At 41.2% G+C, this 127,945-nt stretch overlaps 1 protein-coding gene across 1 annotated transcript; it reads left to right on the forward strand.

The window, feature by feature from the left end:
- Nucleotides 1–53,587: 53,587 nt before the first annotated feature.
- Nucleotides 53,588–102,225, forward strand: MME (membrane metalloendopeptidase; the record flags this gene model as incomplete). Its single annotated transcript, XM_082487027.1, has 22 exons — nucleotides 53,588–53,747; nucleotides 55,185–55,220; nucleotides 62,200–62,361; nucleotides 64,090–64,170; nucleotides 64,938–65,033; nucleotides 65,138–65,256; nucleotides 66,283–66,348; nucleotides 70,496–70,630; nucleotides 73,009–73,110; nucleotides 76,177–76,313; nucleotides 76,413–76,506; nucleotides 78,905–79,033; nucleotides 79,956–80,054; nucleotides 81,650–81,730; nucleotides 82,698–82,801; nucleotides 84,840–84,898; nucleotides 90,172–90,291; nucleotides 90,999–91,132; nucleotides 93,375–93,440; nucleotides 97,036–97,131; nucleotides 97,543–97,619; nucleotides 100,830–102,225. The coding sequence occupies 22 exons, from the start codon at nucleotides 53,588–53,590 to the stop codon at nucleotides 100,927–100,929; spliced, it is 2,253 nt and encodes a 750-aa protein (XP_082343153.1). The 3' UTR covers nucleotides 100,930–102,225.
- Between the last annotated feature and the right edge of the window lie 25,720 nt (nucleotides 102,226–127,945).

Below are 127,945 nucleotides of genomic sequence, written 5' to 3' on the forward strand. Positions count from 1 at the left end.
TTTAAACTAGTTGGAATCACAGGAATATTCTCAATTACATGACTTTTAATCTCATATTTGATAGCTCTGGAAAATCTATTTGAGAACAGCAGCCCTGGTAGCTGGCTACAAAGAATCTCTGGATTTCTAGAACTCTGTCTTTCAAGACTGTATGTAACTCCAGCTCATCTGAGAAAATGTCTTCAGGTTCTAGTCATCTTTCATAGAAGAGAATTTACACTGATTGCCACTTCCCTGTAACTCTAAAGGCATACCAATTAATATGTTACAAGTTCAAATATGAACTTCCATTTGCAGCAACATTAATGAAGATCTATGGTTCTGTATCTTTCCCATCACTGGCTATCACAACTTCCAGACATTAATTCATTCCTGTCTGTAAGGAAGAGAAAGCTTTATAATCCTCATCAATAAATCAGAAAACTGCTTCTCAGAACGACGATGGGTTCAGCACAGCAGACTGCAAACAGAAACTGTAAGCTTGCATGCAAGGACTGGATGCAATACTTCTAAAGTACGGTACTTATTCTTCAGTAATGCCCCACTGCCATTGCCATCCAAAATTTTAAGGGGTGTCCTGGTTTGAGAGAAAAACAGAAGCAATTGTCTCTGCAGTAATTTTACTTTGCAGTTAAGCCTCTTCTAACTAACTGCACTCTCTGAAATTAACAGCATATTGCGCAGACACTGTTCACTCACAGAGTGATAAGACCTGATTATTTATAATTTATGCCACGGAATGGTATGCAGAGAGGCTCTTGCTTGTATTTATTGCTGTAACACCCACGGGCAGCTCACACTGTTACTTGCCCTGTTGGAGGGTCGGAAGCGGAAAAGCGTAGAGGGGTCACACCTGCGGGAGGAGCGGACAGGACAGGTGACCCAAAACTGGCCAGCAGGGTATTCCATCCATCTGCATCATGCTCAGTGTAAAAGCTGAGGGATCAAAGGGTCAGCCCTCTTTCTTCAATGGCCGACATCTGAGGAGGACTCTGTCTGTTCGTCTGCCTTTGATCCCAATCTGTGCGTTCCTGAATCCAGATAAGGAATCCAGTTCCCATCCGCCACTAAATCCAGTCTGGGACTTTCCCAGTGCCAGACGGTGATGTGATCATCATCCTGGGAGCCTGATACAGTTTTTTATATATTGTATATATTTCGTTATTTTATTTTTATTTTATTATTAATATTTCATTAAAGTAGTTTAGTTTTTTCTAAGCTCGTAATTCTCTTTCTCTCCCTCTTCTCCTCGGAGAGCGAGGTGGGGAGAGCATCTGTCGTTTGTTTCAGTGGCCAGTCTGGCCCAAACCCCAACAGGGGGAGTGGTCCCATTTGGGACAGCTGGATGTGCCTTTCTATGCAGGTAATAGGGAAGACAAGGAAGAATTGTTAGAAACCTCTTTCATCTTCACTCACCCATGAACATTTCGGTTACATAAGGTTATTTTCCAATAGGGAGTCAGAGCAGTGCTAGTCAACATTGCTGTATTTTGTATTGCTGTCAATTTACAAAGATAAGAAAAATGCTGATAACAATTTCTGTTCTCTCATATTCTGATCAGCTTAAAATGGGGACAGACGTGCGCCTAGATGACCTTAGCTGCACCCTAGACTACACCGCAGACCGATCATATCTCAGCTATTTTTTGGTGGGATTCCAACTAAGTACACCAAGGTCTACCCCACCTACAAATATATGCAAACTTACACTCTGACATGCCCTTCTCATTCCCTTTCTGTGCAGACAGTGACTTAAAAGGAAACCCTCTGGCTCACTGCTACATAGACAAGGTCAGAGTTACACCATGTACTTCTTTCTGCACCTGGCAGCTTTGCAGGAATGACAGCCAAGGAACTAGTGCAGACAGCTCTAGCAGCATCTATCCATACCGTGAATGTCTCTGCACAAGGGCTGGAGTTAGGAGAAGGCACCTCAAGCTGCAATTTGACCCATTTATGTACGGCCTAACCGAGTACTGTCTTTGATTAAATATTCCATGCTGCTGCAAACTATTTCTACTTCAAACAGAAATTCCCTCAAGAATGTGTACATATGTGGGAGCTGGAGTGTAGGAGAACGTACACGGATTTGAAAACAGGATGACTTGACTTTTTACTTTTAATTCCAGTTCATCACAACCTGCCAGATACCACTGCCCTTAACAGCTGTTTTAGAGCACAGATAAAAAAGAGCTGGCAATTTCAAGCCAGCCATGTTGACAACGCTAACTGCCAATGTTACGGCCATGACCCTCGCTGGCAGCCACAATGGATGCTCAAAAATCTTGTGTGTGGAAGTAGAGGCTACTGAATTTTTCACTGAAATATTAAACAAAAGAATTTCAGCTGATTTTGATCTTAGCTTGTTTGAGGAAATTTTGAGCAAAAGCTAAATAAGGACTTAGAGGCTGTGAACAGAGATTCCATACAGACTCACAATACAAGCAGAGGCACGTTGACGGAATCGAGAGAGAAATACTCACCAAAGCTCTTCACCGTGTAAACAGAATTCTATTCTCCAGTGCTGTGAAATCAGCCTCTCATTAGCATCAAACTCGCTCCACTGTTTTCTAGAAGGGAGAAAAAAGTAAAAGTTTGGGAATAATAAATTTGCAGTGAGCTCTGCTAGTGCAAGTGCTTCTCCATCAACCTTTCTTTTAAATGTTCCTAATAATGGGATGCATAGACTCACATCTATTAAGTTACAGAGGTAATTTGCACCTACTTAGAGCTCCATTTGGAGAGGTATAAAAATAGCCTTGTAGCAGGAATCTGGCCCATTCCTTATGATTATTAGAAATGTAGCTAGAATAATTATTTTAGTTTCACTAATAACAAAAATCAGGCAGAAATGTGCCTTTGAACATTTTGTGACAATCTCTTTTGCTATTACGAGATATGAACATGGTTCCTGCAAAAGTGCTGTTCACTCTTTCATACTACTCCTGTCCTTTTCAGCTGACCCTTTCAAAAGAACAGAATGATTTTAGAAGAAAGCAAAATCTCCCGACATTGTTCCAAGACATCTCAAGAATCAAGTTCATTGAACTGTTCATTTCAGTTATGTCCTCGATGATAGAACCTGCAACCCTGCTATCATTAAGCAATCTTAATTGGGTTGCTAGATCACAGAAATAGTACTCATGCCTTTCACTTCTATATTTCTTCCAAATAATTTCCCTAGTTTCCTAATAATCACCTAGTTTCCATTTAGGGAAAATTTACTTTACCTATAGTATAGTTATTTTGTCAAGTTTCTGCTAGCCATGTCTATTTTCATTATTGACTGGTGGATATTTTGCCTATAATTGTACACAACTGAAATTTGGTGATATATGTACTTCATTTAAAAGAAGAGCTACAGTCTGTTCTGTGATTTGTAGTATCTTCTGGAGGAAGCGCTAATTGACTTTCAGCATTTCAGCTCTTTGTAAACTTTCAGCTAAACTGATTTTTTTATACAGTGTTCCAACTCCAGTGCAAGATCTCAACCCATTACATTTTCCATACTTAATAGTAAGATTTCTCCCCTGTTCAATACTTTTTGTGAGAATATATGCAAAATTGAACCAGGAATGTCTGCTTATGGCAATCAACTAGAGCATCATGACATTTTGGATGTAAATGCTTGCTTTATTTATCATACAAATGCTGCAAAAATATACATAATTATTAAAATATTGTAAATGAACAAGTTCAAACTTTTCATAAAGAAATGCCTAGGGAACAACAGATCTTTTTTTTCGGGGATTCTTCCTCATCCCTTTTGCAATAATCTGGAACAACACTACAACATTCTGGCAGTGGGAATGTTGCTCCCTCTCTAAAATTCACTCCAAAGTTTCTGTGACAGCTAATTATGGAAGGTATGCAAAGATGATCTGAGATTGTCTGAACACATTCAAGTGAGCAGGAAAATTAAAGGGTTTGAAGCCAAACCATTTGGATCATCCCTCTCTGCAGTTATAGCTGTCATAGTCTGCATGGCAGCTACAACTTAAATTTCTTGCAGCTGGATTTGATCCCTGTGTGACAACCTATCAAATTCAACAGTCGGTACCATAATTCTATCTTAACTTCCCCTAAAATCTGTCTCAAATTCTTCTAAAAGAAGTAGCATGAAATTAAAACTTTCCACAATCTTTGATTGTTATTTTCAGTACGAGTGCAACACCTCACCAAGTAAATGTGCGTACCGGGGAAATTACATTCATGCAAGCTGAGTTATAGCACTGTAGTTTTACTCACATCTTTTAACATGCCCTGAAATTTCCTTTTTTGCTCTCTTCATTAACTACTTCTTTCAGAAACGCCTGTACTTTCTGATGTCCCTCTGAAAGAAGCCTTCTCTTCAGGGTACATCTGTAAAACAGTTAACAAATAATTGTGAAAATAGTAAGAGTGATTACTGTACCACAGTGATAGATAATTTGCTTCTCTCTGCCAAATTATCTGTACTTCAACGTATCCTACAAGAACAGGAAGTCAGCAAAGAAAACCCATCAGGAGAAAGGAACATCAGTATTAAATGTTTGCATGTAGGTTGCTGGTTGTCTAGAAAGCAGAAATCCAGACTATCCTCTACATAAAGCAGCACTTAAAAACATGGTAATGCAAGCGCAAGGCCTCACAGGAATCCAACACTAAATAAGTTAAGACCTCAAATAAAAGATTTAAGCAACATCTGTGCTGCAGAAGAATGCAGCCAGTGGTTAATCACACTTCTGGGTAACTGGCATGGCAGTTATGTCACAGCCAAGACCCTCGAGCCCACTGTGCTGTTTGCTGAATCTCCTGGGCTTGGCAGGGCCAGCAATACTCTGATTAAGGAGCATTCACAAGTGTTACTTTCCACCATAAGACTATTGCTGGTGGGCACTCGCAAGAAACACAGTTCACCTTCACAGTTTTGCGAACACATCTCTGATTTTCAAATGTACCCTTGCGTAGAGGATTGGTTCAGCGGTTCTGTCACAATCTCACTTCAGAAAAGTGGGTACATGTTCCCGGACAGGCCACAAGACTTCCAATCCAATTTTGCTGCCACCGATACCTAAGGTAGCTCAGTTACACCCACGTTTCATGCAGTCACAGTACTGGTACCACTGGATCATATGCTGATGCTCAAGACAAGGAAAAACAAGACGACTTCGCCCTCGGCACTCCTTGTCAAGAGCATCCACCTCAAGGATCCATGGATTTAGGCTGGGGCAGCTTACATATCCTGGGAGATGATTGAACTTCCTCCTGGGAAGAGCTCCTAGCTCAGCTGGTTCCTTGTGGGAAGCATTTGAACCTCCCCACACTGAACTATTCAAGGCATCCTAAGCAATTTCCTTTGTTTACAAAGAACAGATCTTTATTACTTCTAAGCAAAGGGCTGTTGCCATTTAGCCAGAAGGCTGCCCTTATAGACTACGCCATCCCTGGCACCTCTGGCAGGCACTACCCCTCCGCCAGCCACCCCACCGGGGAGGAAATACGCAGTGCTGTGAAGTGCCGAACATCTTAACGGAACATTATGTTACCCAAGGTCAAATTCATGGGAGAAGGCACAGGTTTCTCCTTAATCTTATGCATATTTTTGTGAATAAATCATTCCTATGTACTTTCTTCAGGTTCAGGCTGTCAGTCATGATACAATAGCAGTGCCTCAAACTAATCACAACCTTTCTTATCATCCACTTCTTTTGGGGCTTCCACAATTACCATCCCTTTTTCTGTTGTTCCGTTCTCATCCCTCCTAGGATTTCTGGCTTCACTTGTTTACATCTGACATTACGTTCTGAAATTTCAGTGAGTTAATCAAGAATGAAGCCTTTGTGGAAAAAAAAGTAAAAAAAAAAATAAAGAAAATCAAAGCTTTGCTTCAACTCCAAAACTACCCAATTACAGTGCATGTGCATACCTCCCTCCTTGACCTAAAACTAGAAGCAAATCCATTCATGTCAGTGGACCCTGCTAAGTGTTAATAAGGAAATCAAATTTAATTTTAGGCCAATGAAAACAAATCTAAATTGAGAATTCCGATTATTGAAAATTATATGGGCAGTGTTGCATTACTTGACCACTGCTATAATGTTTGATTTACAAAAATGAAAAATTATTTCATCAAAATCCATTCTTCGTCATAATAAATATATGAGATAACTAAGGCCCATCAAACCAATTTAGTCTCTTAAAACACCCCTTTGCAGTAACGTAAACTAGTGGAAATGTAGTCTTTTATTGCAGGATACAACAAAAATATTCTGAACACTGTTTTGGTTTTATTTTTTCTTTGTTCAGGGGTACATCAAATGCATCAGCTTCATCAGCAATAATTCAATAAAAAGGAAACTGGAAGCATTATGCAAATCAAGATTAATTTTCTGGGCAACGGCAGTGGAGCAAATGTCCTGTCTGGGCTTCTGTAAGTATGTGATAATAATTTATATACCATTTATTGTCATCCGATTGTCATGAGATCATGTTCCAGAATCTAGTTCTGTGTTGTACGCTGTGCATTGTTCTAATATACAAAAAACCATCTGGTTTAACAAATGCACTCCTGCAGTAGGTGGTAACCGTGTCTTTCAGCGAAAGACCACTTTTCTGATGCGGAGGAGGAGCCTTCCAAAGCAGACCACCAGGGAACAATGTAATCTGAAAGAATTCCATCATATATTTAGCAAACAATCCAAAAAGAAAACCTGCCCAGGTTTAATTTACTTTCTGATTACGCAAGTATAGATAGAAAACCGGGAAATTGCATTTGAGGAAAATCTAAACTGCTATCAAAGTAAAAAATCCTATTCCTTATTGTCATGCAACATCTACTAGGGTTTGATAGAGATTTAATGCTTTTTAACATGAATGATTCTCATTCAGCAAATCTAAAATGCCCAATATTTTTAAACCAAATATTTCTAACTGGGTTGCTGTATTACAGGGGCAAGAAGAGTGTTGTGTCATGAGACTGGAATACACTTCACAGGCTTTTTTTAGTGGAGGACTGCAAAGATGCATCTCATTTCATTCACTCTTTCAGTCCAATTTCAATTAAAAGCTTACAACTATATTCAGTCAATTAATCAACCTAAAAATCACATCTCTTCTGTGAAAAATCTCAGTTTATTTGCACAGTAATACTGATATATAAACCCCTTCACTGGAGCCCACTTAGGGTTGAGCTTAAGAACAGAAAAGGTTCGTGAAGCTTCACAAAACTTTTATCAAGTGTGAGGTAAACACTGAGTTTTTGATAAAGCCTGAAAGTAAGTCAGTGGAATATGGCTTCCACGTCCTACTGTGTGCACTCTGGAAAGTCTGAGCTATTATTCCACAGCGTATATAGAAAGTCAGAAGCTACTCAGATCTTCAGGATTTAAATGCATTTACAGAATTTTCTGAGAAAGCTTTTACAGAGCTCTCTATACTGCAATTAGCTATTTCCATTAGTCTTTCATTTCTATAGGAGCTGAGGACATCCAGTTAAAACAACAAAGAATGAAAGTGAAAACCATTATTAAATTATTCTCATTTTTAGTAATGGTGCAGTAAGAATCCTTCAATATTCAATTCTTATTGTATTTGTGGAGAAAATGTAACACTAAGCAAGCCCCAGCTTTAGGCCCTGAACTCCCAGCGCAAGCGAAGTTTGGACATGAATTGATTGGCCAAACAACATAAACGCACAGAGTAATTAAGGACATTTTCTAGTAAGCTCTCTGCAAGGGAAAATTTCCCTTCCACAGTTGTAACTCACCTTGATGTTCTATACAAGGAACTCCTGTCACCTCTTCCTTTTTGAGACCTAAAAGGTTAACCTTATAAAAATAATCTTGATGCAAAATAAATATTTATGATACAGTTCTTATTTGGAAGAACGGAAAGCTAGTTTTATACCTACAGACAGAAGATGCAAGAAAATGTTATGATGGAAGTAAGAGAGAGGACAGAGAACGTTCCTCCTACATGTCCTGATCAAATGCAGCGGTGAAGTTAGCCGCGTTGTGCTGAAGAACCAAACAGAAAACTATTTTCTCTCCCCATTCTACTTAAGCAGTTGAATGGCATAAAATATCAAGAACAACTGAAAGTGTCTTCTCAGGTCACTGTCTCTGGGTACTAACTATGAGACTCAAAAATGTTTTGCAAAGGTGGGACTGCTACACCTTCTGATAGCTATGGCAAGTTTATTTGGGGATTTTTTCCTCAAGAAAATTCAGGATCTCACGTTTCACCTTTTCCAGGTACATAACTACTACTGATTTCAGTAGGAGAGGGCTAGTGACAGCACAAAGTTAGAAGGTTTTAAAAAGGGAGGGGGTTGGAGGGGGTGTGTGAAGAAGAAAGCATTGGATTAAGTTTAAGAAGGACAATGTAATACCTGCTGAGCAAGCTCCTTCAGCTTTTGGTGAAAGGTCTGCAATAGGCACACACATCCACGAAGACAACCACGTCACTTATGACAGACATGCGCGGCAGAGGGAAGCTGCAGCGAAGGGGAGTATTTCACTCATAAGGGCTCAAGTTCTCTATTTATAGTTCAAATAAAGTGGAAGCAAGCATAATGTGATGCCTCCTGAGCTGCCTGCCAATGACATCAACAATGACCCAGAATGGCCGGGCAGATCGTCCGTCAGTCCGCACTTTAATTTTCCTCCTTCACACCCAAAATAGACTCAGAAAAGTATTTCTTTGTACCTGAAGGGAAGAACTAAAGCAGAAGTGCAGCAAACCGTTGGTCAAAAATAAAACAGCCCACAGCACTCGCATAAAGTCAAACTTTTTGAAGCAGGTTTTACATGACAGAAATGGCAAACGCACCGTTTATTACCCAGAAAATCTCCCATTCTCTCTCAAGCTGAACACCTCGTACCTTTTTCCTGTACAGTGTGCGGCTATGTACAGAAAAACCTCCAAATGAAGAAACTAAGGAAAATAATACTCTAAGATAACTGGGCTCACCTCTACGATGTTTTTTAAGCGTAGTATGATGCAGGACACCACTTCTGCCCTTTGAAAAAGGCCAAGAAGTATAAGCTGTGAAAACTGCCTGACAAATTTTTTTCTTTCCTTTCTAGGTGTAAGTTTTTCCCTAAAATTATCCTTAAAATTCACAGTGAAACATTGTTGTTTGCCAAATTTCAAATATGTATGAGGAAAATTCTTAAATGTCCGATTCATGCAAATGCATATATTCCCTCTAAGTCCTTGGGTATAAAAATAATTTTGCTTTACCAGTATGTGAAACATTTATTTAAGCATTTTAAAATAGATTATGGCGGCAACAAAATTATGGTCTTTGCCTCACTTCATGTTCAGGAGTTCATAAGAGTTCATAAGAGCTTTCCCTCTGCAACACAAAAAAGCTGATGTCCAGCTCCTTCATAAGCTGAGAAGTCTGTAATATGTGTAACTACCAGAGGATTAGGAACAAAATTTGACACTTCATCCACACTGCCCTTATCAAAGGGCTGATTCAAAGTTGCCCAAAACTGTTTCCAGTCTTTAATGGAGTTCAGATGCCAAAAAACCCCCACAAACAAGCAAACCCACCAAGCAACCAACAAACAAGAGAAGAAGGCAGGCACAGATGCTATAAATACTTTCTGCACTGAGCAGTCCCTGTACAGGTAGCAGCATTTGCAGGACTCCGTCCAAACTTTTGTGCCTACAATGAAAATGACACAAGCCCACAAACCACTCTCCATTTCAACCGTCAGTGCGCTATTGCTTTGTAAGACGTCTTCTGAGACAACACGTGTGTCACATACTGCATTATGCAACAGAAAAATTAAACATTCAAAGGCTCCTTTTCTAGACTGGCTGTGTCTCTTAATTCATTTAGCAGCAATGACCTCCCAGGATTCTCTTAGAAAAGTAAATGGGTTAAACTGATGAAGTATTTTTAATGTGTGTTGACAAAGGTCCAGAATGAATGTACAATTACATTTAGTTAAACTGGGGACTACTCTGCTCATCCCCAGTAGAAATGTCGTCCTCTTTTATTATTTAAAGCTTTTATTTTTTTAACATTTTATTATGTAGAAAGAAGAAGTACATCAAATGCTAATTCACTGGGAAAATATTTCTGCATTTTCTGCAAAATCACATTGGAGAAGCCATGGAAAGTGTATTTGTTTCATTTTCACACTTCCTTTACACTTAATTTGTACACAATCTTTTTTCTTTTTTTTTTTTTTTTCCCTACTTTCATTGTAGGGTGCAAAAGAAGAAAGGAAAAATAACTTTTTGTCCTCCTGATTCTTGAAAGCATTAGAGGAGGGCCCTGCCTGAGGATCCAGCCTAAGACATGCAAGACACTACCTGTTTATGCCTCCTTCGACCCAGCTATAAACTTGAACTAAAAGGCATCTCACAGGTAACCATGTGCTGCACAGGACATGAGCATTACTACGAAACTCACACTCTGCTGTGGTATTTCCTGATGCCCTGACAACAGGTCTGCCTTGTTAGACACTAACAAGATTGCTGAATTCATGGTGCATATGTGACCGTCAAAGGTAAGACTATCTTACCCAGATCCATTTGCAGCAGAGGAGGAGCTTCCAAGGAGTCACCGCAGCGACTGATAACTTGTTTCCCCCTTATGTTTCTCTGAGCTACAGACAGAAAGCAATGTTGGTTTTGTTGTCTCCTGCTAATAAAAATGACAACACTCTTCCACCTTTTTATTTGCATTTGCCCTGTCAAAGTTGATGATATTTTGACATTTCTTGCCAGGCTGCGCCCTCTCGATCTCACAAGGGCAGTGCGACTCCACAGACCGACAGGAATGAGGTGTGCGGGGCGCACCGCCTATGGCAGCATGACGGGTTGCTCCAAGGGAAGCTGGGCTGTCATCTTTTTAGTTTATGTTAAACTTTTTAGTTTATGCTCAACTAAACTGGACTAATTTAGCTATGCTGCAGTAACCTTTAATTTAAATCTTAGTCAGCCAGTTCTGAGTTTATTTTTAACTACACATCACGGAGACAGTAAATTGTGAGTTCTATCCAGGCTGCCAGAATAGGTGTAAGGCTATTCACAGGGCCTTTCATTTCAATATGTAATTGTCAATATATGCAAGCAGATACTGTTAGAGGTGGCTTTGCTCTTGAAATGCCACTTTCTAATGACTGAAGTCACAGAATTGCAGATAACAGTCTCTCCAGTAAAGCAGTAAGGTTTTGTTAAAGAAATCAGTACCACCTTGAAAAGCAGTTTGGACAGAGTATTCATTTATGCCAATGATAAAAATCAGCGACACCATTTTCAGTCCCTGTGTTTTTAGTCCCCACAGTGACAAGCAGCGAAGCACAACCTAGAAGAAAAACTCAAATTGTGATCTTCCTCAGTGATAAATTGCCTATCTCCACCTGAAAGTACAAGGTCACATGGATTTTGTATCTGGTACACGAAGATAACAAAGTAATGCTTTACCAGTCTCACTGAGGAACTCAAGTGCTTTCTTAAGGTCAAAAGATGTTTAAAGGATCACATAATATCTTCAGACATCTAAAGAACCCCCACTCCTTTTCAAAAACTTCTCAAAAGGACATTTCATGTCCCACTGTCATGTAGTGCTTTGACTATATTACTCTTTCACTACAGATCTGTTTTCCTTCTCTACAAATTGCAACTGTATTCCGAAGGAATTGGGAGGCAACTGTGTTGTACCTTAGCCTGCCAACAGCACTACATTTGTGGTATAAAGGGATTTTGAGTCTGACCACAGAATCTGGGCGTAAGGTTCCATCTCAGTGACCTCAGCAGTTGTAAATTGTGACACCAAACACTGCTCAAAAACTCTGTCAGGAATACACAAACACGGTGGAAAAAGAAATGTAGGAAAAAAGTCACATATTCTAGAAGCACTGCCAAAATACAATGGAGCCCAACATAACTTCCAGAGTCTTTCTATAATCATGCTGATTCCTTGAGGAGTGGGAAGAGGCAGAGAAAAAGAACCCAAATAGGCCTGACATCTCCCTTTCATACACCACAAACAGTATGATTTTTCTTTTTATCAACGATAGTACTGATTATAACAATACCTTCTCACAGAATGTGCCAAATGGAATTTAGACTCTCCTTCCTCTATAGCAGACAAGGGGCCTGACTGGTTCATTAGGGCAACTATGTAGGCAAGTCTTTTTTGGCTTCCCCAACTCACCGATACTCATCTGGTTTGATGTGTGGTCTCCTTCTGCTCTAGTCCATCTTTTAATCTTTGCTCAGACATCTTGCTCTAATAAGGTGATCTCAGCTGACTTGTCCAAAACCAACACTAATCAGACTCAGTTCGTCTCATGGCAAGCTGCTCTGAAAGCATTTCTCATGCTGAGACTGACATTAATATGGTCTAACAACTCTTTTACCCAGGCAGATATGACATATTAAGTCCAGCTTTTCCTCCCCTCAAAGAGAAAGGTGAAGAATGGCCGGGGCTTAAGGCATTAGACTATGCTTAAAACGTTCAGAAGTGTTTGACTCCCCACATTGCAGGGCTTTGCTCAAACGATCTTTGCACTTCAGATTCCTTTACTGCATAACATAGGGATTTATCACTTGAAATCATGATTTAAGATAAAAGTATAAATAAATGAGAACTGAAAGATATTATTGTCCCTCTCTATTTATGACCCTTCATAGGAAAAAAGAAAATACTTCTATCAGTGTTCCTGCTTGTAACCTCCACAACGCCAAATTTCCAAGCAGAAATACCCTAAAACCAAAGTTCCACTTTTACCCCACTTGCTGTGTCATTTTGGCTTGGTTTTGTTGCCATTACTCATCAGTACATCAGTACTCTTTGAATTCCCCCTCAAACTAACCTCCCTTCCCAGCTCCTCTCTGAGCTGCAAAAAAGAGGACAGAGATTAAAATTAGAAAGTGGGAATCTTTATTTGCACACCTTCACCGGGGATTGAGTGCTTAGGTAAATAATGGGACATTTTTGCCAGTACAGAGATGACACACTGGCCACGATGTTAGCATCATAAACTGGCACCGCTCCTGCCTGTGCGTCTATATACGCACTCACTGGAGTGGCAGCTGGGCAGGTGCCAGGTAACTGGGTGCGTGCATGTGCGCGCGCATGTGTGCATGTGAGAGAGAGTGTGAAAGAGTGAGCACAAAGCTTTTCCCAACATAGCTCAGACCTTCCTTAGTCCACTTAATAAATTAAGCTTTACAGTGTCAAATGTTTGGCGCTTCTTTTCCCCACAAACCTCTCCAGGTAGTCTGTGAATTTATTTTCCTTTTTCTACCCAATCTCACTTGGAGCACCGGCCGCGTCCCTTCTCCAGCTGGACACTGGTCATATTGGCTTGTGCCCCAGGTTCTTGAATTCCTCTGTCACTCCCTCCATCTCACAAGCACAGAGGCTGCAGTGCCCAGCTTTTAAACCTATTCAGAGGATTTCTGGCCAAGTCCTGCCTTCCTTCACACACACACTCAGAACACACACACATTTACATCACAAACACCACCACCAACAACAAAATAAAATAAAAAAGGTCAGTACACAGCTAAAACTCATACTCGGAACTGAATGACGCAGTGTAATAAAACTGATAGTTCTCCTTCTGAAGTACAAACCCAGAGCAAACTACAGCTCTAACAGAAGCAGAACATGTGGCATCATGATTCAAAGGACAATTGGTACATTCAGCTTTGAACAAAAATTTTCAGTTTCTGAATTTGAACAGTTGTAGTGTGGGAGCTTACCTGACAATGCCCACAGTGTTCTCACACAATCAGGAGCCGAATTCTGTTTCCAGTTGCCGTTAGTCCATTAATTTATCAGCTGGACATTTCTATTACCATCTTATGTAGTACTAGGAATGCTGAGAAGTGAAAGGACTGTTGCCGCTTCCTCTCATATTATTTTTCATTTTTTTGCATAAAAGGTTATCTTTCTATGCCACAGATGGTCATGACTTAGAACAGCCATGTCCCCACATTCTCTTGAGACTTCAGTTGTGGACCCTGTAAGGTCTCTTCCTGAGAACAGGTCTCTTACGGTACCCAAATTATCTTGGAAGTCAACAGGATGCTTCACTAGGCAACACAAACCCAAACTGTCCTTTACATCAAATCTTCCTGTACTGTCCACTCCTGAATTCCTTTCTACAGGAAATTTCCTTCGACTGATTGAGGGCAGAATTCAGTGCTGACTATTTTTGATCAGATGGTGACTGAGACACCAGGCTTTTGTACCAAGCTTGTGAGCAACCCGTGTGCACGTACGCAGGATTCAGACATTCAGGGCTTCTTGGAATGCTAGCTAAACTGCACGTCACTTCCCTCTTTTCAGTTAATTCTAAAATAATCAGGTACGGCAGTTTGGAGGCTTTTCAGGGAGACAAAAATCCTTATAGGAGCTGGGCTCAAAACTGCTTGCTGGAAACCGGCCCAGTGCCCTGACCTCTAAAGTTAACTTCCCAAGCTTGGTTGTCACCAACCAAAGGATTTGGGGATGGCTTAAAGAACAAATTGGCACTCGCAAGTAGAGTAGGTAGATGGCTGATCCTGTGGGAAATTTTTCTGCTTTTCATCATACATTTGTATTGATTTCTTATTCTCCACCACCAGTGATAAGACTTGACTGTGCCAAGAAGTGGGGTTTTATTGCCTTTGTTTATACGATTCTTTTTAGAAGCAGAAATAGCAAGTTAGAAAATGACAGCATATAAGAAAGCAGAAAACCCCATTGTGTGAGCTTTGTGGTCCAGATTAGACTACAGCCCTCATTCCTAACACAGGATTGCGAACAACTACAACAGTTACACTTGTATAAGCTGTCTGTCCAGCAATACTCCCTCCACTCGTCTTCTTGGGGAATCAGCAGAAATTGCTCAACCAGCAGGGAAGAAGCATCAAATGGTAAAAAGACTTGTTGACACTTACCTTGTGTCAAGTATTATTCATGCCACTGGTTCTCCTCCATTTAAACAAGAAATGGAAAAGTAGAAAAGACTTCTCTTTCTCCAAAGTTACAAAAAAATAAAATAAAATAGCCTTTTATGACCTTTTAGAAAGACTTTTCCCTTTCATGGTAACAGAAAAGCTAAAATCACTACGACTGGGTTAGGCAGTGATGTCTCAGATAAGACTACACAATTTTCTCCCTGAGGCTGAAGACTGATCTGCCTCAAATTCTGGAAAGATGCTAAAAACTGTCAAAAAGATGCAATAAAGATATATCTTTATTATAAGAAACATACTGCATGCTTGCCATGACTGATGGCAAACAGAAGAGTTGGATGGCTGCTTAAGTTGTTAAAAGACATGCGGAGGTGGAATAGTTTTAGTTTATTTATCATCAATCTTATTTAGAATTTATTGTTTCTGTTCACTTCAAGCTGATGTTATATTCTCTGGTTCCTTAGTATATTCTTTACTTGTTTCAATACAGACTTACATTTGTGAAGCCAGAAGTGTTTCCTTTTATGAGCACACATTTCCATTTCCTGTGTTGCTGAACTGAAGCTGAAGTTAGTATGTATTTTTATGTTAAAAAAAATATTCCTAGATATCAAGCTAGGCCATGACTGCTGCTGAGAACAACTGGAAGTGCTAGGTTCCCATTAAAAACAATAAATTGGGAATTAATTCCATCTCACTTTTCCCTGTGTGCACATCAACCTCACTGTTCTTCCCAGATGAATTTTGGCAGAGGGAAGAAGCAATGTAACATTGCTAAGCTTGTTTTACTGCAAAATATGGCCCGTCTACATGTATTAAAACACAAAGCTACACATTTAATTCTGATCAGAATGTCAGTTTTTCTAGGTAGAAATTTCCTGGTGAAAGAATGCATCAGTCTGGTATTACAAATAGCCTGAACATAAACAGGTTTTACTGTTATTGGTTTAGATAAAATCTTTCTCCCCTTCCAAGGGTTTGTATCATTTCACACTTGCAGGAAAAAATTCTAAAAGTTTTTCAAATGGGATTCAGCCACAGCTGCTCTCCCATAAATCTATAAAATTAAAATGTGCGGTGAGAGAGTTTGGCTAAACATCTTAATTTACTTCACGTGAACCAGCTTGTATAAACATAACGACAGCAGGGTTGGGGAACTTTTTCAGAATATGTAAATGGATAGAAAGAGACAGCAAAGGCAAGAGGAAAAGCAGCAATACAGGAGACTGAAAGAGGAAGGCTGCAGGAATACACAGGGAGCTAATGATGAGAATTATCAGACACATAAATTCTCTGGAGCCAGAGAACACTGGAGGGAGGGAGCGAGGGAGGGAGTACATTCCACTCAGCCAGATAAAGTAAGATCACTGGTTGATGATAATGAGAAAAACCCACTGGAGCCACTGAAGCTAACAATGGAAGTGGGATGAAAGAGAGGTGCATAATCTGGCATCATCTGTGTAGCTGAGAGAGGAATTTAAATTTTCCAATCCAAGAAAAAAGTTACAGTGATTACCTTGCAGCCTTCCCAAATCAATTACTACACTACTTAAACACAACTCCTCTCTCAAAGGGCCGTTCCTGAATCCTGATTAAATTATTTCATTTCTGACTATATACTTTTTCTGTAAGATACATACAGGCATCACGGATACTAGCTGTAAGTGACCGCAGATCTGAGCAGGCACATCAATGAACTTTCTACAAACAGCAGAGTCAGGATTAATACTAAAACCAAACATAACATATACACACATGGCATGCAAACTATTTCTTACTCTTGTAAAACTAGCTGAACTGGCATCTGGCCATCCTAATAAAAATACCTAATACAAAAAAAAAAAAAAAAAGAACCAAGAATCCTGCAGGTCTTACCTCTCACTCAATTAATCAGCAGCACATAATGAAGATACTGTGGTTTGTTACAGGAAAAAAATTGTTATTCCTGATGCAAAACATGTTTTCTCCCGATACCAGCAACCAGATGGCAACTAAAAGATGAACTGTCAAAGGGAACAGGCAAGAGTTTTCCTTCCTCGAGCTAATGTGGATATTAGGTTTGCATTGGCAATAATATCCAGCAATTGAGGTAACCAGATTCAGGCAAGGAATAAACATAAAAATGAAGTAATCGCAAGGCTTAGGAAACTAACATGATGAGCTTCCCCATCTATCAGTGACATGGAGTGGCAGTGCAGAAGGTGTTATGTACTGTTCTAATACCAGTGAGGAAGGCGCCACTCTCTCCACCTACGTGAGATGCAAAGACAATCCAGGGATGGAAATCCTTTAGCCTTATACACAAGTACTAAGCCCAGTTTCCAGTGGTGTCAATCACATGCAACTCATCATCCTAACTGATGAGTGCACCTTGAAAAACCAGATCCAAATTCCGTATTAAGAGTTGTTCAATAATCAGCAAAAACTGAATCTTTCTCCCTGCAGTTCTGTCACACAGAAGTACTGTTTCCTAAACAACAGTATTATCCTGACCCACAGTCACCATGTGCCTTTATGCATCAGGTGCCGCAGTGTAACCGCAGGTATGCCACTCTTTCAGGTTGCTTAGTTGTAACATTGCCCCACAAAGCACAGCCCTACAGAGCTGGAAAGGAAGAGCACTATTCTCTGTAGAACCTTATTTATAACAGCAACAGTTCTCTTTGTAATCTCCTGATCAAATAGCAAAATTTCAATTATTTCGTAGCTACCCAAACTGGAAGGCTCTGGGACTCAGCTTACCAGCTGCACTGACACTCTGAAGGAACAGTTTCTTGGAAGAGTCAGGTTTATTTTAGCAATCTCCATAGAATTCTTTCCTGGCAGATCAAATACACTGATTATATCAGCTTGTGCAGGTATAATTTCAGGACTGTTCCTGTCCTTGATTTTAGATCTGGCATTTATATTCAAGTACTGCCGTAACTGATGCGTGTAGCTGGAAGCTTAGAACTCAGTTGTGTGTGTTTTCCTTCTCCACAACATCTCAAAAGCTTGGGAACTGAATGTCTCTTGCCAAAAGCGCCTGCTGAAACACAATCCACATGTCAGCATCATTTTGTAGGCGTCTACCTTCCTCTAGTTATTTCATAAAATCGCCTGCCAAGTTCAACTTTCAGGATATAACTAGGAACGCAACACACACTTTGATGATAAGCTCTGCTTTCCATGATGTAGCACTCAGACCGCACTCACCTACTGGCAAGGCACAACAGTGGACTGTCTGCATTAAATCACAAATTCTGTGGCCTGCATGAGTGACCTTTGTCTGCCAACACTGAAAAACACTGCTCCACTGTGATCAACAAGGGCGATTAAATACTAACATACTCTGCGGTCAGTTTGGCCACGTCATTTCTCAGTGGCATATGCTATCATGAAAAATAGGGTATGTGGGTTTACGCTAACCCTGTTCTTCTCAAAACTCCTGCTATTCAGCGGCCAAGTCCCACCAGAGTCACTTCCACGCTGCTCAAGGGCAACAGGAAAAGGCGAAAGTGAGGATACCTTGAGTATGAGCTATGAATCACCTGACGGGTGAGTAGAAAGAAGTTTAAACATGCTGAATTCTGTTACCAAGAATGCTGCAGTTTAGCTTGGCAAAGTGCACTGGATGACACTAACTATAATAGCAATAACAATAATAAACAAAGTTGAGAGCAAAGAGAATTGGCCTAGTTTCAGTCATATAATTACAGTGTAGGTCACCCCCAGAGATAATGTGGTGCCAGGCCAGATAGGTCCATGTCTCTCTGGCTTTCCTTTTCTCCCAGGTAAGTGTCACTGAGACGTGTCTGCAGTTCATGTTCTTTTTTTCTCCCATCGCTCTTTCAGATTCCTCGTACATACCTGATAGATAACCATTCAATCTGCAATACCAACTAAAAAATACCAGGATCTGTCCTTCCATTCATGGCTATATTCTATGCTGAACTCAGTCCAAAACAGCGTACCAATCCCTATGCTCCCATTTCTACATCTGCAAAATTAACTACTTCAACCTTGAACCCTTTGTGTATTATATTAGCCCTTCTTGCCATACGAGATATTAGTCAGGACAGACCATCCCTGTATTTTGCGAAAAGCCAAGAAACCACGCACACCTATGCTAGTTTGGAGATTGACTGCCCTCCAAACAGCAGAGTGAAAATCCCTGGGACCACTCTGTACGTTAGAAATATTTGGCTACATTCTCAGATAAAATGTGCTTGGTTACAGAACAGCATCACCGTTTCAATGCACCTCACCTGCCCCTGCTGCAGTCTTCTCTCCCTATTTTTTCTTACAAGGGGTCCAAGATGTCTGGCAGGATTTATTGGCAGCAGAGCTCAGTCTGGATATAAAAGCACTATGGACTTGTGGAACCAAGTCTCTATTGCACCTTTGGGCTTTGTTACATTCCCAGAGCATAAAATCAGCCTAATTCCTGACTTTCCCACTGTCTCTACTACTACCCCAGAGCAAATATGAGCTGCAGAGAGACAAACTGATCTGTAGACATTCCTAAGGCAGACTGTTTTAAGATAAAACAAAATAAGAGACTCCCTTCTTTTAAAACAGAAGCACAAGGCCCCAAGCAAAAACATGCACACAATTAATTGGATTTGTGCATGGAAATGTGGTTAGCACATGAAAAATCAGCATATTTCTGTGCAGCCTTGGGCATCTGACTTCATAGAAATCCACCCCAATATATTGAAATCTACTTTTTCTTTGAAAAACCAAAAAACATCAACTAAATTGCACAAATTGAATAAATATGACTGTCCCACACTAGCTGGAAAAATGGATTATCTATTTAAAAAAACCCACAAAACAACTAGCACTGGGGTGTTCAAATTCATTCTATCTTTTCATTAGAAAAAAGGAAAAAGACAATGGAAGAGTCTCTTGAGGTACAAATTAATCACCAAGTCATCAAGTAGAAGTTAATAATCCAAACTTTTCAGACTAAAATGAGTATGAGTAGGGATCCATATTCAGTAAGAAAATATCACTCCTGAGCTGAATTCAACCCAAAAGACCTATTACTACTCTGGTTCTTTAAATGAACAAAATAAACTTTCTGATGTAACAAGATTTCTAACAATGAGAATCTAGGAAAGTCTTTTTCCTCCAGGGTCAGCCACTGTAACTTCCCATAGATGTGCTTCAGAGCCTTACTTCGTGGGAATATTGGTTCCATCAAACAATTGCTTTTTGAAAAAGGAGCGATAAAACTTTCTAAACTGAAGAACTGGGAGGACTAAAACAGACAAAATCCTTCAGCCAGCAGGATTTTTGAAGCATTCAGGTCATGGTTCATTCTGTCACCTCTTCTGATTCAAAAGCAGTTGATGACTGACTTTGATGGGAGCCAGGTTGTGCCAATACCGAATACTTTCAGAACTATAAACCCCGAGGAGGTTCACTCACAGAAACCATCAGTCCAATGTTCATTTTAATTACGAAACATAAATAAATACTTCTGTAAAAATGTTTCATCTAGATAACTGTTGCTGATTGTATTTTATACCTCATCCACGAGTTTTCTTTTCAATTTTCATCTATAGCAAGGTTCCAGAAAATATCTGTTTTATGAATTCAGAGAGTGGCATTACAGAAAGCAGCCTGCACCACACGTTTGTTGAAATGCTTGTAACACAGATGTGCATCATCGTGTAAGTACACTGCAGGGATCAAATCTTCATTCTATGATGGTCTTCACTGAGACCAAAGCACAAAGAACAGATGAATCTGAAGATCATCAGAATTAGTTCCTGAGAAACAATAATGTCAGTGAGATTCAAATAAAGCACTAATGTTAGGGACAAATATATAAATTAGAACAGGATGAAACAGTAATATTGAATTAGAAGGCGGGGGGGGGGAATACATAAATTGTGATATAATATTGCCCCACTGAAATATAATTCTGTCAGCTGGACACAATAAAAAGTTGTCGATGCTTTGTTAGAAGGGTATAAAACCTGTCTTTGGTAATAGTTCAGGGCATGGAAATGCATACTTGCAACTCTTATGGTTGTGGACACATTCATTGAAAATGAAACCTTGCTGAAAACATCCATCACGCGTTCATTAGGACAGCTGCAAGGTGGTACTGCCTCATCAGCGGTTTGCTGGCCACTGCAGCTCAGCACTGGTCTCCTTCCACGTTGAACCATTTACCAAGTCCTTCACAGGCCATGACAGGACATGTACTGTTGTGCGGTCCACAGACGGACATCAGTTACATCCCCGTGTGTTCACGGTCAGGTGATAAAAGCAAATCCAGCCACGTAAGAGGGGCCGACTGTGACTCACACCCTTCTGGGCATTCTCAAGGAGCTTTGCCCACCCCAGAACCGAGGTCGGACACCACTGCTCCAGACAATAACCCAGCCACTGCGCTGCTGAAGCAGCTTGATACTGACACAGGAACAAATAGGACACACTATGCCTCCTTCAATGTTTTAACAGAAGCAACAGAAGACCTGATAAAGACATGGGTTTCAAATGTCAAAAGCACAAAAATACCACCGTGAACCTACATTTCAATGCAAACTTTCTTAAAATGCTGGCAGTAGGAAATGCTACAAGAAACCTTTCAGAATTGGAGTGTTCTGGGTCTCTGAAGCACTGTTCTGGCTACTGATTAGGGCAAACAACTGTAAAGTATGTGTGCTGTATAACCTCAACACTTCCTCTCTCATTTATGGAGCATCTAGCCCTCTTACTGCTCTGAGCTCTGCACTAACCATGCACTTACAAAGCAGAGCTGCCCACTCAGGGCTATACACACAGACAAAAGGGCAAAGCACCTACAAAAGGGTAAAGCATTTTCTTCCTTTTTCTGAATGATTGCCCTGGTTAGCAACACCAGCTGCAGCTGTTCTATCTGATGCAAATGGAAGGAATAAGATTTCATTTATTGCTCAACAAAAGATGTTCTGTTGTGACTGTATGTTTTGGGTCTGTGATACTCCTGCTGCCAAACACCTGTATTTATTCAGACACATATGCAAAAGAATCATAATTTGCGATTTATATTTATGTTGTCAGATACCAACCACAACTAGGTAACTAGTGAAAATTTAACAGGAACTCTGCTTCAACATTGCATTCTTCACACTTTCCACAGCACATCCGAATAACTAAATAACAAAAAGTAATCCATTTAGCTCATTATTAAGGCAATTCTGCATTAGCAAATATAATGCAGAATACATTGTGGGGGAATTCAGACACTTAATATTCAGTTTTGCTTTTTCTTTCATATTTTTCATGTCAGTTCTGACTTGCTTCCTTTTATATGAGTAGTGAGATTTGCCCCTTGGTTCTATTTGAAGTGTTATATTTTATTTATTATCTTAGATAACATAATCTATATATGCATTTTAAGTAGTAAGACTTCATCTGACTCGTTCTGTTTAGATGGAAGCTATCTCATCAGCTGAAAAACTATTAGATGAATTTTCAAAGAGCAGTGTTGTGCTCTATAACTAAAAGAGAAGTCAGGTGTAATTACCAGTTTACTTACGATGCCAGGAGATCTAAAGAAAAGAATTCAGCATTGCTTTGCAAGGTGTTATATACTAAAACATTTTCTTCAGCTATGGCAACAGAAATTAAGCACAGAAGTGAATCTGTATCTTAAGCTATTCTTTCCTGTAGAACTGTCACAATACCAGTTACGCTGCAGGTCATCATGTCCTTCAGCTTTTGAAATTCCAGTCGAGCTCTTCCATGCCAGTGCCACCAAACATGTCTTTCTTTAGAAGTGCATAGCTGGGGTAGAAAAGCTGATGCAATGAACAATCCTTCCAACACATCTTAGTGCAACCTTGGAGCAGCAGCCATTAATTGGCCTACACAGGTGCATCGGTACCAGCCAGCTGTATTAAAACTGAGAGGCTGAGATTTTCTTCACGACAAGAAGCCACAGCCAGACTGGTACCACTGAGATTATTTGTTAAGAGCTACTCAATCGCTCTTTTCCTACAGCATGTGAAATTATACAATAACTTGAACAGTTCACCTGGCGGAAAACAAGAAACATTTGAAGAACCCTGGCAATTTCTGGACTAGCTTCACACTTAATTAAACTCAGTTGATGTTCAAGGACAATGAAGTCATATTGCATCATTTCTGACATTTACACATTTCCTCTTGTTTTGTTCCTTGTGCATAATAAATTACTTCCATATGTAGTTTGAATTCAATGAATGCATCAGAGACTCTTTATTATCCATAGTAATTACTCTGCAGTTTAAAAAAAAACAATACAATTCTTATTTTCTTTCTTTAAAAGAGAGTAGAGAGAAGTATACTCTGGGTATCAGCTCCTGCCGTGTTTGGGCACTTGTTTTATTCAAGAGGTTTTCTGAGAGAAGAAGAACATAAGAATCAGTGCTCTGGCTCTGATTCATAGTAGAACTAACTCCCACACTTCCTTTAGAAATGCCCACTACACTTGGCAAGCTTTGGAGAAAAAACACTAAAACACAAGTACAGATTAAGTCTATAAGGCAAAATTTTTTTGACTCCTCACCATCCTGGTCAGTTTACAAGAAAAATGCTGAAAACTCATATCTTGTATGTTAATCTTTCTAAAGTCCTTGTAAAGTTTCCCATTACTCTTAATAAACACTAACCTTTATTTCAAAGTCTTTAGGATTATGTTTCAATAACTTCTCTTGTCAATGAATACAATGGAGGCACTATGTTAAAAAAAAGAAACATAAAAACCTCATCACTAGAAAGCTTTTGAATTTTTGTTAATATTTGCCTTCATTATTTTTGAACGTATTGCCTTTAGAATCCTGCTTAAGTATCAGAAATTTACACCAGCCTACATGTAAAGGAAAAGGAATGCAAAAATCAAAGGTGGTCTCTGAAGTCAAAATAATGTAAGAGATGAAAAAAGAAAATAGGCATGAAGATAAAGAGGAGGGAAATTACAAATTCCATTGCTAGAGCACTCTTACAAACCAAAACCAGCTTTCATCTAGTACTGCTCTTCCAACATTTACTTCATTGTTGGGGATAACACTGCCAGATAAAAATGCTTTCCAAATATTTTATTAATAGTCCAGTACTTTAGTTACCAAGTAATCTTTCATAAAAGTTTAAGGACTAGATATTTCCTTTCCATCCTATATTTCCTAGGAATAGGGCCATGACCACTCGTATTTCAGTGCAGAGGTTATTTTTTAAACAGCTGCTGAGGTTCTAAAGGCCAAGAGCACTCCTTTCTCACAAGCACACCACTTCTCTTGCATAGTCATATGCCATTGTTGTTCACACTTATTTTCTACATCTCCACTCATGACTTAGGTACATAAGGAGAGCTGCCTTTGAGGGCCACAAAGCTGTCAGTTTTACAGGCAAAACATTCCAATAACAACTCTCAGCAAGAAAAAAACTACAACTCTTTCAGTATTTCAGAGCACGTTCTTTGAACCTGAATCTAGTGTTGTCCAGATGAAGCACCGTAGAGAGAATGTATACTGTCTGATATGGCGTGCTCAATTATTAATCACACCAGGCATTTTATATCTATATTTAAATTAGGCAGCTTAAAAGAAACACAAGCAATATGTTATTTTGGCAAAAGATTCAGTGTATTATCAGTATTTATGATGTCTTTCCATTCTTAAACATACTGATTTATACTAAAAAAGACCTTTGGGTTCACTCATGTCATTCGAATCGGATTTTCCTGGCAATGCTGCGGGTTCCAGAAGCTCAGCTGAAGCTGCTTACCAAGCAGTTTTTACAGCACTAGTGTGGGAAAGGCTGTCAAAACAATTTCTCAGGTAGCATACAAAAACCTTCCCTTCATCCTCCTCAGGGCCATGCTCCATTCCACCTAAGAATCACATGGGGATATACTGGAGACATGTAACACATGGAGAATATTTAATACCTGCTTCACATACATTGGTTCTCTTTTCCACTTACCCTTTCCAAACACCCATAGAGCAGCCGTACAGAGACTAGCCTTTCATTATCAAATCCAAGCATCCTCAACTGGATCAAGCAAAAAAAGATGCAAGAAGAAATTTTTCTTTAGACTTCCCATTAAAAAGGAGAAACTTTAATATAGGATTTTAGCATCCAAGTGATACCCACTACACAGAGAAGTGTCACGTGTAAAACGCAAATATTCAACCCAGGAGGAACAGCTACTTAATATAAGCACTAGAATTTTGTATTTACGTAGCCTTTCCTCTCTCCACTGGGCATGCCAGCAAGACTGCCAGGTATGGGGTTAGGTTTTGACAAGTAATACCCAATTACAAAGAATTTAACTAATTTAGGTTAGCCCTAACAGAATTCATTTACAAAGGCATTGGCAGAGCCATTTCATCACTGCCATAAACCAAATTTGTGCAAGTAACCTCAGGGCTCTTAATCTAGATTTATGACTTACTGTTACCAATCCCATAAAACATCCACAATCGTTTGAGTGACTGGATTAAAGTCAATTGTGTGGGAATGAACGCAAGTCTGTCAACTACAATGAATGCGTGTCCACCTTGCAGTGATTGCAGGATTCTGAATTTGACTCAAAATAAATAATTAGAACTTGAGTCAGGATGCATAGCATATGGTACAGTTTCAGCTGTATTTTGGAAAACTGAATGACTCAGTTATATTCTCTTCCGATTTCTTTCAACTCTTGAAAGCCTTCTTGGTTTTCCTCACAGAAGCTGAGTTTACATGTCCTTCCCCCAGAGCACGCAGGCGGATGGCCATCTTGACTTCACACTGCTGTTTTATTTAGAAGGCCCAGGCCACTAGCCAGTAACTCCCCGACAAGCCTGCTCTTAACCATCCAGACATGCGGCATCTGCTGCCCAAGCTGTATCACAGAACTTTTCATCCGTGCACATCTATCTCTGTTTTGTTGCAACAGTTGTTCATGCTGAGATTTGTCTTCTCAAAACATTCTTTTTCTCTACAATAATCTAAATCCCTGGACTAAGCAGCAAATGCAAGTGGCATACAGTAACATATGCTGTCTTTTTAAGCTGAGGACATACAAAACAGAACACTCCTTGCAAAGAGCAGTGATTGACAGGGTGCAATTTAAGACCCTAACTTTCACCTTCAGTGCTGTAAGGAGCTGAGGTGACAGCTGTGGGACCATTTATCTTGCCAAACAACATCACCACGTCCACGATCAGAGACAACTAGTGGGGAAGTTTCTCAGTTGCAAACTTTTCCACAGTGTACCCTCTACCCCTTGCATCAGGCACATACAATTCTCGGTTTTCTGGTGAGCCAATCTGCTAACATTCCCAGTAACCAGAATAGCCCGGGCACTTACAGAACGGATAGATCTTAACCCATTTTGTCACTAACTGGCTTGTGTGAAGATTGAAGGGTGTTCTATGCTAAAGCTGATTATGCTTAACACTGATCATGACAACTAGTTGAGAGCTATAAGTAGATCTTGTAAAAGTGAGTTCCGTTAACAAAACCATTTTATATTTGAATTTTTAAAGTTCTAAGGATCACTGAGAAATATAAAAAGAAATGAAAGACATTAAAATAACATCATTAGAAGTACCATGTTTCCTGACTCAAAGATCAGACGTCACGACTGAAACATACAAGCGGTCCAGCACTTAATATTGCCTCTGTGAAGCTTCAAACAAACATACAATGTGGAGGGAAAATCCACATATATTGCGGAAAAAAGGAACATAACATCTTCAAAAAAATATTACCAGCTGCCTGAATGGTTTATTATTAATTTTGCATGCATACTGGTCCAAAGCGCATGACAAATTTAATTCATTACCTCATACGACCTGCCACAAAAGTATTGCTACCTATTACCTACATGTAGAAATCACAAATACTATTAATGATACGTAACTTTAGGTAGAAGTTTATTCATAGGGTTTTTTGTGTAACATGCAAATGTGTTCCTTGTGTAAGCATTAACAAAATATCTAATACATTAACACAACACAGTAAATGGGGCAGGTGGGCCACGTATGAAGACTCAAGCATGAAAATCAAGGTAGACTTACTAGAAAAAGAAATGACAAAGATACGTGAAGAATAGCTCTTTTGGCAAGATTGCTGAGGTGAGATAACAACCAATCGTCAAGAAAAGGTAAGATGGGGAGAACTTTATTTCTGAAGCCAACAGCAGTATCCCGTGCCACCAGACAAAACCACACAAATGAAATCAGCTCAAAGCCAGCCCTTTCCGAACACCACCCTGAACTGACAACCAGACAGAACTGCTTACTAACTAACTGGGTTGTTTCTTTTAAAAATCACACTTCAGGTAACTTCACACACATGAACTGGGCTTTAGCTTTCATAACAGACCCTCCAGTTGAATTGCTGAAATGCCTCGTTGAATCTAGGTGTCAATTCACATCCCAAGGCCATCATCTCACAGACAGAGTGCATAACTAAAAACACTGTGTCTCACACATAGGTGAACTAGGACTATCTGAACAGATTATGGCTTATAAAACCGACACATAGCACTCATGCATACCAGTGCTCTAAACATGGTCTGGTCACTAAACCACACGAGCGTGACGCACCGTAATTTAGCACTGGCTAGAGAAAGAACCCCTGCCCCAAGCTGTGGAAATGAAGTCTGCAATTGTCTGGCTCAGACTTTATAATCTCACTGAGATAACCCCCTGGTTAGTAAGAGTCATACACTCATGCAGCTGGAATTCTGGTCCACGCCATTATGTCACCCTTATATTGCATGTCAAGCACTGACAAATTCAAACCATTCTGAGCAAAACTGAGAGGTGAACATTAAAGTCTGCAAATGTTTCTGTTTCAGATTACAAAGTGCTCGAACTTAAGAGCTTCCACTGATTGTGTATGGGAGAGTTGGAACAGAGAACGATAGCTTCTAAGAAAAGGCTTTATGGGACAACTGCATTCATTTCCATTTAGAAACCACTCAGGATTAAGTCTTCCATTCACTTTGCCAATAAACTCCCAACTCCTCATTATCAGAGCAAGGAATGGTGATAACAGAGTCTGCCTTACTGTGGTCCAGGTGAGAAAGCCGTGATTGTGACAGGAAGGACAAGTCTCACCTCTGGTACAACCTCTGATGTGCAGAGTCGTATCAGTCACAGATCATCAGATACAGAATCTTTTGGGAACTTTACCACCATGTGCGAAGATTTTACAGCTGTCTAAATTGTCAGTAGCTACTGACTTAATTTTAAGCCTTCAAAGCAGCCAACAGTCCAGTCTCCTCAAAGGACCTGGCAATTTCTACCAACAAAGCGCTCAGCGCCTTCCTGCACTGCAAACTAGAGTTCCCTAAAGTGACCAGAAAGGAGAGAGCTTGCTTTTGTTCTACACACTGTCCAGCTTCCTTAGTCACACGGTTTGTCTGAAACCAATGTACTATTTGCAGAATAATCAGTAGGGCATGAACTCATCTCACCAACCGAGCAGGGCAGGTAAGATTTCTAACTGGGGCACCTACTTCTAATGACACAAATACACTGATCCAAATATCACTGATACAAGAGTGGGACAAGCAGAGGATTAATAATTGCAACTAAATCCTGCTCTGTGGTATGGAGAAAATACGGTGTATGTCAGCCAAAAATTGTAGGCTGGGCCTTTCTCCCAGGAACCACAAAATGCCACAGGAATACCCATCTCAAAAATTAAATTGCTTTGTCTTTTTGTCTGGCTTTCACAGGACAAAGTCATAGCAGTAATATCAAGTTTGACCATCAGATATTGAAAAAAGGGCTTTCGCCATTTACTTGACCTGTGTGCAATATGCAGGACAATTATGAACAAGCTGCTGTGGTACTTTCAGTATAAATGCCAAACAAACAAAATAATAAACACCACAAAACTGTAGCAGCTGGAAGAGTTCCTCCACAATGCCCAAAAGAAGGGCACTGAAGGGCCAATGAGGTCGTATTCCTTATACTAGAATGTGCACTGGATTGGAAAAGCAGCTAGATAAAATCTCAGAAAGCCTGAACACATTAGAAATGCTCATGTGGCTGAATGAACACTTAGACAAAAGCTGTCCCAGTAGAGATGCTCCACAGAAACTTTAGCACTGCCTCCTCACTCAGCCTTGTGATGTTACGAGATTACACAGCCACAAGAATCAGTTGAGGACTTCAGTGCCACCTCAGCGCTACCTTTTGGGCTTTTTAAGAGTTATTCCTTGCCCTAAGAACAATTTCAAATTGCTTGGCACCTCCCCTTAGTTTGACAGAATTCAAGTATCTGCTAAACAATTTTGTGCAACCCTAGACCCAATGTCTTTATGCAGTGTAATTTGTCAGATGGAAACAGAACACCGCAGGAAAACATAATACAACTACATATCAAACTGAACAAAGCTCCTGATGGAGTTCTCTGAAGGAGAAGAATTCTATATTTGGCATGTCTGGAGCCATAATGACTTTACTTGTCATCTCAAGGGTAAACTGTCTGCCATGCTCCACTGAGAGGTAATCTGAAAAATGAAGGACGGGCATCAGAAGGAATTTTGACTTTCTATAACAGCATCAAGTATATCTCATTTGGTTTAAGACTTCAAGTTGTTTTTGAAGCCTGACATTGATTTTTCTGAAGACTTTGCATTCAACAATAATAGTCGACAGTATCTGCACAACTGTGGTTTTCACTCTGTGACTTCTTCAGGTTTCTGAACACTGGTGCTCAATAGTTCATTAAGATTTTCACACACTTGCCATATTAAGCCCTCGTGACAATGAAAAGGATCGATGCTCTGATCTTTCATTAAGATTGACATGAAAAAGTTTCAAACCCACTTTGAGGAGCTGGTAAAAATCAGTCCAGGTTAATAATGGCCAGACGATCTCATTATTTGGGGCTGACTTGTTACTATTTATTCTCCTGTCAACACAGATTATATTTCATCCTCGGAGACAATTTGGAATTCTTACATTTTTAAATACATCCTGTCCTCTGACATGAATTCAGGAGTGCTTATTCGTGTCCCTGCAGGTACTGGAGCCAACACATATGCTGCAATAAAGGTGACTGAGAATGCACCACAGGAAGACAGAAGCACTTTGTTTTCTTCAGGAGATCTTTGTCTCAGTGCTGTGGATGCCTGACAGCTTTTTATTTTCTGTGTGGCTTCCAGCCTGTTATCAGAGCAAACACAGTCCTGCTCATTTATACAGGGGGTATGGAATTCTTTGATGGGTGCCAATACTGGCTATCACACTTTGGATTTGTTTTCCATGTACATTGTGATGCACTCATATTTTGCTTAACTTCTGCATAATTCAGTATTTCTTTCCTTCCCTCACCATGTCCTAAAGTAACACTTTTTATTCCCAATCCCTAACTGTGACTCTGGGGAAAATGTGTATGGAAAATTTTTATGTTGGGAAGATGTACTTTACATGGTTGCCAAAAGTGCACAATTTTAAAATAGTAAGAGTAAAGGCAAAGTACTGTGGTTTTTTGGACAGAAGAAATTTTCACTCCAAAAATCTCATTTCATATACACAGTAATTTCCCCAAAGAAATAATGCTGTTCTTTTTTATGGGATGGGATCGATCTCTTCTGAACATTGGCACAAAAATTAAGATTAACTGACACGAAGCATAATTTAACTTGAGTTCTCTTATTAGGCATCCATTGGCAGCTTCTCCTGAACTATGAGGAATAACAATTAGCTTCAGATGGAAATATGAAATCTAAATTACAGTTGCTAAACCTAAGAACAGTGAAGAGAAGATTCTATTATAACAAGATATATTCAAATTACATACACGGCACCTTTAATTTAGGAAAGCAGGCTCATTAGGAATGGCAGAGATGTGGATAGATTATGAAGTTAAGCATTTCTTTATATTCCTCAAACTTGATCATAAGCAACACAAGATTGTACCTTGTTTTCTCTCAAACTTTATATACAGAAAATCTTAAACATCTTCTCAACTGTTTATGTATCTCTCCTATAGATACAATTTACCTCACATCCCACTGGGTTTATTTTCCATCCTAAATCTTCCAACAATTACTCACTCATCTTCTGGAGAGGAGACCAGGAACTGTGCTTCACACTTTCAACAGAGTAACACCTGATAATACCAGCGGCTTGGCAAGTGGGCCTATAGCTCTGAGAAAATGACTGGCTTTTTATTTGCAGTCTGGATAGTACAACTCACTTACGGAGTATGGATCAGTGAGAGACAGATGCCAATACATCAATACACTGATACAAAATACTTGAGACAAAGCAACCAGTCAGTTAAGTGAAACTACTTGCAAAACATCTTTTCATTAGGAAACTCTTACTCATTCTTATCCTGTAATTACTACCTGACGTATTGTTTCCCTAAAGTTCAGTTTACTTTCCCACCCATATGCCCTAATGTGGTCAAGCTAGAACTGAAAGCGCTAAAAAAACATGCTGAGACATAGCCTTGCTAGATTTTCCTGGTTTTAAGGTCTTACTCAATGGACAGAACCTAAAGGGAAAGTCTCCTAGACATATTCTCCCCGTGTAGTTTCTGTAAACTCCCCAAAAAACCCAGATCAAAGCAAACCACATTTAACTGGACAGATGTTATCTTCCAGCATACCCTGATCTAACTGATCAAACAACCCAACTCTCCCCCTTGTGAGCACACCATCTTTCTCTCTTTTATAAAGACCTGAAGTTTAACTACATTCAGATGTACCTGTTTCATCTCAGGAGGCAGAGCTGACATTCTCAACTCTCCCAAATCTCCTGCTGCTGTGCTGCACAGCGGGATTACTTCTACAGTCATCACTGGGACAGCACAGCTGAGAAAACTTCCCTTACTATAATGAACTGGCCTAACACCCCATCGCATTTCTTCTTTGTAGGAGACATAAAGCAGTGAATTATCTTGAAAAGTTATTAGTGTAGCTACATCAGAACATCATCATTCTACAGTCGCTGCTTTATCTGCAGGGCAGTGTCCAGCTGCAGCCTGCATTTCTACAAAAGCAGTTCCAGAAGTATGCTGTTTTCTTTGCTAAGCACATGAAAAGTACCAAATGGTTAAGTTGGTACTGCAGAGGAGATTTTAAGTTATTTTATCTATTAAAATTTCAATATATCAATACTGTCACAGTGGTACAGTACACGTAGCAAAAAGTGAAGAAAAAGTGTTACTTATCGCCTATGGGAGATAGTACTGAAACACCGGATGGTATTTAAACATATGTAAGCATAACCTTAGAAGGAGAAAGAATGGAAACACTCAAGTTAGATTTCCAAATCAGCCATTGTTTTGCTTTCTTTAGTTTCTTAACGTTCCAATTCCATGATGAGCAACTTCACCCTATTTAGTAACAACAATAAAGGGTTTTGAAAAGTATTGTCTTCATCTGCTGGAAGCTGCAATGCAGAAATCACAGCTTACATATTTATTTTAAAATATGTGAAACAGAAGAGCAGTTCCCAGGATTGCTTCCATCTCACAGAGGAAGGCTGTGGCCTGCCAGGCTAGAGTCATGCTTTTCCACCCTTTTTCCCCTTGTAAACCTTGCCTTTTTGTTTTTTAAACAGCAGTACAGCTTGTTTCCTTAACAAAATGAAATGCTCATAGGAAAATGCGCCTAAGTGAACATCAAGTAAGAAGAGATTAAGCAGTTCCAAAACCCAGAATCAAAAGAGACTGGTGGGAGTCACCCTGTGCACGTAGGATCTCTGACAAATGACAAAGCATGACTACGGGACAGAGAAAGCCACCCTGGTTTTCAAAAGTGGAAGGACCCTGCCCCTTCTGTCCAGCCCAATGAGAGCTGCAGACACCAGCAGCTCTTTAATGTTGCGTAGAACAGTGCAGAGCACTGGAGAGAAGGAAAATCGTTACGTTTGTGCACTGGTCCCACTGTGAGGGTTCTCAAACTGTCTACCTTTTTGCAGGCAACAGAACAAATCTACTTCATACTGCAAGAAAAGACTCAAGATGTAAAGTATTTTAACAGTCATCTCTAGAGCATGCAGAAAAATCACTAAAACTCCATTTCATTAATTCATCAATGGACTTCATACAAATAAGAGCTAATTCCTCAGTTTGCATTAATTGACTTAAGACTTCGCTTTTAAGTCTTGGACTTCTTTCAGTTGGGGAGCTGCATGACACAACTCCCGTCCCAAACCACTCTTCCTGCTTAAAAATTTATTAGAATTTTATTCTTAGATCAAGTTCTCACATTTTGAATCCAACTATGCCAGACATGTTTTGAAGACACGCCATTAATGGGCTTGGGGCTGCTTCCCAGTCTTCATTCTTCTAATATTAAGTGACTAAGAATTTTACCACACAAGGATGTCCTTTAACAGCCAGCCATAGCATTGTGGTAGCGCTCCGCGTTTCAGAGCATCCCTTTAAACACAGGCATTGCTCTTGGACAGTTTCTAATATCTTTCATTTATGTTCAGACAATGACATTTCACTATTCTCTCATATATGGTCAACTGATTTTCAGTTATAATATATCATTTCAGCAGGTCACATAGGAAAGGGAGTAAACTGAATAAAACCCCCTAGTAAGAATGGCAGCTGATTGATAAAGAACCATTATGTTCACAGGGCCCTAATTAATCCCATTTTCCGGTGCATTAAGGGGGAGAAAAAAGATAGACTAGATTTTTTCCAAAAGGAAGTAAATAATTTATGAATTCAAGTTCTAATGGAAAGCAGGTGGGACAGACATACCCTGTCAGGTAACCACAGAAAATTCTTCTCCAAAAAATACAATGAAATGTTTAAATTTTTTGGCAGAGGATAATTCTGGCAATGTTAAATTGCATTGTCTTAAATAGCACCCAGAAACAAATGGCAGAAGTATATGCTATGTTAGAAACTTCTGTATGATTTCAAACGTTCTTGCACTGCTTGTTTTTACTGTAAAAAAGCAGACAGCTCAAGTAAGAATAACTCAGAAAAACGCAGCAGTACTGCAGAAACACTCATGCAGAGATAGAATCAAAGACAGATTTTCAGATGCGTGTCATGCTGAATATAAAGGAAATACATTGAAACCTACTGTGACAAATATTTTCAAATGTAGAAATTTTGTTTTCAGTACTCCTGAGCACTCAGCATCCAGTGACTTCAAGGATACTTCTGCCCACCTACCACTTATTTAGATGTTTGGCAACTTAGCTTGTCTTTCCGTATCCTGTATTTATTATACAGTGCCCTTGCAGAATTTCACAAGAGCTAGAATGGAGAAAGGTTTTTTTCTGGAAAGAGTAAAATATTGGCATTTCGAAACAAAGGATAGCAATGACTGTATCTCCAAAAATGTACAAGCTTCCATTTGCTTCCATCTTGCACCTTATTCTCACTATCATTTGGCCAGGCTATTAATATTTAAAAGAGAAATGTGCCAGGAGCTCCTTTTAACATAGAATTTTTAAATTATTCCTGAGAGATCGTCCGATTAGCCCAAGGGAAGTCATGATTTCACAGAAGGGCATTAATGCAGTTTTCCATTAAAGCAGATACATACAAACAAAACAGGTCACAGCTTAACAAAGTGAATAGTACAATTACAATTGTAACTAAAGCATATATTATGACTGACATTTTCTATATGAATTTTGCAATAAACATATTAATTTTCTTTTAGTAAAACCTATTAATGAAAAGCCAGTGTTGTCATCTCCTCAGAAGTTTATCTATTTAATCAAGCTGCTCTTCTTACACCAGCAACTGAATTCTTTAAATTTAGCAAACAGTCCAGCAAGGCCAACTTTTAAAACTTCAGAACTTCTAAATCTTTTAAGTCTCAGCTGCAATCGTGTGTGGGACAAACACAGCTCAAAGAAGAGGAATAACAACACCAAGCTACACCCATTCCTGAGCCTTTCAAACATTAGAGAAATATTACATATCCACATACTTATATCCCCCTCTTTTCATTGCTTTCTAAGCTTTCTGTGTATCTCAGCTCAAACAAATGAACTTTGGGTACATTCTTACTTTATTAGAGCCTGATAAAGAAGACTAATCATTTTTATTATTATCCTTATTATTATTCCTGGTTTAGTGGAAGGTATCCTTGCCCATGGATGATCTTTAAGGTCCCTTCAAAGCCAAACCAATCTACGATTTCATCATTATGCTGGAAAACTTCACTGTGCTTCTCCACCACCAGATGAGAAGAAAATTAAAAACAAGATATCACTTGTCAGTAACTTCAAAATAAGTAAAGCTGGAAACTCAGAATTCATCTTAAAAAAGCTACAAAAATCTTAACTGGATATCAGCCAATTCAAATTTCTAATCTCCTAAAATGCTGCAAGTAGAAATGGTTAATTTTTAAATCCCAAACAAATTTGGATTATTCCCTCTAATGACTATTAAATCATATGAAAGATAATGAAAAACTATTTTGTTTTAATCATTATTAGCAAAAATATCTGAGAAATCTTATCTTTTAATCTCCACATAACTGAAATACTAAGATGACTATAGCAGCAACAATTTTGCTAAACCTGTCAAAAACCATGAGTCTTCCCAGCTTAAAAAATGCTGACACCAGGGAAGCTGTAGCCAATGTCACCACTATTATAGAATGTTTCAATGTTTATCTGGATGCTAGTAAGGTTTTCCTGTGAGTACAAGCTCATCAGAAAAAAACAACAGATCAAGTCAGCACAAATTTAAATCTTGTCTTACACACACTTCAAATTTTAATCTCATTCTACCTAGTTGATCTTACAAAAGATACAGTACGTTTTCATTTACCATCCCAGCAGAAACAACTACCTTTAACAGTCAGCTTCTTAAGAAACCAACATCCACATCAGACAAAGTCTAAAAAAATAAACGAAAACCCATCCATAAGATAAAAGGTAAAATATCTTTTCTTTATCGCTACCATCCCATATCAACTAAGATGATTATCCAAGATACCTAATGTTCAGCTATCCAAGATACAGCAGGGTGTTTCAGTCGTGTTTCAGAGAATATGACAGATAAAACCTGGAAAAAGGCAGGAATAAATATCTACAAACATTCTTGTGAATTTTATTTTGGCTTGGCCATCTTTATCAGAGCAGAATATTATTTACGTAGTAAAAGCAAATTCCTACCTGTAAACAAAAACTAATAATCAGGGCAATAATGTACGCTGAGGACAAATATTTTTTGTCTCAGGTGGAGGCAAATGTAACTTATAAAGATCAGAGCATCTAGTCAGTGAAAAAATATGCACAGTATCACATAGCATATCACATAGTCTGAACTGATCTTCCCAAACATAAAGTAACAGCTGTAAATGACACATAATCAAGTACGGTATTTACGTAAAAATGTCAAGAAAAGCTTGACTAAAATATAAGGTAAAAGAAAGAAATTCTCTAAATTTAATAAGAAATATAATTTCCCTAAAGAAATTATAAACTGTAAAAGGAAACAGATGAGAGCTCACAAAGTAAAAAGTTTACTTACGGTACATTTGAAATTAAAAAATGCAAGGCTAACTCAGTGTAAATACATACCAGACAAACGCAGTGCACTAGGTTCTTAAGATGGTCACGATCAGATGAACATAGAGATGCTGCAAACTCATTTTTGTCCTCTCACTAAGCTAAACGCACCTTCGTACAGTACATAGCCTGAAAACCTGAGACAGAAACAGAAGAGTCAATGCAGAGGTACTGTTCTGTAAAACAAGGAATCTGAACTATCTCGTTCAACTGAAAGATGCATTTTACACTACTGGGTACCAAAAAAAAAAAACCAAAAAGCACCAAACAAGTGTACTGCCTATGTTGAAAGATTAGCACAGCTCTAACCCTCCATGGTCTTCCCCCTGGTTTTATTACCACTAGCAATGCTTTAAGTTCCATTGGGAAAGTTCCATTTGGAGACAGGCTCTTTTCAATGGTTCCCAGTGACAGGCACAAGTTAGAACACAGGAAGTTCCGTTCAAATACACGGAAACAGTTCTTTACGGTGAGGGTGACAGAGCACTGGCACAGGCTGCCCAGGGAGGGGGGGGAGTCCCCTTCTCTGGAGATTTTCAAGACCCGGCTGGATGCAGTCCTGAGTGATGTGCTCCGGGCAATCCTGCTTTGGCAGGGGAGTGGGGCTGGGTGATCTCTAGAGGTCCCTTCCAACTCTGAAAATTCCGTGATTCCGGGAACAAGTTCACAAATGAGCTATCCTTCCCTTGCTGTCTGGGGGAGGTTGTATAGGACCTTCCCAAAGGGCAAATGTGGATTTCTACTAGGAGAGCCTTTCAACGTTTGTGCTTGGTTGGGATCATCCACAGAAAGAACGGGCTGCTGGAGAGATACACTATCCCTGAATCAAATAAAAGGAGGGAGGACTAGCTGGAGAATACTATTTTTGAAACTGCACAAGGATTCAGAATGCTGTAAAAGCATATACACAGAATAAGGAGAAACAAAGTGAAACAAGGCAGCTATGCACTTTGTGAGGGCTTGCATTATTTTGTAACCATTACTTTGCACCATTTGCTTACACAAATCAAGAACAGCTTTGACACAAATACCTCTTTAAAGTATGAAAATAAGGAAAGGAATTGTATTAGTTCTGAGCATTTCTGAATATTTTCAGAGGAAGTCTTGTTGGAGTGAAGGTCAAATCATAATTATAACAATATTCTAAAACAAGAAAAACTTAAAGGCCTATGAAAACATGCAGAAATTATATCAACACATTGTTGTATTTCATAAGAATTTTCACAGAATAAATACTACAATTTCCAGTCCTCAGAAATGAAGAATGGATGTCACAATTTTCACATAAAGATATTTAAACAAGTGTATTTTCTAGAAGTTCACACATGACAAGAAGAAAGCAGGAACTGCCATGCACCCAAAGCAGGTAAGCACTATTATCCCCTATAAAAATAACTGTCTGAATTTGCTATTATTTATGTTGTTTTCTCAGTCCCCAGGACCTCCACTTGGCAAACGCAGACACAGCGTATACCATCACCACCACCGGTTTCTCTTGCTCATGCTATAGCCATCATCCTTTATCTTCAGATATAGCACTTCAAATTTGCTGCTTGTTGCTTCTTTTTGGATAGGAAGGGAATATATTTAACTGGTCAAGGAACCAGGAGTCTTTTTTCATTTTAACATGGCATTCCCTGGGGTTATCTCACTGAACGAGAGAGAATAATAACACCCTTCTGGAAGGGGCTTGGTGCTTCAGCCAGATTCTCTCTTCTCACTTCCGCCTGAGTCACTCTGATCCCCCAGGCTTCTCCACAGCTGGGTGTCAGATTATTTTGGCTGGGAGTTGTACTTGCACAGTTGGTACCACCTGCTGTAAATTCTTCAGTCCTTGTTATCTCTGCAGCAGCTCTTGGCCTTTCAAAAGCGAATTCAGTGGAGAAAGAGGAAGGGACAGTTTGTGCTTGATGTTTAAACTGCAAATTTGTTTTCCAGAAACTTTTCAGATTTATAGTTTTGATTATATTTTAAGAACTCACAGTGTGACACAATGAACTATCAACTCCTGCTGCTGTCATTTAGAGAAGGCCAAATTCTATGCTGTTAAGTTGGATCATCAGTGGTATAAATCCAATGTAATGCCAAAGACCGCAATGGAATTACTTTACCTGCAGGTGACGGAGCTACTCTGAGCTCGTGTAAATAAGAGGAAAAAAGTTCACTGTACCTCTTCATATAGATAAACCCCAAGCTATTAGGCACAAGGCAGACTCTAATATTTTTCTGTTTATCCCACTACTCACAACAGTCAGCATTTTTAGAAACGTGTTTTTAGTACTGAGGATGCCATCAGTCAAGTAATGGGGGAGGTAACAGAGACAGTAGCTGCAGTGGTTACAGAAACAGCTGAATTTATTATATTCTTGTATTTACACAAGACTTACTTAAAACTCACTGTAGCTGCAGGACCTGAACCTTCCCTAGGAATGAACTGATTTAACAGGAACAAGTGCAGTTAGATTGCTGCGGCCAGGAGATATGGCTATGGACCCAAACTAGTCCAAGAGACACTGATATACTTTACAGTTAAAAGAAAATCTGAATTTGAGCCAAATTTCACAAGTCAAACCCACTGCTAATCCAAAAATAGATCTGAACAGGTCAAATTTAAAGAAAGTTCTACACTCGCTTTTCTGTACAGGTAAGCTGACTTACTTCTATTGTCGTGTGGTCTTTTTACAAGGTAGCCATTGAACAGAGAGAAAAAAACTAATTATGTTTTGGGTATCTTTAACCTGGAAAAAAAAAACAGCAGTGTTGTGCTACTATGAGAAAACTGACCATTTGACCGCCTTTCCTTTCCCTTACCCTCCTCCTTGTCCAAGGTAAAAGCTTAATCCAAAGCACTGAGACGTGGAATAGGGGGAGGAAAGTATTTTTAGGTTATATGTATTTTGCGCTTCCTCTCTGGAAAGTAAACAACAACAGTTCATATTTATTCTCAGTTATGAGTAAGAATAAACTGAGACTTCATAATAAAATACCCTGGCATTTAACAGACACTATCTGATCTCCTCAAAAGATACAGAAAGATGTAACGCCACAGAACCTCATGAATGGCAAACAGATAGGATAGAGGAAAGCAAGTACTTAATGTGTTTTTTTAAATACAATTATGTATTCAAAGATCAGAAAGTAGCAGTAGTGATACATACCTACAGTATGATGCGTACACAGTGCCTGGTTAATGTGTATTTTAATATTCATGTCTTATCAAAAATGCAAATATAAATTCTCAGAGAAAACACAGATCATACGGTTTAAGCCAGCCATGTGTTACCAAGACAATTTTGAAAATCTAAATTTTTAAAATCTAAAATTATAAAATCTTCAAAACTTTTCCTTAGTCTCTGCAAAATAAGCACTTTTCTACTTCTCATCTCTCAGTTTTATGTGTATTTAGAGATGCCCTAGTTCAAAATCTTTGCCTGCCTAAATAGGTGGGGTCTTTAAAACTTCTTAAGGAATATAATAGGTCTGGAAATTCTTAGCAGGCTACTAAATCCCCCTATAAATCTTGGCAAATTCCCAGACTGTCCATTCTCACAGGGATACATGGCCTAATTACAAATCCATTAAACACTGTGAGTTCAAGGGTCTGCTTTAACCCTGATATTATTCGATCCGCCTTACACTAATAGCTTCAGTGTAACAGAGAAGAGTAAAAAAGGACAAAGCCAATCAGAAAATAAACTGAAAACAGGGTCAGAGACTAGATAAACTAAAAACATGAGAAAAGTAAACGGCAAGCAAAAAAGACAAAGCAGCAGTAAAGGAAAGAACACTCCAAATAAAGGGGAAGACTTTAAGCTAAAGCGGAAAAAAGAATACTGCTGGCATTGTATAAACTATCTCTTAGCTGAGTGTAAGTAAATTAAGAAAAGATGTTAAGATGTTGATGTCATGCCCCCTCTCTAGATAACAAAGGTATGGGACCAGCTCTGTCTCTGCTGTTCAGCCGGGGCCACAGCCAGTCGCTGCAAGTGAGTAGGTATCACGTAGAACTCCACCTGGCAAAGGTGTGAAAAGGATGCTTTTTAAACTGAATGTAGAGCAGGTATTTGCTTTTATTATATGCGCTTAATTTTATGTATGCTCAGACATCTGCAACTGTGTTTTATGCAACTAAATACCACACGAGAGCACCTAACTAAATGGCCTGCTTTCTCAGGCTGGAAAGATGTCCTAGGTCTTGATCTCGTCGTTAAAGGTACTAGCAGCTTTGCCACAGGCTCAAGTGAAGCAGGACAAGTCCTCGCTGAGACAATCAATAGGGATTTACATTCCCATTTTCAGATTCATGCATACAGAAGCTTTGCCCTTTCTACCTTTTAAAGTAGAAAAACTAATGTAAACCATGAGGAAAAAATGTTATTTTTCTCTCCCAGATCTACTATTCAATATGACCTAAGAAGGATGGTTTGAAACAGGACAACTCTCACTGTGTGCTGACAGTCCAGAGTCAGGGTTTTCCCCCCCCCATTTTCTATACAGTACTCGCGTTATGCAAGTCTTGTACTTTGTCATTCGGGATTAAGAAAAGACCAAAAAGGGATATTTAAGTCATGGACTTTGTTCAAATTATCTCATTGTCCAGGGACGTGGAGCCAGCTAATCTGTGACATTGAAACAGAACTTACTTTTCTTGCAGACTATTTGCTTATGTCATTCGGATGGCAAAAAGAAACTCCAATCCAGGGTGCAAGCAGAAAGAACAGAAAAATGTGCCTATTGATTTGTCATTATGCCAGGCAAGGTGGCATTACTTACTGATTTGTTAAGCTGTGGCTGACTGTTTTCCAGTGACCTAGACATTACTTACAAGTATTTTTAATCTGTCATCCTGAATTTAGACGTTTCTTTCCTCTCATTTTGAATATCTTCCAGCCTTAATAATCTTCTTGATTGTAGCTGTTCTCAACACTCACAGCAAACATGGCCTTTAGTGTTTAGCATGTTTATTAGGCTTGCAGTACGTCAATGGCTCGTTGTATTAACAGAATATGACAATGAAAAGAATCACACCCTTCGGCACGGTATAACCTGATTAGTGGCTGTACCAGCCTTGACATTTTTCCAACCTACTGAGAAAACACATACGTTAGGATTTGTTATTCAAAGTGTTTGTCTCTCCTGATAAAGTCCTCCTCATCTACCAACAATCTAATGTGGTCAATACACAATGCACATGTGCAGTATTTTGGCAGAATGGTATCTTATATATAACTCCTATGCAGCACTGCTATGCCCTACTATTTGTATTTAGTTAAGAAATTGTTTGTTTGATATTCTGAACAATAATTCAAAGTGTTGTTGGAGAGGATTCTTGGATTTGTGCATGCGAGGTAAAGATCTAGAAGGCAGGCATATAAATACAAAAAAAAGTCTAATCACTTTAATCCACTGAAATAATTAATATTTTTCCCTTTTCAAGGGTATTGTGGCTCTATGACCTCAGCAACAGCTGTGAAGACTACTGAAACATCTGGTCTCAAACGCATCCAGGGAACTATCACACTAGAAGAAAAGTGGACCTTGAAGAAGCAACTCATATGAAAGCTCTTCTGAGTGCAACTTGGCACACTCAGTTGTGAAAGAGCATTTATACTGCACGGCACAGCAGTCACCAGCTTCTCAGGCATGCTATATTCAAGCACCCACGTTATAATAGTTCACATAAGACTTCACACAATATCTCAAAATTTCTAACACCAAATGCAAGGCTAATTATTGCCCAGTAACTTCAGACCGCTCTCAGAATCTGTTCTGTTACTATGAAAAAATCAGTCCATCTTTCTCTAGTACCATGGGTAAGTCTTCTTCACCCACCAGCGCATCTGGCTACAGCTTTATACCTTGGTTCTGAAACAGAACAGTTTCAGCCAGTGCCAAGTCAGTACTTGCGTAAGTTATTCTATGACCACAGTTATCATGACAGGGACATTTTGGCAGGCACACACCTTTGCGAAGTGGCATCAGGACTTGGAGAGAGGACTTTGGATGGACAGCAATACTTGCGGAACTTCCACGCAAACCATACCACCTTCCTGGCACCGTGGCTGAAGCCTGTCTCACTGTCCAGGGAAAGTGAGGCATATTTTTCCTAGAGCAAGTTGCCTGTGTCATCTGGAGGCTGCTCCAGACCGGGGACTGGGTAGCAAGGCATTTGACAAATCAGGTGATAGTACACAGCCGCTTGACTTTTGTCATCTCTTCCATTCCATTCCTGCTTCCTCTCTGATAACTAAGTCTCTGGCTCTTTAATGGAATGATCATCTCAGAGACCCTCTTTTTTCCATAGAAGTTCAGCAAAGCGTGACTTTTCCTCTACACTTCCACCTTACAAATGAGCCTGGGTTCAAAGTCCATATAAGAAAAGGCATGTGTGCATCCGCAGCAGCAGAAGTTTCACTACCATACAAAAGTACTGGGTATACATAATTAAAGGAAAACCAACCAACCAAACGAAAAGAATTAGTCCTTCACAGCCATTTATTTGCAATAAAGATGTCATGGCATGAAATCTATGAAAAACAGCAAATAGATCAGTACAAAATATTTTTTCTTTGTTAATCTCCTTTGAAATTGACTTGTAATTTATTTTGTGCTTCAGGATGCCTCTTAAGACACTGTGAAAAGGCAGCTTGCAAGCAAACAATGGAGGGCTTGTCCTTTTCATTTTTTCTGCTATTTTTTTCCACTACATAAAAGGTTTATTCTTTCATTACTTCTAGAAAAGTTCTTATGGATTAATATGCATTTTGTCAATCTTAAACAAAGAAAAAGCAAAACCCCCTCAGAACTATTCTTTAGCAACTGGAGAAATAAATTACTTCTATTTACCAAGCTTTGCTTTTGGTCTATATTTGCTTAATTCCAAATATTGCTACTCTTCAGGAAAAGGTCCTCTAGGATGCTTTCACCATCCTTAGTTCTCTAGATAATTTAGACACTCCACTGAACCATTCAATGCACCTTTACAACAAACAACAAGACTAAATATTCTGATACCTGATGATGAAAAGCAAGGAAATGTTATTCTATTGTTGAGGAAATGGGTCATGTTAATCTCATTATCTTACAAAGACAAGGCGAGACAGAGTAAGACTGCAATTATGTTTTCCTTAGGGCTGACACAGACAGGAGTAGCTTCAGAACATTTTTTTACTTTGGTCTACCTATCTTTTCAGCCGATAACCAACCTCCTCCCCCCCAGCTACCATATTCCAAATGACATATTCTGCCACATTCTCTACTTTCTTTAAAATACCAATATTCATAGTATACCACATGCATATTTGCCGCAGAACTCTGTGCTACTCTGACACTCACAGAATATGCTGTGATTGTAACACTCAGATGACTGCAGGCTTTTGATTTATTGCTCCTAGTGCACCTTGTATTTTGGGTATTTTTGTTTTCATTGATACCACTACATTTTTCCTGCCACCAATTAAACTACAAATTAATACCCTTTTCATTAATACCATTTTCATAACCTGTATTGTTCACTTCACTAAATAACAGAATGCAATTTTGATGTTTTGAAGTAAAAAGTTGAATGAGGTCATGCGTCATGAATTTAAAGTAGCCAAAGCATGCTGCTACCACGACCTCCAGAAAACATTTAGCTTCTGTCTTAAATTTCTGAGCTATTAATACAGAGAATTGAAATCTGTGAGGACTGGTTATGGTGTACCGCATGATACCTATTCTACCCTTGCTCACACGATGGAGTAGTCAGAAACGTAAAATAAAAGAGAGGCAGGACAAGCACTCTTGAGGACACAGAGCCAGTTTTACTCCTTGCATTAGTATTTATACCAACACTGGTGCCTGTGCAACACTGTGAGTGTAACGATGCAACACACTCAGTTTGAACCTTGGAGGATGCCAAAATAGAACTCTCTTTTGTATTTCAGTAGAAGTACTTACTTTCACAAATCTGCTCGAACACACGTACCTGCTGTCAACAACAGGATAGGCCCTTTCATAAGCTCACCCTATGGCTTCCAGTCTGAAGTCCTCTCCAGCTCTCAGTAAAGACAGTCAAATAAGAATTCCTGGACAGCTGAGTCATCTGTAAACTGTCAAATGGATCAAAAAACCTGTGCTCCTTTACTTCTTGGTAACTTTAATTATCTTGTACAGACACACCAGGCATTATGATTCAGTTTCAAACAGTGTGCCAGTCCAATGTATTTATAAGCCTTCATCTTATGATTTAGTAGAATCTAGCTGCTATCATTTAGCCAGGAGAAATACACAGCAAGTATATGCTTTACAAGTTCCTAATTCAAAATATTCTCCGCATTTGTGGCTCCCATGTATCTCCCTGCCCATAGTTCACTCTTTGGTCAGTAAATGCTACTGACTCTCTGTCACTTCCTGTACAAAAAGCAACCGCAAAACACATCCCACATTATCATCTGACCACCACCGCACAGGCCCCTTTCCCGGCATAACGCTCCACTTCCAACCACGAGATTGTTTGGCAATGTCAAGCTCTGCAATGAAGGCAAATAGGAAATCACTAGCCCCAAGGCCTAAGAATAATGATGATGACAATACTAACAAAACACAGAGTTTAGGCTTTGGAGGCGATATAAGCAGCAAAGTTCTCCGAAAGAGAAATATATACATTCAAATGTGAACTATGTTGTGAGCAAAAAGCACAAATGGAGAAGTATGGCTGATGGTTGTGGCTGCCCCATCCCTGGAGGTGTTCAAGGCCGGGTTGGACGGGGCTGGGAGCAACCTGGGCTGGGGGGAGGTGGCCCTGCCCAGGGCAGGGGGTGGCACCGGGCTTTAAGGTCCCTTCCAACCCAAACCATTCCATGATTCTATGGTCTTGCTCACACCAGCAATGCTGCAGTGACCACGAATGATGACTGTGATGACTACTGAGACACCACCCACCCGCCACAGCCCTACAGGAGTTCACCCCAAGGGCTCCCTGAGGCGGCGCAGGGCTCTGGCTGTTCCCGCGCCGGGCCGAGCCCCCGCCGGGCCGCCGTTCAGCTGAGGGCTGAGCCGCGGCCCCCCGCCCCCTCACCGGAGCCCCAGGTCACACCGGAGCACGGACACTCCTCCAGAGGAGTGTAATTCACAACAGGCACAACAATTACCGTGTTCTCCGCGGGGGCACGGCCCCCTCCCCGCCTGCCAACGCCCCAGGCCCCCCTCAGCCGCCGCCGCCTCAGCTGCCGCACGCCCCCAACCCCCTCCCCCCCCGCCCCGCGCTTTCCAGAAGGTTCGGTGCGCGGCGCGGGCTGCCCGCGCGTGGCGGGCGGAGGCGGGAGCTGCGCTCTCCTCAGGGCTGCGGAGCCTCGGGCCGCGCCGCCTCACCGAGTCCGCAACCGGACGGGCGGCCGGAGAGCAGGATCACCTGTGGGGGCCTGCAAGCGGGGTGAGTGCGGGCCGAAGGCCGCCTGAGGCCCGGCCGTGGGGAGCGCAGCCCCTGCCCGGGGCAGGGCCGAGGCGGCGGGAGCGGCACCCGCCGGGATGCGGCGCGTCGCAGCCCAAGTGCGAACAGCTGCTTGGAACCATGGTGTGGTGTTGACTCCGCGCATTTTGTGCGTCTGTAGTAGGTTCTGCTCCAGTTGTTGCTGAAGTAAAGGCCTCTCTGTGTGTGTGTGCTCTTTTTTTTTTTTTTTTTTTTTTTTTTTTTTTGCAGCGCTGTGGTTTTAAAGTTAACCGGAAAAGTGTGACTAAGCTTTGCACAGTCATAATTGTACTGTGCAGGAAACCTTTTAGTTAATTCATCCAAATTCTGTCTCTTTATCTTTTGGTTCTGTGTTTACATTATTATCAATTTTTATGCTGTGTGCATATCTCACGTCAGTTTTTACCTGTTTCTTCCACAAAACCCACGCACTATTTTCCAGTAACGCTTACAATGATTGCTGGTCTGGCTGCAGAGAAATTCGGGACCCCAAAAAGCCTTTTATCCTGCGTTAACTGAAGCATCGTGTGTGGCTTTTAGGCAAATTCAAAAACAGCCAGAAAAGGAAAGAAAAAAAAAAAAAGGCAGCTTTTGAGCCAAGCATTTTATCAGGCTTGCAAACACCTGCGAATCAGACACACTACGAGGCCTGTAGACCAACAAAGACAAAGCTTTGTAATACAATACAATTAGACCTGAATAATTTAGGCACTGAAGCAAATATTTTGAAACCTAGGCTGTTTACTTTCCTGAATGAGAAATTACCCAGACTTGGAGTCATTATAAACCTACTGAGGAAAAAAAAACAAAACACACAAATGAGTAAACACTCGGTGTGTTAGACTTTACCATCTAAATTCTCTCACAGTCCAACTGCGCTGAACACGCACAGGGCCAGGGAGGGAAGGCAGAAGATCTTCCATTTTGTTCTCCTGCCTATGACACAGGACTTGACAGGGAGAAGAGATCAGCAGGATTAAGATGGGCAATCAAAATCACACAGGCAGCATTAATGTTGGCTCCTGCTTGTTTCCTGAACATTCACTTTGTTACTTTGGGAAAGCTCGCTTTCCCAAAAAGAAATAAGTATCATCAACGTTGTTTCATAGTAACGTAAATGAGTCCTGATTTCCTAAATGTCATCCAAAGGTCATATTGAGAATAAGGTCTTACTGTTGTCAGTTTGGATCAAGTGGAGAAAACAATATTGAATGGGTTATTGACTTTTCTTCACTTGATGAAGAATTCAAGTTGAACTATTGTGACGCAGTTTGTTTTTCTGAAGGCTGGACAGTGCATCCATTTTTCTATGTTGTTCTGAACTACCTGCAGGCACAGTTTTTGGAGGAGCATACTTCCCTAGCCACTGATTTTCAGAGACAGCACTCCTATCTCCTCTCAAATTAGTATTGACCAGAAACCTTTATTTTTCAGGCATACTCATTTAACGGCAGTGTGCTTTTTCATTAACTCTTTTCATTATCTGACTTTCTAAATTGTATGCTCCGTTTTATTTGGTTCTATAAATTTACGATTTATTTATTTCAGCCTGGTGGTTGTCCATCAGAAGTCCAGAGAACTGTCAGTGGTAGTGCCAGATGCCATTAAACTTACACCTAAAGGATGAACCTGCAAACTTAATCCTGCTGTTCTTCTCACTGAAAGCAGTAAGGTTACTTGAGCATAAGACAACTCGGGAAGTTTATAACGACAAACTATTTTTTTTAACCTCTAAATGTGAGGGTTTCTTTGTTTCAATTCTGGGTAAGCCTTCTGTTGTTGGTTTGCTTTTTTGTTTCTTACCTCAGCTTTGTGAAATTACAGTACTACAAAGATGAAGGTGAGTAAGAAGAAAGCAAATACATAGTGTTTGACAGGAATCAATACAAGCTGTAATCTGCTCTTTCGTTCATCTTGGCATTGGGTGTACACCTTAGCAATTTGTAGGGCATTTCCATTAATAGAATGAAGCTATAGGTGTCTTATTATCCCTGAAATGATAGGGCACAAAAATGAGCAACTACACTATTGATCTCAGCTGGGAACTTTCAGAAGTTGTTCATATGCAGAGCTTGAAGGTCAGTGAAAGAAGGAACTTCATATGTATAGCACCTAGATGAAGCTCTCTTGTTAGCTGAGGCGCGCTGTGGTGGGTGGCAGGAGGACAGCAGCATGCCCCCGTCACCCCCTTGCCCATGGGCTGAGGAAGCAGCCTGCAGTGGCAGGGAGCTGTGAGTGGTGGGCAGCAGGAGAGCCGTCCTGCAGCCGTGGCAGGGCTGTGCTGACCAGAGAGTGTTTTGGCTGTAGCATAGGCCTAATACAACGTATTGTCTCCCACTACAAACCTTGCGTCTCCCATTGTCCACAGGAGCATCGATAACAGGCCTTTGCTTATTCTTCGGCAGGGTATTACACTATTGACTCGATGGAAGTTTTCCCTAAGTAAGGCCCAAACAGGAATCTTGGCATTTGACTCATAGATCACACCTCTTGTAGCCTGCATATATACAAATGTCTAATCCCTCTTTCCGAGCGCAAGGTTCTACAGGAGTGGAAACTCTCACACTGCCTGTCAGGTATGTTAGTCCTCTTTGGACTGCTTACAGATTTCCAGTCGAGTTTCTCCCTTTTCTGTCTTTGTGGTGAATTAGACAGTTACACTTTTTTGGTTCACCTAAAATACTTGTGATACTTGAAACACGTCCTTTTTTTGCCATTTTAGTTCAGTCTGTTCACACATGCGACCCTCAACTTTTCAAGCTTTGTTGTAGTTAAGGCTGTACAATAGGCATCGATTTACAAAATCACATGTATTTTTAATGATTCCTCTATTCTTAGGAGATTTTCTGTTTGTTTATGTTGGTGTGTCTTTAAGGCACCAGGTAATGTCAGGACTGACAGCTCATTTTAGTAACCAGAATGGAACTCTGCAAGAATTAACACAGGCAGGGTTGAAAGTAAGATATTTATATTAATTTCAACACTTGATTCTGGAAAGGATATAATCAGCATTTTCCCCACTCCTGCCTGCTAGAAAATGCAGTATTTTTGTTCTCTAGGCTTTATGAAGTGTTTTTCCTGCCTCGTTTTGATACTTCTATTGCCTTTTCTCTTCAGTGAATAAAACCTTATTTGTTCTTGTTCTGTCTTCAGATGTCCATTTTGCACAAGTGCTTCATTTTTACAGCTAATGCTCAGCTAACACCTTATCAGCCTCCCCTCTTCATCGGATCTGTTCTGCGGATCATTTGCTGTGCAGTTCCATAAAGAAGTCAGTATTCAGTTTCCACCTTAGTGAGGAGGGAAGTTGCCCCTCTCAAGCAGCAGACATTTTACTATGTGTAGCTGGTAAGAAAAGATTTCAGAAATTTCAGCTGCCATTTCTGCCTCAGAGGTAATAAAGGCGCTTTTAGGAAGGCAGCAAAAGTGAGTGTGGTACCTGCTTTGAGTGCGAGGAATGACAGCAACTCATGTTGCTTCCTCTGATGTTTGCCAATTTATTAGTGAAAATGAAACTTAATAAGCATGAAACTTAGTAAGAATGAAACAAATATCTTTTGGTATTTGGCTGGCTGGCAAATCTTATGACAGAGCGCGGAGCTGCTTCTCCGTGCAAGAAGTCACAGCTGTCTCCCTCCTGAGAAGAAATCACTCAGTGACTGAGGATATAAGCTCTTTCTTGCAGAGGGTATGTGACTGCATTTATTTGACAAAAGGCAGTGAGTCTGCATGGAAACGGGCACCAAGCATTGCAGACATGCAGCCGCTAACCTTCCCTGTGCATCATCTCTTTCCTTCTGAACAGAGTGGAAAGAAATGAAAAGCCGGAGAAGGAAGGAAGGTGCCGGCTGCTCTCGCCCTCCAGCTCGTCTCTCGCTTTGCAGACGGCCGCGGTGCCTTCCACCCTCCTCCGCGGCAGCGCGGCGGGCAGAGGCGGCCTCCCCGGCCTGCGGTCCCGACTCGGGGATGGGGCAGCTCCGTCGGACGTAGCGCTCCTCTGCACCGCCCGTCTCCAGGCGGCAGCGCCTTCTCTCTCCTCTACCTCAGCGCTCGGCGGAGCTTTGCGAGGTGAAGAGCGTGGTTTGTCGGTGCCGGGGCGGGGGGGCTTGTTTGTTTGTTTCCTGCCCCATCACATTTTTATGATCGCGAAGAGGAAGAAGCCTTCAGGTCACCCGGAGAACTGCTCGTCCGGCAGCCCGCAGACAAGGGCTCCTTTGATTGCCAGCAGCTTGGCTCTGCGGCGGCAGCGGCGAGCAGCCGGAGCCGGGGAGCGCCCCGGGCTTTGATGTGCCGGCGATGCCGGCGCCCCGCGCCGCTGCCGCTGCCCGCGGGCGGGCCGGGCGCTGAGCCCCGCCGGCCCCAGCCTGCGAGCCGCCTGCCCCCGGCACCCGCGGGCGCTGCCCCGCCGGCTCGGGGCGCCCCGCGCCGCCTCCGCCCGGCGCCGCTCGGGGATGTGCGTGGCGGCCCCGGGGCCGGACCCCTCCGAGCGCCAGCCGGTGAGTACGGGGACGGGGCCGGCGGGAGCGGGGCGGGCACGGCGGCTGGACGGGCGGACGGACGGGTCCCCGCGCGGCTTCTCGGCGCCGGCCGTCCCGCGGGGATTTCTGACCGTCCCTAAGTTGGGACCCTCCCCCAGCGTGCGTGCTGCGGGCACCGGGAACTGGGGTCTCGGGCGGCGTGCCGTCGGGGCGGGCTGCGGGACGGGACGGGCTCTGCCGTGGGTCGCGCCTCCTCCAGCAGCGCCCCGAGCCCGCGGGACGCCCGGGCAGCCGGCGCCGGCACGGCGGGGCCGGCCCGCCCGGCGCTCCGCGGCTGCGGCGGCAGCCGAGCGCCCTCCCCGCCCGGGGCGGCCCGGCCGCCCGCAGCCCGCCGCGGCCCCGACCCGCCGCCCCTCCCCGCCCGGCCCGCGGCGCCGCCCAGCGGAGCCGGAGCCCGCGCTCGGGGTGGGTTCCCGACGGCGGCGAGGCTGTGCCGGTCGGCGCCGGTCGGTCCGGCGGGGAGAGAGGCGCTAGCCCACGGGTGGGGCCGTGCGGCGTGATGCCCCGTGCCTGGCACTTCTTACTCGTCCTTACCGGCTGTGTCTTGCTTCTGCCGTGCCTGGGGGCAGCTCGGCTGCACGCGATGTGCTCCACAAGTCATTAAAAAAAAAGTATTCTTGTTTGTGACGTGCTGCGTTTTCTGTGGAGACTACACTGAGAACCGCGTAAGCCACGAGTCGATTTTTAGCACGCACATCCCAAAAAGAAAAGCTAATGTATTAACTCCCTATGCCAGCTAGACCAGGATCAGCCAAAATAATTTCAGCTGTCTGTTGAAGCTGAGCTTTAGTAGGCAGAGTAGAGGGAATCACAGAAGCACTGAGAATGTAAGAAAACCATAATACCTAGGCTTATATCTGCTTAAATTATTCTTACATTTTTTGCTGTGCTTGCGGTTAGCGCATGAAGAAGCTTTTACCTGGTGTTCGGTAATGCAGATGGGATAAGTTCTCTAAATAACTAGAAGTAAAAATTAGTCAGTGGGATGCCTTTAAACATGAGGAACACTCCTGCAGGAACAGAAAGATTAGCTCACTTGGAAAAACTTAGCTGACTGTAAAGAACATATTTGCACATGAAAGGTGCAGTGTTTCTTGCTGCTCTAATGAACTGTGTTTTCAGTGCTCTAAAGACACCACCAGAGTCAGAAGATAAGCATCATTTCTTAAATTAGGCTCCAAGTATTCAGAGGATTCTGGGGACTGGTCAGTATTCAGTCAATATAAGTAACATCTTTTGCTGCTTAATATGACTGGAAGTGAGAAGGATATAATGGTTAATTTGCTTTTTTATTATCTGTGAATTTATATCTCACAGTTAACGCAGGGCAAATTTCGCTACATAGCTCTTTCTTTTACATGGTTCTGTGGGATTTCAGTCCTGTGTCTCAGAAACCACTTGCTGATTTAACCAAAAACCTACTCTTCAGAGAAAAATAGCAGCTCGTGAGGAACATGAAAGCAGTTGTAACGGTCCCTATAGGTTTAGAAAGACAGACGCTGGGCAGACCTTGCAGGGCCCAGCCTCCTGAGCTGTGGAAGACGCGTGATTCTGGCCACGCCAGTCACTTCACGCATCCTGATGTCCATGGAGTAGCGGCAAAAGGGGAGATGTCACACCGAAATAAAATGTTCTCTCATTCATTTAGAGAAACAGTGTTGGTGTGATAGTATCCACAGACCCACTGAGGCAGGTATTGTGTATACACGTGGAACACAAAATCTCTGTTTACTTAGGTCCATAATACCAAGTTATTTGACATCTTTATTTTATTAATGAACAAACACACGTTAGAGACATGTTTTTGCAGTGGAGGAGCTAGCACTCAAGGTGAGGTGGACATCAAAGAGAGGAAGAGGTTATTGGAAACTGAGGAACAGAAACCGGGCAGAAACAGAAGGTCCAGAGGAAAAGCCAAGAGTGGATATCTGAAAGATTGTAGCAGCTTGAGGAGACAAATATTAATACAAGCCAGCAATAGAGTTAAAACAGTTTAAACTAATTAAGTTCAAGTCTTAGACTTGAGTGGATGCAGAAACTGAGAAGGGTTCCCTTACTGCTTTTACACTGACTTAGAGCAGGGAAAAAAGGGTGCCATGAATAGAAGACGACTTGAACGCCCTGACCTGCACCACTGGTTGACCTTCTTGTGAGGGATCTGGTGAATGTAGGTGTTTCCGTTACTTATCCCAGTGGAACTCTCATATTCTTCCCCATTGAATGGAAGGGGTGTGTACTCTACCTGTGGATGTAAAGATGCCCAGGAAATGCTGTGAATAGAAACTGTTGAGTTTTCATTGTGGAATACTGAGGACTACATTGCTGTATGTATAGGAATTTGAATGTCTGTCAGCAGGGGAAAGTCTGGCCCTAAATAAGTGGGAGCAGATGAAAAGAGCGAAGAACTGTAGAACAGCAGTACTGCAAAACGTGGCCAAGGTACCTCTAAAGAGCAACAAATATCATCTTAAAATCTATTACATACACATTCCATGAGTGAATGTGAGTCCATTCACGCTCCCTCCAGTTTTTCATGTATGTGTTGTAGTTACTCCTAATTTACATTGTTCCAACCTCAAAAGAGAGGACTTGTTGCACTTTTTTAAAAATCACTGTGAAGATTCACTATCTTCAGTGTGAATTTGACAGGGTCCCAGCAAAGCCTGATTTATTTTTTTGTCTATTTTTCAAGCCAGCTATAAAGCTGTAGTCAAGAATTGCTTACATAATATTTTAAGAAATGACAGCAAAGCACAATGGCATATTTTGACCTTTGGCATTAGATAAGTAATTGGCAGATTAAGTTAATTTTTATTCAAGCAGGGAGACTTGGTTTTTGCTTGCTTGTGAACTCCTGTACCATCATACAAGATTAAACCCCACGGGTGCATTTTAAGAATAGGGTTTGGTTTATTGGCTTCCCTTTTCTATTCGGTGGCCCCTTCAAGTGAAGGAAGATCACTCTTCTCCATAAATGACAAGTAGCTCATGGTATGTACTCGTGTGTGTGTGTGCGCATGCGTGAGAGAAGGAGAGAATTTTTAATTTCATGACTGACATTCTAGTAGTCTTACAAATAATTTGAAAACTCACCCAGAAAACATCTTTGTTATGGTGCAGTTGAGGAGCTGCTTTCAAGACCTATGGCTTAGTGTAACTCCTCCGGTGAATTTTCCCTTTTCCTTTTCAGACGCTGGGTTATGGGCAAGTCAGAAAGCCAGATGGATATAACTGAAATGAATACTCCAAAACCAAAGAAGAAGCTGCAATGGAGTGGCCTGGAAATAGGGCTAGCTGTTGTAGTGATTCTGCTAGCTATTGTAGCGATCACAATGATAGTTCTGTACGCAACATATGACGGTGAGTGTACTTAACCTGTCTTTGAATGTACAAATACATATGAATATAAAAGTATTTTAAGAAGTTACGAAAAAATGCTTTAATAAATAGAATACAGTTGTTAGTATATAGTAAAAAACCCCATGAAGTTGCACTTTATTAAAATGTTGTATTAGAAAAGACTGTGTTGCATGGTATATATAGCTGCACTACATAAAACATTAAGAAAATAAAATAATAAGGTCAACTCAGAATTATTTGCCCGATAATAGAAAATTGTACCTTACCCAGTGTATAAAATTAGATAATTAATAGCTGCTACATCACAACCATATTTCATATGTGTGTTGCTAGACAGTATGACACAATTGTCTGAAATATAAAGCTGCATCCACTCTTATTGCTGGACACTGACACAAAACTGCTTGTTTCCAACAGGGACTCTATAAATTCATTTGTTCACGCAAAGTTGTGGTAAACACAAAACATCTGCTTGTTCTGACCTAGCGATACTTCTGTTTGTAATTAATGATTCAGTAAACAAAAAACTCTACAAAATACAACTCTGCTGAAGAAAACCAAACTACAGTGCTTCCTCCATACTCCTGTATATATATGAAAATCTTATGTTTTCCTTTTGCAGGCTGTTGCAGCAAGGACTCTTAGTGAGTGTAGTCATACTAAGAGGTTTTGTGATTCAGCAGCCATGCCAAAATATTTGAAAGTAATTCCATTCAGGAGTAAATACCGTGATAATTTTTGGAAAAGGTAATACAGAGAGGCTAAAATTTCCATTTGAAGTCCAACTAGAATGTTTCCTTACGTTGGAAATGAAATGCTTTGTTTCATTTTAAAGTACTTGATAATTTTGTTTAAATTTTTTATTATAGTCTAGTTCTATTATGGAATGGAAAAGTGCCATTCTGAAATGAAAAATAAAAAAAAAAGTTTTATTGCTGAAATCTCAAAAGGAAACATTTTCATGTTCCTGAACTTTGTATTTTGTTTAAAAGACTTCAGAGTGAATGTCTCAAATTTTTCAATTAATTTGTCCAAAATCTTTTTGTCATTGAAAGGTATTGCTAAATTCCTACTGACTTTGCAACTGCCTTCAGTCCATGTGCTATTTTTCTCTAAATTTATTCTTTGTTATAAAAATAGTATTTTGCCCACCTCTAACTGATTGATAAAACATTTTCCTCGGATGACTACAAAAATTCCGCATGATGAGTGACTAGTACTGAGAACCCTAAAGGGATGAAGATGATGGTACTTTTTACAGCCTGGTCCTATAAATATTCACTTACTGAGTATAAGGTGTCCATTCATATTTATCTTACTGTACACTGCACTTAAATGCAATTTCAAAGTGACCGTCAATGAAAATAATATTCACAGTAGGTTTTATTATATTGACATTCAGTAAAGAACTAAGAATATGATTATATCCTCTTTTAGATGGGGTTTGCAAGACATCAGACTGCATAAAATCAGGTAAGAATGAAAATATATACCTTTTAAATTAATGTATTTATTTTTAAACAAAATTACTACCATGTAATCTTCCCGTCTAACTGCAGACAAGTATGGCACATTGAGGTACAGGATCTGCTAAACCAAATAATTTTCTTAGCGTATTTCTTCTACAAATGTAAAATCTTGTGATGTGATATTGTCAGATCTTACAAAGTCGTCAGGGATTGGCTAGCTTAAGACTTAGAAACACACTCCAAAGAATGCCTCCAGCTTCAAGAAATGCTCTAAGTCAATCAGAAGATGGCTCTTCCCCACGCCCACCTCCAAGTTCGAATTCAAGTAGAGGCTGTGTCTGTGAAGAAGGTCCTTAAAAAAGAAAGTATTGATCATTGATAGCCATTAAGGATGCCTATTCTACTGGTTGAGGGGATGCAACATTAACCTTCATGTCCAGAAAAAGTTCCAGATTTGATAGTCTGACAAGCTAACTTCATCCTTCAGTAAAAACTGCATAAAAAATTTTTAGTTTGCAACCTGGTCTGAACTCTGCTAGAAGGCTACTAAAATGCATCAGAGAAATGGTGAGTTCCACGCTACATATCCCCTTGTAGTAGGTACAGTGGTAGTTCTCCATGCTCTCCCCTTTCCCCTCACTTATAGTTCTCTTACCCTTTCCATTTACTCTTCCAGATCAATTAATGCTGGTTTCCTTTTTTTGCGTAATCTACTTCTAAATGTCCCCATTCTCTTTATAACGCTTCCTCCACCTCACTAATACAGACTGATCCTAGGCTCAGAAGCAGCATCTCTCTCTCATTCCTCAAAAGAAAGGAGCATTGGCTGGCTGTGCCAACGTATATTTGGAAGGGGCTCTACACTAGCCCTGCCCTGCTTTCTCCTTTCCTGCCGTTTTCCATGGTCAAACAGCTGACAGATCTTCACGCCCCTGCAGCAGGCTTCTCCAAGTCAGGAGGAGAGCCCTACATTGCCAGTTATAGCTGCATACCCCTCTAACAGGTCTCTCTTGATTATGTGTTTTTCTGGGAAGCTTCTGAAGATGGGACCCCTGAAACCACTCTCGGTGCTGCTTTCTGGCAGGCATTTGTGTTTTGCTTTCTCCGCCCCTGTAGAGTAACTTGGCCACACAGTTCACAAAGGCCGTGGCCCAGTCACAGAGGGTGAGGGAAATAAGGCATAATGTAAACTGAAGATCTAGCAAGAAGTGGCTAAATGAGCTAAGGAGAATAGTTTTACTCTGTTATGCTTCCGTTGAAAGATTTAGCAGCATGCAAATATTTAAGGGAATAAATAAACATTCGTAATAAATGTTAGATTCTCAATACAGAAGTAAAATTGGGAAAGCGTTACAGTAAGGACATTGATGGGGAAAAATAGCACGCTCACAAAATTACATAACAGGGTGAAAAAGGAGCATTTTTTAAAAAATATAAATTGCCTCAATTCAACAGAAATAATCATGGTGAGGCACTGGTGAGGCCGCACCTCGAGCACTGTGTTCAGTTTTGGGCCCCTCACGACAAGAAAGACACTGAGGTGCTCGAGCACATCCAAAGAAAAGCAACGAGCTGGGGAGGGGTCTGGAGCACAGGTCCTGTGAGGAGCGGCTGAGGGCCCTGGGGGTGTTCAGCCTGGAGAAGAGGAGGATAAGGGGAGACCTTCTCGCTCTCCACAGCTCCCTGACAGGAGGGGGTAGCGAGGGAGGGTCGGGCTCTGCTCCCAAGGAACAGGCGATGGGACGAGAGGAAATGGCTTCAAGTTGGGCCAGGGGAGGTTTAGGATGGATATTAGGAAAAATGTCTTCACCGAAAGGGTTGTCAAGCACTGGCACAGGCTGCCCGGGGACGTGGAATCACCATCCCTGGAGGGATTTAAAAGATGGGTGGACGTGGTACTGAGGGACATGGGTTAGTGACGGACTTGGCAGTGCTGGGTTAACGGTTGGACTCAATGATCTTAAAGGTCTTTTCCAACCTAAATGATTGATTCTATGATTCTATAGAGGTAAAATGAGAAAAAAGGGTAGGCTGACTAAAATGTCCCAAAAATAGAAATGTGCAGTGTGTTATAATCTCTTTTGATTTTTCATTAAATACAGCTTTATTTTTTTCACACATTTATCTCATTTACTCACTATCATCTGCCCCGTATTCTACAAATTGTCTACTTCAAACATTGAAAGAATAAGTCAAAAAGAAATGGTGAGAATTCAGTCTCAAAACATATAAAATGCCCAGGTAATGCTATAAATGTATTCTATGAAAGTCTTTTCTACTGACAGGAACATGAACTACTTGACACCATAGAGCTTTTCTGTAACCTGCATTCTGCTGTCCCTATGTAGGACGTGAAAACTGATCCACTGCAGACAGGGGAACTGCTCTTGTGAGTAACTACCACTGCGTGTGCAACAACTGCACGCTCCCGCCTGGAACACACAGAATTTACAACCAGGCAAAAGACAGCTTTTGTATTTTACCAGGTGTTAATACTTGGTATTTACATACCATACTGCAAGAGTCCTGGGAGGCAACCAGTGTATCCGACTAAATTACAGTCCTTATAACTAAGTTTTAACTGCGGGGCTATACCTCAAATAAGATCTAAGCAGATGCAAAAGCAATGATGTCAAACTGGAACACTTACTTCTGACCATATTATGACCTGTAGCATTAGTATGTGTTTCTGCCCAGCAAGGGTCAATTACCACAAGCAGCTGAAAGTCTGCGTGTTCTATTAGACTGTTGTAGCAATGACATCTTACAATGCAGGACGCGGTTAGGATCAGGGAGCCCCCACATAAAGTCCGGATATGCTAGTCATTACAGAACTGTCAGTTCCAAATACTGCACCTGTCTCTAAATGACAGAGAATGGATAGTTCTAAGCAAAGTTGGGAATGACCGGTTTGAATTTAAAATTGTTATTTATTAACTGAGCCAGGATTTCCATGTCCCACCACGGCATAATGCATTTAAGGTAGAAATTGCTACTGAAGTGCAGGGCCTCCTCCTCACTTATATGGCCATTAAATTAAATATAGTCAGATTATGAAAAGGGGAGGCCAGTGTTGGTAAGGACGTAATAACTAGAAGACTTGTTCGAGTAAGTGGTCGCAAGAGCGAGCGAGTTCTCAGCTCCAGAAGCAGAACACTGTGAATCAGGAGCCCAGAATGGTTAGCTGGCATCTGCTCAGGCCTTCAGTGCTCAAAGAGCTTCAGAAATAGTTCAAAGAGTTTGTCAGAATTATATAATTTAATAACAAAATAGATTAATATTTTTAAATTGCAATGTAAAGTGCTTGAACCAGAGAAATAACCTGTATTATTGCTGTTTAGTAGTACTTTTACTGGGATGAATCTACAAGTTGAATAGTACTTCAAATCATGATTTTGTAACGGTTCATCTTTAATTTGGCTGCTTCTTCCAGACCAGGTAGGATGACATACAGGAAAAGTTAGACAGATAGATACAGATCAAAAGCAAGAAGTATTGACTTTGGAAAGGTGTGGTCTTTCAAGAAATAGAATTAGAAAGAGGTATTAAGTGAAATGGTAATGCCTTACACCAGAACTGACCAATACTGTGACAGTTTTTTGCAATTTTCGCAATTTAAAAATTTTGCAATAGGTACAAGCCACTGAAAAACAATAAAGTGAAGATACTAACAAAATTTATAGTACATTTAATAAAGGAGCTTCAAATAAATGACCAGAAGAAAAAATGTAATGAAAATTCAATTGGTTATACACAGGGTAAAATATCAGTAACTGCATGATAAGGCTATGAAGGTATGTGAAATCCTTTGCAGTGTAGCACATGAGGATACCACGTAATTTGTACATTTGATCATTTTTTGAATAAGCTGTCGTACTCTGCTAATTTTCCTGAGCTCAGACAGCACAGACTGATGAGAATAGGGAATTTTGATCTCTCTCATACCAGTTTCACCTACGTAAGCATATTGTGTTTCTCCTATATCCTCCCCAGGTCACTGGTTGTTGTGTCAGCTTATATTACTTTATTTGTAAGCTATTAAAGCAACAACTGGCAATCAGGAGTACTACAATAAAATTAATCATTAAAAGCAATCAAGATAAGGCTCTACATTCTTCAGTGACAGTTAGGAAACCGAATAAACGAGTGAGAATAGGAACAAACCCAAATGCTGGTTCATCAAAGCAATACTGAGGACTAATTAAAAGCATACTATGTATTGTCTGCATTTGTATATGTATGAATTCACCTGTGTTAGATTAAAATAACAAAATACTCATCAGCCTCACACTTCTTATTTCCAGAGCAAAAATGTCTGGTGTGTACAGCCATGAACTTACCATAAAGCTTCTTCGGGCACAAGTATCAACTTGCAAATAACTTGGAGCGTGTTTAGGATTCTGTCCAGCCTAGTTGGTCCCACTGACTTTGAAGGGGCAATTCAGATGTCATGATGCTTCTGGGCTTGGTTGTGAATAAAATCACATTTCATTGATTTTAATCTATCCGTGGTATCAGCCAGATAATGAATGGTTATCCTGGGGTTCAGATGTGCAAATTACACTCTTGAGGAGAGTATTCTTGAGAATACTTAATACATGTATTTTCCATGAAGGCCTAAGTGAAAGACTACAGTTCCCATGACTGAGCTCTTTCTGTTATGTTTGCAGTATGTAAACTTCAAGTTTTGATAAAAGTTGATTAGCTGATACTGGCTATCCTGGTCTTGACAGGAGAAGCATGATGATAGATGATTATTTTTGTGTCACAGTAGTAGGTAAGGAAGATAAAGCATATGCTGACTACAAAAAGAGCAACCTGATTCCACAGTGAAAGCAAGGTTTGATATTACACAGACTGTTAATAATTTCTCACCTTTACGCAAGATGTGGATTTCTCATTGTTTTGTTGTTGGTTTGTTTTGGGGGGTTTTTGGTTTTTTGGTTTTTTTATTATTTTAAGTGACAAGACAGTGGATAAGAGCCATCTTTTCTTGTGTCAGAAGATTTCTCTATCCTACTGCTACTTTTTGGCAGACCTGGCATGCTGTTCTGAATGAGCCAGCTGTGATGTCCAGTCCTGGCTCTTAAAGTCTTTGTTGCTGGATTAACACATGCCAAGATAATCCAAGGGACAGTGTTGCCCTTCAGATGACGCTCCAGTGTAGCTGAGAGTCATAAGGATACCCTTAAAACAGGCAATGTTAGTAATAATTAGCAATCTTCCTCTTTTACATCAAATAGATGGAGCTAGGACACAAATGAAGTGCACCATTCACAACATTCCCCTTCCCTTAAATGAAATAGGACAAACTAGGCAGAAACAAGTACCAGAATATACACAGTCGCAGGATAGTTGGGGTTGGGAGTGACTTCTGGAGATCACATAGTCCAACGGTCCAGTCAGGTTTTGATTATGTCCCAGATGGAGACTTCGCAACTTCCCTGGCAACCCATTCCAGTGTTTGACCACGCTTATAGAAAGAAGTTTTTTCTTGAGTTCAAAAGGACATATTTTTTTCTTATCTCTGTATGTGTTCATTGCCTCTTGTCCAAGTTCACAGGCAGAGGGGAAGTTCCTTGCTCTAAGAGACTGGCCAGTAGGACTGGATGCTTGGCTTTCTCAACAATGGGTAAAAAGCAAGTATCAAACTGAGTAAAAACATGAGTGAATTTCACAATCTCTGGCTGTTGGCATGATCCTGTATCCTTTGGAATTGAAGTCAGTCAGGCATTGTCTTCAGAAGGAAAAGAATCAGGTGCTAGGCATTGTACCTATTTCCACAGTGGTTTTTATGCTACTTGAGTCGTCTAAAATTGAAAATGCGTGTGTTCATGGCTTTTTCCATCTTGCAAGCACTGGAGCATTGTAAAACCATCAGATGTTGGCCTAAAATATAGCACTTCTAAGCTAACTGAAAATCCCAAGAAAAACGAGGAGGGGGCAGGAAAGGCAAGTCAACACAAATACTCTAGCCTGTCTAGCCACCTCTCATCTCCACCAGCATAACAGGCATGGAAAATATTGAAAGTACTGGAGAAATAACTATAAATATTTGACTCACCCATGTGAGAGGAATGAACACTTGAAATCACAAGCCTCACCGTTTACTAAAAATAATGTCTGAAAAATGGGAAGGCTATTCAGTATCCTGGGAAATTCAGAGGTGTCACTAGCTCTTGCTTCATTCCTAGCATCTCTCCTTTCTGTGAGAGACTTTGTGCTAGCGTGCTGGTGGTGAAAGCAGCCTAGGTGGAAGAGGAATACAAAAAGGAAAAAGCACAGAAGATTTATGAACAGCAGCTTGGAAACTCCCATCAAGGAATCGGATTTCACTAGAGAATCCCATGTCAGGATCAGTCAGTGGCCAGTTAGTCTTTGATGAGCCACTTCAAGAGGTCAACAGGGATAGCAGGAGGCAGTAACAGGTGTAGAATAAAATGTGGAATAGGTCTAAAAGATGAATGTAGATTCAGGAAAGCATTAATGGGAAAAATTTCTTCACAAGAACTCAAACAGTACAACAAAGCCATTATTTTATTGAAATAAATTGGATTCAGCTGAGCCTACATCATACTTAATTACTTAAACTACATTACAATGGATACTTAACCTCTGATATGACCTGTGCTTTTAAACACTCTTTTCACCACATTTCAATAAAAAGATATGTAAATCAGTAAATGAAACATCTTACATTTTGTTTAAAACGGAATGACCACTCAGAGGGAGCAGGAACATTAGAGTCAGTTTACCCATCAGTAAACACAGGCAACAGACTAGTATATAAGTTATGGGCGGTAAAGGAATAATAATTTGTTGTTCGCTGCTTAGTACTTTGTTTGGTCTAGAAGATTCAAGTAGGCTTGAGCCTATTCTAAACTAAAGGAAATATATTTATTACTTCCCTCTTCAGAGCAAACAAATATATTCATTTATTTTCTCTAAAGATTCTTTATGCGTTGATTTGTCTCGTATTACAGCAGCCCGAATCCTTGAGAACATGGACACCACTGCGGAGCCTTGTAATGATTTTTACCAATATGCCTGTGGAGGATGGCTTAAGAGGAACGTCATTCCAGAAACCAGCTCCCGTTATAGTAACTTTGACATTTTAAGAGATGAACTAGAAGTTGTTTTAAAAGGTCAGTGGGGTTTATGTTTGTGGACTATATAAAGTTTCTTCTTTGGCTTACATGTTATCCTAATAAGATGTGGTTGTCTAGCAAAGCTTAAAATGCTACCAAATATTTCAGTTTCTTTGTGTTCAGTTCAGGACAAATCTACCACAAACCGTTTGCTTGGAGAATGCTGTGGAAGTTATGCTGTTGTGTCTGACACTGGAGCGGAGCTGACCAGACCTGACCTTTCTGGTATCTGGACTCTGGGTGCTCATCTGCATGTTATAACAACTGAAATCCGTATCATTACCCTCATGCACTGACAACGGCAGCCAGGCTAGGTGAAGAAGAGGGAGGTCTGCCTGTGTCAAGTCAGCTGAAACGCTGGAAGTTGCTCTCTGGCAGCCCTACATCCTGCATATGTGTTCCATCAGCTAAATCTCAAAGAGCAGGCAAACAATTTTCTAACTAGTCACATCATAAACTTACAAATATTCCTTTCTCCACAAAATGTAATAGCGTCGAATTGTCCATATTCCCCTTTTTCAGATGAAAATAACGGAGTCAAAGAAGTCAGTTTAGACTCATGAAATGTTCTCCAAACCACTCTCTCCAGAATGAATACCCTTTTTTTACTTTGCATGATTTCTGGTTTTGCCAGGTTTGCAGTTCATGGATGCCACGGTGTTCCTTAGGCTTCAGTTTTTGTGGAGCGAAGCAATTGTAAAGGAGTAATTGGAGTCACGGTAAAGGAGCGGCACGAGTGGGCTGCCCCACGAGGGACGGTGGGCCGGGTGCCAACTGTGACCCGAGGCAGGCAGGGACAGAGGCCTCTCAGACAAGAGGCTCAGTCCCACAGGACCCAAACCAGAAGAGCAGAGCAGGTCCGATGACAGTGACCAGGTTCAGGCAACAGCCCTGTCATCACCAAACAAGCCAGCAGTCATGCAGCACGTCTGCGGGCACGTCAGCCAGGCACGGTCAGGCTCAGCAAAGGTACAAGGCCAGGTCCAGCATACCTGCGAGAGCGCGGGCAAGGACCGCGGCACGGGGCTGCGCTGGACTGCTGCTCCTGAGCCAACAGGCATAGGGTGCACAAGTGGAGGCACCAGGTGGCTCTTTCTTACAATTTAGCTGTTTTCACAAAAGTATGAGCTATGGTCACATAACTGCACCATATCAAACCAGAACTTGAGCGCAAACAGCTAAACTCCTGGCAGCAGTGAAGAGACTGCAGATGAGAATTACAGGAAAGCCGGTTACAGGCTGGGCAGCGCAGTTAGAGCCTGCTGGTACACTTAGGGCCTGGACAGCAATTCTCTGGTTTGAGGTAAAACAGAACCAATTTTCAGTAATTTTACTTTTCAGCTAAACCTCTTCTAACTAACTGAACTCTCTGAAATTAACGGCATATTGTTCAGACAGTGTCAGCTTCTGGCAAAGATAAGGCCAGAAAAAGCTGTCCCTGAAAAGTCGGGGCATTTGTATTTCGTCAAGGGTGATCCACAGAATAGCTACCCGACTCCTTCATGTTCAACATACGAACACAGACTGATGTAACTGCAAGCCATATAATCTCCAGAGCTTTTTCGCCTCAGCTTTTGAAGGGCAAAGCTTCCCTGGAACTTGAGATGGATAAGGAGCACTTATCGTCCACCCTCTGGTCCTTAGGATGGTATCCTCTATGGTTCCTTCAGTATCTTTCCAATGAAGATCAGATATTAAGATATATTCATTGTCCGTGTGTTTCAGATGTCCTTGACGTACCAAGCAATAACGACATACCAGCAGTGCAGAAGGCAAAAACTCTGTACAGATCATGCATAAATGAAAGTAAGTGTCTCCTGAATTTATTGCATGTAGGATATATAAATATCATCCAAATGATCCCATCTTCACAGTCAGCTATACCTATATCCTCCTAGTTTCTGTGCATAATTTTTCAGGAATTCTTCATGAAAACTACAATGTATCTGTTCTAGAGAGTCAACTAAGAATGTCAATAGTAAAATTAGTACCATTTCTCCTGTTTTACTTGCTTTGGTATTGTAGGTGTGATTATATTACTCTTCAGTCACCAGTTTGCTGCAGATATTTAATCTCAAATCATTTCAGTTAAATGTGAGTTAACTTCTTTTGCAGAAATTATCAGGGATGATGTGGAAAATAATTGGCCCTCCACGCTCCCAGAAAGACAGGGAGATCATTTGTTTCAAGAATTGGAGCTAGGTGCTGCAACTAGAATGAGGAGCAGTAGAACAGTTAGCAGTGCTTCCTAAACTGCATGTTTTTTATAGTTTCTATAATGTTATTATTATGTCTCAAAACTATTATTTCAAGCTATCTGCAGAGTGAAAATACAAAAGTTCTTCAATGTCATGGTTGTAAGGATTTGCATATGCTGTTTGCAGTCATGACTGAAATATGTTTTTAAAATTAAATGTTAAAGCACAGTCATACATCATACATACTCCTATTGTGGTGATGGTGAAAATGTATTTCTCAACTTCATTATTCTGAACACATTATAATAGTATAACATTTGTGTGCTTTAAAATGTCATAGTAACTCTTTTTTTTTTTTTTTTTTTTTTCCCAAAGCTACCATTGATAGCAGAGGTGGAAAGCCTTTAATCAGTTTATTGCCAGGTGTATCTGACTGGCCTGTAGCAACAACTAACTGGGATTCTTCCTATGGTAAGATAATCTGTGCTTATTTCCTTTATAGTTAACACTTCTAGATTTTTGTACTTTTCATTGCTTACCAAAATAGAGACTGAGTATACCTTTCATTTGCTTAGGTACTTCTTGGACAGCTGAGACAGCTATTGCCCAGCTGAACGCCAGATATGGAAAAAAGGTCCTTATTAATTTTTTTGTTGGCACAGATGATAAAAATTCCTCAGCACATATCATTCATGTAAGTCTCCCTGCGTCGCATTGCCTTGTTAATCATAAAACTGCAGAAAAATAACTAGAAGCACACACATAAATGTTAACCAGGAGAAATACTAGTGATTTGAATTTTACCAGAGTAAGTTGTAGATGGATTTGTGAATCTATGTAGTTTTCAAACTTCAACTACCAGTTTCACTGTGCGCTGTCCGTTCTCAAAGTCAACATCTTTATTCTGTGCATTCGTACACTGTTATTCTCAGTGACGTGAGGATAACGGAGACATACACAGACGTACAGACACAATTTATGTGTACACTGAACAGAGGACAGACATGATCTACTTATATATACATGCAAGCAAATAAGTAAACATGATTTCCTCACTATGTACTTCAGGCAGAAGGCTCTGGCACTGAAAACCGGGCTGCAGTCCCAATGGCAGGAAGCCCATAAAGGGAGTTGTGTTTTTACAAGGTATTCAGATGCCAAAGTACTAACGGGACCTGCAGTCAGCTGGCACAGATACGAAAGTGGCTGAGGACATTTGCATAAGGAGTATGTCGAGAGTGCCCGGCCTGTAAATGTAAGACGATCTCTCAAAATGGAAAATCCAGAGGAAGACAGTGTTACATGTGGTGAATCTTCACCGGCTACTCCTGAGACGCTACAGTTACAAGAGCAAAGGTCTAATCTTTCTTGTCAGTGGGTGGAGAGATCCTTGACTACTTTGCATGTATGAATTTCAAAGGTGCAGCACCTGCCTTGCTTGTCTGTGGACTCTTCTGTCTTCTGTACATCCACTATTTTCACACTGGTTACCTGTAGCATGCATTGTTCAGCAACACAAAAGAGAAGACTGAAAAGACAGACAAAAAGTGTAAGGAGAGTGAAAAGAATTAAAGGAGGGCAACAGGACGAGAGAGAAACTCTCCTTCGGCCAGAAGATAATTTAGCAAGAGTCGCATCAGGGACCTATAATTGACCAAAAAAGAGTACAATGCTATGCTATTTTGTCCTTAAGCGCTTTAATTTTTATTTGAATTTATAGATTGATCAGCCTGGGCTTGGCCTGCCTTCTCGTGACTACTACGAATGCACTGGTGCATACAAAGAGGTAAGATGAAGCTGTCAGATCACTGACTACATTTGAGATGTTTTAGCCTATATTTTCAAGGCAGACACAGCCTCAAGAGTGGGGATAGGCAAAGAGCAGGAATAGTCTTTCACCAAAGAGATTCCAATACTGCCTCTGGGAAACATCACTGGAAGAATTGGGGAAATAGGAATAGAATGGTCATAATGACGAGCATTTAAACAAGGTTGATCTGCAGGTGAGAATAGTCTGTGTGACACACCAGAGAAAGCTCTAACATGGGTAAGTGTACAAGAAGGCAAGAGAGCCAAAAGGGAAATGGAGAGGATACCTAGAAGGGGGATTGAGGACAAGTAGAAATAAGGTAGCTAAGAATGGGAGGGAGAGTAACAAGTGTCCTAAAGATAAGGTGTTACAACATTATGCCGTAAACGTTTGAGCTTCCTGGCTGCACTAGGAGCCAAGGGGTTTTTGTTGAGGCTCCAGTTGCCAGTACGTACCAATTGCCTCTGCACTGGGTGAGAAAACTGCACTTTCCTCTGGCATCACTACACCCCAGACATCTCAACCTGCCTCCCTTCCTGTTCTTCTTCCCTTCTCTTCCATTCCTCTTGTAATCATTGAACATATATTTGGAAGAAAAGTAGTAGCTTTTCCACACAATTCCTGTATGAAGCAGTCAGAAGAACAGCTACTTGACTTTTTTAGGCCCTTTTGGAAGGAAATAAACATGACAATTTAACTTTGTTACACAGCTTCTGCCAGGCTTCACAGCTGAATCAAGAGGAACCTTATAACTGTTAAAGTTGTATTAAGATAGAATACGAGAGTTTATGGATCACCCCTGGTCTGTCACTACAAAAAGGATGCCATTTCTGCATTATCATCGACTGGCATCGATTGGCAAGTGCTGCATGTGTCAGTGGAGTCCAGGTGGATTAATCATATCACTAATAGGCTTAGAAAGCAAAAAAGAACCATTCAGAACCAAAGACACACTTTTCTGCGTGAACGATCTGAAAAGACCACAGTCCCCTAAGTCAACTGCTGAATAAAATGCAGCAGCTGAAGTATGTGATGTCATAGAAATTGCTTCAGATACCTAAAATCTCACATGGTCTTTAATTCATGTTTAGTTATTATTCGTATGCATTTTCATTAACCTGTTAGCACTGACCCTGTGTATTTCTCATTGCTAATCTTGGACGTGCTTTAGGTCCTTGAGAGCTGAAGTGTATGTATTTGCTGAAGTCATGTGGTAGCCGAAACTGCTACCACAGTAACCTCTAATTAGACAGTTTTCTTCTCTGTAATTAAATGAAGAAGCAATAAGAAAGCACACAAAATGTTTTGGTTTTGTAGGTATTTTGCTGACACGCTAACGGTTAATACTCTAATACTGATTACATTTAATTACAGATAGTAAAATAATTAGATAGTAAAGACAATTATTACCCCACTAACTGTTCAGTTACACTGTTATCGCGTGTTACGGCTTTAGGAGCTGGCTCGTGTTTCACAATTTGCTCCTTTCCTTGTAGTACATTGACTGCAGCACTAAAAGACAATTCCCATTCTAATCTCTGACCTACCAGAAAGTGTCATCCTACGTTACACTGCTGGGAAGTAGAGGAGGATGTACTTTTTCAAAAACAGAGATTTACACTGAAAGGCAGATCCATAATATTCTTAGAAGCACGAATGCTTCAAGCAAGAGACGTCCCTCCTTTCAGCCCCTGCACCCTGACAGCAGCCTTTTCTTGGCTCCGTTTCCTGCTGTGTCATTCTACTCTTTGAGCTGTACGGAGCAAACAGGGTATCTGCCTCCCGCACTTTAACCTCGGCCTTTGTCAGGACTTCCCACCACAAAGCTACAACTGGAATCTGAACAAGATATTTTTACAGTCTTTTTCTCTTGTAAGATGTATGACTCCTCTGCTCGTACAGCAGTCATTCTCACATCTAAGTTCCCACCAAATTAGCAGAATATTTATACGGTCTACCTGAAATTAGCTTTGTTATTCTTTGCTACCTGACCATACAGTCATCTGCCCTTTAGGCCAAAAATAAGGTCCATTGATTGTTACCTGAAGGTCTCTGTTGGTTTACTGGTTTGGGGTAATGTCTGTATTGACTTTTTATAAATTGTATTTGCATATTTCAAAATGGTATTTACAGGCTTGGTATGCACTCTCTTACTGCCACCTGTAGCTGTCGGTGGCTTCATGGGCTTTTCTCTTTCTGGTAAAATAATCTATCTTTATTAAAAATAACAGTGAGAGCTGAATCCTTCAAGACGCTGTGAGCTACCTGCCTTTTTGAAGTCTGCTCTCAGTACCTTTCATGAGCTGCTCAGAGTCTTCCGGCGCGCACAGCCTGTTGCAGCGCAGCACTGCTGGCGGGGGAGGCCGGCAGGAGGCGGCTGGCAAGGAAGGTGGTTAGCACCAGGGGTGTATAAAGGTGGCGTTCATTAACGGGGTGCGTCCTACTGCCTCAGGAGCTGAACGTACCAAAATATTTCTATTAATAAAGTTGACAACATGCACACCTTATTAATCCAGGGTTTTATCACTGTTTTAGTTCTGGGCAGAGAAGAACCTAATGAGGTTCAACAAAAGTCCTGCACCTGGGGAGGAAGAATGCTGGGCACCAGTATAGGTTAGGGGCGGACCTGCTGGGAAGTAGCTCTGAGGAGAAGGATCTGGGGGTTGTGGTAGACAGTAAATTATCCATGGCCCAGCAATGTGCCCTTGTTGCCAAAAAGGCCAATGGAATCCTGGGCTGCATAGGGAAGAGTGTGGCCAGTAGGTTGAGGGAGGTCATTCTCCCCCTCTACTCTGCACTGGTGAGGCCACAACTGGAATACTGTGTCCAGTTTTGGGCTCCCCAGTTCAAGAGGGACAGGGAACTGCTGGAGCGAGTCCAGCGAAGGGCAACTAAGATGATGAAGGGCTTGGAGCATCTCCCTTATGAGGAAAGGCTGAGAGAGCTGGGACTCTTTAGCCTGGAGAAGAGAAGGCTGAGGGGAGACCTCATTATGGCATACAAGTACCTAAAGGGTGGGTTGAAGGAGGATGGAGCCAGGCTCTTTTCAGTGGTTCCCAGGGACAGGACGAGGGGCAATGGGCACAAGTTAGAACACAGGAAGTTCCGTTCAAATACACGGAAACACTTCTTTACGGTGAGGGTGACAGAGCACTGGCACAGGCTGCCCAGGGAGGGGGGGAGTCCCCTTCTCTGGAGGTTTTCAAGACCCGCCTGGATGCAGTCCTGAGTGATGTGCTCTGGGCAATCCTGCTTTGGCAGGGGAGTGGGGCTGGATGATCTCTAAGGTCCCTTCCAACTCTGAAAACTCCGTGATTCCGTGATTAGTAGATTAAGCTATTTTGGATAAAATAGATTTATTATTACATCACTAATATAATATTATGTATTTTTATTTGCATTTAAAAGCATTGAAAACAGCATTTCTGTTGATAGAAAAATGAGTATGACTTACAGAGGAATCAGAATAATATAAATTTCCATAAAATGTAATGAGATCTTTAGATATTTGACAGTGTAACTTTTAAGAGAATATACTTCCATATTTCCATTCTTATTCTTGGTGAATTCTGATATGTTAAATTTAATGTATACTATATTGTCTATGTTATATCTAGGTATAGTAAATTTAGATACAGCAACATGATTTCTAAATGTTCCAAGAAGCAATAGAGGAGGCACACTGCTGCTGGGAGTCCTTTTCCCACAATGATAATTCAACACAGTCCATCAGCATTTCTCTCGGTTTTATGTTTCTGGGAACGCTGCTCTTTGGAAGCGGTATTTTTGGAAGTTGTAATTAAAGTGAGCTAGAAAAAACACGGGTGGTGGTTTAAATATGGACGTACAAATGTCTCATTTTAAATAATGAAAACACAGTGCAGTAGTTGAGACTAGCTTTAAACAGAGCTACAAATTATACACCAATTTTCCATGAGGGAATTATCAAAGTTAATTTCCATTTGTGATCTAACATTATTTCAGAATAAATTACTATTAAAATATTTAAGAAAGGGATGAAGAACTGTAGTTCATAAAAATGAAGATGAAATCTTAAAGATAATCAAGGTATGCTATACTTTGAAGAGTTTTGTCTTTAAAATGTTTGTATTTTTGCCTGCAGGCGTGTTCTGCCTACGTTGATTTCATGATTTCTGTAGCTAAACTAATCCTACAAGAAAGAAATATTTCTTTCACTGAGAGCGATATTTCTGAACAAATGAAAAGAGTTATGGACCTGGAGAAAGAGATTGCCAATGTAAGAAAAACATTTTTAAAGTATCCTTTTTTCTTAATCCCTAAGAAAGCTAACTGTAAGCTGAGTTGTTAAGTTACTTGCTAATGTTATTTTGTGGGACCAAAAGCTGACCAAAAATGTATGGGGCCTGGAACACCTAAGAGGAACACGTAGTAAGACAGACATGCCTTCTAAGGAGTAAGGGAAAATATTTGAGTTAGCTGTTTTCCAAATAGCAACATGTTTTATCCTAATCCGTTCACAGGAGCCCTTCAAGAGAAGAAAGAGAGCGCAAGAGAGAGGCAGACTTGGTTTCTGTTTGGTCTGTTTTAGAAAGGGAGTTTGGGGAGATGCTTTTGGGCCTTCTCTCCCTTTGTCCTTTTTTCCCCTGGGCTGTTCGGTTATCAGAGCAGTGGATTCCCAACCCTTGGCCTGCCATGCAACACAAAGTAACGTTTGTCCTGCACAAGCTGCTCCACAATGCTGATTGTTCCAAGTGCATTTTTAATCAAAAACTGTTCTCCATTAAAGTATGGCTTAGAGAAATAGCTAGAATTTGAACTTGCACGGAGAAAAACAAATGGAAATTCAAGCATTCACGTGCAAAAACCTGGCTTATGATTATTAAACATTCCAGAAGGACCTGAAGCTGAGGATGACTGTAAAAGAAGCCAAATACAAATTTTCTAGCTTCAGCTATTTTTCAAGTTTCACTGATAGTAAGGGCATGTGTTTGGCAGAGGAAGACCTTCCCCCCCCCCCCCCCCTTCCCCCCATTTGTATAAATTAAACCCATCTGATTTGGATTTTCTTCACATTTTCCTGAGAAACACACCTCTGGGCTTAGATCAGAGATGGAAATTACTACAAGAAAAGGAATTCATTGGAGAAAGATTTGAAGGGGAGTACGAAAGGGAACCACAACTCCAACGTCTCTACAGGAGTTGCTGCTGGTAGAGAGTACAGTTGGTGGTGGGTAAGCTGCTACTGCCATGGGTTTTAACCTCCTTCATCGAAAGCTCAGCACCAGCCTGAATGTTACTGGAAGAGAGCTGGCATTGTGCTCTGGGGACTTTGTTAAAGAAAACGCAGAAAAAAATACTGAATGCACAATAGCTTAGGAAAGAGGAAGCGGAAGAGAAATCTTTTTTTTAAAAAGGAGAGCGAGAGAGAAATCAGACTTGGCATGACTGACTTTTCAAAACAGTTTAAAGGGGTGAAATTCTAGTATTCTCACTCCTGAGCAAGTCAGTTAAAAGTACTCGAGGTAGTAGTGATGTACGTTCTCCCACGAATTGCTCTCATGGATCACAAGATCACTCTTTTCCTATAGTTGTGTACCTGCATTTTCTCTCTTTGCCATCAAAAAAAGTGTAAGTTAAAAGGGGGTGGAGTACGAGAGGAGCAAGTGCTGAGGTGTCAGAAGGTACTTCTGCATGAGAACGTAAGGATGAAAGTGGATACAAGAATGCTCTTCAGAAACCTGCAGAAGCATCCTGGCGAGAAACACGCTAGTGTTTGAGGAAAAGAACAGAAAGGCACTCAAGAGAGCATTCAGAGACCAAGGCAGTGGTTACCATTAGGTGCTTGGTTTATCTGCTCTCAGTCTACATTGTCCACACCCTAATTGCAGAGACCTCCCTGCTGACATTTGCTGTCTAGAGACTCCACTGATTAACTTGCCTCAGAAAGCCCCACCACAGCCCCAGTCCTCTGGCGGTCAGGCAGTTTCACTGTCTATAAGAAATGGCCCTAATACAGTCGTGCCATTAAGGTGTTAACATCTGCACATTTTTAAGACGCTGGTGCAAACCCGCGTTGCCTAGACTAATACAAAGCTTATTTGAGTTACGAGTGATGACTCCCTTTCGATACAGCAGTTCCAGAAAGAACATATCAAATAGCACGTGCCTCCTGATCAGAACGCACACACTGCACTCCTACCTCGGCACGCTGGTCACCCTGTACTCAACAAATACATCTCCCTTATTCCCTGCTCCCAAGATTTTACACCTTGCATCATCTCATGAATATCATGAGCACATTCTTGCGTTGAGTGTATCTGTTGGTAAGTGTCTGCTTAGTGCGTTGAGTGGTATGGGTCTGCGTTCTGATCAGTGTTCCTGCACAGCCTGAGCTGTTGGTGCTCTGACACAAAACAAATCCAACAAGTAAAGCTCCATTTTACTGTCAGAAATTTAGTTCATTTAATCTGTCCTCTTACATGCTTTGTACGTATAAAACGCTGTCCATATTTACATGTAAGGTGCTTAACAGTTAATGCAAACTTATGTTTTAAGCCAGAAATACTAATTTTCTTTCTTTTTACTTCCACTTACCAAAATTCCTATGAACCAACTCAATGTACTTAGTAATTTTCTCATTATTAACTTTGATAGGCAACAACAAAATCTGAAGACAGAAATGATCCACTTTTGCTGTACAATAAAATGACCTTGGCACAACTCCAAAACAACTTCTCACTGGAAATCAATCATCAGGTGAGTGATTAATAATTTGATGTTTCAACCTCTAATATAGGACTGATGAGATTAAACAATGAAGCCTGATAATTTTTTCTTTTAAAGACATTTCTTTCTTGAGCTCAGACATGTTTGAAATTGAACAGGATACCTGATGTGCACACTATATTACCTAGACATCTGATGTCATTAAACATCAGACTGTGCTTTTGTACCCACTGTTTCTCCTACCTGCCCTCTGCTTCAACATAAAGAGATGGAAAAGGACAAGGGAAAAAAAATATCATGAGTTTGACCTACCCTCGTGGATTTAGGATGGTAAATCTTGCAAAACTTGCATGTGCATAACTCTTGCTGGAAATCAGAAGCGTATCCTTTGCAAAATACAAATAAATTCCCTTCCTATAAAACCCCCAGCAGCTCCAGAGAGCCCAGGACAAAAGTTATGACTGTAGCCACCAATTGATTCAAGGGTGTTGTAGTGTGAGATTCAGGCCCTCTCTGTTTATCCAGAGCTGCAGATTCAGAACAAAAAGTCCTGTTTTTCAAACATTCCCTCAGGAAGATGGGCTCCCAAAGCAAGCAGAAAGGAGCCCAGGAAGTCCTGACTATGAATCAGGAAAATTCTCCCCATTCCTCTCACTGTAGCTCCCCCAGGATATTTCAGCTCTGCCCTTCTTTTACCCTGAGCCACGTGCTGTTTGCACAGTATAACCTTTAATTCATTGCACCACAAAGTCCGGCGAAAGAACAGCCCAAGATTTGATAACATAGGTGTGCCTCAACAGGAACAACATGTCTTATGAGACATGGATATTTTTTATCATAAATGACTTCTACTTCAGTACCTTGCACAACAGGCAGGCAGGTGAACTAACGGGTCCCATGGAAAGCACCGTGGTGTGACTGGCAGGAGTGCATTATTGAGGCTTTTGAGACAAGTAAGGTACTATGAAATGCTATTACTCCTACCACCGTTTCATAATCACTGCTATTTTTATTGACTCTAAATTCTTCAACTTCAAATTGTATGACAGTTAACTTCTGCCTAGCTTAATTTGTTTCATAATTTACCTTCTCCCACAGGTCTTAATTGAACAGTTACCGTTAGAGCATAATGTCAGAAATTAACTTCTCTTGTCACAGAATGGTACTGCCCTGGTTATTTTTAGTTCCTGGGGAGTGTTGCAGATCGGCAAGAATCATCTGCTCTAAATTTATCCAAAAATGCTCAGAAGACACATGATGGGAGTTGGTAGCGTTGTTGTAACGGTCCAAGGACAGAACAGCAATTATTCCTAAGATTAGCTTCAAGTGTGCTGCTTCTCTTTCAAACCTGAAGTGATTCTATTCCTGAAAGCTTATCTGCTTTCCTCAGCTGCATTAGTTTGTCTGATGAAAGACGTTACCTCTTCCAATAAAACTTTCCTCTGGGAACAATCACCAATACTCTTCAAAGCAATAGGCATAACAAAGATTTTAAAAATTAACAAAAAAAATATGAAAAAAAGGTACAAAGATGATTTGCTTTTCTTAAATGTAACACCTTCCTTTTCATCACAGAGTGAGTACCTACCCAATGTGGTAAAAGCTCTGAGTACCTCTAGAGTTTTGCTGGTGATTTTCAGCCTCTGCTGTGAATCAGTTTCGCAGTCAGACGGTGGTCCACGGAGGCCGTGGATTCGGAAACCTTGGGCCAACGTGGAGAATTTGAGGCAGTGTATATAGAGTTAGGTGTAACATCAGTGTCATTTACTACAGAAGTGAATGGACAAATTGGAGGAATATGTAACACTGTACAGTCTACAGTATTCCGAGCTGAAGGATCTCTCTCTCAGCTGGTATCACGCGGAGGAAGACAAGTAACGCACTTCATACTTGTGAAAATACTTTGCTTGACATCAGCTGCACATGTGGACTTCCTGGGTAGGGGACTGCAGCGGTTATACCTCCCATTAATACGACTTTGTTGCCTTGGGTTACGTGATGGGGGAACAGCAACGTGGCTGTGCGCAGCCTGAGTGCGCTGCCCGCTTCCAGCGTGGCTGCACGGGTCAGCCCCAGCGCTGGGAGCCCAGCAGCGACCACCGCCCGTGGTCCTGCAGTACGCACGAGAATGAGTCGCTGTTCTCCAGGCAGTCCTTTGACCCATCTACTGTCTTGAGGCACACGATACCGCTAACCAAAGACTGAGCAAAGGGAAATTATCTTTCTTATCAGCAAACTGGTAAGAGTTTCCAGTTGAGAACGCCCACACGCTAAAATAATGCTCTGTCCAGACTAGATGGACACCGGCCAGTGAAAACTTAACAGAAAATAGTTTTCACAGGTACAGCTCATGAAAGTTATGTGGACCTCTCGCAAAGGGGAACACCAGCATAAGGAAAACAGGGGTTTAGGACCAGAGAGGCAGAAAACCAACGAGAACTCTAACCTTTGTCTGAGAATTGTCTGTCGCAGCACGCTGCAGGCTGACCCGCTATCAAATCAGTGGCTTCTCCAGTATCTAGTACTGTGGCATGCAGAGGAGAAGTCATTAAAGATAGTGGATTTAGTGTGTCTGTTTTAAAGCCTATTAAAATAAATCCTTCTATGGACTTCAGTGCACTTCAGAACAAGTCCTTACCATATGCTTCACAATGGATTGTCAAGTATACCACAAATCTTATTGCCCTGTAGATGTAGAATCATACTGTACTGAAAATCAGGCTTTTAGTCATGCTTTGATTTAAAAGTTCTTACCGAAATACAGCAAAAAGGCAACTGAAAATTTTACTTAAAATACCATTTGTGCTTTTCGAGGCTAAAAGGAAGGCTCATAACATACTTAATTGTGTTAGTTTGAAATCAAAACAATGTCTCACCCTTTCTGCTAAATACCACCCTATTTTAATAGGATTTCAGAGCACAGAAGATACAAATTATCTCAGATCACTTATTATTATGATGACTCCATTTAAGTAGTGAAGCTATTAGGAAAACTAAACGCAGAACAGTTACGTTATGCAAACACATTTAAACTGGAAAAAGCAGCTAAATACTGTTTATGATTTAACCATGTTATAATGCATATTGATTTTCCAGGTATTCAGCTGGTCAAAATTCATAAATGATATAATGTCAACTGTACAAATTAACGTAGAGAACACCGAACATGTCATTGTTTATGATCCAGAATACCTTATCAAGCTGAAGTCTATTCTTAATAAATACACTTCCAGGTAGGTATGTTAGGTATTTTTGTAATTTGCATTTTATTTCCTGTAAACTTAAAAAGCCTGAAAACATTGCCAGCTTATTATTGTTCTTCTGTTCAACAGAGACCTTCAAAATTACATGATCTGGCGATTCATAATGGATCTTGTCAACAGCCTAAGCCGTAACTACAAGGACACAAGGAATGCTTTTCGTAAGGTGCAGAAATTAACCTCTTTTTAAGTTGTAAAGATGACTTTTGTGAACCACAAAAGATAATTTATGTAGTTGTAGTGTATAAAAATTTAATGTATTTTGAATTTTGCACACAAAAGCTAGATGTGTTCACTGAAGCTTCTGCTGGAGCGTCCACATCATTTGTATGATATACGCTTAAGAGCTGGAGGGGATTTGAAAAGCACTGTTCTGGTACTTGGTCCCCATGTTTTTCTGAATCTAGATTAGCCCCCATTTTGATAACAGAACAGTCCCATTTATTTAGAAATTATTACTCTACAGTTCTGATTGGCTTGTTACAAACTCTTCAGCACCGTAAGTAATACATTCAAAATCGAACGTTATGGGCCCAATCTTGGTTTTCGTTCATTTGATCCTGCAGATATTTTAGTACTTTTAAGGAAATGCTGAGCAATTTCACAAACAGATTGGAGATGGAAGTCCTCTGTATTTCCACAGTGGAACTTTCTACTTTATAAGTTTGCTGAGCTCCATTAAAAAAGGTTAAGGTCATGTTGTTATATCTGTTAGTGACATAAGAAATACTCTAACATGCACGTGCAGCTTTTTAAGGAGATTCTGCTTGTTACAGAAAAGGATAATAATTACTGGAGGAAGCCAATGAATGTCCGTTTTGGTCAATTTTATATATCTGAACAGGGCAGTCTTCTTCATGGATTATCTGGCTTTCCCCCCTACTCTTTAAAGTATGAAACTATTTTAATATAAAGCTTCATATTTGCTTAGTCTGCATCATCAGGGAACACTATGTTTTGCACTCTATAAACTAAAGTCATCCCTCACTACATCTTAGGACTTCACTGAGGAAGTTTCATTTAGAAAAATGCCAAAGCTTTGAAAGAACAACAGAAAAAGATTTTGCCATAGTCTGTCTATGAAAACATACAATTGTCTCCTAATTAATAATATGGGATATAGTATAGCTGGAGCTTCTAACACTAAATGCAGTGGAAATAAACTAGCATTTGTCTTGTTAAGTTTGCTTTCAAATATAAGTGTCAGGACAGTGATGTCATTCCATGAATCTCCCACACCATTTTTTCTGGGTTGTGTAGCTAATTGGTCATTTATTCATTCAAAACTCCATGTGGTTTAAATACAGATTGCTTAAAATGTGCTACGGCAAGTGCCAGAGTGCTCAGCAACAACCAAAAATGCCAATGCGCTATCACACTATTCTCATCCCAAATCCAAAACATAGCACTATACCGGCTGCTAGTAAGAACGTTAACTCTATCCCAACTGAAACTGTGACAGTTATTAATTTCATTAAGCTCAGTACTGCTATTTAATGCTTATTACTGTTTTTTCTTTAGGTTCTGTGGGGAGAGGGGTTGTATTTTGTTTTGCTATATAAGCTTTTGCTATGTAAGCAAGTGACCACTGATGCAGCCTGTACGTGTGCAGGGAGTATGGAAGAAATAAATAGGTTTTCTGGTCTACTCAGCTGTTTGTCAGTAATGAGTTACAGAAAGCTCCAACATCGCAGGCAGTTCAGGGAGATCGGCAGTAGGTATCTCTGTGCTGTGTTGTACCAGTAACGTTTTCAAAAGACCATTCCTGTGTCCCTGATGCTTTCCCGTGAAAAGAAACATTTGTCATTTTCCTCTTCAATGCAAGTAATTGAGTTCAAGGTGTAGCAGTTACAGAGCTTTTAACACCAAAAGTCATTGATCTGTACCTCTGAAGAGACAGGGAGCTGCTTCATTATGGAATGTAAACTTCATTATAGAATATGATTTCAGAGCTTTGCCCTATAATGACACTGTCTGTTACATTCCTTGCATTCAGGTGGCATACCATTGTATTATCCACTCAGCTTCAGCACATATTTATACATTCTGACAAATGCCTTGCATGCCTTGTAGCAACACCACATAAGAGTAAACAAGCTTCTACTTCGCGAGTTCCCGAAGGTGGGAGGCTCTGACATAAGCTGCCGGTTGGGTAGAAAACACAATCTTACCACTGCAGAAATTAATTTGCTGCATAATCACAATGGCCCTGTCAGAGCTGGAACTGCAACACAGATCCCTGTAACAGTGAAAGCTTTGTCTCAGGGTGTTCCACTTTAACCTCTCCCATTCTTAGCTTTTACAGTCGTTTTCTTCTCTCTACCTTTCACGTTTTGGAAGGATAAAGAATATTGCTAATGATTCTCATATTTCCTCAGCCTGTGACACATGTTCACATTACAGAGTGAGCCCACCTAACTGCAACAAACACAAATGTGAATTAAATGCATGTATTTAAGGTCAACTAGCCCCTCTGAAACACACGTCTGCCAGTCACACACCATTCTGCTTCACCTCATGCGGGCCCAGATGTCACTATTTTACCTAATGTTTATGTTTCACAGGCACTTTACGGCACAACATCGGAGACTGCTGTTTGGCGTCGTTGCGCAAACTATGTCAACGGCAACATGGAGAATGCAGTGGGGCGATTATATGTAGAGGAAGCATTTGCTGGAGACAGTAAACATGTGGTAAAGCTTTTAACAAACTTAGCCTGCGCACCATCTAAGTGTCACTTAATTGTCACTTACCATGCAGTTATTTGCATAGCTTTGATTACACTTCGTCTTAACCTTTTCTATAGAGCAGGTTCGCTTGCTAAAACACCTAACCTTAAGATTTGCTTCTCAATCAGTGTTACCACTGAGGAGTAACAAGAACATATGTGCTAGGAGAGTCATTTCTTTGCACCCAAGTACTTCTGCATTACTTGCCTTGAGCTGGCCTGCTCGCCAAGCCAATGACCACAGCGTGAAGTAACGGGTGAAATACAGTCACGTCTGTGCACTTGGAGGGAGAGAGGCCTCTGCCTGCTCCGCTTGTTCTGCGAGCCAGCCTTGAGCCTAAAGCCACTGGCACATTAGTGACGGACGCGCGGCCAAGGAACAGCACTTACTGAAGTGAACAGTCACTGCCTGTTCTTTGAGACTGACGCTAGTTCCCATCCTGCCAGCGTGGGGCGCAGGGACAGTTGCTTATTTCTGTCTGTCTTCAGTCACACAGAAAATTGCTGAAAATTAACTTGGAGTTAAGCCTTAGTTTCCTCCTATCACTCCTACTGTAATCCGGGCTTAAGATATACCATTTCTTGTGGCTGACATAGACACAATAGTTTGATCAGGTGCACAACATCCAACGGAGGGAAATCTGTCTGATTTTTTGTAACCTGAGTAACTAAATTGCATGGCCTTGTGAGCTCGTGCCCATTCCCCTTCCTCCCACAGGACAGGCTAAGTACTACTTAACTTGAGCTCCAGATTTTGAGTGTGGCCCATAAACAGCATACACTCAAGCAACTAGTGCGGAAATAACAAGTCAGTAATAAACTATGACCATGGAAAAATAGCTGGATCATTTTATGTGGATTTTTAACATACTGATGTTTTTTCCAAGGTTGAGGAAATGATTGCAGATATACGTGATGTTTTTATAAAAACCTTAGATGAACTTACCTGGATGGATGCAGAAACCAAAAAGAAAGCAGAACAAAAAGTAAGTTAAACCTTAAATATTGGTAATCTTGTGATTTCTATAAAAATCTGCATTTCAATTATTTTTCCTGAAAAAAAATAAGCAGTAACATCTATCACTATTTTATATATACAAACCCATATATATTTGTGTTTATATAAGCGTAGCAGCTTACAAACTTCCTATATCAGATCCCTACATGGGAAGGGGCCTCTGTGGAGATAAGCACACAAAAGAAGAGAAATCTATATACAAGATTAAGACCTTCCAGGGAAATCAGTGATTAAGGGACTAGATAATGAATATATACGAGAAAGTAATGCTGAAAATGAGAAGGAATGATTTATGGTGATTTGACCAGCTATTAGGAGTGGTAGGACAAAACCAAAAAGTCAAACCACAGGCTGGACATCATCAGTGAGTTCTCTTTCAAGGGAAGACGTAACTTCAGACAGTTCGTGTAAGTCTGGAGTAAGTAACAGAAATGAATTGTAGAGAGCCCTGAATTGGGAGTGAAGCAACTGAAAAAACTATTTATTACATCTCTATTTTGTTATACTCTGGAGATAATAGAAAATCTTCAATTTTGTGTTTATAATGATAATTTATTATTAAAATTTAATTTCTAAAACGTTTGGAAAATATCATGGTTTTATTAATTATAGAGCGGGACCTGGTGTTTTCCTCCAGGATTTAGTGTTAGAAAATCTTAGAAAAGAACTACCAAAATACTGTTTTATCAAACAACTCTAGACTGTAAAGTCTGGAAAAAGCTATGATTGCAACAGATCGCTCAGAGAGTCAAAGCGTCCCGTGAACTTCAAATCAGGAATGGCAGTTTAAGTCAGGCAGTAAATTGAAAATCCAAACTACATTCTGTACTATGGTTAGACATAGTCTATGAAATACTTCCACTGTTGTGAACAATTTATTTGACAAAGGGAGATGCAAACCATCTGAAAAGTTAGCGTCAGAAACCCACATCCTCTCCACGTGTCGCTGATGATGTTCACTTGTTTGATAGCCAATACTTAGCTATCAAAAGAAACTGAATAAGGTTTGGGTTAAAAAACTTTGTTCAGAACTTCAAACTGTCATAATTTGAGAACATTTAAATAAATCATTTCACTCCAACTGATGCAAGAGCTAGTTAAGACATTTGGATACAAACCTAAACTGAGTCAAACTATACAAATTTCTGCAAATTTGTAAATGTACTTTCCTATAATATACTAAACTTAAAAAACATCCAGTTATGAATTCTATTTCTATTTTAGATGATTTGAAATATGTCAAATATTTCAGGAGATCTACTATTTGTTTCAACCAGACTTTAAACTCAAAAGCATAGTTGAAGTGTGTCTGGCCGTCGTCTGCACATTTCTGAAATTTACTTATGAAAGAAGCAACAGAACACACTTTCTAGAATTTTCCATGGTTATAATTAATCATAAACTTTACAATGCTTTCATTTAATAAAAAGGAAACAAAAACTATATATGATTAACATTCTGGGGTTTCTGCAGTTGCTTCCGTATTGCATTTATTATGTAATTTATGATTGATTTTAAAATATGGCTGGATTTGCTATGGATATAAAATTATTTTGTCCCTAGGCAACGGCAATTCGAGAGAGGATCGGTTATCCAGATGAGATTGTGACTGATGACAATAAGCTGAACAGTGAGTACCAGGAGGTAAGTATCCGCAATAGGCAGTATAATTAGAAAAGGGTCTTAAGAGAAAAAATGGTGAATTTGCCTTCATAGCCAAGCTAAACCCTGTGCATCTGCACAGAATAACTCACTCTTCTGCTGAGTTGCACAGGTGTAAATAAGGATGTATTAAAAGCCATTGTAGTACAGCTGATCTAGTACTGATGGTGGTGAGTATTTGACAGTATTTCAAGGAAATTTATAAATTCTAGAGGAATTATGCTAGAATAGAACATGGAGCCAATGGTGTTGAGTCCAGCATTTCTAAATCTGCCACGTATTGGCGTAACGCCGGTTACATCACAAGTACACGTAACTTAGTAACTGTGCCTGTTTATCCATAGATTGCAATTAGTCCCAGAAGTATGACATTGGACTACCCACGTAATTTAAACTGCATCTGAGATTTTTCACTGCAAAATGTGACCTCAGTATTCTTTTACCTTGTAGGTTCATTTGTAAGAGTAAGTCCAGTAATGTATTTAGTACACATGTATGTTCAGGCAGAACATACTTTAGAAGTCAAAGTTTTAATTTTGAAAAATATAGACATATAACCAAAGTATGCTTTTTAAAACACCATTTGAGCCTTATTCATGTGTTCTTTCTAAGGTGGAATCGCAGCTTACCTGGTAGCTGCTAGTTTCAAGTGGGCAACTCCCAGAAGTTAGGATCAAAACAGCAAATGCTGAACTCCACTCAATATATATACAAAAAGAGGAAATAAAGATCTTTTGGGGGGAAAATATACAGCTGTTAACATATATCCAGCTACAAAATCAACTGCGATGTAGCAGAGCACTGCAAAGCGAGTTCTAATAGTAGATCAAAAAATACTCTTAAAAATGCATTGCTTAGCTCATCATGTTCATCGTAATGGATTTTCCAGATCCATCTCTCTTTTATTTCAAATCAGTAACACCACCACTTTTTCCCTCTTTGTTTTTAGTTGAACTACAAAGAAGAAGAATACTTTGAAAACATTATTCAAAATTTAGTATTTACCCAGAAGAAAAGGTTGAAAAAGCTTAGAGAAAAGGTGGACAAAGAGGAGTAAGTATTTAAAAATACTGTGTATAGTCTTTCATCCAGTTTCCACAGCAAGAGGTACCTGGTTGGGGGGTAATCAGTGATGATTTAATGACCCTCCTTCTGCACTTTTTCCTCCATGAAGCGGGCAGGTAAGAGGGCACTGCTCGTTTCTCAAAGGCTGGACCTACATTAGCAAGTAGAGCAAAGAAATTGGGAGATGGCGTAGAAGGTTAAGTATCCTGGAGTAGGTCTAGTCCAGTCCCTTAGCTCCCCGAGTGGATTAAGTGGACTCCTGGAGAGCAGCTTTTTAATCAAGTTCATTTGTAAGATGGATTTCATCCCTGAGAATTTCGTTTCTCTTGCTCAGAGACTGCTGAGCCAAAGCAAGCGTGATTAAATGAGGATGAGCAGGAATTTACTTCAGAAATGTACTCCTGCCCTGAATTAAAATATTAATGTAGAATGTAGATGTACCAAAAGCCTGACACAGCACATCCCCTGGCTGCTCCTCCTGTCTCAGCTCTGACCCATTTGGAAGTTAATTTAAGCCAAATGAGAAAAATGACTGTAGTCACCACAGGCCCGGCTAACTTTGCAAGGCTGTCCATTTGAATAAGGGCTGCAGAGCTGGGTTTATCTTGAGGAGAGGATAGGAGAACTAGCTTGGTACAGTCTAAAAAGGAAAAGACTAAGGGGAGGACTTATTGCTGTCTTTAGCTGCCTAATGGGAGGCGACATAGAGAAGCCTCACTCTTCTTGGAGATGCCCAGTGATAGAACCAGTGGGAAGAGACACAAGTTGGAACATTCAAAATCCTGATTAGATGTTAGGAAACATTTACATTCCACCTAACAGCCACCTCACTTCTGTTCTGTTTTACCTTCAAGCTGTGTTTGGGCTTGGCTTGTTCCATTGCTTCAGCTTAATTTAACACAACTCTATTTTGTTCTCTCAAGTGTGAGAGTTAGGAGTAACTACCGTGAGTTTGACTGCATTCAAAGATCACCTGAAGTGAGCCCAGAAGTATCAACCACAACTGAGTATCCTCGGAGAGTTGTAATTTTTTCTGCAAATTAATTTTCACTTTATCAAGCAATAGCCACTGTCAGAATACTTTGCATTGCTTATGATTGGCATTTGCAATACAGTAATCAGATCATTTATCATAGAAATTAATTTCACTCACAGACCACGGAGCCAGGAAATACAACTTCAGTTTAAGGCCCAGCTATTTTATTTTGTAGACCCATTACCTCATTTTCTCTGACATCTTTTCTGAAATACTATTAAGTGTACAATAATGACCCACATCAAAACACTTGCCCTGCTTGTGATTCTAGGGATTTCATTAGGTGATCACAGATGAAAGCCAGTAAAACTGTAAACCAGAAAAAAAGAGTTAAAACCCATTATTTCCCGTGTATTGAGATGGACCCAAAAGTAATGCTGAGAGCTTTCATCAAGGAAAGTAGGTATTATTTAAATTAAAACATAGGACTGTGAATCAAGCCATGCCTCTGCCACAAGAGCTCACGTTGATCCCCACATGTACCTTCATTCCTCAAGAAACTGCGTTAAGGAAAAAATTGTAATAGTTTCTAATCTGGTACTCGTAGTAGGATTTGAGATGATAGCTGGAACTGAGACAGTGCTAGGTGAAAGAAATCCTTTTAAGTAAACAGTCTTAAAAAAAGTTCCATTATCCCCAAATGTTTAGATACCATTGCAACCTCAGCTTCTGTGTTTCAGTTTCTTTATATGGGAAATTTTGCCAGTAGAATGCTGCAGTATAAGTGGAAACAGAAACAAAAACTAAGTATCGTTGTTAACCGGTTTGGATAATGAAGGGAAAGGGCTATTAAAACGATGAAGCGATTGGAGTGTCTGACACGATGAGAGGCTGAGCGCACAGGGCCGTTGGACTTGCCAGTGTCCACAAGTGCCTTCCAACCTCAATTATTCTGTGATTCTGTTACTCAGTTTCTGGGTTTGTTCCAGTAATCATTAACACTGCCATTAAGAACTGAAATTCTAACATTGATTCTTCTTTTGTTCCTAGGTGGATAAGTGGAGCTGCTGTTGTCAATGCTTTTTATTCAGCAAGTAGGAATCAGATAGGTATGGTTTACAAACTTATTAACTGGATACAGATTTAATGACCAAATTATATATATATGCGCATGTATTTTTAAAATCAAGAAGTGAAATGCTGTTAATTTTATAGGGGTTGCAGAAGGGCCTCAGTGCAGCAAAATCAGAGGTTTCATGCATAGTGTTTTCATGTCCTGTTTGAATTCCCTTTGTGCGGAACAAGGACAGAGGCTCGGGATCAGCCATGAAAGCAACAGCAGCGCAGATTGGTTACAAGTTTAATGATCAAGTAAATTTGGTGGCCCCAGCCTTTTTATTTTTTAAGGGATGAAGAGGGAGTACAGTATTGCTTTTACCTGAAGGAAACACTGACTAAAAGTCAGTTGCAGAGCTTCCTGCCGTAGGGTACAGGTGGCTTCCACTCCTTATAGCCCCATCACAATCCCTTTGTACAAGTTTATTTGGTATGGCTTTGGGAAGGATGTTGAATTTCATCCTGCTGGTTAATGAATACACCACTTCATTGGCTGACCTGCTCAGAATCCCGTAACATTTCACAAAGTGGGCCAGAAGCAGAGAGCCCCGTACTTGTTCTCATGAAGCAGTACACTTTGCTTTCCATAAGGGTAATTACAGAGAATGAGACCAGTGTAGAACAAATGTCGTATTACCAAGACAATGAATGCTCTGCGTTTGATGATGAAATAATGCTGAAACATTAGTGCCAAAACCAGCTTATTCTCAGTTTCTATTTCCTCATCCCCAGCACTTTCCCATACATAGCTGTACGATCCAGTGCTCAGAAGACAGACTCCAGTGATCAGCTTTACTAAGCTGTGCTGAGCCAACTGTCCCATGCTGTTTGGGACCAGGAACTTACGAGGTCACTGCTTCAGGAGCATATGGTCACTGTTCCAGAGCTGCTTCAAGTCCCAAGCAGACAGAAATCCTACATGGCTCCGTCACCACCTTCTCTATGCAAAAATAGCCATGACAGTTGGGCTCAATGAAACCAGCATTTCCCAAAAGACAAAGTTTACTCAGAAAATCTCTCACCAGCTGTCTTATCTGTAGCACTTCAAGATCTAATTATGAACCACAGCATGTAAGAGCTCCACACTATTATTCCTTTAAGTAGTCCCATTTAAATTGCAAGTCGTAACTGTTAGCCATCTTAAATGCACACTTCTAACATACATTCTTTCACATATGGCTTAAGAAAAGTTTAAGGAATTTTGAGCCATCCTTAATTGCTGTTCTCAAGTTTTAAAGTCTGACAGATGATTTCAAGTTCACTGTCTGATGTGTCATTTAATTCTGCTTCTTTTGTGTTGGAAAAATGAAAATGTAAACCTGGTAGATTAAACCAAGGAAAAAAATCAAATTTAAAAAGTAAGAGACAAGCTCAGTACAATGAAATAGTTTTTGTTATGCTTTTGATTATAAACATTTCTAATGTCAGCCTACCCAAAACCATCCATGGTTAAAAGTAACTTAAAATAGAAGCGAAAGCATTAAAATGCTTTTCAAGAAATAAAAAAAGAAATCCATTATAGCTAAAGATCAGAACTTTATGCAAGCACTGAGGTTTCTCATCTGGTGAACAGTAGCAGCTCTCTTCGCAGTGGTGCAGTCTTTCAAGAGTCACAAAACATTTTGCAACATTAATTACGCCTCCCAATATTTCTGTCATACCCATTCTGCAAATATTGTTATTATCCACATTTCATAAATTGCAGTGTCCTTTCTAAGCCATTAGTGAGGTACTATGATCCATGTATAACACCTGAAAACAAGTCTCTTAAAATTGAAAAAACTTTGTCCTGCCGGGCTCTGCACAGAAATGAAACAATATTATTTCTTGTTTATTTATGAAGGCTTCTGAAGAAAATATTTGGTGGAGACATTATTTTCATTGCCAGTGATGCAATTACCACTTCTTCAGTCTTCAGTAATAGCTTCCAATATAGTCCCACTTCTTTTATCAAATGAACCATTAAATCAAGGTGAAAGATGTCAGGTACTCTCTTCCACTGGGCTCTTATACTACTAGTGTCAAAAATAATGTCACTGATCTGCAAGACTGGCACTACCAGCAGGACTTCCGGTATCACCAGAGGTAATTGAAAGCTTTATTTTGGGACCAAGTATCGTCCCTTATTACACGGCAAAAAAAACGCTCCCTGCTGTTCAGTGTGCAAGCATAGCTGTGCTAAGCCAAATGGATGCAGTTTTCTTCCAGTTTTTACAGGGTATGGTTAGTACAGCATACTAGCATTTTCACAGTCGGTGTTTTCTGTGCAAAAACATAAAGTTCATTTAGCACCCCGATCATATACGTCTTGATTCTGTGAGTGCAGGTTTAAAGGAAAAGCATCAGGTTTATAATTGAAGAAATCAACAAACTAGGTTTAAGCTTTCCAAAAGGATTTTTCCGTTGTAATTATTTCTATCACAACTGAAAAATTGAAGAAGATAAAAAAAGTCCCGCAGTCCTAGATTTTCAGATTTTTCCGAGTCAGGGGATCTGTTAAGCAGATGTCTTCTGACTTCTGCTAGTCACCTGTGTCTTTGCAGCAGCTTGTACTTTCAGAATGACAGATACTGTCTTGGGCGAAGTGGGACTGGAGCATTGTCAGCGTCAGCACCCTGCAGGCGGGAATGAGGAGGCACGGAGGAGACTTGTATCAGTGCAGCCATACACTGGACAAGAGAATACAGCCCACTACAAACAGCGCTATTTGTGCAGGAATTCAGCAGCTACGATGCTCACCTATTTTTAGGTTTCATGTCCTAGTCAAAACTTGGTGGTATTTGCCAAGGTTCATGAACTTCTCCATTTAACCCGAATTGTTCAGGCTTGGCAGTGGATTCTAAAGGTGAAGCATGAAATAGTCATTGTGAAATCCAAGATAGACTTCATAGAGACAAAACTGTGTTGACTTAACTGACCAGCACTGCTTGCTTAAGGGTGGCAAGACAACACAGTCAGTTTGGCAGGTGGTAAAGCCAAGTGAGCATTTAGCTCATTGCTGAACATTTAGCCCAAGCGGCTTTTTTTAAAATAGCTTTGTGCGGTAATTTGTAGAAAAGGAATCATGATTTGGAAGACTGATCCACTGAAGTGGTGACCGGCAGTTAGTACAAGCCATAAATTCTTACTTCATCCTTTAGGTATGGCATGCCACAGGATAATTAAAGCAGTCTGATCTTTAGAGTGATGTCCGAATCAGCTTAGTCTTATGGTTTTTTAAAAGAAAAAATCCCTCTAAAAAGGAGTTCTGTGCATGATGTGTAGGAAATTTAGATTACTATGGTGAATCTATCACTGTTCCGTCAGCAGCACTGATCGTAAGGAAGCCACTCAACCTCAAAGCAATCAGCTGAGCTGCCGCTCGTACGGTAGCCCACCGTGTGTCCCTTTAGGTGCCAGCCACCTCTGAGCCACAGGCAGGTAGGCAAAATTGAACTGGCCCACGCTTCTAGCTGTTGGGGGGATACGGTGCTGCACAGCCAGCCTGGTGAAGGCATCGCTGTTCTCAAACACATTCAAGAAGTGCGGCGTGTTCTCTTCTTTCATCCAGGGCTGCAGAGATTCTGAGGGAGATAGTTTCTGTCTGTTCCTGCTTTGGATAGTCACAAAGCTCACAAGTGTAATCTGCCCTTTAGATCCCAAAGGAGTTGCACTTCTCTCTTCTTTAAATCTCTCCTCAAAATGTATGTCACTGCGGGAGGAACGCCTGCTCACTTCGGACCTGCATTATCATAGAATCATAGAATGGTTTAGGTTGGAAAGGACCTTGAAGATCATCAAGTTCCAACCCCCCTGCCATAGGCAGGGACACCTCCCACTAGACCAGGTTGCCCAAGGCCACGTCCAGCCTGGCCTTGAACACCTCCATTATGTAACACAAGTCACGGAATAAGTTGTTTTCAGAAGGGTGGAGTTAAAAATAAATAAAATGTACACATTCCAACATTTTACTCTAAAAATGGATGAGGTGACAGGGTGTTAATTAAACTGAACAGAAAGTCCTGGGTATCTGCCTCTAGGGAGGAAGATGGTCCCGTGGTTTCAAGCAGAAGGCAGGCTGAACTCCAGGTGAGTTATAGTTGGAATATCCCAGATCACCAGGACTCATGCGTGTCATTCTGAGTAAACCTCTTGCTAGTACTGCTCTCCAGAAAGTACAGCGTTCTGATGCTCTATGCTCCAGATACCACTCTGGTTTGCCAGTCATCAAAATACCGCATCACACAGTATGGCATTTACACTTCTTTCCAATGCTTTCTGATAATAAGAGCAAAACATGTGGCTATTTAATTCCATGTCAAACTAACAGTGCAATAGAATGGCTGTGACAGTAGGCAGCAGTTTACACAGGACAGCAGAAATAAGCTTTTTCTAACCTGTTTATTATTTTTTAATTTCCCCATGGTTCTTACTCCTCTTGAAAGAAACTGGATTTATGGTGAAATGCAAGAAGTATCTCTTTTCTTTCTTTTGCCGTGTGAAAACTGTCATCTAATTCCTCTTTTTTGTTCAAGTTTTGTAGAGTTACATACATCTTATTCACAGTGAGGATTAATATTTTATATTGCTGCCACAGGCTGGAGCAGAGGGAAAAGGCCTGCATGAGACAGAAAATGGAACCAAATATTTTATAGAATTTTTAAATAAAAAGATCACAACTGCAACATGATTTATTTTTGCTAATTTGTTTCTTAAAAGTCTAGAAAAATGAGCACAGAAGTGGGCAAAAAGAACCGCTTTGTTCCAGTTTTTTCATTGCCAGCTTGGCCTATTTTTATTGATTCTAGTGGGAGTTACTGATATTTTCAGTGGAAGAATAAATTCCTCTCTCTGAGATTGATTTGTGGTGGGGGCAATGATTAAATAATTTATTCTAGGGAGACACCCGCCCACTTTTCATGATGTTGTGAGGTTAATTTAATAATGGTACAGGAATCTGAATGCTAAGTGCTGTAAATTGGAAAAGTAAAATGCTTTTCTGCAAAATAAGATAGTAACAAAGACAACGCAAAAGCTGATCATGATTTTGCAAGTGTCTGAAGAGCTATTTTGCCTTACCCCAGGCCCGAGGGGGTAGGGCAGTGGGCCTGCTGGTCCGTCCCTACTATCCTACAGCCATTACCATGTGTCAATTCACTTATTGTTGGTGGTAAATCTGAGGGAAGAGCATGACTTTGGTTGAAGCCCATAAAAACGGTCTGTTCACACTGCGCACATAGGATAATGAGGCAATGCCTTAATTGTGTTGTGGGATTTTCTTTTGCAGTCTTCCCTGCTGGCATTTTGCAGCCCCCTTTCTTCAGTGCATCCCAGCCCAAATCTCTGAATTATGGTGGCATAGGCATGGTCATCGGTCATGAAATCACACATGGGTTCGATGACAACGGTAAGGCACTGAGTTTCTAGTTACAAAACTTACAATGCACAGAATGTTTTATATGCTTTAGTGCTTGATCATTCCAGAGAGCAGATAAAATGAAGTTTCCATATATAAGACCAAATCTGGATTTCTGAGGCTTTATAGTATTGTTCCCCATGATGATTCCCAAAAGCATAATCCAAAGAACCCCACAGACCCTCCTGTAGCTGCTATGCTGCAGCAACAGCCCAGGGTGTGGGCCTGCGGCACACAAGGGCTTTTAGCATAGTTGTTGGCCGCTTGCTTTTCCCAAAGGCTGCATCAAAACCCACCATAAACTACCCCTAATTGTGAACAGGGTGTGTCCCTAGGCTGGCACAGGAGTGAACTCAAGGGCCTAGCTATCAGACCTGCTCCCAGCCATGTCACTCGTTTCTAGACTCACACTGTGACCAATCCAGCTCTGAGTCACAGGTCAGAACCATACCAGGCTTTCTAAGAGAGCCTTAATCCCATATTCTGATTCAGTCTGAATTTGTTTGTTTTCCTTCTCTACTGAAATATAGCCCTCTTGGGGGGGGGGGGAAGAAAATAGAAAAAAAGAGCATCATATGTATGACTGCCCGATTCCAGAGATTTTTTTTGCATGAGTGACTATACTTGCTTGCTACCCCTCTTACTGCATCAAAAACCTCTTTTCCTGGATACATAATTCTGTTACCGTATTACTACAGGAAGAAATTTTAATGAGAATGGAGACCTTGTAGACTGGTGGACTGAAGAATCAGCACGCAATTTTAAGGAGCTATCCCAGTGTATGGTGTACCAGTATGGAAACTTTTCATGGGACCTAGCAGGTGGACAGCATGTATGTCATATTTCTTTCTAACGTCTATTTCTAATGTTAGTTTTAATGACGAAGCACAAAATCTTATGTCCTAAACATGCAAGCCATTATTCACAAGAATGTTCAAGAAAAAGAGATTCACAAGAAAAAGAGATTCTTAAAGATAGTGGTAAAAACAAAAAAAAAGAGATTCACAAGAAAAAGAGATCCTTAAAGATAGTGGTAAAAACTCCACACATACACTGACTGTTCTGAAAGAGGCGGGATATATGTTCTGAATGAGAGGCAGCCCCAGGAGCCTTTTGGGGCCCTCAAAGGCTCTTTTTTAATTCCACAAAGGAATTAAACAGAAAAAGAAAATTGGAAGTTTGAACCTCATTCCCCCAAATTTTGATGCATGAGTAATATATATCCCCATCAAAACAAATCCTGCCTGCTGCTTTCCTTCACTTAAAAGTTTCTCGCTCTTTCCCCAAGACAAACATCTGGACTACAAAGCAAAAAGGTGTGAGAAGAATTGGGTACAGTGGAAAAGAAAAAGATGCTATGGAGATTTAGGGGGAGGCAGGCAATCTAAATGTGACTGCATTGTTAGCATTGTGCACGGTTAAAATCAGTAGGCATTCAGTGCAGTGTCTGAGTCGGGAAGCCCTAATTCCGTGAGAACAGGATGGAGGATCAGGTCTGTTCTGTGTCCCAACAAGGTCAATATTCCATTAACTCACAGAAACAAGTGATGGTGATATTATAATTACTCATACTGAACAGAAGACCAGTTCTGTTCCGATTAAATGCAAGGTGCAAAACTGCCACTGGAAGGAGACAGCCCTGTGTGTCACACAGCGCTTCACAGCATGTCACGTCAGGGGTGACCAAATGCTCTGCTAATGCACCTGCATTGTCTCTACCGCACGCCCCAGCTTTAATCATCTAGAGACAGCTTAACCATCTCCACACTGCTCTCACCCTGCTGCCGTAGGGGTTTTACTGTCCCAGGCTGGCAGTGTGCGCACTTCAAAGCTACAGATAGCAGATCTGAACCACAGTTACTAGCTGAGCTGCCATTGTTCTGACAGCAAAGGTACATTCTGTACCAGGGCAGGATTTAGTTCACAGTCCTGCATCCTCCACCCGGCAAGTGACGTGACAATGAGTGTCAGCCCCTGGATCATTGCTGTGCAGTAAAGAAGGGAAAGCGGTTTACTACAGGAGCACTCGGTTGCGCTGCACTGTGGAAGACCACTTACTTTTAACATCCATCGTGTTTATTTTGGACTTTACTAGATAACCACATGCAGCATGGAACTGTGCCACCACCCGTTGTGCTGTAAGGAACAAAATTTCTCTCGGATGGGACCTCCTACAGTTAAGCAGCGAATGAGAAGGCACTTAACAAGAAGCTGTTTCTCTGGCTACTACTGTCTGTTTTCATAGGGGCTGACAATATATCCCATCATACCGAACAGGGAAAAGATAAAAAACTTCCAGCCCTGAGGTTCTCCTAATCTGTGTGTTAAACTGTTGGGACTCAGAGAGAGACCAGTAAAAATAGAGAAGAATATTTCAACATATTTTTCTGCCATTTTTTCACACATTAAATTCAATCTAATGATGTTTCTAGGTTTGGCACCTTTGAATATCATAGCCCAATACCTTGGGCTACAGATGGAAAATATAATTTTTTAAAAATAAAATTACAGATTCTCCATTACCAAAGCTTCATCATCTTTAGTGATACTTCACTGACTTATGAATACTATACCAGCTAAATAGCTATTTTCTATGTATCTTGCTACCAAAACTTGCCTAATATACAGGAAAATACTTTCTAGCAGATTTTCTGATATCTATTAACTGATCATTTCAAGTATTTGGAGTTTGGATTTTAACTTGTTTCGTAGACTATATGGACAGATTCTGCCCACTGAAACTGTAGTAAGAAGCTGAGAGTTAAAGACATGGAGAAAATGAGAAGAATGAATGAACAATGACTAAGCATCAGAAAATCTGGGTAAAAAAGACATAAGAGCCTAGAAAGCTGTCTGTAAGGGAGGGAAGAGGATTAGGGAAAACAATAGTAGCTGCACGGGTTTTGAGACAAGGGAGGCAAAGACTTTTCAGAGACATTGACATATAATCTGCTAAAATTTCAGATTCTAAAGGGAAATCTCACCTTTAAAAAGTGAAAAATGCAGTTTGACATGACAGGTACAGGATAAGCTCTTATTTTCAGAAAACTATACTTTTCCTTTCTATTTTACAGTTGAGTGGAATCAACACACTAGGAGAAAACATTGCTGATAATGGGGGCGTTCGACAAGCGTATAAGGTAAGGAGTATCCATTTTTCTATTTCAGCTGAAACCATCATAGATTAAGTAACTTAATTTCAGAGCCTTTGAAGAAGAAACATTATTTTTGTGTAGGGACAGAACCATACCTACTGCGTCATCGAGGCATGGTTTAAAACTATTGACCATCTGTTGTATTTCTTTCATCCTATTAACTATACCTGATACGTATTATCTGTTCCTAGTGCACTGTTTTTCAGCTGACTTCTTTCTCTTTTTCAGCTTTCTTTTTTTCAGCTGACTTCTTTCTCTCTGTGTTGGTTTTTTTTTTTTCCCCCATTGCGAATAGGGAATTTGTAGAATGAAAACATCTAATGAATCACACTTGGACCATCACCTAACTAAACTAATGATACTGAGCAGCTGTCTGCCTCTGTCTTCACCAGCTATTTTATGCCAGGAAGGAGGGACAGAATGACTGTCTCCTAAGCTCGACCCATAAACAGTCTCTGCCTACATAGAACACTATTTACTGTTCAAAAAACTGATCAAAATATCATCTTGTACAAGTGACTTGAGTCCCCTGTACAGGTATCCAGATACTTCAGTGACATCTGGATGCCTTGTGCTAAGCCTTCCATGGCAGCTTGTGTGCTTTTTGGCTTTCCTTTCATTCTCTTCCTGAAATAGATACTTAACTCCTTAGATTGGCCAACTTTGAGACTGCAAGTAAAAGAAGCAGAAGTCTTCTCTTTGTGAGTGGGAGTTGGCAGGTGAGAAGCAAGTCGGCTTCTCTGTGAACTTTTCTTGTTACTTGCAAATCTGATGGTTGCAGGCTGTAATAACATGATCCTCCCTCTCCTTCCCTGAACACTTTGTTCTATGGCAAAACGTTCAACACTTGTCAACTGGAGTGCTGTCATTCCTCAACAAAGTGCCCACTGGGATGCATGGACCAACTCGCACTTCTCAAAGTTATCATCACAGCTTCTGCAAACAAAGCCATCAGCAACGCTTACTTCATTAGAAATATACATGTTTGAGGGCAAATACAATTATTAGTGAGAGTTTAAAGAATGATTTAAAAGCCTAAAAGAGGCATCAGTATGGCATATTAGATTAGTCTGATCTTCAATTACTGGAACATTTGTGCATTTAAAAAAAAAAACAAACAAAACAGTACAAACCCATGACAGGGGATACTTTCTGAAAGGAATGGGAGTAGCCAAAGTAAAAATAGAAGGTCAGAAGTATTACAAAAAAAAGGATTATGTATTCATAATTATTATGACATCATATAAATAGTAGAAGAAGGTCCAAAGGCATCTTGAGAGGTTATGTAGTCCACCCCCCTCCTCCTAGCAGGTAGAATCAACCATTTCTATATCATTCAAACATACCGTAAGAGAAGTTCCACTACCTCCTTGCTCCAGTTCGAGTGCCATCATGACTTTGCTTTCAACAGTGGAAACAGAGAGCAATCTGTTCCCTTCTTTTCTACGACCTTTTACGTGTTTGAAGACTATTACATACTTGAAGGTCCAGACTTCTCTTCTTTAGACTAAACAAACCCAATTCTTTCAATCTTTCCTCATAGGTCATGTTTGCTAGACCTTTGCTCATTCTTGCTGCTTTCTTTTGGACTCTCTCCAGTTGGTCCACATCTTTCCTCAAGTGCAGTGCCCAAAACTGGACAAGAGTGCTCCAGCTGAGACCTGGCCAGTGCCAAGTAGAGTAGAAGGATTACTTCATGTATCTTACATAAGGCACTCCTGTTTACACATCCCAGTATGACACTCGACTTTTTTGCAATGCTGTGGCACTGCTGGCTCCTGTTCAGCTTGTTATCCACTAAAACTTCCAGAGCCTTTTCAGCTGATCTGTTAACTGCTCCTTCCTCAACTTGCACTTGTGCAGCTGATTGGCTTTACTTGCGTGGTAGCATGGCACTGACTTTAGCCAGAACATTTCTCCAATTTGCCAACATCTTTCCTTCAATAATGATGTACTAACAACACATTGCTTGATGCATGGTCTTCATAAGAAACATGAAAGCAGCTGTTCTTACTATGAAAAAGTTTTAAAGTCTTCTGCAATTTGTTTCAAAAAAAAAAGAACAAAACCACAAGAAAAAAGACATCTACTTTTCATAATGCAACATTAGATAATTGATAAAATTGATTTCTTCTCCCTGCAGAACCAGTTTTGTGCTAGTAAAACTGTATCCTGGAACTCTGCATTGTGTACAGGGAAAGCATAAGTATGTTATTTTAGACTCTAATCCAGTAGCTGGCAAAAAAATATGAAATACATTTATGTGATAAACACTGGAGAGAAAAACAAACTGTAAAGAGGACAGCAAATACATATGTTCTGTAGAATCAGAGAGAAGGATGATTTTTTGCCACCACTGAAACTTTTTACCCCACGTCTCAAATCTAATGGAAGAAGGAAAGATGATGCCCCATCCCTGGAGATGTGAAAGGCCAGGTTGGACGGGGCTGGGAGCAACCTGGGCTGGTGGGAGGTGTCCCTGCCCAGGGCAGGAGGTTGGAACTAGATGATCTTCAAAGTCCCTTCCAACTCTAACCATTCTGTGATTCTATGAATAAACAGGAGGAATGAATCCTTTGATCACATCTTGATTGTCTTGGAGATCACTTGTGCCTCCTTGGGCAGAAGCAGGCTGGGTTGTCCAGCCTGGTCACTTAGCCAGGGATCCACACACAGGGAATCCCCAAACCATGTAAGACACCTCAGGTATGCTCGTTTTGGGACCGTGCCTTAGAAAGCAGCACAAGCAGCATGCTTTTCCATGTGGATCTTTACCATGTAGGGTACATATTGAGGGTAACTGACAGTAACGCCTGACCCACAGAACCTGCAGGAGGCAGAGCTGCTGCAGGTGAATGTCCAGACAGCTCTGAACCCCGACAGTTTGGAGGCTGGTTCGGCAGAGCTTGCTGATGCCTCACTACACTTACTCCTCAGTCGATATCAGAGAATCTCGCAGTCATTTCCATTACGGAACATATTCTACTTGTTTAACAAAGAGCGACCTTGCTTTATGCAGTCATTAATTAACTTTGTGAAATGATTTGCTAGGTAAATATGTAACAGTCCAATGGATTTTACTACATCAATTATTATAAAGGTTGCTGAAGAATAGTACTAACTCTGTGTGGCTACTGTATTTCAGAACACAACTGTCCTCCTTTGCATTCTTAATTTCTTCCCCTATAAAAAGATGCACAGTTATGCAAAAATCTTGTTATCCCGGTGTACCCATCTTACTGAAATTATTCCATTAGCCTTGACTTCTTTTTGCTACTATAAATTGCCCTCTTTAAGCCCAGTTCTCTTACATTTATTCCAATATAACTCCGTCAGCGTCACTAAACCTGCTGTAAAACACTACAGTAAAGCCCATTCGATGAGAAAACTGTCATGATTCAGTCAGGCCACTGGCATTACAGTACTGAGAAATGGCCCTGTCATCTTCTGTTTAAAGGTGGCATGTGGTAAGACGGATGGCCAAGGTAGTCCATGATTAATTATGTCAAAGAACCTATTGTCACCATTTTATTCTGATTGGGCTGGAAGTTGTAACATTTCTTCTCAATTCATTCTACAGGCCTATGAAAACTTTGTGAAAAAGCATGGAAAAGAAAAGCTTCTTCCTGGTCTTGAAATGAACCATAAGCAGCTGTTTTTCCTGAACTTCGCACAGGTATTCTATACTTCTTGACTGAACATTTTGAAAATCACTCTGAGTTACAGTTTAACTGTAAGTCAGAGAGAGTAGGCTGACTTTCACAGTTTTACTAAGAGCTGGCAGAGTTGCTGAGCTGAGCAGTGTTCACTAAAAAGTAGTGAAAATAAAGTCTTCTTGGTAATTTTTATCTTTCCTAAATAAATGAATTCAGCCACGAGTAAGTCTGGTAGACAATTTCTTGTGCCCGAGTGCTGTTGTCTGAGGACAACGGTATGCTTTTTTTTTTAACAAAATATACTTTTTTTTTCCTATGTTCTAATGTGAAATTTATTCTCATGACATGAAGTATTTCATAGTGAAATGACAGCAAGTCTCTTCCTGGACAATCTTACGGCTAACAAATGCTTCTCTTTGTTACGTGTGTAGGTATGGTGTGGAACATACAGACCAGAATATGCTGTGAATTCTATCAAAACTGACGTGCACAGCCCAGGCAAATTCAGGTCAGCACATATAACAATCTTCAGTGTAATTCCGAGGTGTAACACAGCTTTTAGCTATAGAATGTAAAGAACTCTACACAAAAGGCTAGGCTGCACTTCCTGGGGTAGATGCAGGCGTGTACACATCTCTAGGCATAGCACATCGAGAGAGGGAAAGACAGGCTGTCCCTCTAGACCTCCCAGCCCCAGCATAGCTCTGTGCGGACAGAAACAGCCACAGTCCTTCCCAGGTAGCTCCATGGGCAGAAGGCGGCTGTGGGGCAGCTGTCCTCACCCTTGAGACGATACAATTTAATTCTGTCTACACTGTTTAGAATCTTTGAACAGTCATCATCACAGGACACAAACACCATCACCTGGTCGTTACCAAAAGTGCATGAGTGTTACAGCAGAGTCCCAGCGACTGTGTCTGCAGTCCAGTGATCTTCCAGAAGTCCCCTGGCTCCTGCAACAGCTCCTGATAGGGCTCTCATACAGACTGAAGGCTATGGATGGACTTCCGTCCTCCACTAAAGTCACAGGTAAAATCTCCAGTTAATCTGTGGAGTGCAAGGATTTTACTCTTCCAAACATGGAGAATTATTCTTCTTTTAAACAGTAATATTGACATGAGCGAGAAATGACCTTCTGTCATAGCTTTTGCTATTAGAATGAGGAACACCTTTGCAAACTAGAGCTAGAAAGATGTTCTTCTGTTCCAACAGAGTGGATTGGCCCGTCTCCGCTGTTGGTTAACAGCATTACCCATAATGCCTGCAGCCCAGAACTGGGGCTCTGCTGTGCCCCAGGTGTTGCACAACATCACTGTTTGTTCTCTCTTGCAAGAGTAAGAGAAGTGAGTTTTAGGTGGAAGATCACTGCCCCTCAGTCCTTACAAACCTGTATGCTGTGGCGCAATAAGCAAATTTGTCTTTGCTGCCTTGTGTACTCAGTCAGCCTTCCCAAGAATAGGTGGGTTTGAATTCAGTAGAGTCATGCAGGAAACTTGGCTGTTTGTGGTGGAAGTCTTTGGGCCAGACTAGGATCTTTTCTTTTGAACTTCAGTCAGAGCAACCTGTCCATAAGTAGTGTAACAGTGGCTTTGCTCTAATAAATCTGTTTGGTCAAATGCTATGAGATCAATTAGTAACGTAGACATCACAACATCTCTGTTAGCTTTGAAAGGCTGTATCATCTCCAGCATTCACACAATAGCTGATTTCTCTCCTGGTACAATTCAGTACATTAATTCCAGTATCTTTCTTTCAATGGCTTTTCACCAAAGAATTAAATTGTTTATCCCACATACTCAAATATTTAGTGAAAGCAGTGACTGTTCCTTCAATGGCTACTTGACTGGCATTTCCCTGTGGGTGGTTTCTGTGCTATCTGCAGATCTCTCCAGAGGCAGCTTATGCATCAAGTCCTACAATCAGCCAAATTTGGTCACAGTGCTAATGAGGCTCTGCAGCAGTTCCTCAGAACTGTGCCTCCTCTTTGCCTATCTAATTTGTATGAGTCACAAGTTCTTTGAAGTTCACTAGTTCAGCATCTCTGTGTAAGTGTATATTTTGGATATATTACATCCATGTATTGTGCTGGTTCTACATCAGTATGGAAGGCTATATAACTTTATATGGAACTACACAAGTATTAGTGAGAAAACATACTGACATTTTTAGAATGTGAAGTAATTTTCAGGATGAGGCCCCCCTAAGAGCTCTAAAATAGAAAGTGTTTCAGTACCTGAGACATACCCACAAAATTACTGCCTAATGGCATACTATTAAAATGTCACAATGACTCCCAATGTGCCTTTTTTTTTTTTTTCATTTGGGGGTGGGTTTTTTTGGTTGTTGTTTGTTGGTTTTAACACCTGCTACACTAACTGCAGGCTATTTCGCCTTACAGGCAGGACAGGCAGCTCTTCATAAAAATTGTTAATTGCATAGTACAGTTTTAGTTTATGGGCTAACAACTCTGAGCACTGGACAGGTAGAATCTTTTGTCCAGTACAAAAATAAGTTAACAGAAAGATGCCTTAGATCAGGTAATTGTCAGAGGCAGGCGAAAGGGAATCTCTGAGCATTAACATGCAGAATTAAAACATAGCAAGTACAATAACAGATACAGGTCAAGCCCTGCTTATGTACCAGACCCCTCTAGTTCTGGAGATATTAGTAAATGAAGCAGGACTCTTACCCCACTGCTGTTTTATCTGTTAATAACAAATGTAAGTAGAATTTTACTACACCCAAAATACTTTTTGTTCTGTTTCTGGCAAAATCCCATTTTAGCAGTTCTAGCCCTTAAGAGGAATGAAGCACTGCCAGATCACTTAAATGCATGCCCTTTTTTATAATCATCTCTCTGCGCTTTCTCCTGTGCTGCTGCTGGCTCCGGAGACCAGTTACAAGTCATCTTGCTTTTGATCTTGTAGAGGCAGTCAAATTCTTGCAGATGTCAGCTGCTGAATCACAAATTAATTAAAGAAATAGTTCTTCAAATAATTCCTGGTCCACAACCAATGTGCACCAGTATCTATATTTGTCATTTGAAGCTGAAGTTCTTTTCCTGCATAGGTATGTGCATGCTGTATTTCCATTCCTGAAGGAATAAGCAACTCCTAGCAGATATATTCACATATGTTCACAATTATACATATAAAAACTGCTTTAGCTGGAATGTCCTCATATTCACTTGAAAGCTGTTCTTTGTATGAGGTTTTTCCAGGAAACTCATTCACTGGAACATTTGTGGAGAATGCCCAGAGAAGCAGCATGATCTCAGTTAAAACTTGATTGGTGTAAAATAGTAAATGAACATTCACTGAGAAGTTACACCGCAGTCCTCTACCTCGGGGTCTTGTTTTCCCTTTTCCAAGAAACTTGTCAGCAAAACATAGCTGCAAAAATTCTCAGTGAAAACTAATGACAAACAATAAACTTGTTCCTAGTGAAATAAATGGAGGTTTTGTGAGAGCCACTAATAAAGGAGGGACAGGTCCTTTATTTTGGGGGGTTGCAACAGGGACCGTACAAATTGAAAAGAGAAAATACAGCCATTAGTTGAAATGAAATGGAAGCAATAGTCAGAGTTCAGAAATACAGGCATTTCCCACAGTATTTTGAGGTGACACAAAAAAAGAAGTAGTTAAAAAATATGGGTCGTCTTGTTTGTTTTAAACAAAGGCAAGCAACAATGACGAGATGGTCTTGTTTTATTTTAAAGGGTCATAGGATCACTGCAAAACTCTCCAGAGTTTGCTGAAGCCTTTTCATGCACCAAGACAAACTACATGGATCCTGCTAAAAAGTGCCGCGTTTGGTGATGGAACTGTAAACCTGACATCTCCAGAAGCTTTCCAGAAGAAGAGAAATTTTGACCTAATTTTGAGAAGGGGAGGAAATATGCAAGAGTAGTCACTGTAATTCTTAGTAAACAGGCAAAAATAAAAAAAAAAAAAATCACAAAATATCAAGTGAAGGAGGAATGCCAATGCAGCAATTAGCTGCTCTAGCTGACCGGCTGCTTTCCTATCACTGAACCCTGTAGAATCTAAATCACTCGACAGTGTACAGTAACAGCTCACTTGTAGTTAATCCTGTCCCCACTGGCCAATGGCTTTTTGGATTTATTTTAAAATGTCAAAGTATAGCATATTCTCTCCCACTGGTTGGTGAATGTATATTTCTGATCAAGCGGAGGAAGGAAATATTAAGTAACACACAGTTTTAGACATCATAACATGGTAATGAGACAACAGTTTATATCCTAAAGTGTCAGACTTTGTACCCTCTGCTGTTATAAATCTGTTGTACCAAATGTTTTCATTTTTACTTGAAACCATTTATACAAGAGGAGTCCAAAGACCTGCTGTACTTAAGTTAAGTAATTTCTCACTAATTTTTCCAGTGTGTATTAACTGAAGTCACTATTTACAACAGTTTATTTACTGCTTTCCAGCCAAACTGAAATTGTAGGTAATTTATTAATTTTTGAACGTATAGTCTGTAAGATTGTGATCAAAGACCCTTTCACAGTTTTCTAAGCTTTTTCTTGCTTTCTCTAAAGTTGGTCTTTTTTAAAGTTTCTAGTAATGTATAAATCATAGTTTTTATATTTAAATCTGAGCTACACTTTTGACTTGAAGTATTGTAATATATTTTATCAGTGGCTGCATAGAACTGGGAAATTTGAGTAAAGCATGGTATTAGGCAGTGAGACGAAGTCTATAAACCTGAGCTCTCCAACGGAGCACACCAATATTCAAGTTTTCAGGCTGACTTCTCAGTGTTTAGGGTATGATCCTGCACATAATTTGTACATGTTCTGATCAATGTCAGTCCTCACATCAGTAAAGCTGCACAGTTGATTGCAAGAATGGAGCTTTAAGTAAGAAGGTAAAAGGCTTTAAATCTGCAGTGATATGTATTAAACATCCTCGTGCAGATTGCAAAGGAACTTACTGCTTTGTATATCAAAGCAAACAGATTTCCAAAAATAAGTACCAGATACCTCAGATGACTGCTACGATAGGTATATTTAAAAACCTATGTTCCTTTTAGCTTTCTGAGTTTGTCATCTGATAAAAACATTTTGATAATAAACTGAAATTATGAGCCAAATACAATGTGTGTTCTTTATTGGAAACATAAAATTACAAAAAACTCAAATATTCTCTGCAAATAAATTTCTGGACTTGCCCCTGAGCACCACACTTCAACATCTCTAAGAACCGACAAAAGGAGAACTCAAATAATTTTGTTCTAGTTCAAAAGCAGATGCCAACAGGTTACTTAGCATCCAAGGAAATCACACCAAAATTGCCTGCAGAAAATTTCTTCTTCCAGGACTTTTCCCCAACAGCATGTTAAAGAGAGCAGAAAATAGAGTCCTTTTCATGAATTCCCAAGTGGAAGAGAGTAGCAGCCAGTGCAGCCCCACTGCTGCTGGAGGGGTGGTGGCCGTACCTGCAGTTTCTACCAAGCAGCGGAAGGATCTTTGGTTGTGGTGCACCCGACAGATCAAGTGGCCGAAGGCAGCCACAAAGCACGTTCCCACAGGCCCTTCTGACGGCACGTGATGTCCAGGGCACAGAGAGGAGCCAGAGGGGCCTTGCACCCCACCAGTCAGGGCCTAGTCACTACTGCCTGTAAGTCACGCCTGAGCACAAATGGGAAGCAGAGTGAAAACCAGTAGAAGTTAGAGAAAAGCGGTAGAAAAAAACCAAAAAGTTGTACTAACAGGGTTTTTACTTCTCTGCTGGGCCCCTCTCTTCACTTCTCTCCATGTGATTGTCCGAGATCTTCTCATACTCTCCTTCATTAACCTGATACATCCAAGTGAAACTCAATCCTTTACAAATTCAGGCCCATAAAACTATGAAACAGGAAGTACCATTATCCCCATTTTGCAGCAAGACATGGTAACACTCAAGGATAGAAAAGGAATTCAGAAAGTAACTAAATAAACCAGTGGATCACTAGATAGAGAATAAACATTATTAAATGTAACAATCAATAAATACAGAATCACTAATAACTAGTGAATAGAATAGCAAACATAATACATTCCTTATAAAAACATGAGTAAGTCAATACAAGTAGATCAGTTCTAATGGCTGTTCAATAGCGTATCAGCAAGCTTTCTGGTACACCCCATGTTTCATTTGCCTGCTAGACAGACAAAAACTAGAAGAGCATATTTATTGTTGGAGATACGGATTCCTGCCTTAGTTTTCAACAGCAGGCATACTACACACTGAAGGTTTTTTCACTTCTTTATGTATACACACATAAAAATAGTTGCATCTTGTTTCATGCTAGCTCCTGATAGAGCAGGGAAGATGAATTTATATATACTACCAAGAATATGGTCGCTGCTTTGACCATCACAGAAAGCTATAAAGCTTCCCTTATGGAAAGTATCCAGGCCAGTATCTGGCCAGAGCAGCAACAGATACTCTTTAAGGAAACAAAACATCGACACACTTGACAGCTGGCTTTAGACATGTCATCCAGCCCAGCTTTTACATTCATAAATTATAGGACTCTCTTCCCAAAACCCCGTTTTCATCACTGCTTCCTCTCCCATCTATTTTATTACAGACAATCCAGCTGTAACAATGAGCTAGGAGGTTGGAAAGAAATGTGTGAAATATAAGTCAAACATAATGCATATGACCAGAAGAAGTGGCAAAGTTTCACTAGTCATGGCTGACTGCACAAAGGGCCAGAAATATCCTCCTTTCATTGTATGAAAACATGAAACCAAGTGAATGGACATCTAGAAAACAACCTACAAACACCTCATGATTTGCTGTAAGAGAGTGAGAAGAGTTAGAACAGAAAGGACCTGGTCAACGTAGGAACCTAAATAGTCAAACGGTTTGTGACGTATGCCCGAGCATCTATATCACTTCCAAAAACAGCCCTCTGAGACACCCCCATCCTTCACACAACTATACGGGCCACACCACCAGCTCAAGCCTGTAGGCGCAAAAGGAGGCTGCTCAATTCCTTGTTCCCCCTTTGGAGCAGGTGGGAAAAGAAACGAAGGGCTGGCTTTACTCCTGGCTAAAGCAGCTGAATCAGAACCATGTGGGTGGCTGTGACTACTGAAGTAAGCCCTAGTAGGAAATGACTACACACCAGAACCAAGAGAAAACAAAGAAATCATCTGCAGTACAGATCTGAATCTCAATGTCTCCTGATGCCAGTCCCGGGGCTAGGCACATCATACACCACCGCTCATCAATTTACTCTTCTCCAAGAGTCACTTAGCACACCAGCTAAGCACAGGGAAGCCTTGTATTAGCATTTAACAGAAAACGAAAATGTAAAATACATGTATTGAAAACCAAACTGGCAATTACGATTTCCTCACTCATGCAAAAGTGAAATTCAGGTCTTCATAAAAGAAACAGAGTGAGAAATCTGACATTAAAGAAGCGGTGACAATCAGAATGTACCTTTCATCACAGCTTGCAAACTAATTAGTGCCAGGGAGGATTCTCCTTCTAAGGGTGTTAATATGTCAGGAGAGTATTTATAGACATGCCATGGAAAGCATTTACCAAAGGCCTCAAAAACAACAAATGAGTGAAGGACATGGCACTCAATGCAGCATTCGTATTTTACTGCTTCTTCAGTTCCACATTTAAACACACCAACAGATTTCACAGTAGGAGTTCAAGTTGTATGCAAATGCACTGGTTCTTTCTAGCATTCCCATAAGCCTGGCACGAGGCACCTGTAAATTCAGTAAATTTGCAGATTTACTGCTGAAAGTTATAAAACCAATAAACATAGTATCACTAACACAAATATTGCGTTGCTAAAGCATTTGCATTTTCTGTAACTTTTACCTGCCATGGCTACATTGCCTAAGAAAATGTGTTTCCATTTTACTGAAAAGATGCTTAGGATCAGGTTGGCATGAACACCAGAGATACGAAAAATTTATGACAATATGCAGAAAAATAATTAACTAGTGCCCTATGAAGTGTGCATCAGTGTGTGTTTCTTAATGTTCAAAACCAGAAAGAGTCAAATAAAGCAAAAAAACATCAGTATTACCTCAATGGAAGGCGAGGAATTTCTGGAAGAGGAGAGTATTCCATACCTAAAAGAAAGAAAAATATGTGAATATCTGACAAGTATTTAAATTGATCTTGATTTGTGGATGGATATCTCCTCCTTGTTAGATTCCTCTAATTCCCTCGCCCTTGATAGTTTTATTCTTGGTTTTTGTTTTCCAGCCACCTAAGTCACGTTCCGCGTTCTCTTACAGAAATCAATTCCTCTCAAATAGCCACACAACCCCGTAGCCCGTCGGCTGTGTTTTCCCTCACTGCCTGCCCATTTAAGCTCCAACTTCTCCCTCTGCTGTATTTTCCTTTGCATACATTCATACAAATTTTGGCACTCTTTTCTTTGGTACAAAAAGCAGTTTTGGAGCCTGCAGCTGCGTAGGTCTACTCGTAAATCCAACACCTTCTGAGTTATAACACAGCAGGAACATCTGCTCCTATCCGTTACTGGCAGTGAGCTGCAGTTAGAAATACCTGAGCAAGCACTAGCCAAGCGAAAGCTAAGGTACGATGGTACAAACACTGCTTGGGTAAGCAGTTAATACTGCCCAAATATTGGTTACATCTATCACCTTCATTTCCTAACCATCAGGGGAAAGAAGGAGTGAAACAAATACCTAAATGAATTCTATAAAAGAACTGCTGTTCGCTTGCGAGCTGGCTTTGCAGAGCCATTTCCAGCGTCTGCCTGCAGGAAGGCTGCTGCAGGTCCAGGGGATTTACCCTCCCGGGGCTCGGGGACAGAAGGGGTCGCCTCAGGAGTATTACAGGCCCTTGCCCCGAAAGCTTGGTCAGGCTGCCGTTGTCAAATCCTGTCTACGCTTTGAAAGCTCTGAAGTTCTGTGGAGAGCATTAAAACGTGAAATGAAAAGCTGGAGGGAGCACGATCCCTTCCTCATGATACATTTCACACTTTTTCATTTCGGCTGAAATGTCAGCTCAGCTTTTTGCTCTATCACAGTATCCTTGTTAACACCAATGAAGTGTACCAAAAAAACCCCAAAACATTTACAGGTACGAAAAAAGTATTTTCTAATAACTTTCAAGAAAGGACAGAGTTAAACTCAAAACCAAGTTTAATAAACAGTGTGCTTAAGACACAGCAGGATCCAATGGGCAAACAGCTGCATTTGTTCATACTTCTGGGAAAAAAAAACAACACTCAATTTTACCTAAACAAAAATACTATAAACAACTTACAATAACACTGTCAGCTTCCATAAAATCTAAAAGTCAGTCACTATAGTTCTACAGATGTATTTTGATTGTTTCAGATGACTTGACTATCCACAGCAGTAGGCTGACAAAACTTGAGGGAATGCATAAACTACACGTAAATACTGACACTGGTGAATTAATTGACAGTGCATTAACAAAACAGCCACCAAACACACATAATACACAACCATCACTAAATAATTCATCTCAGCAGTGCTAAGACGCTGTGATTCACAGCCAAACAGCTTCGTTTCGCTGTCCAGGGACAGCTAACGCCACGGCTCATCTCCTGCCAGGCTCTGCCCACAGGGCTGTGCCACCCTGAGAAGTGCCGGGCAATCCTCCAGCTGCTGGCCAGCATCTGGACTCGGAGCCCGTAGAAAAACTCCAGTGCCGAAGGTGCCACTGATAATGACCCTCTGGGACTTTTTATTCTGGACAAGTGACTCCTTAATCACTACTTCTTCTTAAGCAGGTGTTACTTATTTTCCTACGTATGCTACATTTACTTTTTTTTTTCCTTTTTGAGCCTATCAGTTTTAGATGTTAAATCATGGGTGTTCAAATTAACTCCAAAATATAAAAGACCTGTGTTTTTGCAATTTTTTGTAATGCCCAGTGGTAAATCACAATACAGCAAGAAATAAGTAAGATATAGCACATACCTTGTCCAGAGGAGCCATAATGGGTACACAGATCTGTAAGATTGCTAGGAGAGCTTTTTACCCAAATGGCTAATGACTCATAACTGCCCAGGAAAGGATTTTCCCCAACATTATGCTTAAACACAGAGAAAAATGTCAGCAGACTTAAGAGGAAAACTGAAGAGATTCAACCCCACAACCTACAGGCTGTGTTGGAACGGAAGTCGGAGATACTCTGGCATTCAGGCCTGCCTGGGGCATTCGGAGCAGGCTGTGCGCTGCGCCCCAAGGTCTCCTTCCAACGCAAAACAGGGCACGAAGGCAGCAACACGCAGTTGGAGCCCACCCCTGGCACGTTAGTTCCTTTCCTCAGAGAGCATTACTGGTTAACCGTGGTCGGTAAAGTATTTTGTTCCTTACAGACTGCAGCACCATCACATCCTAAACTAGTTTACGGGAGGACATGTTCTGGTTCAAGGCTACCATGCCCTCGTTTCAATTCTCCCAGGGATGGAGTATCTTGATACTAGTCCTTTACCTTAAAAATCACCCTTCACTCACGGCAAATTTGGGTGAAAGCAAGAAGGTAACCAAAAAAACTCACAGGACACAGGATGAAAGGTTTACCAGCCACAGATATCCAGGAATGAAACTAATTAAGGCTCAGCTGTTCCTGGAACTGAGATTAACTTGCTGCATAGTTCAGCTGCTGACACAGAGGATGCTTCAGCCTTCCCAACACAACCGCAACCTTTGCGCTGCCGGACTGCCCTCCCGGGAAAAGCCTAGTGCTGGGGAGCTCTTTCTCTGGGATTCATTCAAATTCCTTGTTCTTCCTTCCCCCTTCCTTCTCCAGGACTTACATTTAAGTCAACACAGGGAAAGTTTCGATTATTGCTGATTTTGATATCACGGTATTTGTTAATCTTCCTTTGGATATGCCCCAGCGCTTTTCTTACTTGACCAGCTGCTGACAAAGACTGCTAAGTACTGAATTCATTTTCTCAGCTAAATAATCAAGGAATTCTTACTCCACAACGAGACAAAAATCTTTCCAGCTGCTTTGGGATGTGTTCTCTCCAAGTGAAGCCCCTCCATACACCGATCATTATTACTTTACATCCACACAGAAACAGACAATTGTATTTCACCCAGACATGCACGAGCTCAGTGCATGTGGCCATTTACTGGTGTTTCACTAAAATCAGTGGCTCATTTTACTGCTTTGTCACACTTACACAGGTCTTACTGACTTTGTAAGAAAGGCAATGAAGAAGACCGCTACAGGAACACAGCCTACTTACAGTATCTACAGCACTAAAGAAGTACGAAAAATAATTAAAGATTTTTAAAATAAATTCTGAAGCTGCAATATTCATAAAAGGTGGTTAAGTATCTCAAAAGTTATCTGAGAATTAAAACCTCCCACTGACCTAAAAAAAAAATCCAAAAATTACTTTATCAGGACGTACTGGAATAGATTCTCCTCCAGAACAATCAAAGATGCACATATTGAGTCAGTCACACTGTGAGAGAGCATAGCAGAATTTGCAATTACTTTATATAATACAACCTCCTTTACACTATTAGAGCAATGTTCCACAGAACAAAAAGCAGTCAGTTCAGAAAACAAATGAAATGAAAGTCGCAACAATGACCATTAAAAAAATATATACACTGAGTTTTGACAGCAGGCAGATTTTTCCCAAATTTTTCAGATTTCACATGTCTCAATGTCTCCTTTGGTTTGCATCAACTCGAGCTGTTCTCATCACATCACGCATTGAAATACCAGAACCAAATACAGGAGGAAGTGATGGTAGTGACTCAAAACACAAAAAAAATGTTTTTCCTCATAAAATCAGTATTTAATAGAAGTGAGTCCTAATGAGCTCCAACCAGCCTCTCAGACTCAATAATGGGCAAAAGGCTGGATCTGTGCTCTGGAGTCCTACTCACCTCCTCTTCTATGAAATTACATTCATTCCCTCATGCAGGCTCAGCTGGCTGTCGTGTTGCCTGGGATTCCGCTGTGTAATGACAAATGTTTAGTACACTTTGTAGCAAACACGATTACCTCTGGTAAGGGAACTGTTTCCTGCATCCAGGAAAGGAATATGTGCACTGACTTCCTAACAACGCAACCCCCTTAGAGCCTCTACAGGTACCATCCAAAAATCTTACAAACATAGCAGAATCTATCAATCGTACTCGTGGGACAAAATTTCTCATGCTGACACTACTCTGACTTCCCATTCCCAGCTTCTGTGTTACACTCATCTCCTGGCAACAGCAGTACCACTCAGTATGCTCTCCACTGTCCATGCAGACCCTCACGTACCAGTTAGATATTACGCTAATGGGAAAACCGTTTGGAACAATCATTTGTGAGATTACACGTTAAAGGCGACTAAGCAGACCATTTCATTGCTCTAAGGCTTCCTTCCTTATATGAGGATTTTATTGACAAAGTTTTAAAATTATCTGAGAAAACTCTGATCTATTTCCACTTGATTGCTACCAAATGTCCCACACCTATCCCAAGTCTTGTACATCAACCACAATACACCGGCAGAATACTAAACAAGAATAAGCTTGCTATTGTTCTCCTCAGTACAATAGTTGTCATGCAATCCACTTGCATTCAGTTATATATAAGCATTGCTACATATTAATGTTGGAGAAGACATGGTCAAAGATGCTAGTATGGTGCACACAGAAAATTGTATGATATGGTTTCTGTTGGACCTCGGCAGTCAGAATTCATTCCAGAGTTGAACCAGATCCTGAGAAAGATCCTCTTCCTGCACAGGTCACCTTCTTGTAGTTACAGAGTGCTTCAAAAATAGGTTTGTCAATTATATTCTTCATCCAGAATTGTTTAGATATTCTGGTACTATTTCAGTAAGAGCCTTGAACATAAGGACTGATACCAGCAACTTGATTTTGTATTTCATGAGAAGCTAACGTAGGAGCAAAAGAGAGTTGTCCTGCTGGTGCTGAGACCTCTTACACTAGGCTGGACTTTCTTATGGACTGGGCTTCATGCCCACATGAATTATGTGCCTGCAGTTCAGCTACAAGGTGATGAAGTGAGGCAAAGTCATTAATCACCATGACGAGGTGTGGTAACCTAGACAAAACGGATGGCAGAAAGCATAACTCACAACTGCGGTTATGGAAGAGCTTATGTCAGTGAGGAAGCCACCAGTAACTCCCAAAGTCTTCCTTACATAAACCAGTTGTCCAGTGCATCTTCAACCACATGCAACTACAGAAGGCTACAGACTCACCAAAATGCTTTCACGTGTTTACAAGAAACACTTCCTACCTTTGTTGAGGACAGCTTTCAGGACTCGACTCAGTAAACCTGGCTGTCTTTGTCAGCCCTACGTTCCTAATTCTAGTTCACTGTTGCTCTCCAGAAGGGCATCTCATCCCAGTACTGTGCTTCTCTCGTGACCTTCTCTCTCCATTACCATCCAGAAGAAGATACACAGAGCACTAGTAGCTACCAGAAGAAGATACACAGAGCACTAGTAGCTACCATTTGACTATTAAATCAATAAGCTATTAAATCAGTTTTATATAGTTCAGCTTGAGGCATGTAATATTAGTGGAGTAACTCTTCATCTTTTTAAGACTGTCTCCAATGACCACAGCTATCTTGATATACAAGAGGTTACAATCGTTAATTAAATCATACAACTTCACAACTAACAACAGAAAAGGTTATCATAAGTGTGAACCACATTTGCCTCCAGCCTGCCATTACACCTCAACTCATAAATCACTAGCACTGAAACGGTCACTATTTGCTTGCACAGCACCAGGCTCAAGAGGCTGCGATCTGGAGGGCCTGGCAACAGCATTGCAGTACAAATGTTAAATGTTGATGTATTTTAATCAACTCACTGTGACTGGAAACAGGTATAAGCTGACCTCTCTGCAGATGACTGAAGAGCTGCACCCCTCTTTCTAGACAAACGGAACAGAGTAAGCCCTTTGGAGAGATGGCTGGAGGTGAAGGATGGGTCCCAGCCCTCAGAGGGATCCTTCATCCTGCTCTCCAGTAAGCACTGCTTGCTCACCACCCCCAGCTCCCGCAGGAACGTCAAGAGCAAGAGACCGCTGTTAAGCCTGACCTGCTGACAGCTACCACCAATACAAAGCACCCAGTTTGGGATATGCCCGTGCAGCTGCACACAGAGGTCGGCCCTTTAACCTGGATCAGAGCAAGGACGGATTCATCTCCAGCTCCTGCTTGTCCTGGTTTGAGGTAAAACAGAACCAATTTTGTTCAGTAACTTCGCTTCTTAGCTGGGCCTCTTCTAACAACTTAAATTAACTGCATATTGTGCCGTCAGCGTTCACTCTCTCAGAGTGATAAGACCAATGTTTACAACTGATGCCCAGGCATGGGATGCAGAGAGGCTCCTGCTTATACTCATTGCTATAACAGCCAAGGCCAACCAACTTTGTTCTTTGCCCCGTTGGAGGGTCGGAAGCGGAAAAGCATAGTGGGGTCCCACCTGCAGGGAGGAGCGGACAGGACAGGTGACCCAAAACTGACCAACGGGGTACTCCATCCTATCTGTCTCATGCTCAGTATAAAAGCTGAGGGATCAAAGGGTCACGGGGCTCTTCCTTCAATGGCCGATGTCTGAGGAGGACTCTGTTCGTCTACCTGTGATCCCGATCCGGAATCCAGATCCGGAATCCAGTTCCCATCCGCCACTGAGTCCAGCCTGCGACTGCCCCGGTGCCAGCCGGTGACATGATTGTCATCTCGGGAGCTTGATACGGTTTTGTATATATTTTCCATTATTTCTTTTTATTTTATTATTAATATTTCATTAAAGTAGTTTAGTTCCTTCTAAACTCATAAGTCTCTTTTTTTCCTCCTCTGCCTCTCTCTTTGAAGAGGGGTAGAGGGGAGCATCTGTCGGTCCCGTCTGGGGTCCCTCGGGTCCCCAGTGGTGGATTTGGCCTAAACCACGACACTGCTGTTGGTGAAGGACAGTAACATCCTGCAGATCAATGGACCTAAACAGGCCACCTGCTCCCCAGGGTCAGTTTCTTAAATGTCAGTAAACAAAAACCGCAACAAACAAAACACAATCTTGCTGCATAGCTTGGAGTATTTGCTTTGAACAGAAACAAGTCTCTCACAGAAAGGGAAATACTTCGAAGTCCTCTATTTTCACACAGGAACAAATGTTCTCTGAGCTTTTTACAAAAAAAAAAAAAAAGTAATTTTAAAAGCAAATGTAATTGATCATGTGCTACTGAGCCCAGTGAAGGTACAGGGCTGCAAAGCCTCCGTGGCACTCTGATGGGAGCCAGGAATGGGTCTGCAAAGTTGGGCAGGATCTGAGTCAGCCCTGGATTTCTACACACAGGAAGAAATACCATGACGGTTCTACTTGGACGTATTTGAGTTCCATGCCCCACAGCTCCAATACATTCCTCTTACAAGAGAAGGTTAAGGAGTCAGCAAACTACATCCAGCATTAACACAAAACAAAAATTGCTCCTACCTGTGGCAGCCCCATCTCTGCCGAGGTGTACAGGTGAAACGAGGCTTTGGGGTCTGAGCCAGCACAGCATGGCCTCCCCCGCCAGGGCCCTGGGGTGGGCTCAGGGCTGCCCCCTGGGCCAACCCCTGCTCACACGCATCCTGGAGGCGGCTTTAAGCCCAACCCGGGCGAGCTCCCGCCCCGGGTGAGGTGCTGCTGCTGCCTCCTGGGCTGCTCCTGCGATGCCTGGGCTGCCAGGGAAGGCAGGCGGTGATCCCCACCTCAGCCCCGCCGTGCCACCCACCCCAGCCACGGATCCCCTCCCCAGCCAGCCCTGCTCGCAGCCGGGGCCACGGCACTCCCTGCCAGGCCCTACCCCTCAGTGCCCCTCCACAGCTCCACCCCCTTCCAGAATGCTCCCCGGGCCCCATCCCTCAGTGCCCCATGGCTCTGGCCCCTTCCAGAAGGTTCCCCAGGCCCTGTCCCTCAGTGCCCCTCCACAGCTCCACCCCCTTCCACAAGGTTGCCCGGGCCCCACCCCTCAGTGCCCCTGTAGCTCCACCCCCTTCCAGAAAGTTCCCCAGGCCCTGTCCCTCAGTTCCCCTCCACAGCTCCACTCCTTCCAGAAGGTCCCGAGTACCCAATCTGCCTCCCCTGCTGGGCCAGGCTTTCCCCCAGCTGTCTCCCTGAGGGGCAGGCAGGGCATCCCAGCCCAGCCCCAGCGCCACGCGGGGCTCAGCCGGCGGCTGTGCCGGCTCCTGCAGCGCAGAGGACGCTGTTCACGGTGAGCGTGGAGGGCTGCGCCCGCCCACCGGCATTGCGGTAGGGCAGACCTGAGGAGATCCTGGCCCGGAACCGCCACATCAGGGAGCAGCGGGCAGGACTGACTGGGTGTTCTTCACACTCCACTGTAACCAAGAGAAGATGAAGAGGAAGGAAGCGTCCTCCATTGACACTGCTGGGCAAGGGACTCTGGCCTTCCTCATGGGGTGAGGGCAGCGCCCACGGTTAATCCCTGGTGTGAAGGGCATGGCTGAGCAGGGGTAAGAGCAGGTTGGTGTGCTGGTGTTGGCCCTCGGGGCAGAAGAGACATGGGAGGTGGTGAGCGTGCCCTTCGTGCTAGGCCTGGAGCGGGAAGGGCTCCCTGAGATACGCCCCGGCCGGCAGGCAGGCTTTCTCCCTACGCAGTGGAGAGGAACACAGTTACGCTCTTGTGTATACTAATATCCTTAAATTGGATTACAAGCATGAAATGAATATAAACAAGAGGCTGGAACAGTGGCCAGGAAGCCACACGCAGCACCCTGGGACAGATGGACAGAGGCTCGTCCCCGATCAACCTCCTCAAATAGCTGCTCAGCGGGGAACAGGGGGAGCCCCGCAGGGGCTGTGGTGCATGCTTTGCAACCATTCTCTGGAGCAGTAGGAACCCAAACAATGCCCACTTAGCTTTTGTAAACAAAAAGATGAACAATACATTAATCAGTAAAAAAATCATCTTAGAGCACAGAAAACATCATACTATCTGGAAGGAAACAATAGAAATGAAAAGGGGCCTTGAAGAAGGAGCCCACCCTCACCGTGTGCAGGCTGCCTTTGCTCATGGAGAACTGGATCTCAGGTGACGTGATACAGCGCTTTAGACCTCAACGGCATTATGCTGTAACGAAGCCAGAGTCCTCTCCAGCATCGTAACACCACAAATGTACTGTGTCCTGGCAGGGTGACAGAAAAACTGAAGCTATCACCACGCATTAATAGCGATGCACCTGAATTTTGGAAGAAATCTAAATGTGTATGTTGTCTTCTACATCACCAGCATCTCTCCATTTGAGAGAAAAAACTTAGCATCCAAACACTCATTTTATTTTTCAAGAAGAAAAAAAACCCAAAACCTTTTGTTACCCAGTACACCCCTGCAAGTGTGGGAAGCTTCAGCAGTGCATTGTAGAGTTTCATTATGCAAAGACGCCTGAGTGGGTTGTCCTGAAGGTGGTTGCAAAAGGCCACTTTGCAGAGGGGTCAGTGCACTTCAAGCAGCGTGTGGGATGGATATTTTCTTGGAATAATCCTCTTATTACTCTACAAAACTGGCAGGAATTTCTTTTCCTTTGTATATAGCAAGTAAGCTTGACAATATTGAAGCCAACCTGGAAAGTTAGTTTGTTTCGCTCTGCCAAATCAGATCCTTCTGCTCTCAAAAATCAGGTAAAGCTAGAACACATTGTAATGTTTATATTTTAGTTCTGTAACATTTTAATTTGAAACATTTGATTTCAAAAGTTGTTAGACACCTGAAAAAAAAACGCTTGGGTCAACTGGATCTTTCAGAACTGTTTTCATCAGTGCCTGGTAAATTGAAATTTAAAAAATATGTACGTGGTCACTATGAAGTCAGTCTGTGCCACTGTGTCCTGGCGGTGGCCGTGGCTGGGCAGCTCGTGGGCAGCTCGCCCCCCCCCTCCCCCCGTGGTGCCAACCACAGGTCAGGGCCCGGATCAACACTGCGAGGCAGCTGCAGGAGAGGTGCTGTGGGCTTGGTGTCGCACCGCTGGCGTAACGCAAACCAGATACAGCTGACAAGCTGTGCAGGGTAAGAAACTCAGTATTTGTTTCATCCACTTGCAAAAGGAAGAATGAGCTCGTAAGACAAGACACAGACTGGGACTTCGTATAATGGCAATCACTTAATTTCTCAGCATGGGGTTTTCTGGGAGATTGTAAAAAGCATAAGAGAATTGAACTACATGTGCACCTACCTCTGTCTTCAAGGAGCCTCCCTGTTGTCTAGAGTTCGGCCAGTCAGAGCTAGTATCAGTCTGGATGGTCTCAGCCTTAGAAAATGAGGCATTGGTCCTTAAAATGAGAAAATGAGGTATCTCCTTGAAGAACATGCTTAAACTAGCCTCAGCTTACATAGTGGTACGTCTGCAAGTGAGCTAGAATGGATGTTCTCATCTGGAAGTGACTAGAAGACAGCTGGTGATGCTGGAGGTCCTTACATGGAAGCAGCTGCTGCAGAGGTTGAGAATCTTCAGCTCTCCAAGAGACTGCACGGTTTATCCCCTCTGTTTCAGGACATTTGATGGAACAGGATTGCCCCTTTGCCCTCAGTTCATTCACAGGCAAAGTAACTTGGTGTTAAGACAATTCCCAAAACTGAATGTCACGCTTCAGCTCTTCTGCGAATAGCTGCTGGAGTTGCAAAGGAATTTTCATTGTTGCACCGTGGCCAAATATATTTCTGGGTTTTTTTTCTCTTCCTAAAGGATAACAAACACTGGCCAAAGATGGAGACCGGACGTCTGATTGATGTGCCTTCCTCACATTCTCAAAACGATACAAACTGTGTGAGCAGGAGTCAAAAAATAGTTTCTTTCTCTATCTAACCCCATCAAGGGTCATTACGTTTTTTTTTTCACATTCCCTTAAACATTCATCTTGCTGGGATCTTCAAGACATGCCTTCCACAATCAGTTCTCCACTTTAACTGAGGACTGAATTATTAATGATTTAGTCTTCTGAGAGCTGAAACTATTTAGTATAAAAAGCACTGAGCTCAAAAGCTCAAAGCTGTCTGTGAAAATGCAGTGTCTCAGATTAAAGACAGGGATCTGCTGGAGAGGGTCCAGCAAAGGGCTACAAAGATCATTAGGGGATTAGAACATCTCTCCTATGAGGAAAGGCTGAGGGACTTGGGTCTTTTTAGTCTAGAAAAAAGAAGATTGAGGGGGGATCTTATTAATGCTTACAAATCCTTAAAGGGAGGGTGCCAGGGGAATGGGAACAGTCTTTTTTCAGTGGTGCCCAGTGACAGGACAAGAGGGAACAGGCACAAACTTAAACATAGCAAGTTCCATCTTAACATGAGGAGGAACTTCTTTACTATGAGGGTGGCAGAGCACTGGCACAGGCTACCCAGAGAGGTTGTGGAGTCTTTCTGAAGGACATACACATTTCTGTTTCATAACAATAGATTCCAAGAAATTCTCCCCATAATAAGGCTAAAAATAAGGCTTTTTTCTAGGCTGAACCACTCCTGCGTGCTCATTTTCGCACTGGTTAAAAGTTACAAACCTCAGTTCCCTCTTGCTGCTCTGCCCCGAGTTCCTTCCCATGGGCCCACAGCTGGTTCCTGCGGTTGCCCAAGCCAGCTGCAGTGGCCTGAGGAGCCCTTACTGTTGCTGGTAGAGCAGGGGGGTGATTTCATTCATCTCTCAGGCCATTTTTCTGGTATTCGTCCCAGGATGATGTTTTGCTCTTCACACCAACATTATGACATTGCTGACCTGAATTCAGGTTGTGATACATGGCAATTCCCAGGCTCCTTTCTGAAAATTGCTATCCAGCCAGCAGTTCCCTGTCCTGTATTTGTGCTTTTAAACAGTTCCTGCAAGGTGTAGAAATTGAATTTTCACCTATTGCATTGCATTTTTTCCAGACTAGTTATTTAGTTTCATTTTGAATTCTACCTTTGTTCTCCAATCTCCCTGGATTGCGCTTTGTCTGTTGCCAGCAGAGGGGGGCTGCCGGCATGCCAGAAAACAGCACTGGAATTGCACACGGTCTCGATCCAGTCCAGTGCCCGCCAAGTCCAGCAGCAGTTAATTTGACACGAACTGGATCGGTTGCCAATGGAAAAATACAAAACCAGGCCCTGAATATCATGTAAACAGAAGAGACCAGCAGTTCATTTGTTATTTATCTACATACTATTAAATAAAACCCAAATGTTTTAGGATTTACAAAGCCCAAGTCCTAGGTTTTAGGATGCATTGCTTCCAGGTAACTTTCCCTGTCTACCTTTCATTTTCTAAAGGACTTCTTTTGATTTATGTGTGTATGATGCCTGTGTGACTGTTTTTTTGCTTTTTTGAAAAAGGAATTTAATGTCATTTCAGAAATTTTATTTAGACACTAATACGTCAGATCTTGGGACAGGGAGAGTGTACCACCACAATATTTGAAATTTAATAATTTATTTTTTACTACAAAACTTAAAAAATTGTCTTAACTCACTTAAAACTTTCCCAAATACATGTAGATGCTTTGTCCCCAGCTCAGCACATCTCGCAAATGAGCTTAACTCACTTTTTTGTCCACCATTGCATCACTAACTCTAAGAACAGTGTTTCCAAAACTGCTTAAATTCAAGGTGGCAACAAGCAGGCTGCAGAACAGGCGGCTGTCTGACCTTTCACTCTAAAAACTACTCGCTCATTTACAAACCATTTGAAAACGGAAATTGGTTTCATGATTCTTCCTAATGCTCTAATTAGCATTTCAAACTTCTGTTGTGGATAAAATGTGTACGCTGTGTTTACAATATTGATATTAAAAAGAACTCATGCACATTTTAGTAATTAGAAATTTCACTTTAACTTCCAGGTTGTTCTGATCAACGTCATTGTAAATTCTTCTGTCCTGTAAGACAAAGAAAATTGCCTTTAAAAAGTGGCAGTGCAAACCAAGGAAAGCACGGATAGCATATGATACTGTGCAAGTCACTTACGTCCATCAAGAGAAGACAATGTAAACCATTAGTGCACAACCCACTATCCAGCCAACTGCGAGGAGTATAGGTACAACGAGACGTGAAAGCGGGACTTGGGCTGAAAGAGAAAAGATAGTCATTTTCAGAAAAGCCACATTACATTGACGCTGAATTCACTAAATTAAACACACCAAACCCATGATTATCACAGAGCAAAAAGATACCTGTGAGCTTAGGCCACATTATCTACGATTGCTATTTTTAGCATGGAGTCACCGTATCTTGGCAGACCTTCCAACGAGAACACAGAGCAAAAGCCCAAAGAGATTTCCCCGCTATGGTCTCTGCAATCAGATAGGTACAAGGCTTAGCGCTTCCAAAAGCAGCAGGGTACAGGGAGGAGATGGGCACGGTTCTGTCCTTGGTCTCCATAGGTCATCAGGAGAACATCTGTACTGGACTTTATTGACAGCAGCTGTCCCGGCAGATTCAGGATTCAATCCCTGACACGTACAGCACCTTCTGAAGCCTCATTAAGTTGGCAACAGTGAATACAGTGAATATTTAAGACTGCACCCATTTAAGCTCAGTGGGGCTGGGCTGCAGCGAGGGGACGTTCTACGAGTTCCCACTCCCCAAAGGGCTGTTCGCCAGCAGCTGCGCGTCAGGGATTCACAGCTGACCTCTGTGCTTTCTGCGCGTGGTGCCCCACTTAGCCCTCCCCTCTCCTGCCTCTACAGCCATACGGGGTAGCTGAGGTTGATGTAATTATCCACTGCAAGGGTGGTCCCCACTTTCAAGTAAGAAAATAAGTGTTTCCACTGTGAACGTACCACCGGCCTGGCTGAGTTGGGCCAGGCACAAACGTGTGACGTCTTGCCTGTATTGCCCACTAGCACCAGAACAAGCTAAAATATTACACGGAGACGTGGAGTCCAACGCTGACAATGGTTCTTCAAGGAGCTTGCAGAAAGCAGGACTAGCACTTCGTATAAATACATTTCTGTACAGCATCAGAATTTCAAAGACCCTTCTATCAGTTTCCTGCAAATAGCAGACACTTGCCAGGAAGCAGCATATCAACCGTTGAGATCATATTACTTACCAATATATTACAACATTTTAAAGCACACCTTTCTGAGGTTAAAAGATTTCCAGGTTTTTGAAGGGATTAATAAATAATGTAAAACTATTCACAACACCTTGCACAGTTTAGATCAAGCAGACAGGCTTCAGAGGGATGCTTAATAATTCAAGGTTTTCCACATTGCTCTTTTAAAGCTATGCAGAACACAAACATGCCTCACCATGACACTGCATGGTGTCTCTACCGAGAGGGAGAGAGAGAACAGCTAGATAGAAAGTCTGCATGTGCTACCATAAAAATATTAAACAGATATGCAATCACACAGCAAGAAGACAAAATCCTGCTCTGAAACTGGGTGTCCTTTTGCCCCAGGGGAGTCCCTTGCCTCTTTCATTTAAAGATTGTTTTTCCTTCAACACTTTGTAAGGCAAAGCTACTTCTGTTGGGAATCATTTCTCTTTACTTGCCATTTTTTCTAAAGTTCCTATTACAAAGAAAGGGCTGGATCCTACTGGGGTACATGGAAGAGTTCTGACAGAGCTCTGCTGAGTTGCTGTTGTGTCTACTGGATATGGTGGTTTGTTACAGGAGATCCAGTTGAAATGCAGTCAGATAAGGCAGGCGGGCGAGTCCTGATGGGTCAGCAGGAGCGCTGTGCCCAGCATTTCTCATGAGGCAGCATGCATGCAGCTGGCTCCGAGGGATAGAGTTTCATGGGAGCCATTGGGAGTACTTGTGTTTCATAGTTTAAGAACAGAAATTACCATGACATCATTTGCTCTGATCTCCTATAAGTCACAGGACAGATACCCCAAGACTTGAGTTAGATTAAAGTAACTGCTTGGGAGACTATATTTTATGCCACGAGCAGGAGAGACTGAAGCATGAGATACGCACGAGGCTCGGGCTTGGCTGGGTGTGATGTTCAAGCAGGTCACCCCTTCATAAAGCCTCAGAAGAGGGTGACAAACTCCAAGGTCCCAATATTTGGTCCAGGGGAAAACTACCCTGACTCTAAACCTGAGAATCTGTATTACCCTCACCACGGAGCAGGGCTGTGCGCACCCACAGCCAGAGAGCATCTGCATTCTCCGCTTTCCAGCCCGAGGCAGAGCTGGGGTCCGGAGGGACTAGCAGCAGAGGAACAAAGTACTTTTAAGCAACTGTGTTTTGGAAAGAAAACTCTTTACTGACGCCTGCAGGTAGCCAGCTAAAACCCTAAACCAGGAGCTTTCGCTATAATCACCATTTAAATGACTGCACATGAAAGCAGAACGCTGAGGGAAATGTGGGTTATTGCAGTCACAAGTACTGCTTTCAAACAGAGCACGGAGACAAAGCCTGGCTTCTGGGGTCTGAGCCAGAGCCTGCTAAAATAAAAAGGCCAATTCTGGATGGCAGTGAGAATAAATAAAGGAGTCTTACTGTGACCTGTGTATGTGAACTGGCATTCTAGCTACAAATTACTTTATTTTTCCCCCCATTATAGTGAATTTTCTCTACTTCAAACATGAATTTATCTCAAAATAAACAGAAAGAGGCTGGTCAGGGCAGCAAACATCCAGCACATCTGCTGTGCTACAGCAGGGTTCCTCCACATGTGATAAACAGAGTCCCGAGCTCTGCGCTTCCGCAGGTCAGAACCACTGGGAAGGGCCCACCATGGGATGCCCGAGTACCACAGTGAAGCCAGGGAACCCCCAGCTGTAGGAAACAGCAGCACAGGCTTCCAAGCTAAATACAGCCTAAATATACTGATAAACTTCATCTGATTGCTATCTTTTCTTTCTGGGGTTTACCTTTTATCCAGAACCAGGAGTTGGCTTGGTTTTGCCATCTGTAGTTGGTCAAAACTACCAGCTACCATGAGCAAAATGATGCCTGTGCTCTCACTGAGCTGCCTTCACGCCTCAAATATCTGAGCCCAACACTGACAAAAGCACTCCAAGACACCAGGAGGAAAAACTCCCGCTGACTTTAAACAGAGGCTTGGCAGGTAAAGAAGGGAATGTTTCCCTGCCCGAGCTTGTCAAGCTGGAACTCGCAGTCTTATGTTCCCTACTCCAAAATGCCTCAGAATTTCACAGAAGTTTTTTTTGTATTGTATCTCATATGGGCTACACGTGCACACGCACAACCACACCGCTAACCCGTCACTGGGATGGTTAGCCCAGCAGACTAGGAGGGAGTGCGTGGGCATGCCCAGAGGACCGTGTCTCCTGCATGACTCCCAGCTGCCAGCCCCAACAGACAAGTTCTTCCGTGTTCCTCAAGTGCTGCCAACAGAGGCTGTGGTGCTCCGAAATCTAATTTAACCACAGAACTGATGTGGACAGGCTTTGGGTTGATGGCATTTGCCAGCTCCATATTTAAAAATCCTGTGAGCCCTGCAGTTACTCCTTTCAGCGAGGTTGCCCAACCATTTCTAACCTGGGGTCGGGCCGGAGGCATGCGCAGGCAGGAGGCAGTCAAGCCCAGCTGCCTGAGCGTCGCAGCTCCCGCTGCTCCCGGCGCCAGCCTGCTCCGTCTGAGTGATTATGGACACATTGCTTTTTTTTTAAAAAAACAACAAACCAAACCAAACCAAACAACCAAAAACTTTAAACACAACTAACAATACATATCCTACTAATGCAAAATGTGGTTAAGTACTAATTCCTAGTGGAATACCAGTATCAGTATAATCTTTGTGGATATCAATCAAAACTAAAATTAAGAAATAGCATTCAGTATGCCATTGTGCCTGAGTTTAGAATTCCACTATCCTTCTTAGATACCAGTGGTAACGGTGCAAACAAAGGGAGCTAAAAGTCTTTAAAAACTTTTAATATAGCTGTGAAGATGTAGAAAAAAGTTACTTTTACAAGGAAAAGTACTACCCGAAGAACCGTGTACACAGCTAACACCATATTTAAAATTATAGTCATTTCACCACCCAAACCTCTTACAGTCAAGTAAATAGAAAATGACAATGAATATAAAATACATATTTATAAAATGCCTTTTTTCCTTGGAGAAAGGGGAAATGTGCTTATAATGAAACAGTCATTATTAAAATCTCATTTTGCTCTGCCACTTGGGTTTGTGGGGTTAAAATCTAAATTATATGTTCACCTAGCATTGCACTCAGATTTCAGCTACACAGACAGTATATTTAAAACACTATCAAACATAACTCCTTTTATATGGTTCCTTTTAATTATGTTAGTCAACTTAAAATCACAACTACAAAGAAACTAAAGAAAAACAAACTGGGAGGATTCAGAAGTACGGGAGGAACCCAAGCTACTTTAAACTCAGTGCTGTTAATAGAATTAGCTTTTAAACTGAGTACACTTTCTTACTGAAAAGTAAAATATATAGTGTATCATACAAGAATAAAAATAGCTGAATATTTTCACTAACGTTGCTCAGATTTCTGAACTTAGAGAACAGACGTTACATTGACATTTAGCTGTGCATCTTACCTGGTTCTGCCATTCCCCCCTCTGTTGGTTTTATTGGCAAGTTTTAAGGGTAGCCTCTGCAGTTGTTCTTGTGAGCCTTGGGATGCTTTAAATAGAGCAATATTTGGAATGTGCTGCAGCTGCCTTGCTCACTGATGCCAGTTTTTGGCTATATGCATTCAATTGTCTAAAAAGGCAGGAGTTCAAGGGATTCAAGGTTACCTCTTCCTGCAACTGCACATCTGTTTCAGAGAAAACTGAATAAAGAGGGGTCGTTTTCTGAAGAGGGAGAGAAACAAGGGCAAAAAATGAAATTGTTTTATGGTCTCTTTACAGCCACGAAGCACCACATGATAAGTTCATATAATATTTATGTGCATCCACATATTCAGAGTATGACGGGGATCCAGTTCGTTCTTAGCCTCCCACGGCTTCTCTCGTCCTTCTCCTATCAAAAACCCAAGCCAAGTCCTACGCAGTAATACTTGTGTATGCATTTCTATAGTTATTAGATACTTGCTAGGCATCACCAGCTATCTTGTACTCCACAAAGCACAGACGGATGTTTAGTGTCTTCCCTCGAAAGCTTACAGCGTACACTCGCAGGTTTTCATTACTCCTGTGGGTAGTGAGTAGCAAAATTCGAGGGAGGAACATTCCTAAAATAGCCTGAGAATGATTTTGTCCTAAATAGGACAAATTCAGAAGAGAAAAAAACATGGCGACGAGTGCCAAATCGGAGCCAAAAGGACAAACAGCACACTAGTTTGTGTCACATAAAAGGGGAGCGCCGTATAAAGATCCCTTGGAGTGATCCTGGCCACAGTTTTTGACCAATAAGCATAAGAGACCCCCTCAAAGTTGACTGGGGAAATGAAGCCCTGTACAGAACATTCAGAGGAACACACAGGTGCAAAAAGCCCCTAACCAAATGCTTTTTTTCAGACATAGGGAGGACACTTCATCTAACATTCAGCAAGTTTATACATAACCCCATCTCAGGGCTGTGCCTAGATACTAAATGAAATGAAGATTCTTCCTGTGTGTTTCTGAAATGGAAAAGGACACAAATTGCTGTTCAAAAGCCATTCCACGTCGCAGGTGCACAGGATGTTTTGAAGTGATCTAATCTGGATGTTTGTGTAGTTCGGAGGAATTGGTCGTGGGCTCCCAGAAGACAAGACAGTGCTCAGAAACACATTATGCAGATTTTCTGAAAGAGATTATCCCTTTCTTATGTGCTCATTGATTAAAGATTAAATAATTTACATTAAAAAAATAAATTTCATTTATCACCTTCTTCAGAATTGCTTCCTCTCTTCCAGTGGCTGTGGAGATCACATCTTCCTTGGAGCGATCGTATCATACAGCCTGAAGGAAAGGAATTAAGCCAAAGTTAGACTGTAGAGCACTAGGCAGAAGAAATACTGGCTTTTCATACCAGCACCATCTAACTTTTTCTAAAGCAGGTTCATAACTCAAGTATTTAATTTTGGAAGGACTAGAACTGGTTATGGTGGCAATGTAATCCCAGTCCCTCCCAAGGAAGGGTCTGTTCCCGAGCACAGGAGCTGTTTTCCAGGGATCCCTTCTCAGTTCCCTGCCCACTCCCTGAGCCCTGGGACTGCAGCGCCAGAGCAGAAGGGTGCAGAGAGGTCCAATGCTACACCTGCGAAACAGTTGGGAGAGACAGCCTGCACCATACCCGTAGGAAACACAATTAAATGCCTGGTTATTTTCACAGGAATAGCATTTTTTTGTCCTAGATGCAAGAATGGAAACTATGGGCCCCAGGCTACACATGACTTCTGTCCATCTGCAGAGTACTTTCATCTGGAATGAAGAACAACAAAAAAGAATGGCAGCGAAATATTTCAAATACAATTATTTGTATTGCTGTGATCAGTATCTTAGAAACCACGCTAACATACAAAATGTGACTGAGCAGTGTTCAATGCTGGCAAAACTTTACGGAAGACAGTTGTTTTACATCAGTGATGAATTTAGCTTTGTATAGATTGGTTTCATTGCATACTATAAACAGTCCCCTTTTTTTTGTCTTTTGAGTTTGGCATGAATTCTAAGATGATGATCACAGAAAAATAACTGAAGCCAAGTCCTGTCACCTAAGGAAGTTTTCATCAATTTCTGCAATCAATGTCTTGACCAACTTGTTCCTCCGTCAGTTTGTGCTCACTGTCTCTTGGGTTCTTGTGTTTCTGTTTGTACGATGAGATACTTCAAAGGAGGTCCTTTGAGGTATTGTTTCCAGTTCTGCAGGTGCAAAAGAACCATTGAGCTTTATTGTCTGCCCACTAACACCAGGTCCACACCAGTAAGTCTCCGCTGACAGCAGGGACTCTGCTGCCTGAAGGATCAGACTCCCACTTCCTCTAGTAGGAGCACAGGATTTAAAGGATATTTTGGGACCTGAAAGTCCTGTTTACCAATTAACAGCAATCACGTGATAACATCTTTTCATAAATTTTAACATCATCTTAAAAGCAGCAGAATTTCTGGGACCTGCTACATTCCAGAATTCCCCGCTGGCGGTTTCCCAGCGCTTGTGGCAGCACTTGCAGCATCTCCAGACCTGCACGTATTTCACAGCAAAGGCTCAATGAGTCCCCGCAAAGGATCATGTTCATGTGCCCAGGGAAACTAGCCAAAGGACTTCCACTGCTTTTTAGAGATCGGTTTGACCAAACAGGTATGCTAATACAATAACTGAAACGGCAAGTTCTCCGAGTACTGAACTTCCATGGTACTGGATATGCCTACTATGTCTCACTGCTGGCTTTTGCCAGTCCTCTGCATTCTTCAGCAAAACAATTCTCCCTAAAAAATGCTTGTCTTTCCCCAAGCGCCACATAAGGAAAGTGATTCCATTACTGCTTATCCAAAATGGATATACTCAGAAAATAAAATTCAGGGCTATATAACATTTTATCGTGCCATGTAAACTCAGTGCGGCATGTCATTTTGAGACACAAGAATAAAATGGGAGCTTTACATTCGCTGTCTAGCTTTGCTATAGAGCAGACTTTTTGGGTAGGATCCAATTTGTTGAAAAAAGAAATATGATTCTGTTCTCTGTGTAATAGATTTATTGAAAAAAAAACCAACTCCCTGATACAATAACTTCACTGGCCGCATAGCTGTTCCCGTAAGAATCCTATCTGTTTTGGTTCTGCTAATTATATATATATCTGATCTAATGGAAATAATTTCTACCAGGAACCATGTATTCCTAACAAGACAATCTGACCTTCACAGATTGGGATCTTTCCAGGCCTAGTTGCCTTAAGCAAGGACAGAGAGTCATTGCTGTTCACAACAGTTTTGCTAACTACTACCCTAATTTAGCCGCAAGCATAGGAAGCATTGTTCCGCAAGTCTAAACCGTGAGGTTAAGGATATAAAAGTTGTAACTGCAGCAAAGAATAGTGTAACAATATAGACATTATTTTAAACAACACGTCCTCTGTTTGGAACGGAGGAATGAACTGCAGACATAAATTCTACAATAGATCGCAGTCCATCAGGCACACAAAAGCAGGGGGACAGTTTCAAAACATAAAAAACAAGGAGAGTACACAATGCTTAAGAAAAGCTCAAGAGAGTGATTTGTGGCAAAAAGCATCTACTTTTTTGCCTGCTGAAGAACAATATACAAGAAAAACAATTCCCTCATTTTTATTTGTGTTTCAAATTACATTAGAATTTGTGTATGTGTTTTCCTCCGTGTTTGTGCTGGGATGATGAAATACTCAATACTCAGAGTTCGACGCGGATGGTTAGCTGTGCTCTGAAATGAGATCTCTGTTTTAGCCTTCAGTTCGCTGAGGTACTCAAACAGATTTGTCTCACTTCAAGCAGTCTTTTGAGCAGCCCCCTTGACTTCAGCCCCGTTAACTGCTCCAAGCTAGGAATGCACTTTAAATGCTTTAAATGCCTTCTGTACTTTAAGTGAACTAGGGCCAAAATTAGGAGGAGGAACTGAGTAGGCCAGCAGGGCGGCAAGTCTTTCCTGAAGAGAAAGCAATTTTAAGGGGAAAAACAGTACCGATGTTTTAGAAAATATTAAATTCTCGTCTTCAGATCCATGTGGACCTTGCCAAATGGAAAAAAAATCAAACAAAAAAAGGCAAGGCTGCCGTTGGACTCCCTGGCTGGCAGTTATGAATGCCGCCGTTCACAAACTCCTGCTGTTCCCCAGCGTGGCCGCATATGCCGCTGGCTGCGGGAGCGGCGAGAACCCTCTGCAGGCTGCTGGACTGCTTTTGTGCCAACGCTTTGGTGAAGGGTTGGGAGGAACAACGTCCCTAGCTGCGTTCAAAAGCATCCCGCCTCATATTACAGTGTGCATTATTCCACCGGTGGCTATCTCCTGGCTATTCCTCCAGTCATACAAAGGAGTCTGCCACGGTTTGAAAGACCTGACGCCAGCCTTGTCTAACCCATTTAACTGCTTCTGCACTAAAATTGCCAAGGAAGACCTGGGGAGCTGTCGGTGCTGCGCCGTTGCTGCAGGAAACACGGGACCCGCAGCATCTGCCCCCCAAACACGGAGAGGACGACAGCTGAGTGCTCATGGAAAGTTAACGGCCAAGGGGGCAATTAAAGCCAGAGTCCAATCGTAAAGAAAACAAGAAAAAGCAAGCCAACACTAGTAGAAATGTATTTGTACAGTTCTTTAACAGGCAGACTGGTTATATGGGAGCTTTCCAGCCGGCTAACCTAACAGCGGGGCCACAAGGCCGACATACATTGCCACAACGTGTTGTTGGTAACATATTTCCTGTAATAATAATGGGCACAGGTCTAACACCAGAAACCACAGCATCTCCCCATCCCTCAGCCTGCCCGCTGTCCTGCGTTTGTACATGGGGAGTGTTACGGTCAGCAGAAATACAGGCGGTGCTCGTTCGGAGATTGGAGCCATAGAGAAACATCTCAGCTTCACGAGCTTCGGGTTTCCTCTCCCCGAGTTGGTGCCGCTTCCTTAGACAATAAGTTAGGGAAAGATTTAGATATAAACAATCACATATCACCTCAGTAAGAGGCAAACTCTTCCCCTTTTGTACCAGAGAGGATTTCTTCCTAGCACAGTCCCCTCTGAGCAATGCCGCGAATACAATAGAGAAAGCAAATACCAAGTGCTGGGTAACAACAACATGGAGGCATTTGCGCTGCTACTTCTGCTGAATTTGAGTGATTTAGTGGCTGATGTTTGGGAAGCAACTGTCAGAACACCTCATTAAAATACCACCCATTTTGCAAAGAAAATTGGCAATATTTATTGTTTAAATAGCTAATATGTTTAGAGCTTATATGTTTAGAGT

Source organism: Vanellus vanellus (assembly GCF_965231255.1).
Source record: "Vanellus vanellus genome assembly, chromosome: 8".
In the NCBI taxonomy this organism is placed as follows: domain Eukaryota; kingdom Metazoa; phylum Chordata; class Aves; order Charadriiformes; family Charadriidae; genus Vanellus; species Vanellus vanellus.